The sequence below is a fragment of the Thamnophis sirtalis genome, unplaced genomic scaffold (genome assembly GCF_051295495.1).
Source record: "Thamnophis sirtalis isolate CommonGarterSnake01/CBP01778 unplaced genomic scaffold, rThaSir2_p1.2 scaffold_4, whole genome shotgun sequence".
NCBI classification, from domain to species: Eukaryota; Metazoa; Chordata; class Lepidosauria; order Squamata; family Natricidae; genus Thamnophis; species Thamnophis sirtalis.
The window spans coordinates 22888690-23032868 of NW_028261384.1; the positions used below are offsets into that span (position 1 = coordinate 22888690).

General features: G+C 40.5%; 1 protein-coding gene across 2 annotated transcripts; it reads right to left on the bottom strand.

Annotated features, from left to right (window-relative positions):
• Positions 1 to 3833: 3833 nt before the first annotated feature.
• On the bottom strand, positions 3834 to 105598 carry MYO3A (myosin IIIA). Of its 2 annotated transcripts, none has more exons than XM_087712605.1 (28): positions 105464 to 105598; positions 102076 to 102241; positions 94770 to 94869; positions 93093 to 93209; positions 92449 to 92553; positions 91430 to 91513; positions 90759 to 90961; positions 89034 to 89132; positions 88766 to 88880; positions 83931 to 84057; positions 82596 to 82806; positions 81916 to 82063; positions 69404 to 69557; positions 67832 to 67920; positions 66386 to 66515; positions 59636 to 59709; positions 58904 to 58972; positions 53780 to 53985; positions 52395 to 52506; positions 51627 to 51789; positions 46003 to 46089; positions 43982 to 44093; positions 42567 to 42927; positions 40908 to 41043; positions 17836 to 17945; positions 9409 to 9455; positions 6664 to 6807; positions 3834 to 4169 (listed from the first exon to the last, which is right to left on the bottom strand). In XM_087712605.1, exons 2-28 carry the CDS (start codon positions 102123 to 102125, stop codon positions 4055 to 4057), a joined length of 3468 nt encoding a protein of 1155 aa, XP_087568731.1. In that variant the 5' UTR covers positions 102126 to 102241; positions 105464 to 105598; the 3' UTR covers positions 3834 to 4054. The 2 variants fall into 2 exon arrangements, with proteins under 2 accessions (XP_087568731.1, XP_087568730.1); XM_087712604.1 differs by having other exon boundaries at positions 102076 to 102256; positions 105464 to 105576.
• Between the last annotated feature and the right edge of the window lie 38581 nt (positions 105599 to 144179).

Consider the following 144179-nt stretch of genomic DNA (forward strand, 5'->3'; position numbering starts at 1 on the left):
AAATTGCTTTTGGAAAAAAAAAAGCTTTGTCATGAAGCTGTAAGCAAGGGTCATGCAAATATCATCTCCCATTATTTTGGGAAACTTTCTTTCCACAGCATCTGATAACCACCAGTCAGGAATCCTTGTATGACCAGGGTCATAATTTTCATGTGTTATAGGACCAACCTAGCCATTTTATGAGACAGTTCAGACAATTTCTGCTTCCTTTGTGGCTGGTGAGCCAAGCAGAAGCAGCACTGTGGGAAACATACATCCTCAGTGATGGCAATCAGCATGAAAAACAAATGCTATATAGCTGCTTTATCTCTCTCCCCTTCTGACACACACACCATTCTTATTTTGCCATCCTATTGATTGTGCCTGCTCCTGAACTCTTCAGCTCAATATTTGTCTGGGAGAAGGAATGGGATGGGAAGGAGGCCAAACCTTCACTACATGATAACACTACAGCTTTCCATCTATGCTTTGGGTGGAATTGGTTGACACTGCTGTCTGTTTTTCTTTCTAAGATAAATTAGACCATAACATGCTCAAGATATTGCGCTAGAAGTCTCCCTACCCTGGTATCTTCCAGAGCTGTTGAATTTCAGCTCCCATTATCCTCTAGCCAACTGAAAAATGTGGAAGCATATTGGAGGGGCGATAAATCTTGCCTAGAGTGTGCTTTATCTCTGGGGTATCTACAGGCAGATAATAGCTTTCAATTAATTTGTTGATGTACATCAAAGATGCCCCCTTAGTGAACTGATTTCACAGTATTCTCAGAGAGGCAGTGAATACATTGTCTGCCGGAATCAAAATGCAGGGCTCCAAGACAAAAAAAAATATGTGTACTTGGACAGAGAAAAATCAACATCAATGCTTCTCATACAGAGAGAGTATAATTTGGTGACACCTCTTGCTTCCGCAGTAGTGAAGAAATGGGGAAGCATTCCCTATAGGAAAATTGATCTTGGTAGCTACTGTGTGCTATCTTCTTATCCTGTTCAAGTCCCTGGCTTGTGTCCATGGACAGGTAGCATGAGGAAGGACCTCAGCTGGCTTGTTGAAAAACACATTTGTGAGTTAATGAACAGCAGAGACAAATTCATTAGTTCCTCTGTCAAGCTATGCTGCAGGCATTTACCACCAGCCCCGGAGTGGCTGGAAGTGAGGCATTCTAGACTACCCATGTCCCACCATGGGCCCTGATCAGGATTAATTGGAGTTAGTCTAATGCCATTTGAGGTCAGTACATTTTCTGCTCCTGTTCCAACTGGGTTTGAGCAATCACACTTGGGCTCAAATCATGCAACAGGGTGCTTTTTCTCTCCAGCTGTGATCAGAATGAAAGTTGAGTCCCCCTGTTCTCAGTGTTAATAGGAGCCCCTCCCTCCTCCCCAACTGATATATTTTTGCATAGGTATTGTTTCTTCTGTAGCTTACATTTAGGCGGGGATAAAATTCCATTTGAAATGTGATCATCCCCCCCCCCTTTATAGTAAATGAAAAACAAAATCCAAGCATTGATTTCAAAGCATCCAATTAGAATAATCTCTAATTTTACTCTTAGTTTTGCATTTTAATTGCCCATCTCTTATGTCACTTAATTGACTTTGGCTTGAAAATAAACTAAGTTAGGTGAGATCTGGTTAGTGTATAGATAATAAATTCTCAGGACATTCCAGGGAAGAGGCTCAATGGGAAGAGTAGAAGAAAACAAGTCAAATATTTGACATATTGTTGCCAGCAAAACCACATACTCAGAAAAGTTAGAAGTGATACTATTCTGTTAAGGAATTTTTAATGTCCCATATTAAGAATGTGGTCATCTTCAAATCGCTGTGTAAAAATTGTGATTACTACAGAAACAGAATGAGAAAGATATGGGAGCTTCAAAGTCCAGAGCAGATGCTTGGTGGGCACAGATGTATGTTTCACAATGAAGACAAACTGAATAAGCCTTGGTGTCTTATCTGAAATTAGGATGCCCTTCCGATTTTCCCTCTGCTCTGCTTGTGGGGAAAAGCCACTTCCTCTTGGGGAAAGCAGATTTTAAACTATGGGGCCAGCCTCTCTTCCTTTGTTTGCACATGGAACATGGAGGCCTTTGATGGGCATCTGTAATACAAACACTGCAGAGTCTTATTTATCTCAGGGCTAGTTCATGTCTCAGTTCATTGAAGCAGGAGTCGCTTGCCTTTTAAATTGGCTAGAGGGGAAAAGCTAGTCTCTCTTCACAGGGGCAGAACTGGCTTAGATTTCTTCCTGTGGATGAGCACATAACAGCAAAATCACAATGGGCTGCGAAGTAGTGCAAGATGATCTTGGATGTTTTGTTCTCATTGGCCCTAAAGTGTTCCCTTCACTAGAATTAAATCCCAAAATAGTTTGGACTGAGATGTAAGATCATTAATTTCAAAAATTCTACAGTATTTGTAATAGATTTAGTCTTCATCTCACCTAGCTTTACACCCTGTAATGTTGTAATAATATAGGCCATTAATATATCTTTCCAAAATACACATTAGGAAGGGGATACAGACACACACACACACACATGCACATGCACACACACAGACACGTGCGCACATATGCACACACACACACAAATTCCCAATGCATTTCCCAGTTCATTGTGCCCGTCTCTTCCCTTTTAACACAGTCACTACACTAATGAAAACCAAAGCGATTATTTATATGGCTTGTAATTTTAGCTACTACAAAGAACTTGATGGCATTGCTGCAATTTCACAATTTCTCTTTTTAGTAGTATATGTATATTCCATTTATGAAAGTGCATTATGTAAAATGTCTTTGTTACACCATAACATTTGCTAGCGGCTGAAGGATAATCTGGTCAAAACATGAGAGAAAATAATTTTTCCAACTGTGCAGAGACCCTACAAGCCAATTTTGAACTACTCATGCAAAAACAACAACACCACAACCACTATTTCCAATGAAGCACATGGATTTCTTTTGCTCTAAGGCAGCCAGGGCAAAATAAACGAATCTGTACTGTATTTGCTATCACAGTAGAGGAAAACTAAAGGTTTTTTTTAAAAGAAATGAACTCCTAAATACCAGATTTGCATGAAGAGGATACAAATCCCCTGTATAGTTCTCCCTTCTGAAATCATTGTTTCTCTACCCAAGCAGGGCTTAACTGCTACTCTCATGTATAACATTCCTTGCTTGAATACAATGCCTACCAAAATGATGAATGATAATGGTTAGTTGTCACAGCTATATTGCTACAAACAGAGGTCACGTTTCGTATGTGTTTATTATGTCCATATGACTAAAGCTCATTTGAAAGTTGGTTCTCACAATAAAGTTGCTTCTTAAATTACCTGCACTGCCTCCAGTATAGTCCTCCATCTTGTAACATTCAAGGCTTATTTCTTTATCCATTTACATTAATTAAATTGACTTCATCTGAATCATAATATATAAGTGGAAGGTTCAAAGATCCAGGCAGATCATAAACAATATAACTATGTAGATAAAGCTATGCAAAACATGTAGGAAAACAAAATGAAATATAATGTACTTCCCCTTCCCTCCAAAAAGAATATCCTATAGGAGAACAATATTTTTCACATCTGTTTGCATATTTAAATAAACAAACATTATAACAAAGCCTAGTATCTCCCTTTGGAAAGAGGCTAAGGCAACATGTTCATATACCCAAATACACAGCTAATACCGCGTTTCCAGGGTCTTATTTTCTTTTCACCCCCGAAATAAGCACTTGGCCATGTTTTTGGTGAGGTCTTATTATTTTTGAAGTGCAGGAGGTGGCGAGCATGGTCACCTCATGGCTGCTGCTGTGTTGCAAATTTTTCAGGGGATGGTTTATTTTAGCTCATGTGCTCAAAAGTCCGATTGGGCTTATTATCCAGGGAGGTCTTATTTTCGGAGAAATACGGTATATGTATGTGGGAAGTTTATTCAAAAGAAAAGGATACGGAAATTCTATACCCCATCCCCAACAAAAATAATAATAATAATAAGAAGAAAAGCAGAGATTATGCTGAAGAAGGAGAACAAACAGTAGCAGCAGCTGCTAATATTTCTGAAGGAGGCGCCTGCGTTGAGAAGTCTTCCGGAGTAGCTTTTGGTAGTCAAAAGGATAATCTTCCTCTTCGTTCTCTTTTAGCGGGATCCCAGGGACCTTTGGCCTATGGATTACATTACAGAAACATTTTAGAAAGGGTAAATCAAAATATTTACTTCAGTACACACTATTAACTGACTGCTTAAGTCTACCCTCAGGGGAAAGAAAATTTCCAGCTGTTTCACTCTGACAAAACATTGCCTTTTGCAGCAAGGGAAAATGTGCTATGTGTGAGGGAATGTCAAATAAAGACGATGTTTTATTCAATGGGCATGAAGTAACCAATTAAAAAGGATTACGTGGAAGTGTTAGGAAAAAAAATAGGAATGAACTACTGGTATCCATTTGTTTTCTTAACTGAATGATGTTATCTTCAGTTTGAGAACTAGGGGGTCATTGTTTTTTCAGATTACAGATACTCTGTTTCAGAACAAGCAATTGGGTCAAATGATCAGTTGAGTCTTTCCAATCCTGTGATGCTAACTCACCATCCTTGCACACTGGGAAGGAGAAAGAGAGAGAGAGTGGGAGAGTGAGAGAGGGAGGGAGGGAGAGAGACAAAGAGAGAACAATAGCTTACAATAATGATGGAAAATTACATCTTGAAAATTGACTGTTCAATTTGTGAACCAGGCTCTTGGGAAATGATGGTGCTTAAGAATACATGAATATTCTGGTGCAAAGCTATTTATACACGTAAATCATTATCTGATCTCATAATGATAGATAATGAGCATGTATGTATCAATCACAGTCAATTGACCATAAAGAAACTTACAGATTTCTTGATTTTGCAGATATCTTAAGTTCACAGTGAAAAGCAGTATCTCAACATTTGGTCAACAAATGGTTATTACACAACTAGCTTTGTTCAGCAATTTGTATCTACTGGACAAATGTTACACAGGGTAGCTAGCTGTTAGACATGCCAAAATGTGCCTATTTAAGTCCACTGAGATTCTCAGTCATCTAGGTCATGGTTGTCCCAATGGGGCTTTTTCAAGAGGCAACTGGATTTTCTGGTTCCAGGAAGTCCAGTTGCCTCTTGAAAAAGCACCTTTGTGTGCCTATTTAAGTGCTCCGAGTTCCTAGCCGCACTCTATGTAGTTGCACTCTAGCAATCTTGCACCAGTTTCACTCATAATTACCAGAATAAATGACAGATTTAATACTGCAAATGATGAAATCCATGAGAATAGTGACTTAGCTAACAAGGCTTTGCATAGTTAATGAAATTTATTTGCAACCTGTGCAATTTCAACTGAGAGAAATCATGGAAACAAACAAACAAACAAAGAATAAGTGCGTATGCATGTATATGTGTTTGTGTGTTGTGTGCATGTGAAAATAAAACTTGGCACTTGGACCTAAATCTCTTTTCCTCAGATGAAACATGAATTATTCACATTTGGTAGATGAGGATATACAACAATTACAGTCTCCATGAATCTGCAAACTGCCAGCATCAACCATCTGATGAAGACAACCCTTATCCACGAAAACTTCAAAAACTGTGTCTGTAAATGAGAACTAAGTCTATTTCACTTGATGGCAAACATCCTGCTGTATGTATGTATGTGTTTAATATGCCAGCCATCTCACAGTTACAGCAATATTGGGTGGCTTGCAAAATAATAATAATTAAAAAAAGACAATACAAAGTACTTAAAATTAGAACGGTTAAATAAGAAAGTAAAAACCAAGGGGACATGTATATCTTTATCCCATCAGCCACACCCGGATTAGAACACCCCTACTAAGGACCCAGGACAGCAGGCAGATTTAATTTTAAAATTATATCAATACTTTAATCAAAGGAATAACATTTTGGATAACATGTTACATAATAACAAAATTCTACCTTTATATAACCCTGGAAGAAACCAGATATAACTGTTCTTTGATGAGTCTTACTTTCTTACTCAAACAATCATGTAATATTCAGTATCAACTTCTCTAATTTCTAAGTCAAACAATCTACTGCGAGAAATGTCACATTTTCTTATGAGGCTGCATTTATCTTCTGCCTCTCTGAACTTCAAATAAGAGAAAGAGGTTTATTGGTTTCAAAGGCCTTTGAAGGGGCTAAAAGAGAGCATTTGAAAAACTGGCTATACATGTCAATATGACTTATGGCCATCCTGACTTGTAATTAAGCACTCTCATCCTTTGCACATCTACTCGGAAGACCTACCTTTATTCAAGAATTTTATACTGATTCTGCTGCACAACTAATGAATCTATGCACAATTAAAAATAGGGTTTTGGTGAACTCAATAGGATCTAAATTTTGTAAATGCAATTTTAGTTAGTCTAGATACGTGCGTTTGAATTATGTCTGCTTACAACCTTGGAGAACAGAATGTGAACTACTTAAACAAATAAAACCATTTACATTCTTAAATTAAGTTGGTTATAGCTTCCATTTGATGATGATTCTGTAGGATCCCAATCTAAGTTACTGGTTGTATTGGAAGACTTCTTAAATAAGAAAAGTTCAACAATCCTGTATTTAATTTGGTAAACATTAAGATACTCATTTTGGAGAAACTGCTCACCCTTCAGCACTCCTTAATGTTGCAGAGATAGGATCTTGCAGGAGATTCTTTGCTCTTGTGCTGGCATTTCTATCCTTTGAGACGAAATCAGTAGATGTAAACTCTTGGTAGTATCGATCTTCTATATTCAGTATCTTGCCCAGACTACCAAAATAAAAATTACATATGTACATATGTATTACACATATAGTGTTTCCCTGATAATAAGACCTCCCCAGATAATAAGCCCCTTTGAGCGCATGTACTAAACTAAGCCCTTCTCCCAAAATAAGTCCTCCCTAAAAATGTTGTAACATAGCAGCAGCCATGAGGTGACCACACTTGCCACCTCCTGCACCTCAAAAATAATAAGATCTCCCCAAAAATAAGGCCAAGTGCTTATTTCGGGGGTAAAAAGAAAATAAGACCCTGTTTTATTTTTGGGGAAACACGGTATATATATTATTACTACATATGTTAATGAACTAGATCAAAATGTATCATGTACTCTCTTATCAAGTAAAAGATAAGATAGCACATGATACATAGTACATGAACTCCTCTAGAAATATTACCTCTTTGTTATGCATTTTATCTGTAAAGCTACAAAGATCAAAAGGAAAGGAACTTCCAGAATAAAAGTAGATAAATTATCCTGGCTCAAATTACGCTAAGGGCAATGCTGATTACCTTTCACATTTTGCACGTGAGGTTTTCATCTCAATTCTGTGAAAATTTTCAATTTTCACCATCTTCCTTATGTTTTTATAAGCTAATATGCAAGTTTAAGACTGCAATTTTAAAGCACAATCCAAGCACAATCCAAAGGACTATAGACTTAATTACAGTCAATGGCAGCTAAAGTTTTGAGAAGTGGTTGGCACAAAATTGGCTATTTTGGACTTCACTAGGTTAGGCAAGAAATTTTGCTGGCAGAAGGGCATATGCAGACATCAATGCCCTAAATCTTAGGAGCTGAACCTGAGACCTTTTTCAAGATCTCAAAGACAGGGTGAACTCTTGTCAGATACTGTTCTAGAATGCTGAAATTTTGCAAGGTTCCAATAACAATATGATGAGAGAGATGTTAGAAGAGATTTCAACTGATTGGGGGGAAAATACAGGGAAAAGGCATGCAAAAAAATCACACTAAATTGACACTCGAGAAGCTGGTAACTGGTAACCCTGGAATGCACATAACATTCTGGACCATAGAAGCACAGGCTTTTTATGTTACACTAAGTCTTACTATAAATAAATAAAATTATTTATTTTATAAATAAAATAAATAAATAAGGTTGACTCAGCCTTCCATCCTTCCGAGGTGGGTGAAATGAGGACCCAGATTGTTGGGGGCGATATGCTGACTCTGTAAACTGCTTAGAGAGGGCTGAAAGCCCTATGAAGCGGTATATAAGTCTAACTGCTATTGCTATTGTTAAAAAAAAGTCGAGAGTTCTAAATGCTCCATTCAATACTGATAGCAAGCATGCACAAGTTAGCATTTCAAAGCTGTTCCTTGCTATAAAGTTCTACAATTACTGGGCAATTTTCTGAAACGCCATTTCTACTGATATAATTTGAAGTGCATTAGGCCTGTCTTTATAAGCCGCTATTTAGAAGGATTTATGTATTCAACATCGCTATGCACCGACACTGCAGTTTGGCAGGCAAGGTTCCCACTAAGCTTAGGCTGCAAGAGATTTAAATTTAGACTCCAGCATTTGGCCATATCACTAAGAAAGTGACATTATCAGGGCTGTGTCAGGCTGAGAAATAAATGAATAGCTTATATTGATCAATAAGAACACAGAAATAATTGCTGTGCATATGTTTAACACTTGGTGTGGAGCCATTATGAAAGAGAGGACTTGATTTCAGTAAGCAAGTGCCTGGATTAAGAATGCCACAATTTATGGATGGCATGTAGTTAATAATGGAACCTATTGTTGCAAAATTCAAGTTAAATACACAACTTAGTGTATTTTCCAATTTATTGACGTGACACTAGGAAACTATAATACACGAATAAACTAAATATTTCAAAATTCAAGAATAAATGTTCACCAATTAACAGTGTTAACTTTCATGTGTCATGATTAACAAAATAGTGGAATCTTAATTTACTGGATATCCATTCAATGGATACAACTGCTATGGACCAAATTCTGTAGTGATTTGAATAATTTGCATGATGATATGTGTCATTTGTTTAGTGGACCATTGAAAGTTACAATAGCACTCAAAAAAGGGTTTTACAACCGGTCCTTGTACTTATGATCATTGCGGAATCCCCGTGATCATGTGACCAGAATTCAGATGCATGACAACCAGCATGTATTTATGATGGTTGCAACATCCTGGGGTCATGTGATCATCATTTAAAACTTTCTCAGCTGACTTCTGACAAGCAAATTAAATAGAAGCCATATTCATTTAACAACTGTATGATTCACTTAACAACTGCAATGATTTGCTTAACAAAAAAGGTAGTAAAATCGGATGCAATTCACTTAACCTAGCTTAGCAAAGGAAATTCTAGAGGATAAATTAAAGATTACTAGCCTTTATTTGGTATTGGTTGTATAACAACATTACTAAACAAATGTCAAGTTGCAACAATACACTCCTCTTTTAATAGACACCCCTCCTGTTGGGTCTACACCTCTCAGTTAGTCTACATACTATTTTTTCTTAAATTTCAATGCATTCCTGTTGTTACTTCACAATATTGCTGTATCTGCAGCTTACTGAGAAGACAATTACCTGCTACTTCTCCCTTTTCGCCTTTCATCTTGCATAGATGAGAATTTCTGAAAAAATATTTTAAATGAACATCAACATGATCAAATAGTATCAATTTACTATATTAAATAGTATTAATTTATTGCTCATTAATATCCATAGATAAAGACTATTATAAATCTGATCCTTGTCAGTTTATTGTCAATACAAATCTAGTTTGGTCTATATTTGTATCACTCTGCAAATTTCTAATTTACACGATTGCCCTTAAATGTAAATTTTGTATCTCAATTTATCCCAAAATCGGCATTTCTAGTGTGTATACACTGAGAGACAATTACATTTCAATCACTTTACTGTTTTGGGAAAGTGAGGCCGGGGCACTTATAATTATAACTTCCATCACTATCGGCTTAGGATCTGTCTATCACCAGAATGGAAAACATGTTCACTCAGGAATTTGGAGAGTTGAAGTCCACACATCATAAAGGTGCCAAGATTGAGAAGCTCTGGATTAAATACCATCGACCATGGTATCCTTCTGCGACGACTGCGGGAGATAGGGGGTGGGAGGCACTGTTTTGCAGTGGTTCTCCTCCTACCTCTCGGACAGGTCGCAGTCAGTGTTGGTTGGGGGGCAGAGATCGTCCCCGAGGCCCCTAACATATGGGGTGCCGCAGGGTTCAGTCTTATCCCCCCTACTATTTAACATCTACATGAAACCACTGGGCGAGATCATTCGGAGGCACGGGATAAAATACCACCAATACGCGGACGACACTCAGTTGTACTTATCCGCCCCGTGCCAACTCAATGAAGCGGTGGACGTGATGAACCAGGGTCTTGAGGCCGTTAAGAACTGGATGAGAGCTAACAAACTGGTACTCAACCCGGACAAGACCGAGTGGCTGTTGTGTTTCCCTCCCAATAATTTGGCCAGTGTTCCATCGCTCAGGCTGGGGGTGTGTGTCAAATTTTACACCCCTCAGATAGGGTTCGCAACTTGGGAGTCCTCCTGGACCCACAGCTGACTTTTGACCATCATTTATCAGCTGTGACCAGGGGGGCATTTGCCCAGGTTCGCCTGGTGCGCCAGTTGCGACCCTACCTGAACCGGGAGGCCCTCACAACAGTCACTCGAGCCCTTGTGATCTCTAGGCTGGAATACTGCAATGTGCTGTACATGGGGCTGCCCTTGAAGAGCATCCGGTGACTTCAGCTAGTCCAGAATGCGGCCGCGCGAGTGATCGTGGGCGCACTGCGGTTCGCCCACATAACACCTATCCTCCGCGAGCTGCGCTGGCTACCTGTTGATCTCCGGGTGCGCTTCAAGGTGCTACTTACCATCCATAAAGCCCTCCATGGTAGTGGATCTGAGTACTTGAGAGACCGCCTCCTGCCGATTACCTCCCTTCGACCTATTAGATCGCACAGATTAGGCCTCCTCCGAGTTCCATCCGCCAGTCCGTGCCGACTGGCGACTACGCGGAGGAGAGCCTTCTCAGTAGCAGCTCCGACCCTTTGGAACGATCTCCCCGTGGAGATTTGCACCCTCACCATCGTCCAGACCTTCCGCACAGCCCTTAAGATCTGGCTATCCCGTCAGGCCTGGGGATAAGATTCTAATTCGCCCCCACCCGAATGTTGAATGAAAGTTGTGTTTTATTGCTTTATTTTTTTCTTATTCACGTATTGTCTTATGTTTTGTCTTGCACTCCCCCTCCCATGAATTGTAAGCCGCCCTAAGTCCCCTCAGGGAAAAGGGCGGCCTATAAATCACAAATAAAATCTAAAATCTAAAAATCTAAATAAATGTGTCCCATTCGGCCAGTTGGTTTACCAGAATCTTCTTTCTGAGGAGAAATCTGTTCTCCTTTTTCAAGGAGTAAAATAAATCCCGAGAATGACAATTATTTTTACCCCTTGCAGCTTTGCAAGCAAGAATTACTTAAGCCTTAGCACAGACATCGCTGTCAAACCAAAATTTAGATGATTTGGAATAGGAATTCTGAGGAGACGGGGTTAGCTTTAAGCATTTCTGCACTGAGCTAATAACGCGTTGGAAAGTATATAAGGCAGTTTGTGTCAGAGACTTTTTAAAAACATAAATCTGTATATTCATTTAAGGTTGACTCATTTTACCATTTAAAAGACTTAAAGATTCCTCATGTCTAGTTGTGACTCCAGGGGTTGGTGCTTATCTAATTCTCAACTGGGGGAGGTTGCATTGTCTCAGAGACGTTTCCATCATCATGTGGCCAACATGAAAATACAGAATGCAGTAACTTTCCCGCCAAAGTGGTACTTATTCATCTACTCACAGTTGCTTGCTTTTGAACTGGGGTGAATAATAGGAGCTCATCCTGTTGCAGGGTACTCAGGTCTTGAACCCAGGCTGTTTCAAGCTGACAAACTCAGCATCTTAACCACTGAACCACCGTGGCCCCTCTCCTCCCATTTACCATTTAGCCACTTCTATCAATGACTGTCTTCTATGGCTTACAATGATGTTCCATGAGAACACCACAAAGAATGAATTCTGGCACGAAATTTAATTAATAAATTATTGTCAATCCAAATTCCACCTTCCGTTTCTGGCCCCCAGTTCAATCTAACGCATATACCAAAGTGGCTTTATTTACTAGGCATTCCATCTATCGCTCTCATAACTAGAAATGAATAACCAAATTGAGCAAGTTAAAACTGTCAAGTACCTAGGCATGTATTTCAGTCTTCAACCTGCTGGAATTTCAGTCTTGAAACCCAGCGGTTTTAAAAGCTTCTGTTGCATTAAATAGATAGGTAAGCCATAATGGGAATAATTGCATGCCAGTAGCATTTAAATTTCTTAAAGCCAAGATAATAAGCCTTCTGTTCTGGGATGCACAGCAATGCATGTACAATAATATTGCCACAAAAAATAATTCAATCTAAATTTCTAAGATTTATTCTCAGAGTTCCTTGTTCAATAAAAAAAATACATTTCTTCAGTTAGAGTTTGGATGTATTTCTGTTGAGGCCTGTTTGAAACGCTGCCTCTTAAAAAGCCCCCTCTACAGGAGGAGGCAGGAGAACGACATGCCTCATCTATGTCAGGAATTTTTCGGCTTTTAACCCTTGCTTAACTCTGCTCGAGTGATCATAAAACGCCTAAAGTCAGACTAGATGAGGCATGTTGTTCTCCTGCCTCCTCCTGTAGAGGGTGCTTTTTAGAGGCTTTTTTAAACAGTTAAAGCAGAGTCTTCCATGATGACTCTGGCAGCAACTAGCTCAGCCTGACCTCAGCTCTTGCCTTTTTCCTTTTACATTTTTTTTCTTTTCATGATGACAGTGGTGAGGCTCTGCCTCCCCTGACTGCATGTCCCTGCCTAGATGTCATGACCTTGATGGTGTTCATTGAGAGATTTGATAATATTCCACACTAAGAGCCTTTATATATATACTCATGACACTGAAACTGAATCAATTGCTCTTCTGAATTATCTAATTTATCATTCCTGGAAGTTGGAAGTTATGATTCTCTTGAATCACAAATCACTTGAGCTGGCCAGAATATTCAACTGTGCATTTCCTATTAAATGAACAATATTTAGAAATTCTATTTATGTGGTTTAAACTATTTACTATAAAAATGCTTTCAGAACTTTCTGTATCTGAACTAAAACCAAATTATTTATTTTATTTTTTTATCCCACATTTATTGCTTTTATACATAACGCAAGGCAATGAATATATATACTACTACTTTCTCCTCCTATTTTCCCCATATCATCAAACTGAGAGGTTGGTTGGGCTGAGAGATAATGGCTAGCCCAAACAAATCCAGCTGGCTCTCATGCCTAAGGTCAGACTAGAACTCACAGTCTCTTGGTTTCTATGGCAGCACCTTAACCACTACACTTATGCTTAGTTTTTATTGTAAACAGGACTTTTATGTTAGATGCTTTGCATTTTAAAAGTTTTGTTTCAGTTATGGGAAATTATCATCCAGCCCTCTCCCAGAAAAATGAAATATCCTAGGAAATATTGAAAAGGCAGAATATTTCTCTGGATGTGAGGAGAAAGAAACATGTTTTAAAAGACAGAATAGTTGCCTGTAGCTTCCTGCCCATCCCCACTGTTAATGGGCCAGGCTAGTCCACTTTACATAATAAAGACTTCTCCACTGCAGCCCCAGGGGGGATAGGAGGAAAGGCATGATAATGTTGGAACTTTACTCCACTGGCCTCATGGCATCTGAGAAGTCATCCATACCTGGATTCAAAACACAGCCTAGAGAGTAGCCCCTGCATGGCCCCATGGGAGTCTGACAACCAATCAGAATACATTTCTTACACAGAAACAGGAAACAGAGAGGTGGGACTAAACAGGGTATAAAAAGCCTTGCAAGCCCCTTCTTCAGCCTTTCTCTTCTTCTCCACCAACATTGAAGCATGTGATCACCTTTTCTGTTCAGGGCTCAAGCCATGTGGCCCTGTCCAACAATAAACCATCTTTCCAAGCAGCTTCCATGTCTCCAGTGTCTTCTTCCCCACTTGGAGCTGAACCCAGAAGGACATTTCTTTCTTTTTATGTGTATGGTTTAACACCATACACCTAAACAATCGAACAATAATTGCCTCCTCTTTTCTTCTTCTAACAGTTTCCCCTTGCGGGCAATGCTGAAACTTATAGCCTTATAGCCTTTATTTCTAATCTTGTACATTTCATCATTTAAAACTTCTATGAAATATTGAAAATGTAGGACCCATATTTCTCCAAGTGATGTGCTTCCTTCTACAATTCCTGCCCAATTTTAAACACTGCAATTCCAACGCATTTCAAGGTTCCTCTGTGGCTAATCTGTATTTCAGATTCAGAGAATCTATTTTTGTTCCCATCTATGGTTTCTGCTTTACTTCTCCCAAAAAGGAAATGGATGGGATATAGAATGAAATAGGTGTAGGAGTAAATTACAGTATGACCCTGTAGAATAAATAGTTCTGATGTAATGCCAGTTAAGGCAGTTTAAAGCATTGAAAGTAGGACTAAAACCTAAAAAATTCTTTAGTGATGACTGACAGTAAACCAAGGTGTATTTAGATGAGGGGATAGAAAGGAACATCAAATTTGCAGAAACCTCCAGAAAATAGGCTTAGAAAAGGATCTTGACAGACTTGAACACTGGGCCCTATCTAACAAAATGAAATTCAGTGGTGAAAAAAAAGTAAGGCTCTACACTTAGGCATGAAAAACCAAAGGCACAGGTATAGAATAGGTAGCATCTGGTTCAATAGTAGAACTGTGAGAGAGGTCTTAAGAGTCCTAGGAGATAATAAATTCAATATGAGCTAGTAATGTGCTACAGCAGCAAAGAAAGCTACTTTTAAGCTGCATCAAAAGAGGGGTAAAATAAAAATCATGCAAAGTGTTAGTATCACTTTATAGTGCTTTGGTAAGATAGTACGTGGAATATTGCCAGTGGTAGGTTGCAGGTGGTACGGTCCTGTACAGGTGTATTGGTGCCTGCTGGGAGCACCAGGTACCATTCTGGTACGGTGCTCCAGAGGGCCCACCCGCCTGCCCAAGCTCCTTATCTATATTTGAACTGGTTCCACCACAAAACCGCGTTCGACTAAAGCGCGCTCGACGAAACCGCGTAGCTGACGTCATCACAGGGCGACAACAGCGCGGAGACAGAAGCACGCTGTAAATGCTAAACCTAAAATTAACCCCTAAACCTAAACCTAACCCCCCTAAACCTAATCCTAACCCTAACCCTAAACCTAACCCTTAACCTAACCCTAACCCTTAACCTAACCCTAAACCTAATCCTAAACCTAATCCTTACCTTAACTTGAATAGGCTTGCTTTCAAAGCGCTATTTAAAGCGCCCTTCTTTCTCCGCGCTCGCTGTTGTCGCCCTGTTGATGACGTCAGCGACGCGGTTTAATCGGGCGCGCTTTAGTTGAGCGCGGTTTTGTCGTGCCACGATTTGAACTCATCAGCACTTCCGTGCATGCACATGGAGTGTACGGCACCTGTGCAATGCTCTGCCGAGCAGCCTTGCAGAGGCGTCACGGAGGTAAGGATGCATGCGCGCATGCTGTATGTGTGCATGTGGGGGAAGCCGGGTCCCGTTGCACCGTACCGGTTGCAACGGGATCAGGAACCCACCACTGAATATTGCATCCAATTTTGGTTGTCACGATGTAAAAAAAAAAAAGTTGAAATTCTAGAAAGAGTGCGGAGAAGAGCAGCAAAGATGATCAGACCTTAAAACATAGGAAGAATAGTTAAAGGAATTGGGTATATCCTAATTTAATGAAAAGAAGGACTGGGGTAAAAGGATAGCAGTGTTCCAATATCTAAGGAAAACTGCTATAAAGAACACCTGAAGCATAACAAGAAGCTGTTTATGGAATACCCTATCAATCTAATTAAGGCCTGATACATTCTTATTGGGAATTCCTCTTAACATTGAGATTTTTGGAAGGTTTAGCTTTATGAGCAGGTGGAACAAGGCACTGAAAGACATTTAGAGCTTTTGTCACAGTTCAACATCTTTTTATTTTTCCTTTCTAGATGTGATCCTGCCTTGCCTCATGAGTCACGGGGAGGAGAAATGCACTGCATAAATATGTGACATTATGTTGTCATAGATATCACAAAAAAAGAGGGAGCAAAGAATGTTAAAGCAACAGCTGCTCCAAGCCTCTTAGTAAAAATATCTAGAACCCCCTTCGTTTCTGCAACTACTCTATTATCATTTCGGTTGAATGGTAGCCACTGAGGCAGGCTGACTAAGCGAATGTATTTTGTCACCTGCTGCTAAGTAGGTCAATAGTTTGCATATGCCTCCAGCAAGTAGGCTTAATTGCTTTTAAGAGAGAACTAGGAAAACAGCTCCTTCAATTTCCTTTTGACATACTGGATTGCTATTCCCAAAAGTCCCTTTTGCTATTTTTAACTGCATTAAGGTCAGATCTGGAAAGCAGCCATGAATAATCACATGGGGACTAAATAAAAGATTACAATGCCATACATAAATGGGTGAGAAGACCCCCTTCCTTTCATCTTTTACACCATTTCTCTGCGCTCATCTGGGAAAAGACATCAATGTACAAATTGCAATGTACAATGCAACATTTTATTCTGGGTTTAATGGTGAATGGTTTTGAATCAAAATCTTTCTTGTACTGATTTTAAGATTTTATTTGATCAAAACCAGAAGATTCATTTAGATCCTAAATAAAGTCAACCTGAATAAACAAAGTTTATTCTGAATTAAGAACTTCCTGAAAGCAAGGCTGAGTGAGCAACCTGAGTCATGGTATTATTTGCAGTTCCCGAAGCCCTCCAGAATCAATTCCAGAGGTTGTGCCCCTTCAGAAGATGCCAAAGAATAAAAAAAAATGTAATGGAGGAAGGAAATTATTAAGTACATGGCAAGTAATTCTATTAAATTTTATTTTATGAATTTTAATTCAGTATGAGTAATTATAGACTGGACTACTGGACTACTGCAATGCGCTCTACATGGGGCAGCCCTTGAAGAGTGTTCGGAGACTCTAGCTGGTCCAGAATGCAGCCGCACGAGCGATTGTGGGTGCACCCTGGTACACCCACGTTACACCTATCCTCCGCGAGCTGCACTGGCTACCTATTGGTCTCCGGATACGCTACAGGGTGCTAGTTATTACTTATAAAGCCCTACATGGTATTGGACCTGGGTACTTAAGAGACCGCCTTCTGCCGATTACCTCCCACAGACCCATTCGATCCCACAGATTAGGCTTCCTCTGTATTCCATCTGCCAGCCAATGTCGGCTGCCGACTACTCGGAGGAGGCCCTTCTCTGTGGCTGCCCCGGCCCTTTGGAACGAGCTCCCCATGGAGATTCGGACCCTCTCCACCCTTCAGGCCTTCCGTGAAGACCTGGCTGTCCCAGCAAGCCTGAGGTTGAGTCCCCCCCCCCCCTACTCGAATTTGCTGTGTCTGTTGTGCTTTTAAACTGTTTGTATTGTTTGTTTGTCTTTGTCTCACTTTTTGTAATTTCCCCTCCCTTGGCTTTGTTCAGCCACCCTGAGTCCCTTCGGGGAATAGGGCGGCCTACAAATTGAATAAAATCCAAATCCAAATCCAAATCTCATTTTGGTTCCATCATTTGTAGTCTTCACCTGCATTTTTGGGAATGTATCTTTTGGCATGACACCAGCCATGACTAGTAGGAGAATCCCCCCCCCCCCCACACACATACCCAAAAGGAAGATGGCGTTCACAACCATAAGTCACCTTTTATTATGCAATGTGGATTTCAATCACACAACTGTGGGCACCATTTTCAGTTTTTTATATTCTACTTCTCCAACAGGATATTTTTGCATGTCAATCAAAGGCCAGAAATATTAAGCATTCCTTTCTTAAAAACAGTGGCTTTTAACCACATCATTCAAAGCTACTGCTTACCTGTAGAAGAGCATAAAAGGTTGAATCTTCAGGATCATCTAACATCTTGGGTTTTGGAAATCGCCTTGGGCTTCTTTGTATATGATCACCATCCTCTCTTTTGAAACCAACTGCAAGAAAGGTTCATTATGAGAAAATTGTTTAGAAACAGCAATATATTTGAGACAAGAAACCATTTTGAGATGCAGTAAGTATAGGAGAGTAAAAAGCCAGAGAGCGAAGTTAAACATGTCATCAGTTTAGAATCTCTGCATTCCCACAAGTGTTGCACCCTTCCTGAATTCTGTTGATCTTTATCTGGTGCTAATGTAGTGTTGAGCTTTAGTTGACCAGAGTCTTGTGTGTAGTCTTGAATAAATATTCTATGTTGCAACCTTACAAATGTTCCTGATCCATTGCCCCTGACAGTATAAATTCTTAAACATTTTTGAATATTTACCAAATTTATACAGGTAGTCCTTGCTTACCAACTATTTGTTTAGGAATTATTCAAAGTTACCTTGGTGCTTAAAAGGGACATTTACAACTGGTCCTTCAGCTTGTGGCTGTCCCATTTGTGACTTTTATGGCTAGCTTCCAACAAGCAAGGTCAATGGAGAAGCTGGCCAGAAATCACATATATGGTCATGTGACACCACAGGAGATTCATTTAACAACCACAGCCAGAACTGATGCTGTAAGTTGGGCATTGTCTATGGAGCTTCTCAGTCATCCACATGATTGCGAAGGTGCTTTAAAAAAGGCAACTGGACTTTCTTATTTTTCATGAAGTCTTTCACTTCTCACCAAGAACTTCTTCAGTTCCATTCTTCAGGTGAACGTCCTCAGAGTCACCTGAATCAAAGTGGCTGACTACAAAGATTATACATCATTTTTGTTTCCCATCAGATAGTTAGAACTGAAGAAGCTTCTTGGATGAGAAGTGAAATGTCTTTAAGAAACAAGCAAGTCCACTTTTTAAAAGCATCCTTGGAATGAATTGGACCCTCTCACATGTTGTTTATGGACATATTGCTTAGTAATGGAGTTGTTGGTCCTAATTGTGATGAGTGAAAACTAATTGTGAGCTGAGGTGGCGCAGTGGTTAGGGTGCAGTACTGCAGGCCACTTCAGCTGACTGTTATCTGCAGTTCAGCGGTTCTAATCTCACCGGCTCAAGGTTGACTCAGCCTTCCATCCTTCCGAGGTAGGTGAAATGAGGACCCAGACTGTGGGGGCGATATGCTGACTCTGTAAACGGCTGAGAGAGGGCTGAAAGCCCTATGAAGTGGTATATAAGTCTAACTGCTATTGCTATTGCTAATTGTAAATACCATTAAAAAGTACACAATTTTGGAGAAGCCTAACAGCTACTATTAAAATAAATCCAGACAATTAAAAAAAACACAAAGTAAGTATTAGGAAATAAATTCTCATCTTTTTTGTAAGCTGCCTAATGTTTTGAAGCAACTTCAACTTTTTTTTTTAAACCAAGCAAGGATTGTTTAATTTATCCTATGTAATGGATATCATACAACATTAAATATTTAGTATTAACTAAACTAGTTGCTGATCAGTTTTGAGACCAATTCAAAACGTTGGTGTTGCCTTTAAGAGGCTGAAATGGTAGGATTTTGCAAATAATTTGACCAGGCACTTCATTTCCAAATGGAAGAATATACACATGTGTATATAAGCAGTATACACGTTAATTGTATTATTATTTAATTATAATACATAGGCAATTATTGCCAGATTTAATTAAGATGAACAGACTTTCAACCAGTGATGTTGTATGGACCAAACATAGCTATTGGACTTTTTCCAGAATGGAGAAAAAGAAATCCGAGGTCTGAAAAGAATAAGTCTTGGCACTATATCTAGTGCATTTTAATTGTACCATTTCTTTCTGTATCAACTGCCCTCTACTTTTTTTTATTTTGCTAAATCATGTGATGATTTCAGCTCAAAAACTAAAATGTATAGAAAATATTTGTTTTAGATTCAGTTGTAGATATTTATACAACCAATTTCTAATTCTAACTAAACTTTTTATGAATTTATCGTAAGAAGTTTCAAGTGCTCCATTACCTGAGTTTTTAAAGAAGAAATTGGACAGCCACCTATCTGAAATGGCAAAGGGTCTCCTTCTTGAGCAGGAGTTGAACTAGAAGACTCCCAAGGTCACTTCCAACTCTGTTATTTTGTAATTCTATAATGATAAGTCTAACCAATCATATTTGAGTTGCTAGGGAGACTATTATATTTGTAAACAGTTTTAAAAAAACAATACAGCCCTCTTCAATCTGATCCCGAGTTCTGCTGAGTTGCTGGACATTTTCTTGGCAACAGAACAGCAAGATTTGCCCTTGCCTTCTTCTGAATTTTCTTTTTTACATTTTCAAATTGCCAAGTGCTGCTATTGTTCAGTAAGACTTTTCATTCTAAACCAATGCTGAAACCCACAAACCCCATACTTCCTCTCCCAGAAGACCTCCCATTCTTTATATGCCTGTTTCTGTGTGATTTGGTACTTCCTGCTATTAACACCTGTCCCTAAGTGGAAACTTCTCACGATTACCACACTCTTAACTCAGATATGTATGAGAAATCTCATAGATACTTTTCTAGTGATTAAAAGATAATTAACTGAAATAATTTTGATATCCCACCCTCTGGCTAAGCAGCATGCTGGTATCTGCAGTTTCTTCCCTTCTTCCTATTCCACTGGGAGATAAATCAATCTCACAGGAGACAAATAAAATCTAGCTTCATTATTCAAAAAGAGACAAAATGTAAAAAATAAAAAAACTCTCTACCCTTTTTACCTGCAAGAATTGAAATGCAAATATTTAATGTAGAAATAGAAAGTTATACAACTGCACAGATAATGTGAGAATTTTGCAAATTAATCCTCCAAAAAGCAAACGTCAACAGAAAATACACTATTCCAGACAAACCACGAAGAGGCACTGGTCTACTAAGAATAAAGATTTCTCGCTGCAAAATATTACAAAAAAAGGTTTTAAAGAACAAAAGAATCTCAGTGAATTTGGTCTATAAGATATGCACCAAACCTAAAATCAAACATTCAGTCCTGTAACTTCTACAGAGAAAAAGAAATGGGGATTTGTCACCAATACAAAAGAAAGTGGAAAAGGTTTAGTGCAGTTTCCTAGCTTTATGTATTTTACATATTTCCACAGACACAAGTTTGCTGAAGCAAATCTCTCTCTGCTTCAATTTTTTGGTCTTCTTCAGCAATTTGGAGATTCTAAGCAGTAATAGGTTCTGCAACAAGAGACAAAGGAAGCCTGTTTTCCCTCCCAGAAATAATTCTTTTCTATGGATTTATTTTTTTAAAAAAATATGAATCTTTCCTACATACAGGACAGAAGGGGCCGAGAAATGTCTACGTGAAGTAAAGAGCCATGGGGATATGGATTGAAAGTCTCAAATCTGCAGTTTGCCTTACAAGCTACTTTAAAGATGAATTCCTAATTACATGTAGTTCTCAGTTTATGACTTTGTTTTAACGATGGTTTGGAATTATGACAGCCTCAGAAAGAGTGCTTTACAGCCAATAAAGCTCCAGTCATCCCAAAATGTTGAACACACACCTCCATGATCATGTCATTGCAATCTGGCTGTTTCACGCTTATGACGGAATGCCCAGTCGTCTGCAAATATGTGATCTCCATTTTCAATCTTTTCTGCTGGCTTTTCACAGAAAGTCAATGGGAAAGTCAGTAGAGACTATTGCAATTGTTGGAGCATGCCAAGTGGGGTCGTTGAGAGCTGAGCTGCTTTGGTGAGATACAGAAACAAGTTCCATTCTTGCATCTCACAAAAGTTGACAAAACAGCTATTGATGGTGCTCTCTTTTGCACATGGAGGGGAACTGAATTACTTTGACGGGGTGCAGAAATGGAACACAAATTCTGAAGATTCAAGCCCTGTTCTGTAAAGTACCCTAACGATGCCTGCTTCATAGTAAGCAATCCGATATTGTAATACAAAAAGCAGTGATTTATTAACAGCTTCATTAGGCATTTTTCATTAGGCATTTCTTATTCGCAACCATCTGTTTTGCTTTCTTTGTCTGCTTTTGAACTTTGCCCATGTTTCTGACCTCCCTTCAGTCTTTGTCATAAATCATGTTATCCAATAGCTTCATTAATCTCAACCCAGCTACTGTAATGTGAGATCCGGCTCCGCCGACGCTCTGCATGGAATGTCAACACAGAGAGTTGACATCCGGCTCCCCTCACTTTTCAAAGGCAATCTGTGCAAGCAAAAACAATTTGAGTACCAGTATAGGATTCAAGGCTACGTCCTTTCCCAGGCTTGTTTGGATTTTTTTTCATGGAATCTGTCTATAAGGCGATCTGCCTGGATATTTCTATTTTTTACCCAAGATGCTTCTGACAAGGGATAGCCCTTCAACTTAATTAAGTACTGGAGTTGCCTCCTGTGCCACCTCAAATCAAGGATACGTTGCACTTCATAATGGGTTTGGCCCCCTATGACCACAGGGCCTGGGGTCTCCTGGGGCAGTGGTCTCAGAGTGGATCTGACCACAGGTTTTAAGAGGCTACTATGGAATACTAGGTGCAACTTCCCTAGCAGTCGGGGCAGTTTCAGTTGCACTGAGGCTGGGTTGATGATCTTTACTGTGGGGAATGGTCCCACAAACTTTGGTCCCAGTTTCTTGCTAGGGAGTCTTAACCTCAAATATTTTGTGGAGAGATAAACCTTCTTTCCCACTAGGAATGGTCATTGCAGAGCTTGGTGTTTATCTGCCTGTTTCTTATAGGTTTGTGCTGCCTTTAGCTAGCGCTTTTTTGAGATTCTCCCAGGTTGCTTTTAGCATTGACATCCAGTCAGTCAAGCTGACTGAGGAAGGGGGATCCCTTGGATACTCAGGCATTGGGACAAAGTCCATGCTGCTCACTACTTTGAACAGTGTTAGTCCTGTGCTGCTGTGAACAGCATTATTGTATGCAACCTCAGTGAAAGACAGGAGGTCTGCCCAATTGGGCTGCTGATAGTTCAGGTAGCACCTCAGGTACTGCTCTACCATAGCATTGTCTCTCTGCCCCCCCATTGGTGCTCAGGTGAAAAGCTGAGCTAAGGCCCTGGGATGACCCAATAGACTGCAGGAACTCCCTCCATAACTTAGCCGTGAACTGGACCCCTCTGTCTGAGATAATTCTTCGAGGTACTCCATGGAGGTGGTAGATGTGCTTCAGGAACAGTTTGGCCAGCTTGTGAGCTGAGGGTAGTCCGCTGCAGGATATGAAGTGCGCCTGTTTGGAGGACAGGTCTATTACAGTCCAAATCTCTGTGTTTTCCCCCACTTTTCAGCAACTCTGCTATAAAGTCCATTGTGATCTCCACCCACGGCCTTGTTGGCTCTGCTACTGGCTGCAGGAATCTGGGGGTTTTCCTGATCGGCTCTTCATTGTGTACATGAACTTTTCATGTAACTGTCTACATCGTTCTTTATTTTGGGCCACCAGAACTGCCTCCGGGCTAAGTGTAACATCTTTAGGAATCCAAAGTGGCCTGGCGGTTTGGTGTCGTGGCTCCTCTTGAGAATTAGGGTGCGTAGGGATTCCGGGACATAGAGTTTCATCCCCTTCCATGCAAAGTCATCTCTTTTTGTCAAGTTGTGTTGGTTGTTTTGGAACCAAGAGCTCCCGTTCGCATTTGTACTGGGGCATGCAGGAGAGGGCATCAGCTAGAAAGTTCCTCTGCCCTGGAGTGTGCTTTAGTATGAAGTTGAAGCAGTTGAAATATTGAGCCCATTGGACTTGTTTGGGTGATAGTTTCCGTGGGGTCCTGAGAGTCTCCAGATTCTTATAGTCAGTCCAGACTTTGAACTGTATTTGTATTTGGTTTATTTGTATGCCGCCCTTCTCCAGGAGGGACTCAGGGAGGCGAACAATTCAGGGGGGAAAGGGAACATAAACAACAGTACACATAATTAAAATACACGAAAATCACACAGCCATACCAGTCGAGAGGGGAACTCATCAACCCCAGGCCTGCCGGCACAGCCAGGTTTTGACGGCTTTCCGGAAGGCTTGGAGAGAGGTGAGGGTCCGGATCTCCGCGGGGAGTTCATTCCAAAGGGCCGGAGCTGCTACAGAGAAGGCCCTCCCCTGGGTAGTAGCCAGATGGCATTGGCTGGTGGACGGAATCCAGAGGAGGCCGACCCTGTGAGATCTAACGGGTCTTTGGGAGGTAATTGACAGCAGGCGGTCTCTCAAGTACAACTGTTTCTGGCCCCCTTCCAACAGGTGTCTCCAGGTTAGCAGTGCCCATTTTACTGTGAAAGCCTCCTTTTCCCATGCGGCCCATTGTCTCTCTGTGTCTGTGAGCTTGTGGGAGGTGTTGGCACAGGGTTGTAAGTTTCCTTGGTTGTTTCTTTAGAGTAGCACCGCTCCCACTGCCATGTCACTGTGTCTGCCTGAATCATGAAGATTTGCTCTGGGTCAGGATTCAGCATCGGTTCCTTTGCAAACATTTCTTTTAGTGTTTTGAATGCCTCTTGGCAGGTTAGGTCCCATTGTAGGGGTTGTCCTGGAAAAGGTTTCATTCCTGGGCTCCCTGTCTTCAGGAGGTCTGTCAGGGGTTTGGTGATCTTCGCAAAGGAGGGGATGAATTGCTTATAAAAGTTCGCGAATCCTAGGAAGCTTTGTAGCTGTCTGTGGGTGCGGGGGGGTTGCCAGCTTAGGATGGCTTGCACTTTGGCTGGGTCCATCTCTATTCCCTCATTTGACACACAGTAGTCTAGGTAGTCTAGTCGCTCATGATGGAATTCACATTTTGATAGCTTGATGTACAGGTTGGCTGTCAGATGTTTTTCCAGTACTTGGCGGACCAGGGGTATGTGGTCATCCATGGTCTCAGTGTAGATGTGTCTGTGAGCTTGTGGGAGGTGTCGGCGCAGGGTTGTAAGTTTCCTTGGTTGTTTCTTTATAGTAGCACCCTCCCACTGCCATGTTGCTGTGTCATCCAGGTAGACAAGGACTCCCTTGTAGAGGTGCTCATGCAGCACCTCATTTATTAACTGCATGAACACTGCTGGGGCTTCCTGGAGTCTGAAAGGTATCACTTTGAATTGGAAGCTCCCTAGGGGGTAGTTGAACGCTGTTTTCCACTCATCTCCTTCCCTGATCCCTATTCAATAGTATGCCTCTCTGAGATCTAATTTGGTGAAGACTTTTCCCTTGGCCAAGTGAGATAGCATATCTTTCATGAGGGGAAGAGGGTATAGGTTGTGTACGCACACGGCATTTATCCCTCGAAAGTCCACACAATCTCATAGTTCTATCTTTTTTCTCTTTGAAGAGGACTGGACCTGCAACCCTTGGCTTGGCTGGCTTGATGAACCCTCATGCTAGGTTTTTGTCTATGTATTTGTGCATTTCTTGCATTTCCCAGGGTGTCATGGAGTACAGCTTGGGTAGTTTTGCCCCAGGGATGATTTCGATGGCACAATCTGCCTCACGGTGGGGGGAGGGGCAGAATGTTGCATTCTGTCTCGCTGAATACTTCTGCGAGGTCCTGATATTCCCCTGGGATCTGTTCAGTCTCTGGGGTTTCGTCGGATGTGGCTCCCAGATGTTCTGGTGTGCTCTTTTGGAGGGTTTCCTGCTTGGGTGGTGTTTCTGCTTGCTGGCGGAAAAGGGATTGGGGCCCCTTTTCTATTCTAAGCCTGTGGGTACTCCCTCGCCACCAGATGATTGGTCCCCACTTGTCAAGCAAGGAGAGTCCCAGTATGACTGCATCTGTCATTTTGGGGGCTATTATTAATCGAATTACTTCCCAGTGATCTACTAGCTCTAGTCTCACTGGTTTGGTCAGGTGGGTGGCATAGGCTCCCCCATTAGGGACCAATCAACCTGTTCGAACCGGATTAGGTGGGCCAGTGTTTTTGTTCTGGTCCCCCGTTTCAGGTGTATTGGAAAAAGGAAAGTGTGAATTGGTACTCTCACCATCGAGTAGTTTTCACCCTCATTGTCACTGTCATAGGATTCTGGTGACTGTACATTGTTGCCTTGAGTTCCCCCCTTCATCTGGTTGGGGAGGGACCTCTGCAGCCTGGAAAGCCTTCCAGGATGTGTGGGTAGCTCGTTTGTGGCCACATTCCCGTCATGCCCTGGGTAGTAGCTCTGGCCTTGGCATCGGAGTTGGGGGCACACAGATGCCATATGGCCCATCCCCTCACATCTGTAGCATTTCAATGGACTTTGACGGACGGCTGGTCTCAGGGCCTGCTGTGGTGCTGTGGTTCCCCGTCGACTGGGTGTTTTCAGATCAGGTTGACCTCTTTCTTTTGTGTCTGGTTGCTTTATCATGTTGTTTGCATGCAGCTCGCTGTCGACTTTTATTGCTACTCAGAACCACTCAGAGAATCAGTTTGGGATGTTGCGGTAGGCAGTTACTTGGGCAATCTGCTGGTCCAGACTTGTTCTGAAAAAATACACTAACAGATGCTCTGGTAAAGGGGGTAGGCTTCCAATGACTCTCCTAAATTCGCAGATATGCTCTTTGAAGGGGCGGCCCCTTTGCTTTAGGTCACTGAGCTCATCTTCCGGATTCAGGTCCTCCTCCACCTCCTCAAATCTGGCCTCTAGCAATCATAGGAAGTCATATACTCCTTGTAGTTGTGGGGGCTCTCCTCTTGTGGAGGGCTACTAGCCATTCCCTTGCTTCTCCCTCTAGTCCCTCTGCGATAGTATTCACTATGGCTCTGGGGGAAGAGTAGAGGTGTCCATAGCTTTCCAGGTGGACCTCAGCTGAGTCAAGGAATAGGGCTAATTGGTCTGAGTTCCCATCAAACTTTCCTCTGAACTGGGGTGGTTCAATCAGCAGTGCCCTTCCCTCCTCCTGTCGGCCTCTATATACTTCCATTTGATATGTCTGAAGATACTCCTCAGTTCTAGTTTGGAGGGAGGGTAGAGATTGTCTGCCCTGGGCAGCCTGCCTGCTACGTGGGAGAGGCACTGGCTTCATCTTCCTTCTAATTGGTGGAGAAGGGGGGGCTGCATTCCCGTGTGCTTCTCGCCACCTCAAAAGGATCCACTGCTCCTCCCCTCTCTTTTGGCATGCATAATGGCCTTTCTTCACAGAGGGTGACCTAGACAAATTCCTCCCTCTGTTGCTCTGTGGAACTTCCCAGGGGCTCCATTTGGGGCTTTGAGGGCCTGGCTTGATTCCAGTCCAGCATCCCTTCCACTCTTCCCAGCTCGCTTAGGGCCTTTCCCTTTTTCTCGGCATAGGAGTGGGGCTCAGCTTTAACTGTTTTTAGGGATTAATTATCTCCTCTTGCTTCGCTCATCTTGGCTTTGATGCCTGATGACTGCTCTCCAGCTCTGTTCGGATAACTGGCCTTTTGCCATGGTCTTCTGAGTTCCCCCTCGGCACCCGCGATATTTAAAAGCAAAAGATGGCTGTCTGTAAAGTACCCTAATGATGCCTGCTTCATAATAAGCGACCCGATATTGTAATACAAAAAGCAGTGATTTATTAACAGCTTCATTAGGCATTCTTCATTAGCATTTCTTATTCGCAGCCATCTTTTTTGCTTTCTTTATCTGCTTTTGAACTTTGCCTGTGTTTCTGGCCTTCCTTCAGTCTTTGTCATAAATCACATTATCCAATAACTTCATTCATTTCAACCCAGCTACTGTAATCTGAGATCCTGCTCCGCCGACGCTCTGCATGGAATGTCAACATAGAGAGTTGGCAGTTCCTGCATTCCACTGAAAAAGTTTCCTTCCATGCAGAGAAGGAATGAGCTAAACTCCTTCAGTAGAACTCTTTTAGTCAGCTCCCAAAAAGGATAGGGAACCAAAATCCAAGCAGAGAGGCAGTGTGGTAAGGTAAGGAACTTAGGCTGACTCAAATGGTTGGAGGAGCCCCTCTGAGGCCTAGCCTAGGCCAAGAGACAAGTGTTTCTTCATTCAGGGGCTGAAAAGCCTGCTAGGATTTCAGCAAGAGAGGATTTTCAGCTCCTTAGCAGACCTCCTGTCTTTCCCACCCTTCTCAGCCTCCACTCCTTACCTGGGAATCGGTCCACTTAATGGATTCCCAGGTAACAACCACAATTGGGAATATTGGATTGTGGTCATTGAACAAAGCTGTCACAAATCTTGTTTACCAATTGTGGTCATAAATTGAAGATTACCTGTACATGGTATGGAAATATCTAGATAGATTTTAGTTAAAATGTGTTATTTCTGCATCTTCTTCTTTACTCTCTTGATATTACATGTGTTCAAGAGACACCATACCTCTGGAGACCTTGGGATAATACTTAAATTAAATGAATGACTATGGCTATCTGCAATTTTCCTTCTGCCTTTTGAAGAAATAAAGAAATAACCAGTCCTTTGGGTGACAGTCCAAAAGTATATTTGAAGATTACCATTATCTTTTAATCCTTTGGGTTCAAAAGAATGAGTTCTTTCAATGATTTCTCAAAGAATATAGTTTCCAAGTGATCTACCTGCTTGATCCAGCTCAAATATATTTAATCACTCCACAGGAAGGCTTTGATTATATGACTGTATGAATAGCCTGCAATTTACAGATATTTATTGTATTCTCCTTTGTTTGACCTATATGGGTAAGGAAGGAAATTTTCTCATCTGGGTTAGTTATCATTCTTGTGTGTTAGGAAAATGCTATTCTACCACATTATGTCATTTTAATTAAGAAAATGACAGAAACATTTATAATCAAAAATGATCAGCAATACATCAGTGTAACATCAGCACAATTAGGTACTAACTTTTTCTTTGTTACATGTGCTAAATAAAGGCTTGGAAAGGTCACTGATATATTGAAAGGCCAGAAGGAATAATGTTAATTTATAATACAACTGAGTAATGCTTACATTCATTGTTTTAGTTTCTTATCTGGAATATAGAAGTCCCTAAATTGAATGAATTGACAATTATGTTTCCTTCTCAAGAACAAAGGTTATTTCCTAACCTAAGGTGCTGCAGAGAATGACATTTTAATGCAATTAAATCCTTTTATTAGGCTGAAAGCGAATATAACTGAAACCTTCCATTTATTGTTTCTTGTATGTGGGTGTGTGTATATATGTGTGTGTGTGTGTGTGTGTGTGTGTGTGTGTGTGTAAGTCAGGTATACTTTACTTTTTCTACTAAGTTTACTACCTTTTCTCTGGAAATAGAATGCAGCACCTGTATGTATGTTGTTTGTTTGTACGTGTGGGTTGTAATCAAGTGTTGTGATCCTCAGGCCTAGGATCCAAGTTATTTTATAAGTCATCCTGAAATTAAAACTGTAACTGAGTCGGGACTTACAGTTTTTAAGACATTGTGGTCCTGCCATCACATGACTATATCCAATTTTCTTATTATTTTTGTGGCAGTCATTAAGTTAAGGCTGTTAAGCAAATGCCATAGTCATTAAGTGAACAAAGAGGTTGTTAAGCAGACCAATTTTCATCAATGGGTGTATTTTTATTGGAAACAAGAAGAAAATGCCAGAAATGGCAAAAAAAACATAGCAAAATCATATTCACATCACCATGGGATATCGGAAACAGCCGTAAAGGTAAGCTTTATGCTGGTTGCCAAGTGCCCAAAATGCCAGGTGACAATAGAGATTGTGCAGCTGTCATAACTTCATAAAAGGTCATAAGTAACTTATTTATTTCATTTGATTTGATTTGTTTGCCACCCATCTTGCTGTGGAAAAGTTGTTAAGCAACCAATTGTAAGTCGAGAACTATCTGTACTCTATTACCTGTAAAGCAGTTCTTAAAACACACCTGTCTTCAATTTCATCTCAGTTTGGGAAGTTAGATCTTGATCAAATAATGATTTGATATTTTTGGTATTTTCAGGTGTTTATCCAAGCTGCAATTTTCTACATACAGAAAAACAGTGCTAAGCTCTTGTTTGTATCTAACTACAGATGGATGAGTCAGAACTGTTAGCGAACTACCTAGCTATATTTCATATATATATATATGTAAATTATAGAGGTATGCAAGCATTTCAAATTGAGTTTGAAACAATCTGATCCAATTATTTTAAAAGTGTTGGAGTATCTCTGTGGCCAGCACTATGTAGGGAAATTGAACTCTCCCAGATATGTAAGGTTCACAATTTCCATTATGTCTCATAATGCCCCATTTTTTGAAGATTATGGTTACTGTAGAAACAATGCCCGGGGAACATCTTACTGCTTACTCCTGATGAAGAATTAACAGCTCTCTGAACCTTCTGTTTCTTTTCAGATGATTATTTAAAAATGACTCACATTCCTGGCTACAATCTATTAGACTATCATTTATAAAGGGAAATACAAAACCACAAGTTAACCACAAGGGCCACTGTGACCTACAAAAATGTATAACATTGCTCTATTCATAACAAAAGGCAGTTTGGCAATTGGGTTCTGTTTTTTGGATTCTCTCATTGCAGCTCTAGGATGAAAAACTAAACACATGAAATTGAAAGAAAGGTGTACAATTATCAGATGTACTATTATAGTAATTATGGTAGGCTAACAAGTTTAAAGGAAAACTAAAAAAAAAACCAGCAATCATTGCCGCTTACAGATTAATGCTGTTTTTAGGAACTGAGACTACAGTGAATGGTTTTTTCCTCAATTGTGTTGCTTTTAAAGGATATAAAAGGATGTGCTGCTTTTACATTAATCTACTAATATACACATCTTTAATACAATATTTTGGAGAAAACTGAAATGTTGGGGGTAAATATTTTATTTTTCAAATCAGCAAAGAAAAGGTTTAAATTTATATGATCAATGCTCCTTTTTATTGGTAACAATAAAAGCCTGATGAGGCAGATATAACTCAATGAAAAGGGAGTTAAAACCTGGGAACATCCAGGTGCTGCTAGCTAATAATCAGAGAATAAAAAATGGTCAGTGTGTTTTTCCTAGTGACTATCAGAGGTGGGATCCTACTGGTTTGGACCAGTTGGGCCGAATTGGTAGTGGTTTGGTGGCCTGGGTCGCTGGAACTTGCAGCGACCAGGCCTGCCATACCCCCGAACTGGTTCTCCTACGGGGTCTCCATTTCAATTTTTGGATCTGCGCATGCACAGAGCAACTGTAACTGCACAAATTTTATTGTTTTCCTTTTTTATAATGTTTTGCACATGCACAGACCTATTTCTGTGCAAATGTAAAGTGAGAAAACAAATGCGAAACAACCACGCATGCGCAAACTTTTAGCATGGACTGAACCGGCAGTAATGCCGGGAGCAATCCACCCCTGGTGACTACCCAGAATCAAAATTGAATTGTATGAAAGAATCTTTTTTGAGGCAACTGTTATGATAACCAGCTATGTTTGCCAAGACTATAAAAACATTTCAGAATGTGAAGGTTTCCCCCCCCCCCCTATTTAGGAAGAAGGACCAGCTAGAGAAAGAGTACACCAGTGCTAAGACTCATAACAAAAAAGATGTTGGCATTCTTTGTCATCTTCCAAAGATGACAAAAAGCCTTTTCCCGATGAAATGCCTAGAAAAGCTGAATGTACACTATAACGAAGTAGGAAACCATAGCCTCTTTTGCAAAGAAAGAAGATGGTCAAGAAATTGAAAAATGAATTTTGGCATTCTCTCTCTCTCTCTCTCTCTCTCTCTCTCTCTCTCTCTCTCTCTCTCTCTCTCTCTCTCTCTCTCTCTCTCTCTCTCTCTCTCTCCCTCTCCCTCTCCCTCTCCCTCTCCCTCTCTCCCTCCCTCCCTCCCTCCCTCCCTCCCTCCCTCCCTCCCTCCCTCCCTCCCTCTATCTATCTAATTAACCTTTCAGTTAATTATTCTACTTTGGACGCATTAGGCAAAGACCCAGCTCTTTTGAAAAGGCGCTAATGCTTAGATAGAGCCGAGGTGGCGCAGTGGTTAGGGTGCAGTACTGCAGGCCACTTCAACTGACTGCTATCTGCAGTTCAGCTGTTCAAATCTCACCGGCTCAGGGTTGACTCAGCCTTCCATCCTTCCGAGGTGGGTAAAATGAGGACCCAGACTGTGGGGGCGATACGCTGACTCTGTAAACCGCTTAGAGAGCTCTGAAAGCCCTATGAAGCGGTATATAAGTCGAACTGCTATTGCTATTGCTATTAGATAGGTGGAAGGAAAGAGAAGAGGGCAACCAGGAGAAAGGTGAACAAACTGAGTGGTTACAGTGGCTATGGGAACTAAAATAAATCTGATTAGGAACAGATAGACATGGACAAAATCTATCTATGTACTTACTTGGAACAAAAAATGACTTGATGGCACATAACCGTCAACCAAGCAACCAAGCAAAAAACCAAACTTTCGGGATCAGATGAGTTTAGAATAGAGTTGTTATTATTCACAACTTCAATAACTGATGTTAATATTAATTATTTTGACTAAATAGTAATACAAGTATAGTACATTTATAATACACGTCCCCTGGAGGATTATGCTCTCATGCAGGTTATAAAGATACTTAGCTTTGACTATATGACCAAGGCCATCTTGAACACTAACATTTGGGTGCCTTTAGTGCCATTGGTTTCCTTCCTTCCTTCCTTCCTTCCTTCCTTCCTTCCTTCCTTCCTTCCTTCCTTCCTTCCTTCCTTCCTTCCTTCCCTTCCTTCCCACCCTCCCTCCATTAAAAGTCCCACTGTAGACCAAAACTAAAATCATAACCAGCATTTTGATTTTTTTCTAGAAGCTTTTAGGAATGAATTTGCCCTGTCCCTCTCTTCCTCACTGAGATCTAATCTACTGGACTATTTACTCCAGCCCAGACCAACCTCTGTAGAACTTCAAGGATCTCTTGGGTGATCTTTTCCTACAAACACATATTTTATAGTTTGTTAGTTGTTAGTGAGTCAACCCAACCTTTGTTTATAGGATGAACACATGCTTGCAATCTTATTCTGTTTCCCTTGGTAATCTATAACATATCTATTGTCTTCCTGTTTTTACCAACCTTACCAGTCCCCGTCCCCCCAATCCATTTGTTCATATCCCATGCTCAAGGTCTGGGAGTTCTTCCTGCCTGAAAGAGCAATCAAGCTTTATTTGATGCAGGACTAATTCATTGGCTCTTTTAGTAACTGCCCGCAAATCAGTTATTTGATTTATTTCTCTAACTTTTCTCAATGTCTAGTTTTCATAGTCATATAGTCTCTGAAAAAAACTATGCCTTTAATAATTCTAGTCCATTGTCATAGATGTATGTATATAAAATTTTCTTGAGTTTGTCATCGCCTTTCTCCCAAAGATTAATCTCTTTATTTCTTTAGCACATTGACAATTTTTATCTATCCTCAAGGCTGGGAAAACAAAGTTATCTATGAAGTTCAATTTTTGCCATCAATTGTGAATTCACTAAGCATATATTTGATGTTATCTTCCATTTTCTACATCCTTGATGCACAAGGTCTACAGAAACATTAGGAGAAAATGCAGAGCTGCTAAATTGTATCTAAAATTATTTTTAGGATTTGTTTATTATTTTAACAGTTTCCTACCAAATGTAGTCATAATGTTCTATCCCTTGAACATTTTACTGGAGCATGGAGAGGGCAAAGTAGTGCAAATAAGCTTTTACCGTATCAAGGAAATGGTGATATCAGACATAGCATGACAACCGTCGTACATTACAATCAGGACTTAGAAGCAAAATTGCCTAGAGATGCCTCATCATATGGCATTGATGTGGTTATGTCACACATCATGGAATACAGCACTGAATGCCTGATAGGTTTTGCATCATGCTGACTCACAGCTGCAGAGAAAAATTATGCAAATATATACAGGGAAGTACTGAGCATGGCTTAACATTTCAGTCAGTATTTGTAAAGAAGAGGATTTAGTTTCACTGCTCTCATCAGCTACTATTGTCAGTCTTAAATTCACCACAAGGAATTCTGCTTACAGCAGCTGCCTAGATAAAACATTCAGCTTTGTTGCTTGGTGGACACAAAAACACAATAGAATTTAAAATGACACGTAATCATACAAATGCAGATGGATTATCTTGTTTACCCATAAGGGGTGAACAAACTGAGCATGCACATCTGATGGAGATTCTTTTGACATACTTTCTCTCACAGAAATTGAGCGTCTCCTCACAGCTGAGATGACCAGTGAAAGTAAGACAGAGGATTGGTCTCTAGATTACATAGCAACCAAGAATGGAAGGTATTTATGAAGTTTTATCAGTGACATGACAACTTACACCTTGTGACAATTTTCTTACATAAAGATTGAGAGTCATCGTAATGTCCAAGCTGAAAGATTAAGCTCTGAAGGAACTACAAGTTGCACATAACTCAATTTTGTTTGTTGGCCAGGAAAAATATACGTATATACACAGCAAAATGAACAGTGTGTATAGCAGTGACGTACTGTGAGGGTTACCGTTGGTGAGGCAAGAGCGCAGCAGCGGTGAGAAGCAATGTCCCTGCCGCTGTGTCGACAGGTGTCTCGCATTTATGATGGACATAAATGCGAGATGCCCGTCGGACACAGCAGCGGGGCTGTTGCTTCTCACCACTGCTGCTCTCTGCCACCTCGCCCCCCCACCTCCTCCGTCCCCGCTGACATTCGCGGGAGGTCGGGCGGGGGTGGGTGGCTGGCTGGGTGGGTGGGTGGGAGGAGAAGAGTGGTGAGTCCTTGTGCCGGCCAGGCAGGAAGCAGGTCGGGCAGGGGTGGCTGGCTGGCTGGCAGGAGAAGAGTGGTGAATCCTTGTGTTGGCTGGCCGCCCAGGCAGGGAGCAGGTCGGGCGGGGGTGGGTGGCTGGCTGGCTGGGAGGAGAAGAGTGGTGAATCCTTGTGCCAGCTGGCCAGCCAGGCAGGGAGCAGGTCGGGTGGGGGTGGGTGGCTGGGAGGAGAAAAGCGGTGAATCCTTGTGCCGGCTGGCCGGCCAGGCAGGGAGCAGGTCGGGCGGGGGTGGCTGGCTGGCTGGCTGGGAGGAGAAGAGCGGTGAGTCCCTCCCCAGCCAGCCACAAGGACTCACCGCTCTTCTCCTCCTCCTCGTCCTCCCCGCTTGGTGCTGGGCTGGCTGCAGGCCAGGGCAAGCCACCCAGTAGAAAATGCTGGGCAGAGAAGAAATTGCTGCTGAAGAAATGGCGGCTGGTGGCCAAAGAAAAACCTCTCCAGAATCACCCTTGCACTTGCGCAGTCGCTCAAGTGCAAGACATGATTCGCTGCTCCCAGGATCAGGAGGCGGGAGAATCAGTGCCTCTTTTGCATATTAAATTTTTTGCTTTTTAACTCCTTCTAAACTTTTAAAAGACGAAAAATTCCTTATGCAAAGGAGGCCCCGAGTTCTCTGGCCTCCTCCTAGTTAACACTGAGAGCAGACACCAAGCCACTGTGACTTGAAATCTGGTAGCAACTACCCTGGCTTTAATTATTTTAAGAAAATTCTTTAAAACTCTTTCCTTTCCCTCAGGAGACTGGTGAGGCCCCGCCTCCCTTGCCTCTAGTGACTGCACTGGTGTATAGACAGTCCTCAATGTATGGCCACAATTAAACATGGAATTTTGGTTATAAATCAAATGTGGTCATTAAGCGGCTCACCATCTGACCTGACTCAATTTTATGAGCATGTTTGATGGTTGATAAGTGAGTCACCACAGTTGTTAAATGAATCAAGCATATATTTTCTCTGGAAAATGACAGAAAAAATTTGGTCACATGACCCCAAGAAGTGCAACTGAAAGGCAATCATGTGACTTCAGGAGATGGAGGTTCAGGAGCGGTTAAAATTTCAAATATGGGTCATGTAGCTTTTTTCTGAAGTCTGTCATAAGTTCAAATGGTCTTTAAGATCATAAATTGAGACTATCTATAGTGAGTTACTCAGGTGGCTAAAATGTCCAAAAAATGTTGAAAAGTGCATCATTTCAGCTATGGCTTCCTTGCCATGAAAAAAACACCCCTACTGACATTGCAGGAGTGGGTATAGATTTGGGTATATATATATTTTTCTTCACTTACGATGAGTATGCATTTGAAGTACCAGAGGTATTTCTAGTTCATTTCGAGTTCACCAACAGGCACAAAGAATATAGATAGCAATATCAATAGCACTTACACTTATATACCACCTCACAGTGCTTTACAGCCCTCTCTAAGCGGTTTACAGAGTCAGCATATTGCCCCCAACAATCTGGATCCTCATTGTAAGTGCACTCATAAGTGCACTCATAAGTAAGTGCACTCATAAGTGTAAGTGCACTCATAAGTGCACTTACACTTATATACCACCTCACAGTGCTTTACAGCCCTCTCTAAGCGGTTTACAGAGTCAGCATATTGCCCCCAACAATCTGGATCCTCATTTTACCAATCTTGGAAGGATGGAAGGCTGAGTCAACCTTGAGCCAGTCAAAATCGAATTCCTGGAGTGAGCAGTGAGTAAGCACTGCACTGCTGCATTCTAACCACTGCACCACCATAGCTGTACATATTGTGTGAACTGGTGTTTCAGAATAATTAGTGAATGGTAAACTGTAGCTGAACAATTTCAGCTACACTGTGTCAACATCTTAATAGAGTAGTAAATGTGTGGAACACCCTACCTAATCCTGTTGTTAGTTCCTCTAACCTTTTACCTTAAGGTGTCTACCCTGGAACTTACACATTTCTTAAGAGGTCCTTAAGGGGGCATGCATAAGCGCACCAGTGTGCCTACTGTCCCTGTCCTACTGTCCCATTTATATGTACTCTTTTTATGTGTTTATGGCTATGTTTCGCTTATTTAAATCCATTTCTGTCATTTTTAAAATGTGTTTTCATACTTGTTTCCTTATACTTGTTGACAAACAAACAAACAAATCTTATCCCCCCCGCAGCTACAGCTCGATTGGCTGAAATGTTTTGTTCAAAATCTCAGGAATACTTTTAAAATTATGCCTGTGGAAAATATACTGAATCAAAAATTTGCATTTTTTTTCTATTTTGCATATTGCACTACAATATACAAATCAAATAACAACGATCCTATGATCCAGATTGTATCTTATATTCAACACTGGATTTTCTCAAGCTTAATTTGATAAGTAATCAGAGCAAACAACCAAAACAAACCATTTTTGTCATGCTGAAACATGACACAAAACAACTGAAGAGCTTGCTTCAAATACAAATGGGGTATCTGATATGATACTGGTAACTGGAGCAATTACTGGTTGTAAGATACAACTGTTAATAGACACTCCATGTTCAGGAATTTCCTGCCATGGGAGTTGCAAGTTTTTTATCTCTCTGCTCTTCAGTTGTTTTGTGTCATGTGTGTGTGTGTGTGTGTGTGTGTATATATATATATATATATATATATATATATATATATATATATATATATATATATATATATATATATATATATATATATATATATATATATATATATATATATATATATATATATATATATATATATATATATATATATTTGTGCTGATAAATAAATAAAGGGAGACTAGTATAGATCTATTTCAAGCTATTTAGCTCTCATCAGCTAGCCATACCCTTACTGGGATTCGAATTGGGGCATACCAGGGGTTGTGACACTATATATATGCATGTGTGTATGTATGTGTGTATGTGTGTGTGTGTGTGTGTGTGTGTGTATAGAATTTATACAACATTCTATGCGCATTCGGTGTTTAGTCATGCCAGCCACATGACCCCAGAGAAGTCTTCGGAGAGCAGAGCACTGGCTCTTTGGCTTAGAAACAGAGATTAGCACTGCTCCCTAGAGTCAGGGATAACTAGCACATATGTGCAAGGGGAACCTTTACATTTACCTTATAGCCATAGGATCTGCACCTTGATAAGAAGTATGATGTTTTAGTGCAATCCCCTTAGAGAGACCAGTTGGATTTTCAAACTAAATGACTGTAAAAATAACAATAATTTTCAAATTCATCCAAATATATCAGGATGATAGGCAAAGAAAGAGGTAAAATGAAAACCCCACCCGACTGCATTTGTTTGCAATATAGTAAAATTTTAAATTTTTGAACAGGGAGGTTAGGGTTAATAAATCACAACTGATTTGGATGCATTCCCCAGTCTGCGCCACTCTTCTTACCACATATCCCCATATTACAACTGGCCACATTTCTCAGAAAAAGATGAAGGTTTCCCCTTTCAATCATGTCTGACTTAAAAGGGCAGCACTCATCTGTTTCTTAGCCAAGGATACCAGCATAGTCCAAAGACATTTTGGATATGGTCATGTAGCCAGCATGACCAGGGGTGAAATGCTCTGAAGTCTGCTACCGTTTTGCTTCATGTGCATGTGTGCCAAACACGCGCTTCATGCACACTGCAGGCACTACCACGCAGCACTGAAAAAGGAGGATTAAGAAGTCTTTTCTGAGTCTGCAAAGGTAAGTACAGCAGCGAGGAAGGGGAACAGCTGTCTCACGCAATTTAGATTCGCTAGAAAGCAGCTGATTGTTGCACAGCTGATCATCAGAACTGGGCAAACCGGTAGCATTTTTTACTACCGGTTTGGGCGAACTGGATCGAACCGATAACATTTCACCCCTGAGTATGACTATACGTGGAGGCACATGCAACGCTGTTATCTTCCCACCAAAGTTGTACCTATTTATCTAGTCCCATTTCCATGCTTTCAACCTGCTCAGTGGGCAGAAGTGGGCCTAGTAACGAGAGCTCCCCTTGTTGCGTAGCACTCGGTTCTCAAACCTGGGCCGAGCCATCACACCCCTTCTTTCCCAGTACCCTCCCACTATTATTATCATAAATATTCCTACCAACCTGTCACCCCAATCTACAACTGAATGCTTTACAAAACATACAGAATGGTATGTTTTATTCAATTTAGCATTGAATGGCACAGATGAGATTTAATTTAGAAAAAAAAATTAACTACTACTCATAAAAAAACCTTAAGTTCCTAGGTAACACTCCTGATTTGAATTATCTTCAAGGACAAGCCATATACAATACATGATAGGAAGCCAAATCAAAATACCAGCACAGAGAATAGTCTTTAGAATAGGTGTAGATGATTACAACTAAAACCAGAAGAGGGAGGGAGAAGGGTCTCCTACCCACTGAGAACAATTAAACATTGGAAATTAATCCTCTCTAACCTCAAACCTGCATTTATCCCAGAAGTAGAATTCAACCTAGAAGAGATTCTGCATAGAGATCATCACTTCGTAAGGCCTCAACCTTTCCCAATAAAAGTTGCACATTTTATTAATTACAATAAAATTAACTTCACAGTAAAAAGAACTAGCAATATGGAGAACCCAAATCCTTCAATATATTTTAGGATGACAGATACAGTAAGACAAATAGTATACAGAATTATACTATTAATTTTCCTTGCTACATTTCCAAACAGATAAAATCAACCGCCAGTGCGAGAAATAATCAGATTAATTCACTGCTCCAATAAAAATGTCTAATATTTTATAAAACTATTAAACCAAATCTCCTTTGGAAATATAAATGATTTTTGAAGAGTTATAGTTTAAGAAAAGAAACACTGCTAAGACTGTGACTTTTTAGCTATAGTAGATAAAAATCTTTCTAGAAGTTTTTTTTAAAAAAAGGTGTTTTTTTTCATTTTTATCAGATCTTCAATCACGTTGTTATCCAGACATGATTAAGTCCTTTACAAGCACAAAGAAAATTAAAAGTAATATAAAAGAAGGTTTAAAACAATGAAACAATAATGATTATTTTTTAAAAAGAGAATTTCAGAAGAGCTTGGATGCACATTGAAAACGCTAATTGTTCACTAGTACATTTATTCTATGGAAAGTAAATTGCCCAGGAGTTCAATCAAAACATTTCTGGGGTCACTGACAGTTGTTATAATATTTACAAGTGTATTTTAAAGTAATAAATTTCAGCAGAAGTTTATCATCTGATAATATACTGTAGTTAATTTTGGCGTATGTTATTGACTTTGAAAACATCTATCCTGTGGTGCATGTCGATTCTAGGGGCAAATTGAGACCTGTAATGTACTTAGATGGATCTCAAGCTGGACAAGTGATTAGCTTAGTTGACTTTGGATTCTTATAGCTCATGAATTTTACCATTCAGAATGATATCAATGCAAGTAATCCCTGACTTACTATCATTTGTTTAGTGATTATATGAAGTTATAGTGCAGTGATGATGAATCTTTTTGGCACACGGTGCCCAAACCAGAACACGTGTGCATACACATGCATGTGTGTGCATGCGTGTGCTGGAGTACCAGATACTCAAAGACCAGTTGGCTGCCACGCACATTCCTGTTTTTTGGCCATTTTTGGCCATTTTTTGGCTGTTTTCAGGCTATTTTGGGGGCGTTTTCAGGCCATTTCTCAGGCTATTTTTGGTCCAAAAATGACTAGAAAATGGCTTGTAAACAGCCCAAAAAACAGTCTGTAAATGTCCAGAAAATGGCCTGAAAAATGGCCTGAAAAACATTTTCCAGCACTCTGGTGCCCACGAAGACCAGCTGGCTGGCACGCATGTATGCACCAGAAACCAAAAGAGCAGCTGAACGGTGCATGTGTCCACAGGGATGGCTCTGCATGCCACCTGTGGCACGTGTGCGATAGGTTCGCCATCATGGTTACGTGGCACTGAAAAAATATGACTGATTTTCACACTTACCGTCACACCAATCCCCTGGTTCCATAATCCAGATTTGAACCCTTGGCAACAGGTCATACAAAGTTGCCATGTCCCAGGGTCATTGGTTCGCCTTTTGTGATCTTTTGACAAGCAAAGTCAATAGGGAAGCCAGATTCACTTAACAGCCATGTTACTAATTTAACAACTGTAGTGGTTCACTGAACAACTGGGGTAAGAAAGGTCATAAAATGAGGAAAAATTCACTTAACAACTCTCTTGCTTAGCAATGGAAATCTGGGGTTCAATTGTGGGTATAAGTCAAGGACTACATGTATAAATTGATGATCCTCCCTTGGTCTCTTGAAAGATTAGAGTTTCATGAGCAAATAATAGTTTTATGAGGATAACAGTTGTAACAGCAGATGAAATTAATCTGTTTAATAAAGAGATTAGTTGTTACCAGACTGGTACACATATGAAGAAAGGTGACTGCCAGGATGGTAGTTTGTGGGGAGTTTCATATTCAGCTGATGGGATAAAAGTATGTCGTTCAGTTTCTTCTCCAGTGACAGATAGTTCTCCGATAATTTTGATATCTAGGTGAGAAACACACACAAACATATATAAAATCAAACGATACACCCAAAGGGAAATCAAAGAAGGGAAATCATTCTGAGAAAGAGGATGAACCATTACTTGAAATCTGGTCCTTCTATTATGGATACTTTTCTTACATTAAACTATTACACTATTCGAAATCAAAATGTTGATCATTTTTTTCAGTATTTTATTTCAATGGGTTCTGTTTTAATGTGGACTGAATTAACTGCTTTATAGGAGAGAGGAGGGGGAGGGAGAGAAGAAGGAGAGAGAGGTGGAGGAAACATGTCATTTCTAACTGCCGAGGTGGCACAGTAGTTACAGTGCAGTACTGCAGGCTTCTTACAATAATACAATACAATAGGAGAGTTGGAAGGGACCTTGGAGGTCTTTTAGTCCAACCCCCTGCCTAGGCAGGAAACCCTATACCGTTTCAGACAGATGGCTATCCAACATCTTCTTAAAGACTTCCAGTGTTGGGGCATTCACAACTTCTGGAGGCAAGCTGTTCCACTAATTAATTGTTCTAACTGTCAGGAAATTTCTCCTCAGTTCTAAGATGCTTCTCTCCTTGATTAGTTTCCACCCATTGCTTCTTGCTTTCCCTTCAGGTACCTTGGAAAATAGTTTGACTCCCTCTTCTTTGTGGCAACCCCTGAGATATTGGAACACTGCTATCATGTCTCCCCTAGTCCTTCTTTTCATTAAACTAGACATACCCAATTCCTGCAACCATTCTTTATTTGTTTTCGTCTCCAATCCCCTAATCATCTTTGTTGCTCTTCTCTACACTCTTTCTCCAAGATCCCTTTCATAGTAACTACTGTTGAGCAAGGTACCACCTATAATGTACCTGTGCATTTCATTTTTCTTGCCTAAATGTAGAACCTTACTCTTTTCACCATTGAATTTCATTTTATTAGGTAGTGCCCAATGTTCAAGTTTGTCAAGATCCTTCTGTATCTTAAGCTGATCTTCTGGAGTGTTGGCTATTCCTATCAGCTTGGTGTCATCTGCAAATTTGATGAGTTCCCCATTTAATCCCTTATCCAAATAATTGATGAACATGTTGAAGATTATTGGGCCCAAAACAGAGCCCTGGGGTACTCCACTGCATACTTCCCTCCATGTAGATGCAGTTCCATTGACGACTACATGTTGAGTGGGGTTGGTCAGCCAGTTACAAATCCATCTGGTGGTGATGCTGTCCAACCCACATTCTTCTATTTTATCTACTAGTAGGTTATGGTCTACCTTATCAAATGCCTTACTGAAGTCCAGGTAAACTATATCGACGGCATTCCTCTGGTCCACTAATTTTGTCACATTATCAAAGAATGCAATAAGATTAGTCTGGCATGATCTGTTTTTGACAAACCCATGTTGGCTATTGCTTAATCGGTCTTTCCTCATCTTGGGTCCTTCAAATACTTTGGACTAGAATTCTGATCATCTCCAGAAGGTATAATGGGTGCTTCGGCCCAACACACATAGAGAAAGGTTATTCTAAAATGCTTACCTGCTTGGAGAAAACAGCTAAGTTAGATTTTTCCTCTTCTGGGCCACCTTTTAAAGCTAGGTCATCAGACTCACTATCACCTTGATTTTCAAAACGTAACTTCTTTTTCTTTCTGAGCTGATCTCTTACTCGGTACCCTCGATAAATACTCTGAATGATTAGTGCTGCCTTCGCTTTGTCTTCAGTGGTTTGTTGGCCGGCTTCAATAGGTTTCTGAGCGGTTCGTACAGATCCTCCCTGACTTTCTTGAGGAAAAACACGAGGAGCTTGCTGGCTTGGATTTTGGTCTTCTTTAGGAAGATTTTCTTTTTTTCCTGGGCTTGTTGCCATTTTGGCTTGCTTATTCTTGAGAAGTGATTCCCTGAAACAGATGTAATATATTTAGCGAAGATTACAGGAGACAGTAACCTTACAAGACTACTCAGCCCTAGTTTATGCACTAAACTGTCAATACAGTACTTTTTTTTTTCCAAAATGAAAAGGAAGTGAAACATTTCTTTGGAATGATGTTTTTTTTATGTATGCAGCACATAAGTTTATGTTGCAAAATAAAGGTATACACTGTAATGTTAAATAGTAGGATTTATGGTCACTAGGAGGCAGCTACTGAAGATAGCACTTTTCTGTATATTATGCTATTAAAAGTACAATGGGAAACAAAATGGTGCTTTTACTTTTATCATCTCTCACTCACTGTCAGACCATCCAGTAACAAATTCCTGTCCGGTGAAATGGCCTTCCATATCTACTGCAGAGAAAGAAGAAATGGACTTGGAGGGGCCATTTGAGTCCACTCCAATACTAGCTCTTTGGCCCAATTGCACAAAGGCCTCATTTGAGTGGAAATTTGTGATTCTAGGCCACCAATATCTGTGTTGCCCAGGAAGAGGAGAATGAGATAATTTTTAAATTAAGAAGAGCTCCGCTGGACCAGACCAAGGGTGGTCCAATTCAGTGCAGTATCACTTGGTAATGAACGGCATTCTGCCACTAATGCATCTGTTTTAGTAATTTGCACTCCAGATTGAGTACCAGGTAAAAAGGCTATTCAGTATTATTTTCTTTCTTGTATTTTTTTAAGTATGCTATATTTTCAGCATCTCTAGTTTATCCAAGAGTGATCTAAAAATGCATTTGCTTCCATTCCAAGCAGAATGGAAATTTCACATCTCATTTAATGAATAAAATGTTAAGAATACAGGTTGAAGGTTTCTTCTTTTCCTTCTAACGTAGTTTTAGAACATGCACCTTTCCTAAGTTTCTCTTTTGAAAACAAAACAAAACTTAGTATGAGGAAATCTCCCTTTGAGAAATACTGCATGGCATGGTGCTGCTTGAAATGAAACAGAATATTGTGTTTTATTGTAGAAGAGTTGGTATTTATCAGAGTAATCATAAGTAAAATAAAATACTACCTTCTTTTTTTGAGACTTGTTCTCTCCCTGTATCCTCTGAAGTAAGACTGAATTGTTATTGCAGCGTTGTTTATTTCTTTAGCTCCCTTTTGGCTCGAGAATCTTCTTGTAACTAATATAAATCACAGTAAGAATAAGCCCTTAATTTATTGCGGTAAATCAGCATACTTAAACTAACTCTTCCTTAATCTGGCATTTTTCAGATTGGATTGGACGACTGTTCTAATCAACTATCTTTCTCCCAAACTTCACCCTGCTGGGTCTATAGCTGTAGATGATAGGAATTGTTCTTTTCAGCTGCTGGAGAATGCCAGCTTGGGGAACACTGGATTATACAATCAATATATTATGTGATATGATTTTCATCATCTCTATCCAAGACAATGAGAATTTCTTGTTTTTAGATACAGACTTATGTTATTAGACACTCGCAAGTCTTCAGTATTAATTGGATTCAACTGAATTTAGAACAGAACAGAATAGAATAACAGAGTTGGAAGGGACCTTGGAGGTCTTCTAGTCCAATCCCCTACTTAGGCAGGAAACCCTATTCCATTTCAGACAAATGGCTATCCAACATTTTCTTAAAAACTTCCAGTGTTGGAGCATTTACAATTTCTGGAGGCAAGTTGTTCCACTGATTAATTTTTCTAACTGTCAGGAAATTTCTCCTTAGTTCCAAGTTGCTTCTTTCCTTGATTAGTTTCCACCCATTGCTTCTTGTCCTGCCCTAAGGTGCTTTGGTACTTGACTCCCTCTTCTCTGTGGCAGCCCATGAGATATTAGAACACTGCTACCATGTCTCCCCTAGTCCTTCTTTTAATTAAACTAGACATACTCCATTCCTGCAACCGTTCCTCATATGTTTTAGTCTCCAGCTCCCTAATCATCTTTGTTGCTCTTCTCTATACACTTTCTAGTCTCAACATCTTTTTTACATCGTGATGACCAAAATTGGATGCAGTATTCCAAGTGTGGCCTTACCAAGGCAATATAAAATATTAACACTTCACGTGATCTTGATTCTATCTCTCTGTTTATGCAGCCTAGAACTGTGTTGGCTTCTTTGGCAGCTTCTGCACACTGCTGGCTCATATTTAAATGATTGTCCACCATGACTCCAAGATGCTATTGAGTGAGGTACCACATATACTGTACCTATGTATTTGGTTTTTCTTGCCTAAATGTAGAATCTTACTTTCTTCACCATTGAATTTAATTTTGTTAGATAGTGTCCAATACCCAAGTCTGTCAAGATTCTTCTGTATCAATTTCATCACAATGCTTTGGTTGATAGATACTAAGCATCTTCCACCAAATTTCATAAAAGCAGGTTTGCTTAGGAATGCAAGATCATAAGTCACAGTTCCGCTGTTCAATGCCTTGCCTCTAATCTTTATAACCTAGCATTTATTTGCTTCAATCAGGCCATGCCCAGCTCCTGTTTCCTGATTTCCCTTGTTCAAACTTTTTTGGGGGGCTCCTAAAATCTCACCTCAATGCTCAGGTTTTACTGTTATTCTTTCTTCTTTGAAGTCACTAGGCTCTCAATTCTCATGGGATTTAACTCTTTTTGTCTACTTCCCCTATCTGGAAAGTTTTTCCCCCTCCCTCGACCTTCCCCCCCCCCTTAACCAAGGGTGGAACTACCACTTTTCATTCAATATTCTATTGCTCACTGCCATTGGCTGATAGGATCATGGTGTCAGAAACAGTTCGGGGTTACTGCAATAATTCTGCTCACGTAGGCTGCCTATTGCTTCAGCAGAAAAGTCTATGAAGAACTCCTATTTGACTTGCAACTTTAGAAAAAAATAGTTCAAGTCCTAGATTCTGATTTCTAGCTCTGATATCTGGCTTCACTCCTGTGTCCTGATTCTCAGCTACCACTTGTAGTCGACTACTAGCTCAGGCTGAAACAAATTAGGCAGAAATAGAAGAAACAGTTTTTCCTTCTAATTCTGTTGACAGCTATGCATTCTGACTGTACAAACCTTGATGCTATAAGTGGAAAGTCTTACCTGACTGGAGCTTGATAATCCACATAGCTGTTCCATACACACTCTTTGCCTCTGCAAATGCTTTGCGGGTGATATATCCCCTGTAAGCTGAAGACAGAAAGTGAAAACCTCTAAAGCAAGCTGTTGTATTTTCCTACAGGATTAACTTAGTTAGTCACATCTGCAAGGAGGAAGGGAGTGGATGAAAGATTATTCTTTGGGACAAACTTTATTGTCTTTGTGGCATACAGCAGGGAGGTGACACGGGGCTGGATCCAGGCGGTTGTTACCGCCTCCCTTCGGGAGGGAGTCTTTCCCCCCGCACTTAAAGAGGCGGTGGTGAGACCCCTCCTGAAGAAACCATCCTTGGATCCAGCCGTCCTTAACAATTACCATCCAGTCTCCAACCTCCCCTTTGTGGGGAAGGTTGTTGAGAAGGTGGTGGCCTTTCAGCTCCAGCGGTCCTTGGAGGAAGCTAGCTATCTCGACCCATTCCAGTCCGGCTTCAGGCCTGGCTACAGCACAGAAACCGCTTTGGTCGCATTGACCGATGACCTCTGGAGAGCCAGGGACAGAGGCTTCGCCTCCATCCTGGTTCTCCTTGACCTCTCAGCGGCTTTCGATACCATCGACCATGGTATCCTTCTGCGACGACTGCGGGAGGTGGGGGTGGGAGGCACTGTTTTGCAGTGGTTCTCCTCTTACCTCTCGGACAGGTCGCAGTCGGTGTTAGTTGGAGGGCAGAGATCGACCCCTAGGCCCCTAACATATGGGGTGCCGCAGGGTTCGGTCTTGTCCCCCCCTACTTTTCAACATCTACATGAAACCGCTGGGCGAGATCATTCGGCGGTACGGGATAAAATACTACCAGTATGCTGACGATACGCAGCTGTATCTGTCCGCCCCGTGCCAACTCAATGAAGCGGTGGATGTGATGAACCAGGGACTTGAAGCTGTTAGGGACTGGATGAGGGCTAACAAACTCGTGCTCAACCCAGATAAGACCGAGTGGCTGTTGTGTTTCCCTCCCACCAATTCGGCATGTATTCCACCTCTCAGGCTGGGGGGTCAAACATTATACCCCTCAGACAGGGTCCGCAACTTGGGAGTCCTCCTGGATCCACAGCTGACTTTCGAACACCATTTGTCAGCTGTGACCAGGGGGGCATTTGCCCAGGTTCGCCTGGTGCACCAGTTGCGCCCCTACCTGAACCGGGAGGCTCTCACAACAGTCACTCGGGCCCTTGTGACCTCTAGGCTGGAGTACTGCAATGTGCTCTACATGGGGCTGCCCTTGAAGAGCATTCGGCGACTTCAGTTAGTCCAGAATGCGGCCGCGCGAGCGATTGTGGGTGCACCTCGCTTCACCCACATAACACCTATCCTCCGCGAGCTGCACTGGCTACCTGTCGATCTCCGGGTGCGCTTCAAGGTGCTACTTGTCACCCATAAAGCCCTACATGGTAGTGGATCTGGGTACTTGAGAGACCGCCTACTGCCAATTACCTCCACGCGACCTATTAGATCTTATCGATTAGGCCTCCTCCGAGTTCCATCTGCCGGTCAATGCCGACTGGCAACTACACGGAGGAGAGCCTTCTCGGTGGTAGCTCCGACCCTATGGAACGATCTCCCCATGGAGATTCGTACCCTCACCACCCTCCAGACCTTCCGCACAGCCCTCAGAATCTGGCTATCCCGTCAGGCCTGGGGCTAAGACTGTAACCCGCCCGAATGGTATGAATGTTGCGTTTTTAATTATGTATTGTCTTATATGTTAAAAGTTTGTCTCCCCACTCCCTTTTTGATTGTGAGCTGCCCTGAGTCCCCCCAGGGAAAAGGGCGGCATACAAATAAACTTCAAATAAAAAAAAATCAAATCAAAACTTCAAGGTTTGAAAGCAGCCAACGAGGACTATAGGGATTGGACCATGTCATAAAATAGGTGGTCGTACACCCATGATGGCGAACCTATGGCATGCATGCCAGAGGTGGCATGCAGAGCCCTCTCTGTGGGCATGCACACTGTCACAAGCTGCACTTCTGGTTTCTGGTGCCAGCTGGTCTTCGCAGGTGCTGGAATGCTGGAAAACAGCCCCCAAAACAGCCGGAAAATGGCCTGAAAACAGCCCCAAAAATGACCAAGACCCGCTATAAAACAGGCATGAGTGCGCCAGCCAGCTGGTCTTCGGGTTTTTAGTCTCCAGCATGTGTGAAGACCAGCTTACCAGCATGTATGTGCATTCCAGAAACCCAAAGACCAGCTGGCTAGCGCGTGCATATGCAACAGCCAGCTGGTGTTTGTGTTTCTGATGTTCCAGCACTCTGACGCGCCTGCGCGTCTGCGCATGCACGTCTGTTCCAGTTTGGGCACTTGGTGCCAAAAAGGTTCGCCATCACTGTCCTACATAGATGCGGCCAGTATAAGCATTTTTTTAAAAAACTGGACTTCAAGGTGAGGCTCTATCTTTGAATTGTAAAACTGTGACACCTCCAATGGTTGAAAACAAGAAAACTGGCAGGAAAGCAAACAGGAGAAACAAGAAAAAATTAGTGCTCATGGACATTAAATACATCTAAAATCATAGGTTGCTCACTCCTCTTTTAGGACATCAAATACAATGAAATTTTATGTAGATATCCAGGCTCATGACAAGAAAACACAAGTTTATTCGACATAAAGCTTTCATTTAGGAACAAGAATGCAACTTTCCTCTCAAAATGGAAAATTCACACTTTAAAGGAGATCAAATTGGAAATGGGTTTAGGGATCAAACTGACATTTAGGAAAAGCTTAAATCTCAAACAAGATGCTCTTATCTTTTCTGCTAAAGTGTTATAGTTGCTTAGTCAACAACCAACTTAATTAATCCTTCTAATCTTAGATCTTTCAGGTTTTGTGTTTATTATTGTATTAAATATTTATTGTATTATCGTAATATTGTATTAAATATTGTAATACATATGTATGTATTTATTATTGTTTATTTGACAACACTGTCAGAGAACTTCTCTATGCTCACAATATTAGACAATTTTCTGCTCGGAAATAAAGTGGATGAGTAGACAAGACTATCAGTTGTAATGAAAAGCCACCAATGCAAAAAGGAAGCTTTTAAAGAGGAAATGGTCAAGCTGGAAATGGATTCTGACACTATGATGAGAAAAGACAGAAGAGAACAAAGCAAAAAAGGAGGGAAGCATTGGATTACATTACTGGCTCTTGGTATAATATTTTGGTGACTTGGAAATTTTTAAGGGGGTTGAGAGTATCTTCTCATATTCCCTTGTCCAATCAATCTCATTGGTAGGAATTACCAATTTCCCGGCAATCCCCCACTTTGGCTACAGGTTGATTTTCTTCAGATATTCTCCAAGTCACCAGTTCATGACTCATGGGAAGGGCAACCACAGAAGTCAAAATGTCATCAAAATAACAAAATTTGCACTATGACATCCCAATACAAGCTCTATTTCTTCCATACTTTAGTGTTAGTGGGGGGGCAGAGATCGTCCCCTAGGCCCCTAAATTATGGGGTGCCTCAGGGTTCGGTCTTATCCCCCCTACTATTCAACATCTACATGAAACCGCTGGGAGAGATCATCCGCAGGCACGGGATTAGATACCATCAATATGCGGACGATACTCAATTGTATCTGTCCGCCCCGTGCCAAATCAATGAAGCGGTTGACGTGATGAGCCGGGGTCTTGAGGCCGTTATGGACTGGATGAGGGTGAACAAGCTTGTGCTCAACCCAGAAAAGACCGAGTGGCTGTTGTGTTTCCCTCCCAAAGATTTGGCTATTATTCCACCACTCAGGCTGGGGGGTCAAATTTTATACCCCTCAGAGAGGGTTCGCAACTTGGGAGTCCTCCTGGATCCACAGCTGTCATTTGACCACCACTTAACGGCTGTGACCAGGGGGGCATTCGCCCAGGTTCGCCTGGTGCGCCAGTTGCGACCCTACCTGAATCGGGAGGCTCTCACAACAGTCACTCGGGCCCTTGTGACCTCTAGGCTGGAATACTGCAATGTGCTCTACATGGGGCTGCCCTTGAGGAGCATCCGGCGACTTCAGCTAGTGCAGAATGCAGCCGCGCGAGTGATTGCGGGTGCACCCCGATTCACCCGCATAACACCTATCCTCCGCGAGCTGCGCTGGCTACCTGTTGATCTCCGGATGCGCTTCAAGGTGCTATTAATCACCCATAAAGCCCTACATGGCAGTGGATCTGGATACTTGAGAGACCGCCTTCTGCCAATTACATCCCTACGACCGATAAGATCTCATAGATTAGGCCTCCTCCGTATTCCATCGGCCAGCCAGTGTCGGCTGGCAACTACAAGGAGGAGGGCCTTCTCAGCAGTAGCCCCGACCCTTTGGAACGAGCTCCCCGTGGAGATTCGTACCCTCTCCACCGTCCAGGCCTTCCGCATAGCCTTGAAGAACTGGCTCGCCCGTCAGGCCTGGGGATAGGATAGTTACCCGCCCGAATGATGAGTGTTTGTTGTTTGCTATTTTATTACATGTTTTGTCCTACTGTCTGTATTCCCCTTTCCCAGTTTTTGTGTGAGCCGCCCTGAGTCCCCTCAGGGAAAAGGGCGGCCTACAAATTCTAATAAAATTCTAAATTCTAAAAAAAAATTCTAAAAATACTTGTATGTGACATCATAATACAAAAAAAATGGCAGAGTTTACTTTGTGATGCATGTATGTGATGCCCATCAAGGAGGGAAATCTTCATGTATGCAGACTTGAGTTTCTGTTGTGGCCCACCAGCAGAGCTGGGAGCAGAGTTGGACAGTGAGGAGGTTGGGGAGGAACATGGGCGAGTCCTGGAGGCTGGGGAAGGCTTGGACGAGGGCTCTGCATTGGAGGCAGAGGTAGAGTCAAGGCCATCTGGCTGTTCTCAGCTGCCTTCGGAGCTAGACAGCAGTGAGGCAGAGGAACAGCTGGAGCCAGTTCCCAGTGTGCGCATGCGCAGAGCTGCCAGAAGAAAAGAACAGCTAAGAAAGCAGGGTTGACTTGGGAGTAAGGCCACAGATGGGTGGTGAATGGCCCCTCCCATAGGAAATAAAAGAGGAGCAAAAAGGAGTGGGCTTTTGCAGAGGAAACAATTCGTTCATTTATTTGTTCATTTCAGGAGTGTGAAGATCTGTCCATGAATCTCAGAGACTCTGTGCCAAGTATTTCCTTGCACAGCACTGCATTTGGAAAATGTTTACATGGCAGCTTTTCAAGCTAGATAAGTTCTGTGGTCATAACTTTACCTTTGAAATACTGTTTACCAGGCCTTTGCTGAATATGAATGAGATGAATTCACATTCATTTAATAAAAGGGGTTTTGTCAAGACCAGGAATCTGCTAAAAGCCAAACTATAAATACAAAATAGAACAAAATAACAAATATATATATATATATATATATATATATATATATATATATATATATATATATATATATATATATATATATATATATATATATATATATATATATATATATATATATATATACATACATACATACATACATACATACATACATACAATAGTAAAATGGGTATTGCCTTTGTTTTATACTTGAGCATCTTATTCTATGTAAATACATGCATATATGATGCTAAAAATATTTTTGTTACCTGATTGTATTTTAATTGCACTTGCTTGCCTTTTCTCCTTCAACTTTTTAAATCTGTTTGAACAAAGCCATCTTCTCACATAGATTTGAATCAAAACAATCCTATGAATTGTCTCCTTTCTCTTTATATTTAGTTGCTCTACGTGGTAGTATTTCAGAAACACCTGTTAAAAAAGAGGAGGATAGATTATAAAGAGGAGACCCATTTAATTCCATAGATAACATTTCCAATGATGATTGCTCTCTAGCTAAGAGGAAGCTACCAAATACCTGTCTTAAAAAAATCCCCCAGCAACATTGGAAGTCAGGATGATTAGATATGAAAAATGTCCAGGGAACAGAAGTTCCAATTTTTTGGTGGATAAAATATCAAATAACCTGTCAAATAGAGGCAATTCTGAATCTGACATTGAATTCTAGATAAAACAATGTTACTTCTTAGATGATTGATAATGGTGCATCACACAGAAACATTTTTTGCAATATATTCTAAATATCTATGAAACTGTATACAAAATAGCCAGAATGTAAAGTCACAAATATATTGGTTAATCATAACTATTAGGCCAAGTTCAAATTAATGAGTTCACTATATTCTTTTCATCAAATTATATTAAATAAGTTATTAAAAGAGAGAGGATAATTTTAAAAAACTGGTGGCATATGAGTGAGCCTCCATAACACTATATTCTTGATTATCCTACTTGTTTCAGCAGGAGCATTGCAGAAAATATTACAGGTGGATAGTGGCAAAGCATGGAAATAGTACCTTTGTTTTCCCAACCATCCATTTAGTCAACTTGGCTTTTTCCAAGATGGCAGTACAAGTAGCAGAATTTATAGGAAGTTCGTTGCTGGAATTGTAACAAAGGAAATAGTATCTACAAGAGAAAGAAAGAGTCCAGCGAAGAAGGAAAGAAAAAGAGTGAGAGGAAAAATGTGAACTATTTAATAATGCATTTATTGGAGATATTGTATTTGGTTCTTATTAGATAAGCTGTAAATAGACTAGCTCATTTTTCAGAGAAGAAAATGCATGATGCTCCAGCTACCTTCTCAAGAAGGCCACTGTATTTTTTTCCTGCCTATGTTAAGTCTTGTCAGCTTTTATTGGTATAACATGGGTGACAACATACTGAGTTTGTACAATGTAAACAACTCTTTAAAGGATTGAATATTATAGCACTTTTTCATTTGTCTATCTATCCACTTCCCCATCACCCACCTAACTAAATTACCATAAATTACCACAGTCTAGTTCAACTCCATTTATCTGCAGGATGGCCACTCCCCACTAGAGGGGCCCAATTACTTTGATCATGATGGGAGAAGCAACTGGTTGTTGTCCTGGAAATTTGGGCACCAATGTCAACTAGTGTTTTCTTCTTTCCTCAGGAATGGTCTCTAGTTGGAGACTCCAGATAGCTTTGGGAAGATCTGATTCCAGATATTCTTTTGAGATTTTTAAATTTGTATTTCTAAGGCATTTTTGGTTTGCATTGATTATGTTTGATGTGAAAACTAGTTTGGTTAAGTGGATAAGGTATCAGGTCAGAAACCTGGGGACTGTGAGTTCTAGTCCTGCTTTAGGCATGATAGCTTGCTGGGTGATGTTGACCCAATCATTTTCTCTTAGCCCATGATGTCCATTTCAGGTGACAAGCCACCTCTGGTGAAAAGTCCTGTTTCAACCAATGGAACAATAATTGGTTGATCTGCAAAAAAAGCACACCCTGCATTTGCAGGAAAACACTAGGAGAAAAAATGGTTTATTATTTTGATCCAGCTATGGTCTTTTTTGATAGTTGTGGCAGGTTGTAAATCTGTAAGTAAATAATTCTGAGGATTTATTTATACAAATCAAAAGTCCAATTGTAATATTTCAAGTTAAGTTTTACATACTTGCTGTTCCTTCTTTGTCTGACCTTTCCAAGTGAAAAAAAAATCAGAGATCCTTCTTACTTTAAAGAGGCTGGTGATTGTATGTATATATTTAATTAATTAATTTGCCACGTTTATTTGCTTATTTTATATGCCTCCTCTCTTACCTTTAAGGCGATACTAGCGTTCTTTTGGCAGAAACACAAGCAGATAGAAAAAACAACAGCAGAAAAGGAAGGAGGAGCAGAGGATCTTGTTTTACGAAGGACTTACCGCTTTATGAAGTTTGCAAAAAGAATACGATGAGAATAGCCCTGTTGCCGAATCCGAGCTGTTTCCAAAATTCCAGTGTATCGCAACTGAATCAATACTTTTTCTTTGTCATATTTGTTTGCCTGACGATAGTTGTTTGGTTTAATACACCGAACAAAATGGGGCTGGCCAACCGCCAGTTTGTACAACAAATCCATCAATGAGTTCTGAATGGAAACGATGAAAACAAAAGATTTGGGATTCTTTTATAGAATCTTAATTGCAAAAACTGATAAAGCTTCTGTCGGCAACATTTGAAATGTGCCTGGCTTGAAGAATAACTACAGGTGATCGTAAGTAAGCAATGAATTAGCTGCAATAACTGAAAGAGCAGCTATAAATAATCTCTTGTTCTCACAATATTTTAAACAATTCAAAACTGAGTGAAGAAAATGTCAGGAAGAAGTAAATGTTTGGGGCCGGTGAACATATTTAGAACTACCATCAAGCCACCACTAATAAAATGCCAGATGACCTCAGAGCAAATAACTACGATTGATTTCCACCATAACCTTTAGTCTTGGAAGATTTCTACCATCCCATCTGCTCTGAGATACCCTTTTGTATGGCTGCCTGGGAACCTTAAAAGAGGGAGAGTCAAGGTGGTCACACTAGCAGTTCTGATATTAGCTCCTTATTTCAGAAGTTGAGAGAAATACATGTAAATACAGATAGTCCTCGGCAGTTCATTTAGTGGCCGTTCAAAGTTTCAACAGCACTGAAAAAAACAATTTATGACTGTTTTTCACACTTACGACCATTGCAGCAGCCCCATGGCCAAAATTCAGTTGCTTGGCAAGTGGTACATATTTATGATGGTTGCAGGGTCTTTTGCGACTTTCTGACAAGCCAAGTCAATGGGAAATCCGGATTCACTTAATAACTATGTCAATAACTTAACACTTAACAACCACGTTACTAACTTAACAAATGCAACCATTCACTTAACAATTGTGGCAAGAAAAGTCGTAAAATGGGGCAAATTCACTTTAAAAATGTTTCACTTAGCAACATAAATTTTGGGCTCAATTCTGGTCGAAAGTCGAGGACTACCTGCAAAAATAATGGTAGAGTGCTTTGCTTTAGGATACACTATTTTACAACCTCACTTAAAAAAATTAAAATAATATTTTAATGTCAGATGGAATATGGAGTCGGCAAGCATCAAGAATAGTGTATCAACTGTGAAGCTGGCCTGATGTAAGCCATTTTGAAATGTGCCCACACTGGAGTTGAGGTATAGGGAGAGGGGGGAATAGAAATAGTTGGAATTTTGTAGCCAAAACAAAATACTTTCTCTTGGGAACCAAGAACTTTCCCACAGTTGGCCAGAGAGAGAGAGAGAGGAGGAGTGAAGTTACCAGGCAACTGGACCATGTGACTGATAGTTTGGGAAAGGGGAAAATTTTTACTTTTAATTAGGTGAAAACTGCGGGAACTTTCAGAGGCGGTTTTCATCAGGTTGTGCCAATATGATATTTCCAAAAGAACTATTTTTTGAGGAAACTACCTGTCTTGAAGTTTTGTTTGCTATGAAAGTGTTACTTGGAACGCTGACATTGTGCCTGTAAACACAGCCTACCCAGTAATGGCTAACCTTTTTCTAAAGGTGTGCCAAAACTGTGTGTGCGTGTGCTATTGTGCATGCCCACTCACTTGCGCATTCATGAGAGAACTCCCCCACCTGCGCATGTGTGAGTGACCCCCTTCCACTGCACATGCCCAAGTGACCCCCATGTTGGGGGGAATTTTCCAGAGGCTTTTCTGAAGCCTGGGGAGGGTGAAAACGGCCTCCCCCGGCCCTCCGGAAGGCCAAAAATCAGCTGGCTGGCATGCCAGAGCTGAGCTGAGCGCTGCTGAGGGCTGCTGTGTTGGCAAATATGGCTCTGCGTGCCACCCAGGGGTGGGTTTCAACCGGTTTGCGGTGGTCCCTGCGAACCAGTTGGTCGCTGAACCCGGAAGTAAGTAACTTCCGGGAATGGCGAAGGGCTCGCCCGCCCGCCCACGGTCCTTACCCGGTTTTGACGAGTTCTGCGCTTCCACGCATGCGCAGGATGCATACAGCACCTGCGCGATCGTCCAGGAGCAGCTGGAGCGTCGCGCAGACGCTAGTACGCATGTGTGCACCGTGTGCGTGCACGAGGACGCCGCCGGCCCCGTTCCAACCGAACCGGTTGGAACGGGGTGAGAAACCCATCCCTGGTGCCACCTATGGCATGCATGCCATAGATTTGCCATCACGGGCCTAATCCAAGACTGCTTATCACTGCTCTCAGCTTTATCAGTCAGGTGCCACAAAACAGCAGGAGAACAAAGCTGGCAAAACACTAAGCGATTTCATCCTATATACTGAATGAAGCACCATTTCAAAAATAAAATTAGGCCTACATCAATGTGTCGAACTTGTACATGACTTAAAACAATTAACCCACCTGGGAATGAGATGGATGACTCACCTTTGCTTTGAATATATAAATAACTATGTGCCAAAGGTATCATTAGCAGGTAATGCTAAATGAAGTATTTAAATTCCTGTCACATCTACGTCCTCCCTATTGACAAGAGATTATTTCTTTATGTCAAGTGTAAACTTTCATTACGGGACCTAACTGAACTTTATAATCCTAGGCTCTTTAGGCAAAGTTTACTTAAAGGGAAACATAGAGGCTGAATGTGCGTAATGGACAAAACACAGAGGAGAAAGGAATTTTCAATTTGGTTGTCTATGAGCTCTTACCTATTCAGTACAATGCATTCATTGCTGAGACTTTTTGGTGCTTAAAACTGTATGTAGATCATAAAATTGTTTATCTTAACTTCTTGATTGCATACGCTTATGCTTACAGTCATGTAGATCATGGTGACCTCTGATGCCAAGCAAATTGGTTGTGTCTGATGTCTTAAGCTAATACATTGCATGTAGGGGCTCTAGCACACACACTCTTCCTATTATGTACTCCTAATGAGCAGAGAGAGATGTAATTGCCTCTTGGCAATTAATGGTGGTTGTGGCATAAAATGGTATTCAAACAGGGGTTCTACAATGGCTCAATGCAAATTCTTATTCAAAACAGAGAAGCTAATTGTGCAAGCACCAGGGTGCCTCAAAAGAAAATGGTAGCAACAATGTAATACTCTTGTAAGTGCATTATTCAAATGTAAATTTAAAAAGCATATTAATATGCTCCTTGAATGTATAATTACAATTTCAGTCAGCATCACAAACCAAATGCTATAATTGACATAATAATCAAACCCAACCAGAGAGTGACAAAAATCTTTGGCAGGGACACATACAAGCAATATGATGAATATGAATATAATATGGAACATAACAAAATTATAGTGTATATTTTTCTCTGACTTAAGCCTATGAAGAGAAAGAGTCCTTTTAATTAAACGTGACCTGATGATTAAAGAACCCTATATTTTTCTTTGAAACAATATGGAAATTGTTTGGAAGTTATTTTGGAGGAATATTTGTTTGATTTCCAAATCTACACTAAAGCCTTGGGATTTCCTAGGAATCTCCAATCCAAGTCCTACTCAGGTCCAATCCAATTTAACTTTTTGATTCTATGCTCATTTCTCAAGAATGCCTATAGGCTTTGGTGGGACACAGAAATATTTGAATATATTGATGGTTGGAATTTTATTTTGGAGCATGGCAATTAAAAGTATCTGAAAATAAAACAAATCAAGTGGGGAAGGGCACATGAACCTACCAGAAATTGTTAGTCACTGGCAGGTAAATGCTGGAATTTGTGAATTCCAAAAGAAAAACACAACTAATGATGGCATCTCTTTAAAAAGTTTAAATGAAGATACAGAATCCAATGATGATAGCATATATTCTGAAAGATTCACATATCACAAATATTATTCTTTGAGTAATACCAAATTTAAATTAGAACCAATTGCTGCAGCCATCTCACTCAAGTATTTTCTTCCTAAAATTGCCTTGAGATAACTATGTAGTTATTAAGTTCATCTGTATCCTTAGGAAATATTTAGAAATTGTTTCAAGTAGCAGACTGGAACAGGCAATGAATTTTGCCCAAGTCTTATCCACTGTCTTCTGCAGGGCCACTTAGATCACTGTTTCTATACCATCCAGGTAACCTGACTTGAGCTAATGCCACAGTTTGCTCATAGGCTATTTAGTCTAGGTAGAGGGAAAGGTTCCCCTCGCACATACTGTATGTGCTAGTCGTTCCCGACTCTAAGGGGCAGTGCTCATCTCCATTTCAAAGCTGAAGAGCCAGCGCTGCCTGAAGATATCTCTGTGGTCATGTGGCTGGCATGAATAAATGCCGAAGGTGCATGGAACACTGTTATCTTCCCACCAAAGGTGGTCCCTATTTCTCTTCTTGCATTTTTACATGCTTTCGAACTGCTAGGTTGGCAGAAGCTGGAACAAGTAACAGGAGCTCACTCCGTTATGCAGCACTAGGGATACGAACCAATGAAATGCCAATCTTTCTGGTTGACAAGCTCAGCTTTTTAGCCACTGAGCCATGGCGTCTCTCTATTTACCCTTCCATTGTCAATAAGCTGGTTTGTTTGTGCATACATGTATTATGCCAATGATATTAGATGGACAGAATCTTCATAAAGAAAATTAGTGGATTTAATAGCTATTTCACTAATAATGAATTGAAGTATTTTCTCCCAGTCTTTATGCATTAAAATAATATTCTTTATACATTAAAATAATATTCTTTATGCATTAAAATAATATTCTAAAACACTAATATTAAACGTTTCCTTGCCCTCTCCTGGATGTACTTTGCTCATTTCAAGGAGGTAGGGATAATGAGGTTTAGCTGGTATTGAGAGAGGAGACTAATACCAGAATATTCTAAGGCTGAAGGCAGATTGAGAAGTTTAAAATTTTTCCAAAAAAGTGAAAATATTAAAGAACTTCCATATTGAGGCGGAAAAAACTAATAGGAATATCCATTGAGTTGTCAAGAGTCAAGACAGTGTAATGGGAGAATTGACTTTAATCATTTAATTAGAGAAAGTAGCATGGATAGTTGTATGAATAACATGCATTAAAATATAAAATAAGCAATCTCTTACTCGGAAGTAAGACGCAACTGTGTGTGTTTTGCTTGCTTCTCTTGGATGCATGGAACCTTCCTGCTGATTCTGTATAATCAAGAAAGAAAAATGATTGAATCTGCCCCACAAAATGATCTTTTAAAGAATTCAGTTAAAACCTACATGTATCCTTTCTAAGCTATAGGTGCTGTTATTTCAGAAACATAGAATACTTTATCATACTGTATATCTGCAAAAGCTGAACATTTTGATACAAATGTTTGTCACAAATGTGAAGAGAAACAGCACACCTATCATTCTCTTATTTATTAAAACATCATCCATCTAATGATCATATTAATTACAATAGTAATAGTAGTGTAGCTCTTTCAATAAAGTTGGATGTAATTCTATAATTAAAATTTTTGTGTTTTCTCTTTTTCAATACATTTGCTAGCAAGTTAGATTCTGTGAATTCAGTGACCCACACTCACCAGTAAAGGTATGTATGGATTAACATTAAAGAAAATTAACAATTGAGAATTAATTTAGTTTTCTCTCAACTCATAAAACTACACCAGAAAGGAGGGAGATGTTGGTTTTTCTGATACAGAACAAAAATGAATTGTACATTTCAAAATACCCTGCTAAACAAAAATAAAATAAAATACCTGAGTTGAGGAAAAAGACAGCCTCCCCCCCACCCCATAAGGATTAACAATTTATCTACTCTAAAATCTGATTTAGATAGCAATCCAGGGACTCCTTTACTTTTATTTGGTTGACTACATTCTGTGGTCTCCACTTCTCACAATTTATTGCATGCTTCCTCAGTGCCAAATTACCTGAGAGAGAATGAGAGAGAGAGAGAGAGAGAGAAGACATCAGAAATTGGTAAAAAGGGTCACTTCCTGGATTAGTCAGGGAACAAACAAAATTGGCCATTACATTTGCACAAAAAAGTTCTTCATGAAAATATCTTTTTATTATTTAGTATTTGCCTCCCTCATGATTTTTTTTTAGGTTCATGGAATAGACCCCCCACCTGAAAGATGGAATTACCTGTTATCTTTCAAAAGAAGTCTTAGAAAATAGGGATATTGGTAAGAATAATTTCCAGACTTTTTGTTGTGCATACAGTACTTTCTGGGTCATTTTTAGATGACAAAAAGAACACAATGATGTGTCTTTACTGTTTTCTAGTCCATCTTTTGTCATTCTGATGCTTGTTTGAATTTTATTATAGGCTTTATATTACTTGGTTTTCAGGGTGCTGACTTCCAAAAAAATTCTGCAGCTGGAAAGGTAACTAAACATTTCTCACAAATAAAAATAAAACATTGTGAACAATGGAAGATATAAGCTGGCCTTCAAAATACACAAGTTGTCCAGACGGTCCTTATTTTTCTTTTACAAGAACCCCGCCCCCGATGATTGGGAAAATTATGAGAGGATGGAACATGTATCTTTCATTTGTTCTTTTAATATTATTCTATAAGTTGAATTTCTCAAGATTCTTCCCAATTTTCTTTCCCTGGATCTTCCAAAGCCTCACACAAGTGGTTAAGATGGCTTAGCCTGATTAGAAAGTACTGTACAATTTCCAATGGCCTAGTGTGACAATGCAATGTATGACAAACCAGTCTTAGACTCCATGAATGGTTCAGGAAACAGTGCATGGAAGCAATCCATGGGGAAAATGAGAAAAGTATTTTATAGAGCTGCTGTCACCTTTCTGAGCGGCAAGATAGAAGCAGCTCATTTTCTTAAGGAGCTAAGGACACATTCCACCGGGCAAGTAATGTGCACAACTGCGACCCTTAAAAACGACACACAAAAGACAGCGCTCAGACTGTTTTCCAACATCTGTGTTTGGCCCTCAAGGACCAGCTCAATTTATGTCTCTTTTTCCAGTTTCACAGAGAACAATATCTCTGAGATTATAGCTGGATAATGGGGGGAAACTGTTCTTTCACCAAATGTGTGTTTTCTGATCACCAAAAATTCTATTGACAATTTTTTTTTTTTGGTTCATTTTATTAAGACTTATAGGCCGCCCTTCTCCCTGAGGGGACTCAGGGAGGTTTACAATCATAAGGGAAGGGTGTGCAGTAACAAGAGACAAACAATAAGTGACCAAAAATAAAATGGTAAACCACAACATGCATTCAACAGTCAACACTCGGGCGGGTAAATTGGAAACCTATCCCCAGGCCTGCTGGGAGAGCCAGGTCTTGAGGGCTGTGCGGAAGGTCTGGATGGTGGTGAGGGTACGAATCTCAACGGGGAGATCGTTCCACAGGGTCGGAGCTGCAACAGAAAAGGCTCTCCTCCGTGTAGTCGCCAGTCGACATTGACTGGCGGATGGAATCCGGAGGAGGCCCAGCCTGTGCGATCTAATCGGTCGGAGGGAGGTAATCGGCAGAAGGCGGTCTCTCAAGTATCCAGATCCACTACCATGGAGTGCTTTAAAGGTGGTCATCAGTACCCTGAAGCGCACCCGGAGACCGACAGGTAGCCAGTGCAGCTCGCGGAGGATGGGTGTAATGTGGGTGAACCGCGGTGCGCCCACTATCACTCGCGCGGCTGCATTCTGGACTAACTGCAGTCGCCGGATGCTCTTCAAGGGCAACCCCATGTAGAGCCCATTGCAGTATTCCAGCCTAGAGATCACAAGGGCTCGAGTGACTGTTGCGAGAGCCTCCCGGTTCAGTTAGGGCCGCAACTGTTGGACCAGGCGAACCTGGGCAAATGCCCCCCTGGTCACAGCCGACAACTGATGGTCGAAAGTCAGCTGTGAATCCAGGAGGACTCCTAAGTTACGGACCCTGTCTGAGGGGTATAAAATTTGACCCCCCAGCCTGAGTGTTGGAATGTCAGCCAAATTATTGGGAGGGAAGCACAACAGCCACTTGGTCTTGTCCGGGTTGAGTACCAGTTTGTTAGCGCTCATCCAGCTCTTAACGGCCTCAAGGCCCTGGTTTATCATGTCCACCGCTTCATTGAGTTGGCACGGGGCGGACAGATACAATTGTGTATCGTCCGCGTATTGGTGGTATTTTATCCCGTGCCTCCGAATGATCTCGCCCAGCGGTTTCATGTATATGTTAAATAGTAGGGGGGATAAGACCGAACCCTGCGGCACCCCATATGTTAGGGGCCTCAGGGACGATCTCTGCCCCCCGACCAACACCGACTGCGACCTGTCCGAGAGGTAAGAGGAGAACCACTGCAAAACAGTGCCTCCCACCCCCACCTCCCGCAGTCTTCGCAGAAGGATACCATGGTCGATGGTATCGAACGCCGCTGAGAGGTCAAGGAGAACCAGGATGGACGCATGGCCTCCATCTCTGGCCCTCCAGAGATCATCGGTCAATGCGACCAAAGCGGTTTCTGTGCTGTAACCAGGTCTGAAGCCGGACTGGAAGGGGTCAAGATAACTAGCTTCCTCCAAGGCCCGTTGAAGCTGGAAGGCCACCACCTTCTCAACAACCTTCCCAATAAAGGGGAGGTTGGAGACAGGACGATAGTTGTTTAAAATGGCTGGAATCCAAGGATGGTTTCTTCAGGAGGGGTCTCACCACCGCCGTTTTAAGTGCGGCGGGGAAGTGCCCCTCCCGAAGGGAGGCGGTCACGACCGCCTGGATCCAGCCATGTGTCACCTCCCTGCTGTTGGCAACCAGCCAGGAGGGACACGGGTCCAGAATACAGGTGTAGGCACTTACAGCTCGAATGGCCTTGTCCACATCCCCAGAGGCAACATTCTGGAACTCAACCCAGAGATGGTTTGCCAAGTAATCCCCCTGTGTCTCGGCTGGATCTACTGCGGTGGAGTCCAAGTCCGACCGAAACCGAGCAACTTTGTCCGCCAGGAACTGGGCATAGTCCTCAGCCCTACCCTGCAAGGGATCTCCCACATCCCTCTTATTAAGGAGGGATGTATCCCTCCTTAATGTATCAATACATATGTATCAATACATATGTATAATTTGGGATAAGAAAGTGAAGAAGCAAATGAAAAGTGTATTTGTTATCTTTTTAAAATACTAAAAATAAAAAGCAAATAAAACAACCATGTCCCTATTTGAAAATGGTAGTTCTGCCACCGAAAGTGATGGTGGCACTTGTACAACTTCACTTAGTACACCAATTGTTTTTCCTAGGTTGGTGTGCCCTTCACTCATGCCCTGGATATCTCACAACTGCCTTGAAGATCATCTGAAATCCTCAAGTAGTATAGAATGTAGTAGCATGGCTAATGATTGACATATCTTGGTATGTATTGTGAGTTGCATTGGTTGCCAGTTTGCTTCCAGGTGTGATTTGATGTGCTGGTACTACCTATAAAACCCTACATGGCCTAGGGCCCTAATAGTTTGGTTATATGAGAGACCTCCTAGCTCACATAGCATCTGCCCAACTGATTTGATCTGGCATTATTCGCCCACTCCAGCATCCTTCAGTTAAACCTATTTATCAGCGCCCTGAAAGTACCTGCCCTCTTGAATGAGATTTGAATACCACTCTCCAGAGGTGGGTTTCTGCTGGTTTGCCCTGGATTGGGCGTACCGGAAGTGGTGGCGGCGGCAGGCTCCACCCACCTGCCTGGATGCTTCTGCGCATGCACAGAAGCGTCACGCGAGCATGCCCGAATGAATCAGTAGTAAAATAAATTGAAACCCACCACCGCCCTCCTCCCTTCTTTTACTAGTATTTTGAAAAGCACTGAAGGTCAGGGTCTTTACCCAGGCCTTTGGTGAGTATGAACCTACCCTTTCTTCCTTTTCTTTTTTCCCATCTGGCTTTGTTATCCCTACCATTTTTGCTCTTTTTTTTGGTCTTGCCTTGTTTTGTTTTCCTATTCTAAATATTTTTAACAGTTTTTAAACAGCTCAAAGTTGCAAAATTCCAAAGGTTAAAACTATTTCATTCCAAATGTGTTGTCCTTGGCTAAAGTCAGAGTCAAGGCTTCTATAATCCAGGGACTTCCTATACTTAGAAAAAGCATGTACAATACTTCCATGGCAAAATGAAAGCTATGCTGGTTACTGAAATAATTAACGATTTGCATTTTTCACTCTGTCCTCATAATTGCATTAAAATCAACAAATATTAAACCCCGCTGGCTTATTTTTATATGATATGATGTAACAGTCATGTTTCCTAATGGAAATAGATCCCTGAGGATCAGAGAATACATCTGGGGTTTGACCTTGCAGAGAGCTAACTAAAAGGCACAAGACTCATATTTGTATTTTATAAGCATAAAAACAGCTTTGCTGAGTAAAATTAAATGCCCATCCACATCACAAAAAACTGGGCTGCCCTAGATGCATCTAAGAAACATCCAGGAGAGGAGGTTAATAAGCATTTTTCTCTATTTCTATCAAGCTGCCTTAGATTTCAAGATTCCATTTCTCAGTATTACAGCCAATTTCTGTCACAATACACAGCTACGTAAGAACCTGGACAATGACTTGTCACCTTAATTTTTTTTTTTGTATATTATGCACAAATAAATCTTTTGACTTCATTTAATCCCTATCATGAAAAATGATTCATCTGCTTAGAGCAGCATAGCGAGATTGCAATTAAAATCAGAGGAGCAGGACCAATCAAAGAAATGGCAATCCTGATTGGTTATGTTCAAGGAAGCATGCTTTGGGCCTGCAGATTAATGGCAAAATATATTATTTATTCCCCTTAGGTAATTTTATTCATTAGATTTATATCCCACCTTTTCTGCAAGAGTTCAAAGTGGAGTATATTGTGAAGCCATATAGCCTTCAAATTTACTCCCATAACAGTATCACATGAGGTAGGCATGACTGAGAAATAGTTATTATGCTATATTCACCCAATACAGGTAATCCTGTTTAACTAAGTCAGCTGAAGAAATTTCTTGGATGAGAAGAAAAACATCAAAGAAAAACCAGAAAGTCCAGTTGCCACTTGAAAAAACACCTATGGGACAACCATGAAGTGAATCTCCACAGGCCTCATTTAACAACTTCAATTGAGACTGGAATTTTCAACGTTAAGCAAAAAGTAGGCTGAATTATGTGATTGTATCATTTAGTGATGGGAATTCTAGTAATCCTGAATGCAATAATTAGGCCAGGACTGTACTGTTGTTTCATCACAATTTCATGTTTCTCTTGCTCTGCCATGCTCAACTCTCTTCAACTCCCCTCCTTGCCTACCTCTCCATCATCTCTACCTTTTGGCTCCCTTGCATTTCACTGCTTACCACTTTTGTCCCAGCTGACCTTTGCTGTCTTCCTGCTTCTGCTTCAAGGGAGTACCTGGCCCTTTGTGACGACCTCAGGTGGCCTCCCTGAAGCCTCCATGCAGAGGACAGGAGGATATAGATAGGTGGGAGGGGACATGAAGTGCACACTATGTTTGTAAATGTGGACAGATTGCCAAATACCTGAATTTTGATCACATGACTTTGGGGCTACTGCAACATTTATTAACTTTGAGGACTTGTAGCTATCATTCACTCATTGCTGTTGCAACTTGAAACCGTTGCTGAGCAAATGGTTGTTAAGCGAGGACTACCTATACCTTTTTGCTTGCTGTAATCCAACACTAGCATCCACTACTGTTTGTGCACTAGTAGAATGTCCTTCAGAGAAGAATTTGGTTTGTGAGTAAATGGCCTCAGGTTCAATCCTATCAATTCTAAATAGGACTTTTCTTTAATAAGCTCCAACCTGAAAGATAGGCCTGAAATACTGGAAAATTAGAAAAAGTGTGAACTACTCTCTCTCGATCTGATGCCTTTCAAATATGTCAAATAATGATGAAGGACTAGCATAAAACATCTGTAGGACATTAGATCAGGATGGGATGCTCTCTAGACAACACTGAATCACATACAACAATGGCCAATTCAGAATAATGTGTCTTCCGATTTTTTTTAATCCTCTGAAAGTTGCAAGGATGTAATGACAGCTATAAAAGGGTAACATTATCAGTTTGATCCATATAGGTCAGTGATGGCGCCAAGTACCTAAACTGAAATGCAAGTGTGTGCCGGAGCCCCAGAAACTCGAAGACAAGCTGGCAGTTGCACATGCATACACTGGCCACCTGGTCTTCTGGATTCTGGCAAGCACATGTGCACTGCTCAGTTGATCTTCATACATGCTGGTGCCCCAGAAACCCGAAGACCACAGTGCTCTGGCATGCGCGAAGACAAGCCCGCCGGCGTGCACGTGTGTGCCGGAAACCAGAAGAGCAGCTGGTGATGGCACGCGTGCCCACAGAGAAGGCTCTGCGTGCCACCTCTGGCACATGCGTTCACCCTCACGGATATAAGAGGTATTACTAAGGGCAGGACACTGGAAAATCACAGATAGGAAGCAGGGTCCTGGATAAGGTACCAATTGCATGGCCTTCAGTAGTATTCCTGTATGGTGGTTATCATGGCTGATAGTTCCTTCTAGGGAGCCACAAAATGGAAAGATAGCAAAGAATATTGGCCCTGGCAAATGCAAGATAGGATTTAATTACCTGTTTTGGTAAGAGGGTGGGCTGCTAGCAGCCGAATCAAGTGATTCTGAGAGGATCGCAGTAGTAGTATAATATCATCTGGCAAAGTATCTCTGTTTTTGGCTAAGAACCCATTTACATTGTAAAGAACCTGAATGAAAATACAAAAGGACAGGAACAGTTATTTAATGCCATTTTTTCTTCAGCTGCTTCTCTGTTCTTGAATGAGAAAAACAAAAGGTTCTTTGGAGATAAAGTAGACTGAATCCACCAAAAATCAACAAATCATAAAAAAAATCATGAAAAAGAAAACAAGGAAGATGACGTTCAGCTAGCATATGAATAGACTGATTCACTTTGGAAGACCATGGAGGGAATGTGATTACTGCACAGGTCTGCTGTTCAACTGAGTAGGCGGTTAGAGGCCTGCTAGTCAAAAAGATATATAATATACAATATATAAGGATACTGTAAATGTGTGAGGAAGAGAGTAGGCTGCACTCCCAGCAGAAGAGTATGTGTACATGGCAAAAGGCCCTACACACAGTACCCATGGCAACAAATACTTGCTTAAGGCTCTTCCTCAAGACTTTGAGATAGGTGTGCCTTGAGTTTACAGGGAAGATTTACAATTTGGTTCTTCCTCATGGACAGTGAACTTGGGGCTACTGGGAGATGAAAAATAACCAATGTTAATAGTGGTCTTTGTTTGAAGAAGGAGATGTACAAAAAGACATCCATTCTGATGCAATTACAAGCAAACAGCTCAGTATTGTTGTTCCACACATTCCAATGCAAGTTGGAACAGTTCTCAAATTATACTGGATTGCAATTAAAATCCAAATCATCTGGAAAATACTAGCTCGAGCAGACTGTTTAGCTTTAACACAGGCTGTTCAGATTGGTGTCTCTTATGCCAATTTAGCAAGAACAGGATGACCAATGATATGAGAAGTAGCTCTAAGGTCTATGTGACCCATGAAGTTGAATATACCATGAATTCTTGAGCACATAAAGGCAGTTACAATAGCAGTTTTGTACGAAATGGATTTCAGGCTCCAGGCATACGCGGCAATGCTGTTAAAAGAGCTGGTGTCCAATTTTATAATCTATTGTTTCTTTTTAGTGACTGTACTACTTATAAATGTTTTAAAGAAGAAAGTGTTTCATGTTTGTTCTATGATATTGGATGAATATTTTCTTTCTTTCTCTTTTTCTTTCTTTCTTTCTTTCTTTCTTTCCTTCCTTCCTTCATCTCTTTCTTCTTTCTCTCTTGCTCTTTCTCCCCCCCCCATACACATACAGAGAGAGGGAGAAAGAGAGATAAGATGTAAATGTGTTGCACAAATATTTGTAACCATTTAAGTGTAAAAAGCTGCTTAGACTTTTGTAATGTATTGAAACAAGTTAGCCCATCCTGTTATAAAATAATCACATTAATAGAGAAAAATTATTCAGTCTTTTTACCTGCCCTGCATAATGGTAAATGCCAAATGTCAAATCAATTCTCTTTGGTCTCCAGAAATATTTGGATTTCAAATTGTCTTCAAACTTTTCTGTAAAGATAAACACTGCTCTTATAACATCACCAATATTACCTTATCTTTTGTATCACTCATGTAAATATGCATTTAAAAAGTTTAAAAATATTTTGGTGATATGAAGGAAAATTACTCTGGAAAAGATGCCCTGAACTCCCTTCTACTCGGAGTTAAATAGAGGAAGACTTTATGGTTCTGCCTGATATTTCTGCTGAATAGCTTCTTGAAGCAAAAAATATTAGCTATACAGATACTATTAGCAGTGGGAATATTTTCACCCTGAAGGCATAAATGAAAACACTTCAGTGAGAAATCTGTGTAAAAATGGGTAAATCTATCAACTTCAACTTTGCTCAGTTTGATGCTTTTTCAACCATGAATTTATTTTGCCTGCCTTTTAAAAAGAAGTCTATGTGTAAGTTTATATATGTAGTTCCATAGATATTTCTACTAAAATGTATCTCATTCTCACTTTTTGCTAATCTATGTATTAGTTTAGCAATTATGACTTTTTGTAAACAATTTCCCCAATATATACATTTGGATATGTGTTTGCTTTCCAATCACACATTTTTGTAGGCATTTTGGATATGACTCTGGCATTGTAAAGTGCAGATTCAGAAGTGTCATAAGTCAGTATAACAGAGTTGGAATGGACCTTAGAGGGGTTCTTCTAGTCCATCCCCCTATGCCATTCCTGACAAGTGAAAGAGCAACTTCTGAAGGCAAGTCATTTCATTGTTAATTGTTCTCATTAGAAGGAAATTTCTCTTCAGTTCTAGATTGCTTCTCTCCTTAATTAATTTCCATCTATTGTTTCTTCTTGCCTTCTGGTGCTTTGGAAAATAGGTTGATCCTTTCTTCTTTGAATGTTGGAATGCTGCTATCATATCATCCATACTCCTTCTTTTCACTAGACTAGACAAACCCAATTCCTGCAACTGTTTTTGATATATTTTAGCCTCCAGTCCTCTAATCCTTATTGCCCTTTTCTGCATTCTTTCCAGAGTCTATACATCATTTTTATAACATGGTGACCAAAATTGGATGTAGTATTCCAAAAGTGGTCTTACTAAGGGATTATGAAGTGATTCTAATATTTCACACTATCTTGATTCTATCTGTTTTTGATGCAGCCTAGGATTGAATGTTTTTTTGGCTGCTGCCACATACTGCTAGCTCATATTTAAGTGATTGTCCATTAGGACTCCAAGATCCTTCTCAGTTACTACTTGTGAGCCTGGTTTCACCTAATCTACAGTTGTTTTTTCTTGCCTTAGTGTAAAACCTTACATTTCTCTACACTGTTTTTCATTTTGTAAAATGGGCCCAGTGTTAAAATTTTGTTGGGATCCATCTGGATTTTGAGCCTATCTTCTGGGGTGTTGATTAAATGTGAATCAGGTAATTTTAAAGAAATCTGCGAAACAATCCTATTTCTTTTTCAACCCTAAAAAAAGGCCAATATATCTTTATGTACAAGTTGCCTATAGCTTACCAACAAGTGTCTGATCAGTGGCTTGAGGAAAACTACTTTCTTCATCAAGAAGTGACAGTAATCCCATCGGCTTTTGTAGGAATATATCTAACAGTGGTTTGTTGTCCTCATACTCAATAATTCGTGCATCAATGCCTTCGTTGAGGTATTCATTCTGTAGGAAAATTTTAAAAAGTGTTTTTCTCAAGTATTTTGTAAAGATACCCAGTGTATGTGAACAATAGGAAAAGTAAAGCAAATGGATTTAATAAAAGATTTAAGAACTATGGTCTGAACCTAAATTTCCAATCAAGCAATAAATCCTTCTGTTTATTTACTTGACCACCAATCCATAGCACAGTTGGGAACAAGCAGCCAACAATAGCCATATGTTCCCTACTAAAATTTACGGAAACCTCGGATACAAGTCCTGCTTATTTTCTTATCTCCTGCCCATACCAGTTTTTAAATTAGACTAGATTACACAGAAGAGTAGGGAGTGGAGTGAGCCATGAAATTAATTTATATAATTGATTTAAACCTTTATCATAATAATTATCTTAATACTACCCCAAATATTCTTAGAGGATCATGAAAAAAATGCCAGGAATCAAATCAAATAATAATAAAATCCAGTAATAACTAATAACGATAAGATCACCAACATGATCTCCAATGTCCACTTACGGATATGGGACAAGAAGAAGTAATAACTAAATGAGGTGGTATTAATATTTTCATCCCTCTAATCATTATTTGTCTTTAGCACTGGAATAGTTAGAACAGTGTTAAAAAAACTGTAAGGAATCTAATTTTGTTCAAATTTAAATGGTAACTTTATAAAAGATGAACTGAAAAGACAATGTGGACAATTGGGATATTAAATCTTTACCTAACAAAGCGTCAGTTGACTTTCTCAACTGGAAGACAGTTGAGGTTCCTCATTTGGAATGAACTTGAAATCTGATGAAAGGAGTAGCACAGAAACCAACTAAAGCCCTCAAAACATCTTAAGCAAACCTAAGATGCAGCAGCCAAAGTGGAAACAAAGGAGTAGTCATTTACAACATAAATTGTAAAGGGCAGCCGCTGCCATTATGTAGAACAGATAGGTAGGAGACTAGCAGAGTACATCTAGAATCAACAACTAGCAGCCAGAGACTCAATTAAAACTTCCACATTCCAGATTCCTACTCAGTGGTGGATTTTAATGACACTTCTTTCTCTAGGATAGAGGAGAGCTAAATTTGGTTTGCATGATAAACACGTATTGCATTTCAAGTGCTATGTCGCTGGCACTTGGCATGTTCCATTCAGAAATAGAAACAGTTGCCCAACCTTTCCCAAGAAATTGAGAGAAAACCAATTAAAAAGAGTGTTAGAATAATCCTGCTGGCCAAATTTTCATTCAGAATTTTGTTTCTTACACCAAATATCTCTGAAATGCTTCCAAACAGGAGATGATCTGCCATAGTTGTTTTCCTATAATATCTGGAGGTATTCAGCCCCTAACACAGAAATAACATTGAGCCTAATCAGGCTTGGAAGCCATCTTCTGCATTGGGCCTTCCGGCCTGCCACATTCAATGGTGTGGGAAATTGGGAGTAGGGATTATATGGAATATAGGATACATATAGTCAAAATAACATTCCTTTCTCAGAGAGTCAAGAACATCTTGCCCTGCACCTGGAAGGGCATGACTAGGAGGCATCTCCAGTTGGGATGGTGCCAAATTGGACCAAGTGATGGATATGTGGGTGCTGGGCAGGGACTTGGGCTTTAATTTGAGTGGGGAAAACCTGGAAACTTTCAGATTCTGGTTTTCCCAGATGTGCCAATATGACACCTCTAATAAAATGGAACTTTGAGGAACTTCAAGCCTCGGAGTCTTCTTTCATTGGGGGATGTTCCTTGGAACCCTGACAGAGTCTTCACAACCATTTGACTGGTTATAAATATCTCTTCCATGAATTTATCCTATTTATCCTTTTTAAAGTCATCCAATTTAGTTCTCAACACATATTGTGACAATGAATTCCATGAATGAATTCCATAGATCAGTTATGTACTCTATGAAGAAGGTAAGACTTGAAATCCAATAGGAAAGAGTAGCAGACAAACCAACTAGAGAGCTGAGGTGGCGCAGTGGTTAGGGTGCAGTACTGCAGGCCACTTCAGCTGACTGCTATCTGCAGTTCAGCAGTTCAAATCTCACCGGCTCAAGGTTGACTCAGCCTTCCATCCTTCCGAGGTGGGTGAAATGAGGACCCAGGCTGTGGGGACAATATGCTGACTCTGTAAACCGCTTAAAGAGGGCTGAAAGCCCTATGAAGCGGTATATAAATCTAACTGCTATTGCTATTGCTAACTAAAGCCTTCCAAAACATCTTAAGTAAACTTAAAACTTAGGCAAGGCTGTCCTTTAAAAGCATATCAAGAATAATCCCAATCTGTTCAGAGTGGCACAGGAAAAAATTAAGTCTGGTGCCAAAGATCAAATTGATAAGTTGTCCCAAAACTTGGCATTTCTCCATAAACTTCCATTCCTGTTTTCTGCTCCCATGACTCCCCAGTTTCAACCAGTCATGTGCTTGCTTCTTCTTCTTTTTTTTGTTGGGCTGCTCTTCGGAAGACCTCAAGAATGTAGGCCTCAGGCCTTATTCTTACCAAAACCTCACTAGAAATGTAAGATAAAAGAATGAAGCAAAGGGCATGTACTGGAAAAACAAAATAGAAGTCATGCCATTTGTGCTTTCTGAGATAGAAGCAAAAAGTCTAGGAGTCCTCATCCGTGCACATCAAGCCACATTCCTGACATGGCACAGCAGGAGGAAGTTTGTATCTGATAATATGCTCATGGAGCAAGATCTCAATGAGAAATTGGTAATATCTTCTAGAATTCAGGAGAGGGACAAAGCAGCACTAGGTTGCCTCCCATTTCAATCTCTGGAGCCCTAAGAGGAATTACAAAGCTGTCATTGAAATTACTGGGTAACAACATTCAATTTAAGGGCTGAAATGCATTGCAACATTTTTTCTACACTATGGACAAAGCAGCTTCATCCATCTGGGGTTTCTGTAACATTTGTTCTTTCTCTCCAATGAAGAACACATTCCAAAGCAAATATCCCAAACGCTGTTTTAATCACCTGAATGTTCTTTCACTGCTTTCCTAAACCCCACAAGTCTGTTTACTGACCCGCCAAGTTTATTCATTTTTAGTAATTCGTTATCAGTTTTGTTTTACCCCCATCTTAAAAATCAAATACATTCTGCTGTTGTTTTAAATTATCCATCTTTCAAATTAATATGTGATATTTCCTACATGAAATAAAACTGCTCATTCCTACTGCCAATTGGATTCATAGTTAATATGCTTGCTGGCAAATTAATAACACAGTCACTTTTATATAAAGAATTGCTCAGTGTGCTGCCCATTTTTATTTTTATTTTTGCTCTTGAACCATAAATTATACTGTATGCCTTATTCCACATCAAAACAAAATTGCATTTGCACCAAACCTATTATCACTTCATTCTGTTGCCTGGATACTCTAAATGAGAAGCTTAATGCATTTTCAGACGGACATTTAACTTGTGCGGAATAATCAAACAATTGTGTCCAGAATACATACACAAACACACACCCTTCTTCCAATTTTACTTTTTTTTTCTCCTAAAGGAAGCCAAAATCGATTACCTTGGCTAGATAAAAATATATAAATTCAGAAATTATCAAGTTTTTTTTTCAGTTTCTTTTTCTACACCACACCATTTGCACAATTGCTCCTTAATGAGAAACAGTCTATTTCTCATTATATAAGAATATTATATATATAACAGTATATGCTCCTCATCCACTGACCATCCCACTTTCCCCACATTCAGAGCCACACATTGTTGATAGCATGTTCTGGTTAAAGCATGTCCATGAGATGTGGCTGAACATGCTACATGTTAGATATCAGTCCTAACTACAGTGGTTTCCACCAAGATTCTCTGTTCCAGTGGGAACAGAGGTTTAATCCTATTAGTCGAAGGGTTTGAATGCTCCCTATAAAAGGGCTGCTGTCAGACTTAAGCTTCACTGGATTGTTCTTGTTGTACTCAATAAAGAGCTGTTACCGTTAAGCCTCTGTGTGCCTATCCATTACCCAATCTAACACTGGTGACAAGGATGGAATTGGAAGGTAACTAGGTGAACCAAAAAGAGCTTAGCAATCCAGCAAGTACATCCAGCCCGGAGCAGAGTGCGGCTTCGAGTAGCCATTTTTGAGTGGTAAACTCAAATCGCCCTCTCTACACAAAATGGCTATGCACGCCCCACTGACTCCTTATGACCCAGTCACCAGGCACTGGGAATCATACATGCTACGATTTGACTGCTTCCTCGAGGCAAACAACCTCATGGGCCTTCCTGAAGGCCGCAAGAAGAACATGTTCCTCAGATACCGTGGCCGGGAAGTGTTCAAGATGGCGAAAAACCTTTCTGAACCGACACCGTTTCAAGCAGTTGCCTGGTCCGTGCTCCAGCAAACGCTGAAGACCCACTATTCGCCCAAGCACATTCGCCGGCATGAGTTTAACATCAGAAACCAGAAAGAGGGCGAGTTGATTAATCAGTACATTGCGGCACTTCGCAAGGCCGCAGCATACTGCAAATTCCAGACCTGGACGAGCGGATTCTGGACGAGCGGATTCTGGAGTGGATAATTTGCGTTGTGCAGGACATTACCCTGCAGAGGAGGTTACTCACAAAATCTAACCTCACTCTGCAGATCGCCTTGGATGAGGACAGGACGTCTGAATCAACCGCCAAATCTACTGAGACTCTGCAGAGCCAAAGCATACCACAAGACGTGCAAAAGAGTACATGCATACATTGCAAGACTGCAGAGCCCCAGAGCGAGGAAGGCAAGGAAGATGACAGTTGTCACATGCACAGTAGCCACGCCCAGGTGGCGTACGAATTCAAATTGTGTCTCCAACCTTGCGCTAGCTGTGGAGGAGACCATGCCAGATCGGCTTGCTGTTTCTGCGAGACAACCTGCCAGCACTGCGAGCGAAAGGGGCACATCACCAAGGTGTGCCGGAGCGAATTCCCTGCCACCACTTGGCAGCCTAGAAGCGCACCAAGCCACAAACAGAGGCCCAACCCAGGGGCCTGGCAGAAACCACCACGGCACTCAGAAGGTGACAAGAGGTTTAGTTTATTAGATTTATATGCTGCCCTTCTCCGAAGAACTCAGGGCGGTGTACAACATTAAAAGAAACACATAATACAAAAGTTAAAAAATAAATAAATAAAATATCCCAAACAAACCCAATTAGAATTGACAATAACATTTTAAAAAAATGAATTAAAATTAACAATGATCAATAATTTATTTTGTTTTGTTCAGGCTAGGCTGGCTTGCTGGAAAAGCCAACTTTTTAGGGTGCGTCGGAAGGACCGGAAGTCGGGGATTATACGAAGCTCCGGGGGCAGCTCATTCCAGAGGGAAGGCGCTCCCATAGAGAAGACTCTTCCCCTGGGGGTCGCTAGCCGACACTGTTTGGCCGACGGCATCCTGAGGAGGCCAACTCTGTGGAATCGAACTGGACGTTGGGAGGCTACCGGTGGCAGTAGGTGGTCTCGCAGGTACCCTGGGCCTAAGCCATGGAGCGCTTTAAAGGTCATAATTAGTACCTTGAATCGCACCCGGAAGACAACCGGCAACCAGTGCAGGCCACCTAAAAGGGTTGTAACCTGGGAACACCTAGGTGCCCTGATGATAACCCGTGCAGCCGCATTCTTGACCAGTTGAAGCTTCCGGGTGCGCTTCAAGGGCAGTCCCATGTAGAGAGTGTTACAGTAGTGAGATAGCAGGCTGAACCAGAGTAGGCCTCAAGCCTGAACCAAACTAGGGTCTCATGATATTAAGCTTTAGCTGTTCCTATATAGAAATTGCAAATGTTGCTTTAGGAAGTCTGCACATAAAACTGCTGTAGCAAAAGTCTCTATTTTAATCTGCTGGCTTGACTGTAAAAACTGTCTGGAAGGACATATTTTACTTCCTCAAATGTATGGTATGTTGGTTATTAGCTGACTATGTATTATTGCTTCCTGTAGACATAATATTACTGTAAATCAAGGGCAAATCTTAGGAGTGTATCCAAAAACTAACAGATGGCTTAGCTAAAAGCTAAAATACTATAAAAAGGAATTTCCTGATGTCATTCGGAGTTCAGGCCTTTGTCTCTGGACTTGCGCAATAAAACTTTCCTTCTCTACAGAGCTGGCTTCTGTGTCTTTTCTACAATAGTAGTCCAGGCGAGAAAGGACGAGGGCATGAGTGACTGTGCACAAAGCCCCGATCCAGGAAGGGGCGCAACTGACGTACCAGGTGAACCTGGTAAAAGGCCCCCCTGGTCATGGCTGTCAGGTGTTCTTCTAAACTAAGCCGCATATCCAGGAGGACGCCCAGATTGCGGGCCCTCTCTGAGGGGGCTAAAATTTCTCCCCCTATCATCAAAGATGGAACAAGATGCACAAATAGGGATGACGGAAACCACATCCACTCAGTTTGGAGGGATTGAGCTTGAGCCTGTTCCTCCCCATCCAGTTCCGCACAGCCTCCAGGCATCGGGACATCACGTCGAGGGCATCGTTTGGGTGGTTTGGGGTAGAGATCAAAAGTTGGGTATCATCAGCATATTGATGATACCGTACCCCAAAACCACGGATGATCTCACCCAGTTGTTTCATATATATGTTGAACAGGAGGGGTGAGAGAACCGACCCCTGGGGCACCGCACAAGTGACATGCCTCGGGGTCGATCCCTGCCCTCCAGTCAACACAAACTGTGACCGATCCGACAGGTAGGAGGAGAACCACCGTAAAACGGTGCCCCCCACTCCCAACCCCCTGAATCATCACAGTAGGATACCATGGTCGATGGTATCGAAAGCCGCTGAGAGGTCTAATAGGACCAGGACAGAGGAGCAGCCCCGCCAGAGATCATTGACCAACGCAACCAATGCCGTCTCCATGCTGTACCTGGGCCTGAAACCCGACTGAAACAGATCCAGGTAGACAGCTTCATCAAGGGACTGGGGAAGCTGACGTGCTACCGCATTCTCAACAACCTTCACTACAAATCCAAGATTGGTGACCGGACGATAGTTGGCTAAAGAAGCTGGGTCCAGGGAAGGCTTCTTAAGGAGGGGCCTCACCATCGCCTCCTTCAAGGCGGTGGGAAAGAACCCCTCTCTCAACGAAGTGTTGGTAATCGCCAGGAGCCAGCCTTGTGTCACCTCCCGGGAAGCCGAGACTAACCAAGAGAGACATGGGTCCAGCACACAAGTGGCAGCACTGAGTCTCCCCATAATCCTGTCCATGCCCTCAGGGGTCACAGGATCAAACTCATCCCAGATGGTCTCCACAAGATTCATCCCCGTCGACTCGCCCAAATCTACCCAGTCAGAGTTCAAGCCTGTCTGGATCTGAGCGATTTTATCCTGCAGATACTGAACGAATTCTTCAGCCCTACCCTGCAAGGGGTCTTTCCCAGCTCCTTGGTTAAGTAAGGAGTGGGTCACCCTAAACAGGGCAGGTGGTCAGTTATCTGCGGACGTGATAAGAGTGGAAAATGTTGCCGTTTTGCCGCTTTTATTGCCACTAAGTAGGATTTAATATGAATTCTTACTAGTGTTCGATCAGATTCGGACAGGCTGGCCCTCCAACCACTCTCTAGGCATCTTTTCTGGCGTTTCATCTCCCGGAGCTCCTCAGTAAACCAGGGAGCTACCTGGGATCGATACCAGGTCAGAGGCTGCAAAGGCACAACACGATCCAAAGCCGCAGTGGACGCCCTATCCCAGGCTTCCACTAGGGCTGCGGTCGAGTTGTGAGCAAGAGATTCAAGCTCCATCAGGAACTTTCAGAGTCCATCAGGCGCCTGGGGTGGAACCATCTATTTGGTTCCGCCTCCTTGCGGTGAAGGATAGCCGTATGGAAGTCAAGCCTGATGAGGAAATGATCCGACCATGACAAGCGTTGGATAGAAATATCCCCTAAATCTAGATCATTCATCCACTGCCCAGAGACAAAATTCAGGTCGAGCGTGTGTCCCCCATTATGGGTGGGGTCTTGAATTAACTGAGTTAGGTCCATAGCTGTCATGGAAGCTATGAACTCCCGAGCTGACTCGGATGTCTCTCCAATGGAAGGCAGATTGAAATCCCCCAGGATCATAAGCCTGGGGAAATCAACCGCCAATCCAGCTAACATATTCAGCAGTTCCGGCAGGGCCAATGAAACGTAGCAGGGAGACAGGTAAGTAACAAAAATGCCCACCTGAACACCAACGCCCCATATGCATGACAATAGAGTCACCTACCATACGTCAATTGGCCAAGTCCGCACCAGGCAGGCAAAAAAGCTGAAGGTCACAGTCCTCATCGAGGACTCTCTATGTGAGATGGAGATCGACACCGCCTCATTGCTGACCATCATGCCATGGTCTACCCTTAAGCAGGCTATCTCTAACCTACAGAAGCAGCTTCTACGCACCCCTGACATCCGTCTAGGCGATTACCAGGGGAACAGGGTCCCCATCGTGGGCCAAGGCACCTTCCAGGTGAAATTCAAGCAGTTCAGCAGGAAACTTCCAGTGACAGTGATCAGTGGCAACCTGCAGAGCCTCCTAAGGCTAGATTGGTTCCAAACCCTGGGCCTAGAAGTCACCAGTATCAACGCCTTGAAAGATGACAGCGCTGAGGCCATCTTTAAGAAGTTCAATGATGTCTTCGGCACTGGTCTGGGTAAGTATGTGGGGATTCCAATTTCCTTTAGTTTGGACCCCAACATAGCCCCAATTAGGCTAAACCCCAGGAGAGTACCTTTTGCGCTACAACAAAGCGTCTACTCTGTACCCATTGTATAGCACCTACTTCATTCACTAGGCCCAAGAAAAATCTTCGCAAAATTGGACATGGAGCAGGCATACCAACAATTGCCTGTAGATGGCGCTATGGCGGAGGCCCAAACCATTTTGACGCACAGATGTGCATTCAAATTCCACTGCCTGCAATTCGGCATTAGTATCACCCCTGGACTGTTCCAAAGCATCATGGAATGGCTTTTGCAGGGGATTCCAGGAGTCGTCCCCTATTTCAATGACATCTTGGTATCAGCTGCAATGGAGGCGCAACTTTTAAAACACGTACGAACAGTTTTGGCTCGAATTAGAGACAAAGGCCTCCTTCTCAAAAAAAGAGAAATGCCAAATTAATGTGCCAAGGGTTGAATTCCTAGGGTACCTGATCGATGATTCTGGGATTCACCCGACTACACAAAAAATTAAAGCTATCCAGGACGCCAACACACCTCGCAATCAAACCAAGCTGTAGGCATTCCTTGGGCTCCTTAATTTCTACAGCGTCTTTCTCAAACAGAAAGCCACCAATGCTGAGCTCTTATACCGTCTCCTGGCCAAGAACCCGAAGTGGTCCTGGGGCAGAGCTGAGGCTGCCACATTTGCTGCAGTAAAACGACTCCTGTTGGCGAACTCCTTTCTAGTCCAATACAGCCAGACTCTGCCGTTGGTGCTGACCTGCGATGCTCCCCCCCCCGGTATCGCTCCTCAACCACCGCATGCCAAATGGAACCAAAGCTCCTATTGCATTTTACTCCAGGACCTTGTCCGCCGCTGAGCGGAACTGCAGCCAGTTGGACCTTGAGGCTTTGGCTGCAGTGGCTGGAGTAAAGAGGTTCCACAAGTATCTATATGGCCGGGTCTTCAAACTGGTTACGGACCACAAGCTTACTGACTGGGGACCGACCTATCACAGTGTCACTTTCTCCACGGATGACCCGGTGGACCATCTTCCTAGCTGCCTACTCCTACCACCTCATCCACCGACCAGGCTCCACTTTGGAGGACGCTGATGCGTTGAGCTGCTGCCCGCTGCCTGAACTTCTTGCTGACCCTACCCCCGAGATGCCAGTCCTCCTCATTGACTGCCTTGAGACTGAGCCTGTCTCATCCAGTGATGTTGCCCATCACTCTGCCAAGGATTCCACCACCAAGCAAATTTTGAACTGGGTATGGAGGGGGTGGCCAAGGCAGCCTGTTGGGGTTGATTTTATAATGTATTTTGTCAAATGTGATGAATTATCGGTTGTTAATGGCTGTTTACTGTGTGTGTGTGTGTGGGGGGGGTAGTTGTTCCACCCAAACTGCTCAATGCAGTATTAGTGGCTTTACATGTAGAACATCCTGGAATTGTCAGGATGAAGTCTTTGGCTAGGAGTTACGTGTGGTGGCCTAACATGGACAGAGAGATTGAAGAGTGGGTGGCTACCTGCACACCATGCCAGGATTCCAGACCAGCTCCCCCAGAGGTGCCCGCTAAGGAGTAGGAGCGACTTCAAGCACCATAGTCTAGGGTGCATATTGACTTTGCTGGCCCAGTTCATGGCCAGACATTTCTAGCAGTTGTGGACGCCTACTTGAAATGGTTAGAGGTAGTCCTGATGACCTCCACTACAGCAGAAGCGATCATCAAGGTGCTACAGAGACTTTTCCCCATGCACGGCCTGCCCGACATCTTGGTCTCAGACAATGGGCCCCAATTCATGGCCATGCAATTTGAGATATTCCTAACAGCTCAGGGAATCAGGCATGCCCTGATCGCGCCCTTCCATCCGGCCTCCAATGGCCAGGCAGAGAGAATGGTGAGACCTCCAAATGGCCAGGCAGAGAGAATGGTGAGATCTCTAGGATGGGCCTGGGAGATTGTCAAATATGTGTTGATCACTATTTGCTAATTCAACACATTACACCCAGTGCCACTACAGGGAGAAGCCCCTCAAGCTTCTCATGGGTCGCCGGCTAAGGTCCCACTTAGACCGGCTACACCCCAATTATTCTGCCTCATCGTCCCAGACTCCATAAGCAAGATTTGGACATTTAGCGTAGGGGATTTGGTATATGCCCACAACTATGCTGGGGGAACTCTATGGATTCCTGCCACAGTGATAGGCATCACCGGCCCTTGCTCTTAGCTCTTAGAGCTCGAGGACTGTAGGATTTGGAGAACGCATATTGACCAACTCCGTGGCCGCCTCTCCAACTCCACTCTTAGACAACCAGAGGTAACTCCTGCACGAGTTAGCCAAAGCCCTACCCTAACGAAGCAAACACTCACTCCTTCCATGGCCAGCTCAAGCCCGAGGGGAAAACCTATCTGGTTATGTTGCAGGCACGCAGCAAGCTCCGAGCGAACCGGCTCTAGAAGCTCCAGCTGCGGCCTGTGAAAGGTTCCAGGAGCTTTCACCAAGCGGAGCTGCGGAGCAAACAGGTCCGTCCAACCTCTCCAAGGAAACCCCTCCTACTGAACTGCACAGGTCAGGCAGAGCTACCCAAAAGCCCGCCTACTTGCATGACTATGTTACAAGTAGGATTGTTCCAACCAAGAGGGGAGGGGTGTTAGATATCAGTTCTAACTACAGTTGTTTCCACCAAGGTCCTCTGTTCTCGCGGGAACAGAAGGGCCTGACAGCTCCCTATAAAAGGGCTGTTGTCTGACTCAACCTTCGCTGGATTGTTCTCACTTATTGTACTCAATAAAGAGCTGTTGTTACTATTAAGCCTGTGTGTGCTTATCCATTACACAATCTAATACTACAACATGAGCATGGTTATGGCCTGGTCATGTCTAGACCCACTTGTCCCATTTGCTGCATGAGTGACAGATTGGGAGCTTCATTGTCATTGATTGGTTCCTCAATAGTAAATTAAAACTATTCATCTTGACATCACTGTTGAGACCTCCTCTTCCTTATACACTTTTAAAAAGAAGCTCTACCCTCAGACCTTTTCATCTAGTTTTTGGAAAATATTTCTGCTTTGGGGTTGTTGTTGTTGTTTTTTTGCTATTTTGAAGCTGAAAAGTTGTTTTGTTTTTAAAGCTCATCTGGCTTACGAGAACCATATCCCAATCCTCATTTGGATATGGGAAACCTCCAGTGGTTCCCTCAACTAAAATTTTCCTCAGCAACACGAGCTGTGTTTCCACGTCTTTCAATAGCTCCTAGAACCATGATGCCAAACCTATAGCACGCATGCCAGAGGTGGCACACAGAGCCCTCTCTGCTGGCACGTGCACTGTAGCCCCAGATCAGATCTCTGTGGCATTTCTTTCCTGAACTTGTTTCCCTGCAAACAATAAAACAGAAGCTCACGAAAGAAAAAGATCTCACTGTTTGCTGCGCTGCTGGTGTTGGGATTCCCTGCCTCCCATTAGCCAGCTGGTCTTTGAGTCTCTTGATGCACATCCATGCATCCATGCATGTGCATGCACCTATGAACATACACGTGCACATTCATGCATGCCTGTGCATGCATGTCTGCATGTCCAAGTTCACATGTGCACACACACATTTCAGTTTGGACATGTGCGCGCACAGAGTTTGGGCACTTGGTGTCTAAAAGGTTTGCCATCACTATCCTAGAATATCACAAATGGAGAAAAATATATGCCTACCTGTTCCCATGCAAAGATATTTTGATTGAAGTAAAACTGAATCTGCTCATTGGCAATATTGATACAGAGCTGCTCAAAAGAATTTTTTTTGAAGTTTTCAAAACCGAAGATATCAAGAATTCCAATGTTTAGTCCTTTATCACTTCCACTGAAAATACAAAAGCTTTGTATTACATTTGAGTCTCATTCAGTTATTCCATTTCAACTTCACAGAAAGATGTTCAAAATACTTAGGAATTATGCTAGGCAGAAACTGGCAGAGTCTAATGTCCAGTTCTGGAACGGCTGTTTATCAAATGCTAAATATCCCAACTGCAAGAATTAATTTCTGAAAACAAAGGGGCTACAGAAACAATAGTTCTGTTCTCATTGCTCTTGGACAAAACACATATGACACACAAGTATTTGTATATCATGAGAAAAAGTTGTACTGTTTTCAATTTTTGTTTGGGGTTTTATCTATTTAAACAAAATAATTAGAAAAGAAGAAAAGAAGGAAAATAAAAAAATATTAAGAATATGCCTATACTTAGTATTTTTATATAAATATACTGAAACTTTTGAAAGGCTCTGAAAGGAAGATGACTATGCCTGTCCCTTTTATCAGACAGAAGACATCCCATACTGATTTTCAATTCATAAAGTCACCTCAACTCACAGAGGGGTGGAGGGAATCTTACCTTAAAGCAGTAGTTGGTTTGAGCAGGACATTAATATGATTGACTATCCAACTAAAGAGCCACCCATACAACGCTTTGGCTGTAGCATCTCTCACATCAATAGCTTTTTCCATTGTGTTTGGTCGTATAATTTTTTCCCCTCGAGTAACCACACAATGAGAGGTTAGGGCTTCTTGCAACTTGTTTGCTTGGATAAATAACAAGGAAGCAGCTAGAAATCAAGTAAATGGTGTTACTTCCATATTTCCATAGATGTGTTCAGACAGTTCAGGTCAATTACATAGTTTTGTATAAGTACCTCTCTTAAAGCATTCTTCAGTAATCTTAGGGTCTGAACATTACTTGTGCTCCCTATTCTTATTCAATATTATACGGGAGTTTTTCAAATGGAAGGAAGAATATTGCCCCACAGAAAGTACAAAGAGATATGAATCAATAATAAACAGAATAAAATTACCCAAAATGTTAACAACAAATTTAGTTCCCTGGAATATTATTTTTTATATAGCCAAAAGGCACTTGCCATCCTTCATGAGAAAGGTCTCAGCAAGACACTCAGCAGAAATAGAAAAATATTTTAACCGAATGAGGACTGAGTATGTCCTTCTTGCCATAATCTTTCTTCTCCTTTTGGCTTGTCTTCCCTTATTTTTAACACTTCTTTTTCCCTAAGCAGAAAACTGCAATGAAAGAATTACACTACTTATTAAAATGTCTGGATTAATTGCCTGCTAGTTTCAGCCCTGCCTGGATACATCAAATCTTGTATGGTTTCACAATGCAATGCCATGCAAGCTTTTCGCTAGAATTTGAAGCTTTCTCTTAAGTATACATGAGACGGTAGACTTTTCCCGGTTTTTTTTCTAAATGGCTACACTAATATTATTAGATATAATATCTCAACAGAAAACATTGAGGTTGAATGTCATCAGGGGAAATCTCATTACACTTGTAGGCATCCACAAGGTTATTGTGGCCAAACAGGGCTCACATTTGTTGACAAGGTGAATAAGGTTGGACTTAGGTCTCGAAGAATTTTATCAATAGCATTCTGCCATGTTCATATTGCTTCAGATTTCATAATGAACAAGACAGTTGAATAAGGATGTAATAATCCTATATGTCACATGTAAGAAATTGGCATTCTCTAAATGCTTTTGCTTTAAATGCTGTAATCTTTGAACACTGAACATTTTGGCGAAGATTGTAAAAGTTAAAGATGAAAATATTTGGAGGCTCCAAATTACCCGTGCTTGATATGCAGACTTGAAAACAAACCCTACTGAACTCCAAGAAACACACTGCCAATCTATTTTAAAAATAAGAATAACTCACAATTCTCCAGTGGCATTGGATTGGAAATTATGCTCTTGTCAATCATGTACTCGGTTACCTCTGATGAAAATTCAATGTTACCCACATTTAAAATGGCAGCAAGTACACAGTATACACACTCTAGTTCCTGAAAAATAAGTGTACAAAAGCATTCAATTCAGTCTTAAAACAGGCAGAACAGGGAACAGTCAGTTAATATTGATTTTGCGCTTAATGAAAAATCAGCATTCTCTAATAGCTGCATCCCTTTCACTTCACCTTAATCTTAACCACAAGGATGTCATTGGAGCATTAAAAATGTAGGGTTATATAGGTAAACCTTCAGAGTTAAACATAGGATGGCTTTTTGACAGATCTCTCTTCGTCCTCCCTGTATGTTGGACTGAAAATTCCCACCCTGGCTTCTTTTGGCTATTTTGAACTACAATGTAATTCTGAACCTCACCATCACTCATGCTTATAATACACCACATTTAGTTGATTCATCTGAAATAAACCCACAGAAGAAAATTGACTTCAGTCTCTCTCTCCCTCTCTTATTCTGTAATTGGATTTTTGTTTACTGAAAGCTAGGTCTTGATGCTGCAACTGTAAATGACAAGTAGAGGAGAAAGTTATTTGTTTTTTTTAAATTACATGTAAATCTTAATCTAGCCCAAGTTTGCATCCTGCACAACTTCTAAGCATAATAATGTATTTGGTTATACCTTACCATGGGAACCCAACGTATAATGTATTTTGCTTTCCCCCCCCCCCCGCACTGTACAATACACAGTAGGTGTTTAAATAAAATAGCCATTTAGCCATTGTATTTATTTTCTAAATTATTGTAGGATTGACTGGGATTATTACGTCAATTTTGGTCATCTCACAGTAACATATATATTGCAGTTGATATCTTGGGGCTAGTCCCCTATTACATTAAATATGGCTCAATCTAATTTGTATGGCATGAATGCCATTTATTTCCAGCATCACTCCCCCTGCCCCCAACCCCCCACTTTTAATTGGGTTTGCCACATAACTTTTAGCCTGATTTTATGATGCAAAGTGACATGTAGCCTTTAAATGTATTTATTAGTGGAACACACTGCTTCCCTCTGAAAAACAAAATGTTTTCTATAAATAGTTAGATTAGTTTGTGTATGTTGTAATCCATGTTGGATGTTTTCTAAGTACAGCAGAATTTTGGATTTGACAGTTACGTTTTTGCAGATGTCACTTTTTTGATATTGGGCATTTCTGTTTATTTTCACCTAGTTAAAGTGGGGCTGTCAATGGAGACATAATATTTGCAAATATCTTAAAAATTCAAGGGGATGGTAAGTTAAACAACCCAGCTTTTGGTAAATGAAAAATAAAAACACAACCTGGAATTTTCTGTTAAGGCATACTCATTCCACCTTCTTATTTCTTCAAAACTAATGTGAATTGATGCCAAAATAATATAATTAGAACTATGGTAGTACAATTATATAATTCTAAACTCTTGAGGCAGCTAGCTGATAAATAAAGGTAAATTTAAACACTATGAGAAGATTAAGAGTCTAAAAGATATTATTGATGGTTTGAGATTCTGTATTGCACCCAATGGATTTCAATAGTATTAAATATAATTAGACCAAAAAAGTCAAGTTGAGTTGATTTTACATCTGCTTACAAGTCTAGGATTTATTTATTTAGGTCCTACTTTCATGGTTTAGAGACCTAAATAAAGAAGTCTCACCTTTCCACTCAGGAGCTTGCTTGAAGAGCTAGTGATCAAATGCCTTCAACTATCATGCTTGCAATAATTATTGCTCAGTTGTTTTCTTTTCTTGGTTTTATAGTGGATAAGTGAGTAAGAGTCCACAAAAAGAGATACACGAACACAGACTTCCCTGTGTATTCAATTACTCTTAATTATTCAATTACTCTTAACTTTTGGGATAACCTTTGTTCACTAGCAATGTGTCAATATCTATCTCCTAAGCATAGATGGTCTTATAAAACTATACAGGTTACAACATCCCTGAAAAGACATGATCAGGGAAAGTTCCTATCAATGTGCTTTATTCAGTAACCCCAGAATATTTCTGAGATCAATATGCAAAATTCTATAATCTTCTTCCTTCTTGATATACTTGGCTTGAAATGCCTAGATTCAAAATAACCTGGCCAAATAATGCATGCCAAAACATGGATACAAGGCCTGGAATTCAACAATATTATATTATATTATATTATATTATATTATATTATATTATATTATATTATATTGTTGGTTAAATAGTGATTAGGGCACAAGGCTAGAAACCAGGAAACTGTGAGTTCTAGTCCCACCTTATCCAAGAAAACTGGCTCGGTGACTCATTCTTTTTCAACAGATTTGTTGTAGTGAGGAAATAGAAGAGGGAGGAATATTGTGTGGGTTTGCCACCTTGAGTTATTGATAAAAATACAAAGGCGTGAAAGGTAAAGATTTCCTGCGCAATAGTTTCTGATTCTAGGGGCAGCACTCATCTCCATTTCTTAGCCGAAGCAGCTAGTATTGTCCGAAGATACTTCCATATTCATGTGGCCAGCATGGGTTTAAGCCAAAGCATACGGAATGCTTATACTTTCTCATCAAAGCGGTACCCATTTATCTCCTCAATTTGCATACTTTCAAACCACTAGGTGAGCAACAGCTGGGTGAGTAACGGCAGCTCACACCTCTTAGGTGTTGAATCTGGTTTGTCAGCTTTTCAGCTGACATGTCCAGCATCTTTAACCACTGGGCCACTACGCCCCTAAAGGCAGGAAATAAATAAATAAATGATTGCTCTCTGATACGCATCATTTGTTTGGATTTTATTTTATCTTTCCTCTACAAGATGAAGGCAAACAAATTACTTTTCCCACCACTCCACGCCTCTTCCCCAATAGCCCTGTGAAACTGCTTAAACATAAAAGAAGAATTTGCCTATAGCCATCCAGTCAGCATTCATGCCAACTGCTGAACTAAAAACTGTATGCTCCAACAATGGAACCTTCCCATCCTACTTTCCATCATTATGTTCACACACTTTTTAGTTCTTCTTACAACTCTTCTGTTTTCATGGGCTTCCATGAAGGAGCAAATGCAGTGATAAGTACCATGACCTAAATTTGCCCCAATAATATAAATTATTGATATTGTTATTATAATGTATAACTTTTAAAAATCACAAATAATTAAACATTTGAGTGGTTCTTAGCACTTGCAGTTGTTTTCTTGCAGATGTCTCATTACCTAAACAAAGAAGTAACATCATCAGGGCTACAAAGGATTTGCTCTTAATTTATATTCTAGTGCAGTGGTCTCCAACCTTTTTATCGCCGCGGACCAGTCAGCCTTTGATAATTTTACCGTGGCCCGCTGAGCACGCGCAGGGGTGGGGGGGCGTTGTTTTAAATCCACCTTCCCAATTCAACACCTGAATCATATCCCACCTTCCATTTTGTATGTAGATTTTAAGGAATAAACAGCTGAATTAATCAAGGTCAAAGATAAAAAGAGCAAGGGCAAAATTAAATAAGCCAGAGGATAGCAATGTAAAAAGAATACAGTATTAAGGAGAGAAAGGAGAAGAAAAAACCTCGCTTCTGCTGAGGTCAGGGAAATGTTTGATACTGATCTGGCTGGGTAAGAGTCCAAGAGTCCATATCGCCAATAACTACGCGTGGGGGGAAAGGAAATGTGTTTTGTGAGGAAGAGAAAGAGCGAGCTTCACCGATGCCCGTTGCCGAAATTTTGGAAGAGAGGCAAGAGACTTCAGGCACCGAGCCCCCACCCCTGGCTGCGGCAACTGAAGCGGGCGGGAGGCAAGGAAGGGGTGGGCAAGACCGCCGCTTTTCCACTGTGTGCTGCAATAGCGGCAGCAGCGGCCTGAATCTGGCGACTGCCAAAATCGCGCACCCCCCCATCTCCCCTCAAAAGACCCCCCCCGCCCTCGGCTGCCCGCCGTTCTCTCTCTCTCTCTCTCTCTCTCTCTCTCTGCCTCTCCCGCCGTTCCTTCTCACAAGCCAAGGCTGGGCGGGGAAGCGCCGTCTCCGTCCCGGGCGCGCCGCCCCTCCCTGGGCAACTCGGAGACGACTGAGCCGAGGAGGACAGCGAGAAAAAGAAGAGAGCGGCCAGCAACGACCGCCGGGGAAGCCGCCAGGGCCTCCAAGGGCTCCGCTTCCAGTGCATGGTCCGCCCCCTCCTCGCCTCGCTTCCAGGCGAGCCGACTGAGGCGAGAAAGGAGAAAGAGGCGGAGGCGTTCACTGAGGGGACGGCTGACTCGGGGAGGGGGCGGAGGTGGTGTAGTAGCGGGGGATTCTTCCTCCTCGCCTCACTTGCTCCTGTGCTTCCGCGCAGCTCCCCCTTCTGGCGACGGCACTGCATGAGTGAAGAGTCGGCCGTTGCATGGCCCCCGGCCGCTGCGCGGCCCGGTGCCAGGTACTCCACGGCCCGGCACCGGTCCGCGGACCGGGGGTTGGGGACCACTGTTCTAGTGGCTTGTCTTGTCAGTATTGGTAGGAGAAGTGTTGGAGGTTCTTTGGTTGGGTTGCTTACTATTAGCTTATTTAGCAATTCCTTAATTGGGGTATTGTTTACTTCTTGATTATGGCTTAATGTTAATCTATGCACATTTTGGTTGCTGATGGGGAGATGTTTTGGTCTTTTTGCTCCCTTTTTGGTTTGTTGATTGTCTCTTTTACACAGTATGTAGATATTGTTTATATCTATGTGTCTATTGATGGCTAATTTGTCAGAATGCCAGCCTTATTTCCAGCCAATTAAATATTTTCTATTAAATAATCCAATTAAATATTTCTAGCCAATTACCTACCTCCATTGTAAAGCCAATCACTTTGAAGCACTGTTCAATCGATGAAAACTTGGATTTATAAGAAGTATTGTTCAGGACCTCTTGCACTGGTGTCAGAAGTTCATTTTGTAGATAACTAATTAAATGGTGGGGGGAAAAGTGAAAATTTTCATACGGAAAACCAATGCAAGACTTATTGAAGTTTTTTCAGCTTAAATTAACTTGAAAAAATTGTTTAAGAATTTAAGAAAATGGAGCAAGAAAATACAAAGGGTGACATTTTTTTTACCTTGGGAGTTCATTTTCTGGCAATTTATAATGATCTAATCTTTTCTTTTCTGCCAATCCAGCATAGATGTAATAAAAAATATGAAAATTCTTCTCCCCACTGAAACAAAGCAAGCAAACAAATTACAGTGCTGTAGCTACTAAAATAAAACCTAATAATTCCTATTTTATCTGTTTATTACTCTTTTAAAATTCATTTTGCATTTTAAACATTTAAATTATTTCTAAACATTAAGATTTATTTTCATACTTTAGGAAGGGATTAAAGCGAAGTGCTTACACGCTAATAAAAATATAAGAACAGACCTGACCTTGAAGCATATTAAAGTTGAGAAAAATAATCTCTTGCCCAGTTTATAGACTTGTTAAATTTGTAACACTATTTACAATACTTTTCGGAGTATAAGACGCTCTAGACTATAAGATGCACCTTATTTTGGGGGGAGGAAAATAAGAAAAAGAATATTCTGCCTCTGCCTAACAGCATCCATGGTGTTCATCTGGCTAGTGTCCTGTCAGCATGTGAGAGAATTGAGGGCTGTTTGGAAACAAACAGTATTCCTGTGTGAGCAACAAGGAAGGAGACAGCAAGGAGCCAGGGCGTGGCTTGTTCTGTACTAAAGCTGCATGCTGTGCTGATAATCGGAAACTAAAACTGAAAGTGAAACTTCTCTCCTCTGCTCAACTGCCACTTGGAAAATATGCTTTTGATATTGTATATTTACTTAATGTGTTATATTTTATATAAAGAGAAGTTAATTAAACCAGCTGAATCGAGCCGAGGTGGCGCAGTGGTTAGGGTGCAGTACTGCAGGCCACTTCAGCTGACTGCTATCTGCAGTTCAGTGGTTCAAATCTCACCGGCTCAAGGTTGACTCAGCCTTCCATCCTTCCGAGGTGGGTAAAATGAGGACCCGGAATGTTGTTGGGGGCAATATGCTGACTCTGTAAACCGCTTAGAGAGGGCTGAAAGCCCTATGAAGCGGTATATAAGTCTAACTGCTATAACTGCTATTGAATCAATTACTTGTGTGTGCTTTCTGAATGTGATTGCTGCTGCAAACTCTCACATGTCCTCGAAGCAAATAGCGAACAGCCAGGTTAGCTTCAGCATGTTGTTGCAGTCTGATTCAGCATGAGCAGCTGATTGGTTGGTGGACCAGCCTCCCGGAATGCTCCAGTCAGCTGTTCCAGGCTTCAGTGATTGCCACAGACCATCGCCTCCTCTGTGCCTTGCATTTTTGGCTACATTCGGTGTATAAGATATACCCAAATTTTCACCCTCCTTTAGAGGGTGGGGGAAGGCATCTTATACTCTGAAAAATGTGGTATATGTTATTCTTGTTTAGTGATCTCCTTCAGCATAATGTTTAACAAAAAACATGTGAATCAGGCAGTTTAGGGTGAATGGTTGCTCAAACGCCTGCTATTTAAGCTCATTCCATATTTACCAATTTACTCCTGATTCTAATTAGATAGAGTGTATACAAGTCATATGCATGTTTATTAGATTATATAAAATTCAGGACATGAATACATAGCTCATATATTATATTATTAATGCAAGTCATGTCAAAGGTTTTGTGAAAATGCTGTATCTAATTCCACCCCATGCCCATACCATTTGAATTCATCTCTATCACACAATGCTTTCATTTGAACCAAAACTTTATTCTAAACATCCCTGTTTTCCTTTTGGGTAAAATTCTCCTTTCCTTTCACTTACCCAGCTTGACATATGACTCTAGACTTTTCTAGAAGATATTCTGAAATCTGAGCGCTTACAACAGTTCCTTTAGAAGTGAATTTCATTTCTAGATATTTCCCAAATCTGCTGGAATTATCATTAATAATAGTGGCTGCATTTCCAAAGGCTTCCAAGAGATTGTTGACTTGGATAATTTTTCCTTGAAGAGTCTTGTTATTAGCCTGAGTAAACATTTTAAAAATAAGGAATCATTTAAAAACTCATCTTCTTAGGTTATGTACAAAATACATACAATAGAAGAAAATGTTCACAGTCAGGGTTGAAATATGAAGTCTTTGGTGCTCTCCACATTGATTGTTTTCTTGCAGGTGTTTAACTAAACTAGGTAACATCTTTAGTGCTAGAAGGGAATGTGGTTTGTTTTTGTCTAATGTAAGGAACTTTTTTTGGCAAATTTTATTTAATTACCATTGTACCGCAAATAACTGGTATGTAATTGTCAGTTTAATTGGGATAGTTTAGATAATTGTTGGCTCACATTTTAATTCAACATTAACTTTGACAAATAGCCTGTATAAGAGTTCCTAATTTCCCAGCCTACTAAAGAATAAGTAGAGATCATTTGGCATAGAAACTATTTGGGAGATAAATTGAACCCCACTTCATAAAGTTTTCAAAATCTGTCTTACCTTTCCAAGGATTGTCAATTGTTGAACCAGCAGATGAGAACTTTGAGTCTTTCCAGATCCACTTTCTCCAGAAATGACAATACACTGAAATTAAAAATCAGGCATATTTTATGGTTCACCGACAAAACCGCGAAGCCCTTATCCGCACCGACATAAGCGCGGAGGCCAAATCCGCACCTTCCGAAGCACTCAGCACCCTAAACCTAACCCCAAACCTAACCCTAACCCTAACCCTAACCTAACCCTAAACCAAACCCCTAAACCTAATCCTAACCCTTACCTTAATTTAAATCGGCTTTCTGAAGGTGCCCTGTTTTAAAGCGCCCTTCTGTCGCCGCGCTGTTGTCATCGCGGTGATGATGTCGTGGTGATTATGTCACAGTTTTAGCGACGCAGTTTTGTCGCTGCTATTTTGACGAGCGCGGTTTTGTCGGGCCACGTTATTTTATAATTAATGTTCTACACCAGGGGTGCCAAACTCAATTTCATTGAGGGCTGCATCAGGGCTGTGGTTGACCTTGGAGGACTGGCTTGGCATGGCCAACTGGATGGGTGTGGCCAACTGGGTGGGTATGGCCAGCTTAACACCACTCCCCAAACAGCTGACATGCTTTCTCTTCACATTGGGTAGATCAGGCCAAAGCCACGCTGGCCCAATCTTTCCTCTTTCCATTGGGTAGACAAAGACGGCTCCATGGGCTGGATCCAACCATATTGCATGCTGGATCCAGCCCGGGGGCCTTGAGTTTGACAAGCCTGTTCTATGCAATCAAAGCGGGCATTTATTTTGGCCTTGGAATTAGGGATCTGTAGTGATTTGGCTCAAAAGCAAGCAAACAAACAAACGAATAAATGTTTGCCTTGGAGGGGGACTGGGCACAGGTTGCAAGATGCCTTGGCATCTATAAGAACTCCCAGAACTCCTTCATATGAAGGTTGGCAAGGTTGAGAAACACCATCTTTTTTTAATGCTTTGAATTTAATTGCTGCACATTTCTACTTAGAATTATTAGCATTACCCGATCTGACCCATAGGTGACCATTGATTGATATGCCGTATCAGCCATAGCAAAAATATGTGGTGGGTTGCGAGTCCGTTTAGCCCCCATGTACAATCTGGAATGCTGATGGAAAGAAAAGATAAATATCATGCATTTGATTGGTTAAAAACCCCTGATAAATCAAAATACTATTATAATGAGAAATATTTGCTACAACATGTCACATTTTTAAGAGCCTGGCAAACCTGACTCCTGGGATAAAGCATTTCTCAATTTAATTTCTCAATTTGTCTTGTTTCCAGTTTTGAGTGGCAATGAGTACCAATACGAGTACATTAACTAATCTGAAACACTGATTTGTTTAATTATAACATTCAGATTTTCTGTTTTATTTTCTCTATGTCCTCTTCAACTATTACTATAGTGAAGAATAGGAAATTACACACATATAGCTTGGCACCTTCAACCTCTTTTTAATTCCGTTATTGCTTCTAACAAACTAAGCAAACACCCTAAGGAAATTTCTCTGACATGGAAACAAGCCATGACCCCTGCAATGTATAGTAAGCAAAAAGAATTTATGTTTAAGATGCTTCAGTGCTCAGTGCCCAAATTCTGACCTTTCCAAATTCCCTTCATACTAACTAATCTAATTTTCCCACCTTTGTAGAGTAAAGATCTAAGTTCCGAAAAGGGTTGACTGCAATGAGGATATCTCCCACATAAGTGTAGATCTGACCTCGGGCGTAGCTCTTCTCGAGTTGCTCTGTTATTGTATTCTGTTTGAAATTGAGAGAAAGAGGAAGTTATGTTTCTTTTTTTCCAAAGGAGTAGCTATGCCGAAGAGAGATTAACAAGAAGGAGTAGCTATACCAAAGAGAGATTAACAAGAAGATGTATTAGATTTCTTGAGCTATGATACCAACATTCTTAATTTTGAATTCTACCTGCGTGATAACCTTTTGGATCCATAAGTCTTCATCATCAGCAGCCCATCAGCAGAACAAAACGTCAAGCACTGACTCGGGGAGATTTCGAATTGCCAAGCTTCTAAACTACCAAGAGATTAACTCCGTACTTATCTAGATTCTCTGCTATGGCAGGCTATCCAAAATCTTGGTTCTTTCCTAACTTATTATTGTGAAACATTTAATTTGAGATATCAAGGATTGAATCTTATGAGACATGGAGCATACAAATCTATGGATGATTCAAGTCAGACTACTATTCTTTAAGGACTCATATCTTATCCTGCAATATGAAGTGAGAGGTTGATAGCAATGGCAATAGCACTTAGACTAATATGCCACTTCACAGTGCTTTACAGCCTTCTCTAAGCGGTTTACAAAGTCAGCATATTGCCCCCAACAATCTGGGTCCTCATTTTACCGACCTTGGAGGGATGGAAGGCTGAGTCAACCTTGAGCCTGGTGAGATTCGATCTGCCAAACTGCTGGCAGCCGGTGATCAGCAGAAGTAGCTTGCAATACTGCACTGTAACCACTGCACCACCACAGCTCTCATCTTAGTGTAACTTCAAAACTATGGGATTTTTATGGTTCCAAGTCTTGTGAAAAGTTGCTTTTTTCTCCTCTATTCTTTCTGGTGGGCAATCTTTAATCTCAGGATCATAATGACATCATAGATGCAGGAAATGTTCATCATATTTTTGTGTAGCCAATTAAAAGCTTCTTCCATGTTACCCCTGAGAATGTTGGACTGCTACAATTCTTTTTATCCTTTCATGAACTGGATTCTGGCTTTAGAATGTGATTTATATAGTCGATTCAAAGCAATATTATCCAGCTTGAGACAGAGGGAGAAAACAAAACTTGGGGCTATGGACTGTGTTCCTAATATCTAGCTATATTAATTTTATTTCTGTCAGTTTCTCATTTTTATCAATCTGTCAAATTCTGCCTCTTGAACTTTCTATTGTTGTTTTTTAAATTCATAGTAATATATGAATGTTGATATAAATGATTCCAAACATAGTTTTGGTAGCAATGCTGTCTAATGTAACCACTACAGTGATTTCATGAATGCATGAATTTAAAACAATGTACCATTGTACATTTAAAAAAACCTACTTATTATTGTATATTTGTTAATAGAGAAATGAAGTTTGATACACTGTGGAAGTTACTTGTTTTGGTTTGTATATTAGTTCTAAGATTCAATGACTCTCCCTCAATGCTGTCTAGACTTAATCTAAGCACAGCAAAAGGCAGATAGGCTTGAAAGAAAGACATACTGTACAAAACAGTTAAAGGTGATTACTTGTTTAAAGTATGTCTATTATTGCAATTTAGAACATTCCTAACAAAAGAATATCTTACCTCATCTAATATTTCTAATGTTGCCAAATCATCCACCTCATCCTGATTAGCAGTTAGAGACTTAGTCAAATTCTGTATTTTAGAACGAAGTTGTTCAACACTGTAGGAAAACAAATATTGATAGATGTATTTGAGAGCTTGAACAAAAGATTTTGAATATTATTTTGACTGAGCTGCTTAGGAGTGCAAAAGTATAAAGGAATACTCTGATCAACATAGATTGAGATCTTCACATTCTTTATGAAGATATTACTTTCATATGGACATAGAATTATGTTTAGCTTTTTTTTAACATTTCAGGAGCAAGTGGCCCCATTTCAAGGAGCTGAATTAAGAGTTCAACCACCACTTACTTTGGTTAATCAAATTTTCTGTGGTCATAGTAGTTATATTGATGAAATACAATTCATCTAGTATATTCTAAGCATTTGTTCTCCATTTTATGACTTATTCTCATACATGACACTTAGTGCTGGGAGTTAAGACCATCAGGAATTTCAAGGCCTGTAAGCTAGTCTGGTAAGCTAAATAATACCAGAAATCTTGTAAGAGGGCTAAGACAATTCAGCTCCAAATTGTTTATACATTGATTTGCATCCTGCCTTTCCTTGAGGAGCGCAAGGCAGCACAGATACTGTTCCTCCTGTTTTCCCCTACAAAAGCATTTTTTATAAACTAGGTTGGGTCAAGAGACAATGAGTGGTACTAAGTTGCCCAGAGAAAGTCTGTGACCCTTGGTCTCCCCATTCCCAGACAGACATCATAACCACTAATTTTGCTTAGGGTTTTGAGATTAAGCAAGATTACCTAGATCAGAGGTGTCAAACTCAATTTCATTGAGGGCTGCATCAGGGCTGTGATTGACATCAGAGAGCCAGAAGGGCATGGCAGACTGGGTGGGCATGGCCAGCTGGGTGGGTGTGGCCAGCTGGATGCCACTCCCCAAACTGCTGGCATGTTTCCTCTTCGCACTGGGTAGACTGGGCCAAAGCCATGCTAATATGATCTTTCCTCTTTGCATTGGATAGAACAGAATGGCCCTGCGAGCCAGATCCGGCCCGCGGGCCTTCAGTTTGACACCCCTGGCCTAGATGTTGTCAACGAGTTAGGCATTAAACATAATCCTTGAGTATTAAAATATCTTTTGGGAACCTCCGCCAATGTTAATGCAAGGTGGCATCTTCCTAACAGATCTGCAAATGCTCTGTGTCTTGTGCATGGCTTGAGGAAGAACAATGTTTGCATTAAGCTGCAGGCATTTCGAGGAAGGCAAGCATTATTTGGCATTTAAAGAGAACTGAAATGTCGAAGCAACTGGCTTGCCCAAGCAGTATGCAGATTCTGCCGACAGGGTGACTTTGACCAAGTCAAGCATATGCGACACAAATGACAGCTGCAGGAGCTGTCAGCTAATCTGTTCCCTTTCTGTTATTTTCCTCCAACCAAGGGAAGGACATAGACCTTGAATCAGCCTGTCATTTCCCATGTCTGACATTAACCACTGCATATAGCACCTTATTTTCACCACAGTCGAAGATGCAGAAATGTGTTGCCAGGGTGATATCGCATTCAGCCTACAGGGTTGAGCAGCTGCCGAATTAAGGGAAAGTGAGAAATCCAAGGAACAAGAGGATTATTCTTATTTTTCCTGCTATGTATATTATCTGGATTTTTTTTTGAACATCAGAGTTTTCTCTTCAAATATATTTATTTAATTTATAAATAATACATTTACAAAAATGTATGTGCTGCCTGCTCATTGAATTTTAGGTAGCCTAAAGAAACCTAACCTAATTTTAGGCTACATTTAGGTATTTCAGCTGTTTTTATTGTTCTTGGGGGGGCAGTCCAAAGGGAAGGAGATAACAAAAGTCAAAACAATGTCTACACATCTGCACCATCAAAGCCTGCCTTTTTAAAAAACATATGTCCCGTGCATGAAGAATGTAAAAAAGTGGCATTAAGCTTTGAGTGCATACTCACTGCCTACCTTACCTTTTTGGGACCCCCCCTCCCATCCAAGCTTTCTTGCTAGAGAAAGACTTGCTCTAGAGGAAGGAGGGTAGTGAATTTAGCAAGCCATGCAAGTAAATTTCTCAAAACCCCAAAACTTCTCATTAGACATTATCATCATATTCATAGACCTAATCAACCAAATCTTTGACAGTTTCTATTTCAATCTGCACAATTACTATTGTCAATTTTAGGAAAAGTCTTTGTTCCAGAATGACAGTCAACTACTTTGAGGCTGAACTGACAGCAGGAGCCAAACTATTTATTGTTCCAGCTCGTTTTTCTATTCATTGCCAGCCACCTCCTATCTTACTCAAAGCAGAAGGAGGTCACTTTCAGCCCAAGTGTCAAAATCCACAAAAGGGATTTTTGATGGCTCCTAAAATAGCATGGAAAAAGCCCAGTCCTTGGTAAATGTTTGTCCTGGGTACAGAAATTAGAATTATTTATCTGATAGGAAAAAAAAATTGTAGGTCAGCTGAACAATCACTATTTATATTCTAAAAAAAATGATATGCAAGAGTAGAAAAGCAAACCTTAGAGGTTATGATGGAGATGTTATAAAATTGAGTCATCACACAGAGAAATCAAGAGGAACTTAGAGATGTTAAGTAGGTCAATCACCCCCAATTTGACACTTGATTGCAACTTCAATGATTTCCAACTAACATGAAGCGTGTTATAGTCCTAACAGACTCTACAGCAGGCCACGTTGAGGACAACTGAGGCAAAGAAAAATTATGGATCCAATTTTTGGAGGCAGGAATTCATTCTGTTGTTCTCATTTTGGGGCAAAATGTTCCATATTTTCCTCATCGCTTGTTATGACATTCTAAATTACTCAAAGTAAGGACACCTATTTCAGTCCTGAAGGTAAGTATTTAGAAATGCTCTCCCGACTGTTCTAAATAAGCAAACCTGAATCTGCTCCCAATTTCCTGACCTTCGGAAAAGGTCTGAAAACTTGGCTCTGCCATTTGGCTTGGGGTCCCAGTAGGGGAGTGCTATGCTGGAGGTGGTTGATGGACTAATAACAGTTGCCACCTCACCCCCTGTACAACTTGTTTCTACCCTCCTTATATCTCTGCATTTTACCAAGAATGGAGAACCAGCTGGTAGCCTAGGGGAATACACTTAATTATTTTTGAAGGGCAACCTTTCATCACAACACAAATGAGTGGAACTAGGGAGTTTCCTTTTTTCCCCATTTGAGGGGTGGATTTTTGTGTTCATTTTTATAAAACTGATAAAATATTTAATGATTAGGACTTATGTAACAATTTGAAGTAATATAAAACTGCTACAAATCTGTGGAAAAGATATTGAACAACAGAATAACAGAGTTGGAAGGGACCTTGGAGTTCTTCTAGTCTAATCCCCTATACCATTTCAGACAAATCATTGTCCAATCTCTTTTTAAAGAGGACTTGGTCACACCTTTCCAATTTTATTGAATACAAATCTTCAAAACAATAAAAAATTGTTTCACAAAACGTTTGAGATCTGTTAGTATTAAAACAACAATTTCAGGTAACTATTATTAAGCATTATTAGGTTGCCAGTGTTCTGAATAGCAACGGGTTTGTAGTCTACATATCTTGTTGATTTGTTTTATTGAAGTCCTAGTCTAATCAGGATGCTTAAATAACTTCCAGTGCTTTTGTAATTTCTAAAGGTCACTTTGTTAATCATGGCCCAATGTTGTAGGTCTGATTGATCTTTGGGTGTGACAAATCTTTGTAATAAAAACTAACTGGATCAGCTATGCAAACCACAAACATTACTGCAATTCTTCCTGACTGGCAAACACAAATGGACAGATAAGGCAATAGAAGACAAACTAATCTGTCAGGCAGCGCTTGATGAAATAACCTCTTTTCTTGAGTGTCACTTTTAGTCACTTAATTGCTATGCACTGGAGCATGTTAGGATAGCCCAAGCTGTTTTTTTTAATGGGCATATTGGGGGGAAAAGAAGGAGAAATAATGTTCTGAAAAGATAGGAGCCCTTTGTAGGACTACACTAAGGGTGTTCAAAAACTGAGCTTGCTGTGATATTATCTGATGAAAATAACTAAAGAATTTCCTAGAGATGTTAATGGCTCAAAAGCTAGTGGAATAGCAAAATGCAGCTTGTCTTGATGGAATACAACAACCACTACAAACACATATCAGTGTAATCAAATATTGGTGTCCATGCTACAGTTGTATATTACAGTAATAAACCATTGGACAACAGGAAATCTACTTCCACGGGATTGTGATGGGAAAAATGCAGATCCTGAGTATTTGTAGCTTTCAAACAGCCTTCAAGAAATTCGGCATCTAATGGAATCATACCCATCTGAGCAGGAATTGTTACCCTAACTGTATAATTTGTAACAAAAGTGGAAAATTAATCCATTTTTAAATGTATTTCACCTAAAGTGGAACTTACAGTGTTTTTTGATGTTTCACTTAAGGGACATATTCATTATTGTGCCTAAGAAAGCTTGTGTACTCCTCAGTTAATTAATTTTCTTTCTATTTCTTAAACAATTACAAGCCAAGGAAATAGAATATCAAATTTAACCAGCAATAAATTATTGTACGGTATGCTGGAAAAATACGAACTTGGGCAAAGACTATTGTCAAAAGTCTTTTTAACACATCAGTTATAATATTGAGCATTTTATTTTGAACAGTGGTTGTTTGAGGAAACATTTAACTCTATTGTTTGTATCAATTCATAGACTGACTTCTTGGCTATAAGCTTTAAGCCTGTCTATTGATGTCATTCATTAGATTTTCCCTTTGTTATGGACTGACATAGGATACCTTTAATTCTGACAACATTGAGCTTTAAGAAGAGAAAGGGGCAATGCTGAAAAGGAGAACTGTTTACATTTCTGTACATCACTTCCTTATCAGATTAATGATAAGCAGACCAAAAAGGGCAAAATTAATTCCTAAATCTCAGTGAGAGCTTGAAAACAAAAACAACATTAAACTGTCATAAAAACCAATATTAATAATAAATGGGGCTGGTTTTAGAAGGATTTCTCTATTCAAGTCATTTGACATGGAGACAAAGGTGACATCAACAATTGATGGTGTTAAAGAATTGTCTTTTAAATTCTATCTTCTTTTTTAAAAAGGATAATCTGTTATTTCTTACCTTGAAACAGATGAGACACATCAATACTCATCAACAACTAAATTTCAAATTCAGCACATTATTTTGATGAAGTTGTTTCAGGAGACTTGACATTGAAGCAAAATACTTCTTGCAACTTCATCTTCATGAGGCACAGGATATCTTGCTAAATGTCTTTTAAAATCATGCAAGCCATAGTAATTTTGGCAATAATATTTCCTTCATTTGCTAAATGGGAACTTGACTATATTACGGACTACTCATGCTAGGAGTTTTTCTGACTTTATAATTATGACAAAAAAGCAATCCCAACATCTGACTATTAAACTAAAGAACAGATGCATAGATTTTTCAAGCAAAAGGAATATTGTAAAGGGACTCTTCACACATTGAGGAGTTCCAGGAATGTAGTCTAGAGCAGGGGTAGCCAACCTTGGCAACTTTATGACTTGTGGACTTCAGTTGAAGTCCACAAGTTGTAAAGTTGCCAAGGTTGGAAACCCCTGGTCTAGAGAGACAGTTTGGTCTAGTGGTTAAGATGCCATAAAATCCAGCTGGGTGACTTTGGGCAAGTCACTTTCAGCTCAACTCATCTCTCAGGATTGTTGTTGTAGAAAAATAGGAGGAGGAAGGTACGACTCACCACACACATAAGCTTATCGAAGCCTGGCAATTCCATCAATAGACACATCAACCTACAACAAACCTTCAGAATTCAAATCAACTGCACAGCCACCCAGTGACTAAACCAACTCTCAACCAATCCAACCAACGCCCCCTACCAGCGCTTCACCTCCCAATGACCTTCATCTGATGTGACCTCCCCATCTCAGGACCTACTGACCACACAAAGTCTTTATAAGCAGAAGAATGTTGACATTGAAATCCCCTAAATTCAGCTGAAGAGCCTTGTAAAGAAATGTCTGGAAAACAACCCACAAACTTGGCTGACTAACTTCCACTCTCATCCTTTGCTAGATATTTGCCACTATGGGAGGAAGGTGTGTTGAATGTGTTCGCTGCCTGGAATTATTCAGGAAAATAATGAAGGCAGGAAATCAATCAATCAATCAATAAAAATATTGCCAAATTAATGGATGAATTCATAAGATTAAACAAAACCAATTCCTGACTTAGTATATTTTTCCATTGAAAAGATACCAATTTATATTACACATGTTGAAATATTATGTTTTGTAAATTGTGAATGTAAATGTAAATTTTTTAATCCTCATATTCAGAAAAACCTGTGTCTACACCATGTCGATTTCCTGATCTTCTCAATGAAGTAGCAAAGAGCAGATTACAAAGAACAATTATTTCCTCCTTCTGTTTAAAAACTGAATATGATCACTTCTTTGGGGGGGATCATAGAGCTCAAGAATCAATTATTTCAGGTGGGGAAAAATACATAGACATCGTTTAGTCAGAGGAACAAGAATTCTAGTTGACATCTAGAAGAAACTTGGCTGCATCTTTCGTTTTACAGCCTCTCCCCGCAATATGCTCTTTGATCTTAAGGGAATGAATTCTTCACAGTGCTTTACAGTCCTCTCTAAGTGGTTTCCAGACTCATCATATTGCCAACAATCTGGGTCCTCATTTTACCCACCTCAGAAGGATGGAAGGCTGAATCAACCTTGAGCCTGGTGGGAGTCGAAACTGCTGGCAGCCAGTGATCAGCAGAAGTAGCCTGCAGTACTGCACTCTAACCACTGTGATACCAATTCACCAATAGGGCAGGTTTAGGCAAAAGCAATGGTAGGGTACATGATGATGAAAGGGAGCAGGACTGCATCACAAACATTTATTATTTATTTATTAAATAAATTTATATGGCTGTCCAACTCAAACATAGCAGTAACTCTAGTGGGGCTTGAATTTTCCTGTTTCCTGGATTTCATGGGGCAGGAAGAGTTTAGAAAATATTTTTTATAACATCTGTTTTAGGCTTTACACTGTAATTTTGTTTGTCCTCTCTTAAAATGATAGGAAAACGTATGTTGGGATTTTCTATGCCTTCCAATGAAGGCAAATTTTGGATAACATCCCACCTCCATTATTCATTTCACATAAATGTTAGCTAGTTAGAGCTTACTTGTCAAAATTAAATTAAATGATCTTAAAATGTACTTTGCTACATGCAGGGAAAAATTACCTTGCTTTTTCAGGAACACCCATCTGCTGTTGATTATTAATAGACTCCATCAGTTGTATTTGCTGGATATATTCTTTGCCTTCCACCTGCTTCACAAAATTATGCTTCAATTGGTCAGTCACTCCAGGGTGCTTTTCATAATCTTTGGTTAAACATCTGAATTTGGCTGAAAGAACAATTTCTAGGAAATATTTTGAAGTATGACAAAATGATATCAGGACAAGAAGGGGTGCTTTATTCCACCAAGGTATAGGACTAGCATGTGGAATTCCCCCCCCCCCCCAATTTAGGTTTATTGTCAATCTGTCATATTTTACATATACCAGATTATATTTTAAAAAGCAATGAAAGAATTTGGGAAATAACCACATTGTGCTGAAATCCCACTACTGGCTTTTCTGCTTGTTCTCAGAGTAACTTTTAAATTCAGGTAGTTAGTACCTTTTGAGGGCTCTGGTGTAACTTTGAATGGGTCACTAAGTGATCAATTGTTAAGTCAAGGACTACCTCTATTTATTTAGATAGAATCATGACTGTATTAATAGGCTATATCGCTGCCTACTTCCAATGTTGCATGTACTATTAAATGGCTAATAAGCATTATTTGCTCCTTCAAACGGACTGAGACCTTACAATGCCTGAGTGATGTTTCCATCAGCAGAAAGATTGACATGACATTCTTTAACTCTTTTGAAAATCTGCTCTGTAAGAACAGGGGTCCCATTGGAATCACCTTGGTAACTACTCTATAAAGGAAGGTTTAAATCTCTCCGAGTTATTTTCTATCTGTGCAGAAGGCTATTTAAGATTAAAGCCACATGATCAAGGGAGGTACAGACTACGGATACATAATCTAAACATCTTGAAAGAGCTAAGCAGGTCTGGAACAAGTCATTTCAAACTCTGAAAGACTAAGAATCCCATTTACATTCGCATGATAAAAGAAAGTTTGAATATAAATATATGAAATACAATAAATACAATTATTGACCTAAAATCACTGTGGTGCATCTCCTTAGGGTAAATCCTTCATTAACAAGGACAATAGGCAGGTGTTATAGCAAGCAAAAATATTACCAAAACATTTTCAATGCTGTGTTTATGTGCAATGTATATACTGCTTTTTAAAAATGATCTGACTATCATTCACTTGCTAATAAAATCATTGAATTCAGTTGGAGATGGATTCTTATAGAAGATGGTACCAAAACAAGTTAAAATGTTAACACAACAGGCCTGAAGTTAGTCCCTCATTAAAATGTGAATAGTCAAATTGAGTAATGAATTTGCAAGACTAATTACAAATTGATTTTCTCTTATTTATAAGCAGCCCTTTTAGAAAAGTAGAATTTAGCTCTGATTGCCTTAATGTTAACAACATACTATACCATAAATATGACTAATGACTTTTTTATTATTTACACATCATTCAAGTTCCCTATAATCCTAAAAGCCATTAGTTTAACAGTTCTTTGTATTATATCAGATTGAGAGAAAAATATATTTATTTATAATCAAGTTGAAGACCATGTTCTAAAACAGTATTTTAAAAGTATTTCAACTCCCAGAATTTCCTGGCTAGAAATGTGATTGGGAAATTTTGAGGATTTTGGGAGCCAAAGTCCATATCTCTTAAAGTTGCTGTGATGAAATATTATCCTAATCCATTGACTCATACATAATTTTTCATAATGTAATGATCTGGATTTTTCCACTGCTAGATGAAATAACAAGAAATATATTATTAATATCCTGTTTCCCTGAAAATAAGGCCTCCCCAGATAATAAGCCCAATTGGGCTTTGAGCGCATGTGCTAAAGCATCCCCTGAAAATAAGCGCTCCCTGAAAATATTGCAACCACAGTAGCAGCCACAAGGTGATCACGCTTACTGCCTCCTGCACCTGAAAAATAATAAGAGCTCCCTGAAAATAAGGCCAAGCGGGGAAACAACGTATATGTTTGGGATTCACAAATAAAAGATTAAACAAGTCTCTACTTCAAAGGTTTTATATTCTTTATGATCCTTATTTAACAGAATTACAGAATAACAGAGCTGGAAGGGACCTTGGAGGTCTTCTAACCCAACTCCCTGCTCAGGCAGGAAATACTGTATCGTTTCAGAAAATAATTTTCCAATCTCTTCTTGAAAACTTCCAGTGTTGGAGCATCCATACTTCTGGAGGCAAATCAATCCATTGATTAATTGTTCCAACTGTCAGAAAATTCCTTCTTAATTCTAGGTTGGCTCTCTCCTTGATTAGTTTATCCATTGTTCCTTGTCCTGCCTTCAGCTGCTTTGGAGAATAAGTTGACCCCCTCTTCTTTGTGGCAGCCCCTTAGATATTGGGAGACTACTATCATGTCACCCTAACCCTTTTCATTAATCTAGAAATATCCAATTTAACATTTACATCCTTACACCATCCTCCCCCAGCTGGTGGCATCCAGAAGGGTCAGACTCTCGTCTTCAATGCCTGGTTCTTACATTTGGCCTGGGATCCCTGATGCTGGAAATGGTTAATGGACTTTAAAGAACATTCTACCCCACCCTGGTTTTTAATGTATTTAGTCTCTGTTTATTTTAATATTTAATGTTTTAATGTCTTAACATTTTGTACCTTTTTTAAAATAAATAAATGAAAATTATCTGAAAGCAGATAGACCATGTCTTCATCTACCTGCAGTGAAGTTCAAGAAAAAACAGAATAGAAAAAAAACAAAGACCAATACAACTTCAGATGTTTGTATTAGAATATAATGGGGAAAGGTTTATTTCCTACAGACACATCTGAAAGTAGCGTTCTATAAGTCCTACTTTTTGCTACAGTAACATAAAAAACAATTAAATTTATTGCATGGTAATAGGAACATACCACTGAATTATAACATTCCTCTAACACCAGAAATATGTGTATAATTTAGACAAGGTGATTTTCAAATTATAAAATGTTAATTGTGAAACACTGCATCCTAGAATTTGAATATACCTACCCAAACCTTGAACTCTTCAGAGAAAAGATACTGTTATTTCAAAGTGCCTTGTGCTGGTACTCATATTGTGGGAAAGCACAACCACAGATTGTGAAAACATAAATTTGGTTTTTCTCATCTTAAACTATCAAATTTTGTTGGATGGCCAATCATTCCAGCTGAAGATGGAGAATGTAGTCAACAAAAGGAAATCTATCCTTGACTCAGAGCTTTTCATTTGTCTGCTTTCATGCAGGATTCTCGGAATTTTCAGTTAGTGAGGTAATGGGCTGTGGCCTTCTTAAGAACTTCATTGGGTTGAGAATTTTTTCCCCTCTCTGACTCATTTCTTTCAATGCTATCTATTAGAGCTGTTAAAAAACACAAAGCATAGATCAGTTTTACTAAGTGCTTACCTTTGATTTCAGAAACAAATTCTCATGGGATACAAATCAGCCAAAGGTGGGTTTCCATTACATATACAGTTTTAATCCCCGGGGCCCATGTTTCAGATCAAACATCACAAGCACTATCTTGCTTTTGTTCGCGTGCAAGCACCTGCTGAGGTAAAATAGACGAATAAACAAATAAGAGCTGGATTAGAAGTCCCTTTGGGAAAGGTCTAACAACGCTCAAGCCTTCATTCACTTTGCATTTTTAAGTGATTCAATTTCATATGCATTCCTCAAATTAATCTTAAAGTACCCGGTGCCTTGAGATATTTTGGACATCAGTCCCTAAATTCCCAACTAATTTGATGGCCATTTGGGTGGAAACCATGTGAGATAAATTTCAGGAAATCTTGAATTTATCAGATTGGGAAAGATGAAATTGCCCATTCCCAAATTTCATGATATAAACCTCAACAAAATAACTCTTAGTCAAAAATATATGAAGGCTACAATGTGCAATAAAATACACATTATAGGTTAAAACATTTCAAAAATAATCTTCAAAGTAGATATTTTGTGACAAGATAGGTTTGTATGTAACATGCAAATATTTGCATGTTTACATGCACAAGACTGATCCAAAAATATAACAAATATATGAATAACAGATGATATAACAAAGTTGTAGTGATTCAGAAAGAAATCTGACAATCCATTCTACCTTCAATCACGCTGTTTGCTTCTAAAACATTTTTAAAGCTTTTAAAGACAGCTATGATTTAACGATTTTTATGCCACAACCTAAGAAATAGAAACATTCTGAAAGGTTAAGTATCCAAATTATTTGATTTTCCTCTAATTGCCTGAGAATAACATTTGACAATTTGCTGAAAATGGCTGCCGTGAAACCACAGAATCACATATCATAGCTCTATATTGCAGTGATATCAGATGGCAGAGTGAAGATTTCTTTCGTTTCCATTTATTGCAACATAGCATCTGAAGACCACTTAAATCCCTTTCTTCAAAACCAGATGCATACATTTCAAGATTCAATGTAGGCTTTGATACCAAGTCTTGTTATAATTCACACACCAGCTAAAGGCAATAACTGAAGAAGCTCTAGTAAGGCACTTCACATATGAATAAGTACTTAAAGAGACTCTTCATCACAGTGATAAAAAGGACTCAACCAGTTATATAGCTGAAAATGAGACAAATCAGTAAGTGACTTGATGAACTGTTAAATTGCCAATTCCTCATCTTAAACTGTAGCATTACATCCTGAGACCCACAGAAGGGCTCCTTGCCACATATTGTAGATTTGGGCAGGTGATGATACACAAAGCATTTCTAGAGCATCAATTTTTTGTACATGTTTTGTAGCCTTACATCCCATAATGACAGCTATTATTAATTGAATCCCACAGACTATGTAATATACTAAAATGGAACATTTTAAACCAAACCAATGGCAGGTTTCAGGGATCGGTAAGGGATGATCCTCCAGATGTTGCTGAAGTCCTCTTCCAAGTACTTTTAAGTGAGCATGGTCAATGTCAAGGAATGGCATGCATAATATTCCAATAAAATATTGAGGCATACATGTGGCCACATAATTCTAATTTAATATATAGTTGGCTATATAAAGTTTAAGACAGTAGAATTTATCTGGTATGGAAAAGGTAGGTATCCAATGCTATACAGAGTCTGAGCCACTGGTTAGGATGTCTCCAGTTGGAACTTGTGAAGGTTACAAATGAGAACACATTACCCTATTTCACAATAATGCATATATCAATAGCAGCAATAGCAGTTATAGCAATAGCAGTTAGACTTATATACCGCTTCATAGGGCTTTCAGCCCTCTCTAAGCGGTTTACAGAGTCAGCATATTGCCCCCACAGTCTGGGTCCTCATTTCACCCACCTCGGAAGGATGGAAGGCTGAGTCAACCTTGAGCCGGTGAGATTAGAACCGCTGAACTACAGATAACAGTCAGCTGAAGTGGCCTGCAGTACTGCACCCTAACCTCTGCACCACCTCGGCTCAAAGGAGAAGCATGCAAGATTTTTCTAAAAAATAGGACACTTAGCTTGAAATAGGATGAAAGAGACTAATATTGGAAGTACATACTCACTGGAAGAGGTATTCAGAAGCTGGATATTAGATTGGAAATCTGCCATGGGTTTGGCTATGTAGCCAAGAAAGCTGTGCAGAGACAATACAACTGCACAGCTTTCTTGGCTACATAGAAAGTTATTATTTTTGGTATCAAAGTTCTATTACTGGGAGATATGAAAAGGGGATAGACTGGGGGAGTGGCATGGATTTTAAAAACACTAGTTCTACAGGATCCAAAGATCTAACCATCTACTAAGAGAAACAAGTTGATATCCTATGTTTTTAAATACAGTACATTTCTGTGCGATGTTGAGTTTACACATTTGTTTGGAGAGTTTTACCAAAACATTTCATCCAGTATTTAGATTTTCCTTCAGCTATTATTTATAAGTAGTCCTTAACTTAGAACCATTCATTTAGTAACCATTCAAAATTACAAATGGTGCTTTAAAAAGTGACCTTTGACTGTTTTCCATACTTACGACCATTGGTTGCACCATTCCCACGATCACATGATCAAAATTTGGTTGCTTAGCAGCTAGCATGTATTTATGATGGTTACAGTGTCCTGGGGTCATGTGATCACTTTTTGATATTCGTGTCAATGAAGAACCCAGATTCACTTAACAAACTTTATTAATTTAACAACTGCAGTGATTATCTTAACAACTGTGACAAGATCATAAAATGAGGCAAAACTCACTTAACAATTATCTTGCTGAACAACAGAAATGTTAGGCTCAATTGTGATCGTATATCAAGAATTACCTGTATAAAAGTTGTCCTGAGTAAAGAACTCGAACAGGTAAATAAATAAACAAGTTTAGAAATTGAACAATGGTAGTATTATGTATGTTTAAACAATATGAAATAATGAAAAATTATAATTTGATATAAAGATGTATTACTATTAGAAGTATATAAGCTGGATGAATGTGATAACTGGTTAATAATATTATTTTATTTGTACTCAAATGTATGGTGTCACAATGTTCACGCACTATGTATATGTAATATAAAATAAAAACTATATATATATATATATATATATATATATATATATATATATATATATATATATATATATATATATATATATATATATATATATGAACAGGTAAATAAATAAATTGATAATTGTCTATGATATTAAAAAAAGAAGTCATAATATATTTTATTATAATGGACATTACTGAATATAGGATAAAATACAATTTCAATGTAAGGTACATATTTTACTATACTTTAATGAATAAAAACAGAATGTTAGGTATATTTTAATCACTTTAGGTCATATTAAAAAAAGGATTTGGCTTCAATATTTAAAAGCACTGTAATGAAAGCAACGGGACAGAAGTGGGGAAAATTGCCATGTGATGGATACATAAATACAAATAGAGAAGATGAGAAAAAAAATAAACAATTGATAAAATTCCATCTAAACTCAGGAACACTTCAAAAGGGAATCTGCTACTGAATTATTGCAATTGAGGCAGCTGCTGGTCAGCTGACAAGATATATCTAAAGAAAATAGGTAGATGGACAGCAATGTAAAATGTTAAGAGTTCCCACTGGCAGGTATCACTTTTTATCCTCATTGTTTCAACAAAGCATTTCTTCTAGTAGCATCAGTAGAAGAGAATAACTGTAGTTCATGCTCTCTGATTTTGGTTGTTTGCTTGCAGATGTTAGTCATGTAGTTGAATAATAAAATATTTGCAAGCAAACAATCAAAATTAGAAAGTACCAAGGACTCTACAAATTGTAGTATCATTTGCAGTTTTCTGCCAGATACCTGTAAGATGGCAACTGTTTTCTTACCATTTTGCATCTTTTTCCTCTGCTAGTGACTTGAAAAGGGTTAACATTTAGTTGTAAATTAGGCTTTTAGAAGCAATCCAACCTCAAGGTTTTCAGATGGATGATTACAGTTATTATCACATCCTTTTCTTAGCAGCAAGAAATCCCAGCAAGGATCTGAAAGGATCAAACTAGCTTTTTATGCAAATCACAGTATATACTGTATATATATTTTTCTATCAGGAACACAGCAGAGTTTTCAAAAAATGACACAATACCAGTGTCAGGAGAAGGGGAAATCTCACCCCCTAGTATTGACTGTTCATTTCACTGCACTCTTGAAAAATGTTAAAAATCTATTCCTTTTTTTTAAAAGTACTATTGGCAGTTTTTAAAGAAAAGCATATGACACCCACCAAGACTCCTCTTAAGGAAGAACTGCTGTTATAACGATTATGTCCCAAATTCTACTGGGATGGCAGATTGAAAATTAGGATTAGAGATGGCATTCAGCAAGTTCTGACTAGTTCTGGAGAACCGGTAGCGGAAATTTGAGTAGTTCGGAGAACTGGTAAATACCACCTCTGACTGGCCCCGCCCTCATCTATTCTTTGCCTCCTGAGTCCCAGCTGATTGGGGGAGATGGAGATTTTGAAGTAACCTCCCCCTGGAGTGGTGAGGGAATGGAGATTTTGCAGTATTCTTCCCCTGCCACATCCACCAAGCCATGCCATGCCATGCCCACCAAGCCACGCCCACAGGACCGGCAGAATTTTTTTTTTTTAATCACACACGGATACATTTGCAGAGGATATTCTTCTTTCTACAAAGTTGTGGAAAATTTTGAGACATGTTACAGACTGCACTCAGGTGACGCAGGCTAATATTTCACCAATTTCAATTTTTAACTTTGCTCTTCCACTAAAAAATTAATATTTTGAGAACGACAAAAATATTGCAAGAAAACTAAGCAAAAAGACATCTTACATGTTTACAATTCACAGATTTGTAAATGCATACTACAACATACATTAACCAATGCCTTCTGGCAACTGATAAAATATGAAGGCCAGTTTCTTTTCAGAGAACCCGCTTGTCCTTACCAATTTATTAATATGGAATCATAGTAAGTTTGGACAGCCAATTTGGTAAAGTAGCAAATGAACCAGATTAGAAACCAAAAGTCCGTGAGCTCTAGTTCTGCCTTAGACACAAATCCAACTGGGTGACCAGTCACTCTCTCTTAGCCCTAGGAAAGAGGCAAAGCCAAACCACCTTCCAAAAAAAAACCTTGCCAAGAAAACTGCAGGGACTAGACCAGATTGTCTAGTCAAAAATTGACTTGAAGGCATCACCTTCCCAAAACAAAGTCTCCAACAGATTACACTTGGAACCACAAGGTTTATTTGAACCCAAATATGAAAAGCATATTTACTAAATTCTCATTCATCAAAAAGATATGATGTGTGTGAAATTGGATTATTTTTTCATTTTTTATGGCAATTTCTTTTCAGAAATGGGTGGTCAAGTGATCATGAGGTAATTTGCCTGCTATTATCTAGGTTGACTGCTACAAAATCCTTATTTATTACACTGTTTCTATATCTAGATTCCACAAATATTTCCATTACTTTAAACATATTATACAGTGATAAAAGCCATAATACGGAACACCCACCTCCCCATTCAATAGTCAAACTATAATAATACAACCCATGTCTTAATAACTACAACAGTCATTAATGCAGATTCTGCAGAGAGGCTCCCAGTCTTATGCTCTAGAGAGAGATTCTACAATCACATAACAGGATGCAGATTTGGGCCATCCTATCAAAGAAAAGGGCAAGGGCTGAAATCCTGTGTTATGCTCCACTGTCAGATTCGATTATCATAAATTGCTTTACAGGGAAAACGGCAAGTGTAAAACCAATGCTGATTTGCAGAAGAGGCTCGGTCTGAAATTACAGCCTGCTCCTTTAATAAAAAAATACCTGAAATAATGAAAGCGTATAAATAATTTGTTTATGTTAGGAAATATGTATGTTCTATATTTTAATTGTAGGACATGGATTTCCTTAAGTCTGTTTTTTTCTTCAAAATTATGATTATTAACCTTTTCCTTGATGTAGCAGGCTACCCTTCGAAGTCTGCACCATTAACAAGATCTCCTAAGGCGCTTACTTTTTACCAAAGGATCACAATGTTATGCCACACTTGACAATGTTCTCTTTCTGCACCTCATTAGCCAGTCAAGCATGAAGCCAGAGTTGCAAATTTTCTAACTGCTTTTTTTGGGGTGCGAAAATGGAAGAGGTCGGTATGTAATTTTGAAATTATTTTTCTTTCCAAGGAAGGACAAGAAGTCCTTGCTTATGACCACAAATGGGGCCACAAATTGCTAGACATCTTGGTCATTAGGTAAGACATCATGCAAACATGATAGACTTACAACCTCACGGAAACCTCACTGAAACTGAAACTATTCTCTCCTTTGCCTGTGTTTGCTTGCACTTTCTACCATATTGGAAGAACCAGCTTTTGATATTGTATATTTGCTTAATGTGTTATATTATATATAAAGAGAAGTTAATTAATCCTGCTGAATCAGATACCTGTGGGTGCTTTCTGGACGTGATTGCTGCAACAAACTTTGACACGCTGTCATAACTTCAAATAGTTGCTAAACAGAGCAGTCAGTAACTGAGAACTACCGTGTTTCCCTGAAAATATGACGTGTCCTGAAAAGGCCATGCCACATTTTTCTGGTGGGCAAAAATATAAGACCTCCCCCGCAAATAAGCCTCCTGGACAACCTCCCAACCTCTGTCCAGGCAGAGAGCTGCTCACCAACCTAGCGGTATCCCGAAGATGCCAAGCCATGGGAACTGGGGGGGAGGCAAAGGTAATCACGTTGCTTGGTGCCTTTGGGATATCGCTAGGTTGGTGAGTAGCGCTGTGCCAAGCTGAAGAGGGGGGTTGCTGGGCGGCTGCTCTCTTGAGAGTGGGCTCCCAAAGAGTTGGGCACAGCCTCATGGGTGAATGACTGTGTTGCGCTGTCGCAGCAGCGCAACACAACAGCCATGAAACGACTATGCTCATGAGCAGCCATCCGGAAAACCCCCTTTCCAGCTGGGCACAGCGCCATAAACTGACCTAGGGGTATTGCCCAGCTGTGTGAGCGCCTGTTCGCCACTGCCCAGCTCCTGTGGCTTGGCACCTCCCAGCCTCACAATGCTCTGGCCCGGCTCTCTCTGCAAAGCCAGGGCACCTCTGCTGCCGTTGCCACCGCATGGCTTTTTTGGCAGCTTCCAAACTGAGTCTTCCGGCAGTGGCCGCTCTGGGCGTATGCTCTATGGTTGTGGGCCAGCTGCTGGCAGAGCATAAAACCATAGAGTATATGCCCAGAGTGGCCGTTGCCGGAAGACTCAGTTTGGAAGCCAGCGAAAAAGCCATGCAGCAGCAGCGGCAGTGGAGGTACTTTCCCTCTGCAGAGAGAGCTGAGCCAGGGCTTCGGGAGGCTGGGAAGCACGCGAGCGAGAGCAGAACAGCCACTTGCGCAACCCTCCTCTCCAGCTGTGCAGAGCGCCTTTCACTGGCATTTCGAAGGCACCAAGCCGTGGGAGCTGGGCAGCGGCAAACAGGTGCTCACGTGGCTTGGTGATACTCCTAGGTCAGTGAATGGCGCTGTGCGTGGCTGCAAAGGGGGTTTGCCGGGTGGCTGCTCATGAGCGTGGTCGCTTCATGGCTGTTGTGTTGCACTGCTGCGACAGCGCAACACAGCCATTCACCCCTGAGGTTGTGCCCGGCTCTTTGGGAGCCTGCTCGGAAGAGAGTAGCCGCCTGGAACCCCAAAACAATAAACCCTACCCTCATAATAAGGCTCAAGCCATATTTTGTGGGTAAAAAGAAAATAAGACCCTGTCTTATTTTCGGGAAAACATGGTACATGTATATAATTAAGTGTCTATAAGACATTAACCCTTTGGTTCCTTCTGATGAGCAGATCTACAGTTTCCCTCAGCTAATATCAAAGGGGTGCAATGGCTCAGCAATTAAAGATGCTGAGCTTATCAGCTGGAAAGCTGACAGACCGGATTTGAGACCCGAACTCTGCTCAATGGGTGAGTTCCTGTTACCTGTCCCACCTGCTGCCCACCTAGGAGTTTGAAGGCATGAAAATGTGACTGTATAAATAGGTACCATTTGTGTGGAAAGGTAACAGCGTTCCATTTGCCTCAGTGGATAGTTATGCTGGTAACATGACCATGGTTCCCTTGGCTAAGAAATGGAGATGAGCACTGCTGGTTAGAATTAGACATGATTGGACAGGAAAAATCTTTACCTTTTTTTACAGGTATTATCATTAACATCACTACTTACCAGTAACTAAAAGAAGTGTAGGATAACACAACTGGAGGGTTTTTAATTTGGAAAAGACTTTTCCAGGGATAAGTGGCTTAGTCCATTAAATTTTACAAAGATAAAACATTTTTGGACCATTACATGAATAGAACCAAATCCACACATTTATGTAAGTGGGCTAAACTACTTTTTACATGAAGCCATATAGAAACAATTTGCATAGAAAATCATTTACCGACACATGTTAACATAATCATAAGTAAATATTAATTCATTTTCTGACTCAATCTGAATATTGAGCTATGTGATGCAGAAAACCATTTCTTCATTTTAAGCTATTTCAGATGAAACCAATGAAATATTTTACAGAATGATTTAATAATAATGAAAAGCAATATTCTGAATTTTATTGCTGCTTCCAGATAATGGTTTTGAAAAACAAGTTCAAAACATCTGTTGTAGAAATATCAGATATAAAAGATGGACTATCATTAACTAGTAAGACGGCTAAACACCATACCAAACAGAAGCCATTTCCCCCAAATTTTGCAGAATATAATAACATGACTTGTTTAAGAGTTTGGAGGAAGTGTAAGGTAAGATTGAATGAGCCATGTTTAATTTGTCATTACTGTGCTGATCTATGAAGAAATATCTGCCATTATGAAAATGCTAAAGAGTTTTATATAAGGGAAAAGATACATATTATAGAGGATTTGGTCATACCCAACATAAGGTAGCAGTATAATTATAGAGAAGAGATAAAGGAAAACAAAAAAATGAATCCCTTCTTTCGTTATAGTGGCTTTTATTTTAACATGTGAATCTTTTTGAGAGACCGCCTACTGCCAATTACCTCCACTAGACCGATACGATCGCATCGATTAGGCCTCCTCCGAATTCCATCTACTAGCCAGTGCAAACTGGCAACTACCCGGAGGAGAGCCTTCTCGGTGGCTGCTCCGACCCTCTGGAACGAACTCCCCGTGGAGATTCGGACCCTCACCACCCTCCAATCCTTCTGCGCCGCTTTGAAGATCTGGCTGTCCCGGCTGGCCTGGGGTTAAGATTCCAACCCCACCCGAATTGTGTGACTGTTGTGCTCTCTTTTAATATGTTGTATTGTTTCCATATTGGAATACTGTTTGTCTTTCCCCCCCTCCCTTTTTGAATTGTGAGCCGCCCTGAGTCCCCCCAGGGAAAAGGGCGGCATACAAATAAAGGAAATTCAAATTCAATTCAAATTTTTCAGTTGGAGACTCACAAAACTGCTTGGGATGAAGTAGTTTTATCTTCCATTTTGCTTGCTTTTCATAAATATGGCAGTCACCTAAATCACATGCAAAAGTTTGCATATATTACATCTAATTTGGCTTCCACAAGTTGCTTAAATAAATTATTTCAGTTCAGTAAATTCAGCATGCTTCAATACTTGTGTCATGCCAATGTCAAAATTTCTAGATAAAAAAACCAATTATCTCGCCTTTCTTTTTCAGAAATGACTCACTGCTGAGTTTAAGCCTCTGGTTTAGTCATGCTGCTTGACGTTACAATAAAACTGTCCATTTTTGTTCGGGTAGCTAATTCTTTAACTTAAGGGTGGTCAGAAGGTGGATCAGGGTGTACAGGGATTTCTATAAAATTTCCTATAGCTCACAAAAGCTTTTTTTTTACCATCAATAACTATGTAATAAAATAATTGAGAAGATAACAAAATATAAAGATCTGCAAATAGAATTAGAATGACTGAGGCAAATAAAGCAAAATTTGTACCAATAGTAAGAGGTGTCTTCGGTGCATTCCCTTTCCCCCCTAAATGGACCGCCAATTGAACATCATTTGCAGAGACTAATTCACCATCAGTCAATTGCTAAAAACAGCTTTACCTTCTGCAACAACAGCTGTAATATCATCAATCATCCATATCTGCCAATCCCAGGCCCTTGAAAAGGCTTGATAGATCAGGGGTGTCAAACACCCACTAACACATTGTTGTCATGTGGCATATTGCAACTTTTTTCCCTTCCAGGAATGGGCGTGGCCAGTGCATAACGCATCCGTCCCGCAGGCTGTGAGTTTGATGGACAAAAATGCCAAATCCAACTGAACATCTGCCTGACTGTACACTGAATCATCATCATCTACTCCAATGTTAGGTAGAAGAAATAAGAAACCTGGGCTGGTTTTTGTACGTGTCTGAAAGGACTACAAATTCCATTTGGACACTGAAAACTAAGTCCTAGACTGAGATGCATTTTAAAATGTCCTGTTCTCAATTGATGCTCATCTAGTTTGCACAGGATTCAGTTGTGAGTTCCGAGAATTTTAGGGAGAACAAAGCAAAGTAAATGTTTGCAAAACAAACATTTCATGTGCTTGGACTTTGGCTACCCTTGCAATAGCTCACTGTCTAACGTTGATAAACTACTTAATTTGTGTAGGTAATTCTTAGTCTTATCTTATGCCTTTAATGTCAATTTGTCATTTAACTAATTAACTCATTGACTTGATTTACAACTTATTTACAAAGTAGGAACCACCATACTTTTGCAACAATGACCAAGCTTAGGGGCTTTCTTCCTTCTCTGGCTACAAAACCAAAATAAACTTAAGACAGTAAAATTAGATACTGGAAAAATCTGGAATGACAAATTAAGTTTCCTCTACTGTAGTACATATACGAGCAAGTAAAAGACAGTGGACATGATTATGCAAAGATTAAGCAGGACTGAACATGAGCTTTTACAGATAGTCCTTGAGTTACAATCATAACTTGCAATATATAATGAGTCACAGTGGTGCAGTGTTTAGAGTGCAGTACTGCAGGCTACTTCTGCTGCCTGCCAGCTGCCTACAATCTGGCAGTTCGAATCTCATCAAGGTTGACTCAGCCTTCCATCCTTCCGAGGTAGGTAAAATAAGTACTCAAATTGTTAAATCGCTTAGAGGGGGCTATAAAGTGGTATATGTCTAAGTGTTATTGCTATAACTGAGCCTGGAATTATGATCATAAATTGTGCTAGTTGTTAAGCAGGTCACAATGACTGACTTTACCTTTTTTGCAATGTCCATAAAGTGAATCCAGTATCTGCAATGGGATTTTTTTGACAGAAACCTTAAGTAAATATTGGTTTCTGCCCCCCCCCCCCAAAAGAGTAAATCATGGCCGTGTGATTGTGAGATTCTGACTATAAATGCAGACTGATTGTCAAACACCCAAAATATGATACAGGACTGCGGTGGATGGGTAGCTGCTGTAACTTCAAATCCAGGTCATAAGTAGCTCTGGAGAGGTCCGTTGTAACTTTGAATAGTCATAAATCTAGGATTATATATGCTTATTTCTGAATTCAATATTGTACGCCTAAATATTAGGATATTACCTCTTCTTATGGGACACATAAAAATATTTATTTCCTAGTGCTTCAGAAAAATATATCTCAAATATTCCACTTGGAAATGTTTTATAAGATGATTCTTGCATTTGAATTTTCTGAAACTAACATAAATAGTATATATATATGTATATGTATATATTGTGACTTTAAGTGTGTATATATATATGTATATATATATATATATATATATATATATATATATATATATATATATATATATATATATATATATATATATATATATATATATATATATACATACATACATACATACATACACACACTATATTTGTGACATTGCCTTCGTTAGCAATGTTATTTGTTTCTCATACATTATTTTGTAACTTACAGACCAAAAGCATATTCCGAGATAGAAAGCAAAATGTTTACAATTTTTGCAGAAGAAAAGACAGGGAACGAAGAGGACGGGGGTACCAATCCCCTTGGTCACCTCAAAATTTCAGACCTTGCCCCCCTTTCTGGACTCCGCAGGGGAGAAGAAGATTACGAATGTAAAGACCCCCCCTCTCTCAAAGTATTACAAACTTTATCTATGTCAATCTGAGCCAATCCACGTTTGCGATTTAAGAACTGTCCCTATCTTACTTGTTGAGTGAAGGAGTGAATGTGGTATGGATGGAGTGATGCTTGTACCCACTGTTATTAATCTTTATTATTACTGTATTTTGTATTTTTTAGTTGACTTATGTGGGGACTGTATGGGTGAGTGGTTGTGTATGTATGAGAGGACTGGGAGGACAGCCTGGTGCCTCCTCCACTGAGTGCTGTTGCAGAAGTGGTAGGGGACCCAGGCTTACCTCCCGTCCTAGAATGATTGAGATAAATGGCCTGCCGGAGAGAGCGGGGGCTACGGGAGGAGAAATGGGTTCTTTGGGTGCGGTAGTGGGCCAGAACATTACTGTTATGATGGGAAGGGGCAGGTACGATGGGAACTTCAGGGCTAGCCATTACCGGGGAAGGAGGGATCATTACATCACATCAATCCCTCCTTCCGGCCCTGTTAGTTCCACTCGAGGACCAGATGGCGAGAGTGGTCAGGGCCCTGGTCTCAGGCTGTTGTTGCTAAATGCCAGGTCTGTGGTTCACAAGGCTCCCCTTGTCCGGGACCTAATATTAGACGAGGGGGCAGACCTGGCATGTATTACTGAAACTTGTCTGGGCCCGGAGGGAGGAGTCCCCCTCACTGAAATGTGCCTAGAAGGGTTTCAGGTGCTCCATCAGCAGCGACCCCAGAGAAGGGGTGGGGGAGTGGCTGTCATCATCCAAGGGTCATTAGTTCCTCGTAGGATCCCTGCTCCGGAGCTTGTCGGGTGTGAGTCCTTGTTGGTAAAGTTGGACCTTGAGGGTCAAGTGGGCTCGCTGTTAACGTATCTTCCTCCCAACAGCATTGCAGCATCCCTCCCCTCACTCCTCGAGTCAGTAGCTGAGCTGGCGGTAGAGTTCCCCAGGCTTATGGTGCTGGGGGATTTCAACCTGCCTTCGCTCGATGAACACTCTGATGGGACGCAGGAGTTCATGGCTTCCATGCTGTCATGGACTTGACCCAAGTAATCTGGGGTCCAACTCACACAGCAGGTCACACACTTGACCTCGTATTCCTCTCGGAGCAGTGGAGACGTGATCTAGATTTGAGGGGCATTAAGATCTTGCCCTTGTCACGGTCTGATCACTTCCTACTGAGGCTTGACTTTCAGAAACCAATCCCCCACTGTAGGGAGGAGGAACTGATTAGGTGGTTCCGCCCCAGGCACCTGATGGACCCTGTGGGATTTCAGACGGTGCTTGGAGAAATACCTGACGCTCTCGTCCACAGTCCGGTGGAGTCCTTGGTCGCTGCCTGGAATACAGCGGTGGCGAGGACTCTAAACCGGATTGCGCCTTTGTGGCCTCTCCGAGGTAGCGGATCCAGGAGGGCTCCTTGGTTCACCGAGGAACTCTGGGAGATGAAGCGCCAAAAGAGACACCTAGAGTGCCGCTGGAGGGCCAGTAACTCTGAATCAGACCGAGCACTGATGAGAGCCTATATCAGGACCTATCTCATGGCAATACGTGCATTTTGCCGCTCTTATTGCGTCCGCTGAATTGCGCCCAGCCGCCCTGTTTAGAATAGCCCGCTCCCTCTTGAAAGGGAGGGATGCGGACGACCCTTTACAGGGTAGAGCTGAGGAATTTGTTCAGTTTCTAACGAACAAAGTCGCTCGGATTCGGACAGATCTGGACTCCAATTGCACGGTACCAGCCAAGGTACCGGGGGAAGGTCTTGAGCGGATTTTATGGAGCAAGTTTCAACTTGTCGCTCCTGAGGAAGTGGACAAGGCCATGGGAGAGGTGAGTGCCTCCACCTGTATACTGGACCCATGCCCCTCCTGGCTGGTCTCGACCAGCAGGGAGGTGACACGTGGCTGGATCCAAACGATAGTTAACACCACTCTCCAGGAGGGATCCTTCCTGCTCCTCCTAAAGGATGCGGTGTTGAGACCCCTCCTGAAGAAACCTTCTCTGGATCCAGCCATTTTGAGTAACTATCGTCCAGTCTCCAACCTCCCCTTTGCAGGGAAGGTTGTTGAGAGAGTGGTGGCCTTTCAACTCCGGCGGTCCTTGGATGAAACCGATTATCTGGATTCCTTTCAGTCTGGTTTCAGGCCTGGTTACAGCATGGAAACTGCTTTGGTCGCGCTGATCGATGATCTCTGTCGAGCCAGGGATAGGGGTCACTCCTCTATCCTAGTGCTCCTTGACCTCTCAGCGGCCTTCGATACCATCGACCATGGTATCCTTCTGCGACAGTTGCGGGAGGTGGCAGTGGGAGGCACCGTCCTTTGGTGGTTCTCTTCCTACCTCTTGGACAGGTCGCAGTCGGTGTTGGTCGGAGGGCAGAGGTCGCCCTAGGCCCCTCAATTATGGGGTGCCGCAGGGTTCGGTCCTGTCCCCCCTCCTATTTAACATCTACATGAAGCCGCTGGGTGAGATCATACGCAGGCATGGGATTAAATACCATCAATATGCGGATGATACACAATTGTATCTGTCTGCCCCGTGCCAACTCGGTGAAGCGAAAGAAGTCATGTGCCAGTGCCTGGAGGCTGTTAGGGTCTGGATGGGAAAGAAAAAGTTTGCACTCAATCCCGACAAGACTGAGTGGCTATTGATGCTCCCTCCCAAAGATGGTCCAGCTATTCCATCTCTTAGCCTGGGGGGTGAAATTATACGCCCCTCAGAGAGGGCTCGCAATTTGGGAGTCCTCCTGGATCCGCAGCTGACATTAGAACATCACTTGTCGGCTGTGACCAGGGGGGCCTTTGCCCAGGTTCACCTGGTGCACCAACTGTGACCCTATCTGGACCGGGAGGCCCTTCGGATAGTCTCTCACGCCCTCGTCACCTCAAGACTGGATTACTGTAACACGCTCTACATGAGGCTGCCCTTGAAGAGTGTTCGAAGACTCCAGTTAGTCCAGAATGCAGCCGCGCGAGCGATTGTGGGTGCACCTAGGTACACCCACATTACACCTATCCTCCGCGAGCTGCACTGGCTTCCTATTGGTCTCCGGACACGCTTCAAGGTGCTAGTTGTTACTTTTAAAGCCCTACATGGCATCGGAAATGAATACCTGAGAGACCGCCTCCTGCCAATTACCTCCCAGAGACCTATTAGATCGCACAGATTAGGCCTCCTCCGGATTCCATCTGCCGGTCAATGTCGGCTGGCAACCCCCCGGGGGAGGGCCTTCTCTGTAGCTGCTGCGGCCCTCTGGAATGATATCCCCATCAAGATCCGGACCCTTACTACCCTTCCGGCCTTCAGTAAAGTGACCAAGACCTGGCTGTTCCGGCAGGCCTGGGGCTGTTGAATTATCCAGCCCTATTCTAAGTTATGAATGTTGTTGTAATTTTAAATTGTTGTTTTTATTTTTATTTTTTATTTTTTTATATATCCCCCTTCCCTTTTTATTGTAAGCTGCCCGGAGTCTTCCGAGAGTGGACGGCATACAAAACCAATAAATAATAATAATAATAATAAATAAATAAAAATTAAATGGATCAAGTTGAATTAAGTTAATTACTTTTATTAAAATGCTTAAATTATTTATGACTAGTGTTTTCTATATGCTATATCATATGCATTAAAAATTGAAATAATTCAAATAATCATAATAAATCCTTCATAATAAGCAGAAGAAAGAACTCAAATTCAGTAAACAAAAATGAAGGTAGAGGCTGAGAAGGTTTTTAAATATGGAGTTTAAAACAGAAGTGGTATTCAGCAGGTCCTGATCAATTCTGGAGAACTGATAGCGGAAATATTGAGTAGTTTGGAGAACCGGTAAATACCACCTCTGACTGGCCTTGCCCCAATCTATTCTCTGCCTCCCGAGTCCCAGCTGAATGGGATGGAATGGGGATTTTGCAGTAACCTTCCCTGGAGTGGTGAGGAAATGGAGATTTTACAGTATCCTTTCCCTGCCACACCTACCAAGCCACATCCAACAAGCCATGCCACGCCCAACAAGCCATAGCCACAGAACCGGTAGTAAAAAAATTTGAATCCCACCACTGGTTTATAACTATAGAATACTATGAGGAGACAATAATACATAAATATTTTAAGACTGCAACATAAAAGATCAGAAAAGGTTACATCTGAGAAGGTTTTCATACATTACAATTTTTCGATATGTCCAAAAGCTGGCATAAAGGCAGAGGCCTGTTAACTCTGCCCTTCCCCTTCAAAAAAAATTTATATCTAATTTTGAACATACAGACTCAAGTATACATAGCAAGAATATTTGTAAATATCCAAGAAACTGCTCTATTTGGTTTAGATTATCCCAGGTCATCAGACATGGGTCAGAATGGAGGAGAATCTTATTAAATATATTTGTAGGAATTTAGGAAATTAGGAAAAAGGAAACTTTATTTCTTAATATATGTCAGGTATGAACAAGAAGACCCATACATGCAAAAATCAAGCTAGCTACCATTATCTTCTTCTGCCTATAGTACAGAATCTGTCTGGCAGCCTACATTTGGAAACAATTAGAAAAGGCTCCAAGGAACATAGAGAAATCAGTCCTAGCCCTTTCATGGTTGCGCAGTGACTCCAAGCTAACTGGAGTCCCTCCCTCCACCCTGCCTGGCTGGGTGCTACCCAACAATATATATTCTATCCCCATGGAACAGTTTTTCCATGGAGACCCAATTGCTGTCTCCTTGATGGCTTTGAGAAACTGATGACAATGGAATCATTCTGAAAAGGGGGTGATGTATCAACATCCGTTAAGGGGGAGATTGTACCCCATTTTAATGGAAAGTAAGATTATTTTAGATTGTGGGGTTTTTTTTTATCCCTCTATGATATATTTAAATGGCTGAGAATCCCTGAGGAATCTGCAGATAGAAATATTGTAATACAAAAGGGTTAAGGGCATATGCATTTTGTAGTTGTCAGTTAAAATGCACCAAATTCATTCATTAAGTGCTACATAATAAAATATTATATTTTGTCCAATCTGATCTACTACCATTTTTAACCTAAACTAAATTATTCCCAGTACCAGTAAATAATAGCATTTAATTTAACTTAATTTAATTCCAGTAAACTTGTAAAATCCTGGGCACCCATTGTAAGTCAGTGCCTAGAATCACTGGATTAGCCAATAATGCCCTTGCTTTGTTTCAAGGTGCAACTTCTATTCTCAAGTGGACAGGATTTTTACTGTGTAACTTCTGTCAGATTTTGGGATGCATTGGGCTCATGTGGCTTGTTATAGTCCTGAGGGTTAGAGGTAAAATTAGTTTTGACAAAGCAGGTAGACTTGGGTTATGACAGGTATTGGGACTAGAGTTGCCATTGCTAAGTGACACAGTCATAAACTGTGACATCTAGCACTGATGATGCGATGTAGTTTCAATAATGAAACACCTGCAGGAAAACAGCCAAGCTCAGAAAACATCATGGACCCCTTATTTCAACCTTGGGCTACAAATATCTCCTTTATTGAAACTGTGACATCACATTATTACGCTGCGTAGCAATCATAGTTCTGGCAGTCTCAGTTCAGGTTGTTAAGTGAGCACTAAATAGGTTGTTAAGAGAAAACTTCATGTGACCATAGCTTCCAGTTTCCTGCCAGTTTCCCCAATGATTTTGCTTGTGGGAAGCTGGCAGGGATTGTTGGAAATCACAACCACAAGACTGCAATGCTGCTGTGACAGCTGGAACTCCAAGATGTAAGTCTCCCCCCCCCTCCCGCCACCTCATTTAGTCAAAACCTTAGCTTTGGTTTCCATGCTAAAAATAATTTAAATGCTGCCTGACTACGTGTGACTTTCAGCGGATAACAAACATTAAAATGTTTTTAAAACAAGGAACAATACAAAAACCGTAAAAACAGCACAAGATATGTGTCAGAGAAAAAATTTGGAAAGTGGGTGCATTTTCTTCTTCTGCAGAAATTGTTTCAATTTAAGACCAGGTAAAGAAGCAGCAGTCATATCCACTGCTGTTTAGACAAACCCCTGTGCCTAGCCACCAAGAGAGAAAAAGGTCTAGCACATTTTGAATGCACATTTTAAAAACAGAGTGGAGCTAGTTAGAAATCTGAGAACATGATTCTGCCAAATGCTGATGCCATTAATTATTATGATTTTGATGACCACAAAGGTGCTAGTATGTGACTGGGAAAAGAATGTGATAGCCTAGAAAAAAACGTATATAATGTATGGAGTCTATACATACATGGTGTACTTTCTTTTCTAGGCTCCTCATATTATTTTCTCCGTCATACTAGCACCTTTGTGAGTCTATATGTATATGGACTCTTCCACAAACATATGCATAAAAAACCTATATTTCAAAACAGGTTCATTCAGCAGATCAAAAAAACATTGTATCCTGCAGGCTAGAAGTATTTTCTATCACCAGAAGAAAAGGGGAAAATCTGAATATATTAAAACGAGAATTGTTTTGTTTTGGGCAATATTTTAAATAATTGCATTAAAATTACTAATGTGCAATCCACCCCTTTCCTCTGCTTGTAGGTGGCACGACAGACAAATTGTTAAAATATATTTATTCAAACCCATAGGTATATTGCTGTTCACACTGTAATTTTTTGAAAAGAAAATAATGACCCTTCTAGGTATAAAGAACCACAACTTACCAAAATCCAAATCTTAACTGCTTCTTCAGTGGTTAGGATGATATTATTTGCTTTAATATCACAGTGAATAATCTTGTTTTCATGCAAATACTGCAGCCCCTGAAAAAGAGTTCCTGTTAAGAAATTAACCTATTATCTACAACAGATAGAATGGGCAAAATACTAGTAAGCTTCTTTACTCCTAAACTTATTTAGGAGAGAATATTTCCAATTAGTTTCAGCTTTCTATTCTTGTTAGCATATGGAACATCTGATCTTCCAGCTGTAGCTGATATACATCCCTTATTATCAGCTTCAATAATTTCTTGGAAGTACATGTTTTCCACATACACCACACCTTGGTAGTTATTACTATTATGCAAAGTATAGTTATACATTTACAATTTAAAAACCATTAATGTATTAAAATTATAATGAAGTTTCCCAAACAAAATAATTTCCAAAACTTACAGAGTGATTCTACAATCTGTCATAGGTAGTTTTAAAGAGAGGAATGAAGAAGAATCTAGCCATATAGATTCCAGTCTCAGCTTCTGTGAAAATAATAGGTACAAACACTGGCTTAGAATGGACAGCTGTTTCAGTATAGAGTGTTTTACTTACAAAGCCCATGGGTACTGTAATTATGGATGTAACAAATATTATTGAGTTAGCTTTGTTACGAGAAATTTTACTTAGGTGAAAAAAAGAATAGATTGATAAAATCATGGGGGCAATAAATCTCTGTGCATAAAATTATATAGTTTCCCATCTAAATAAAAGAAAAAAGAAAAAAATGCTTGATCCAGTTAGAGATATATGTAACCTTGTTAAATATGCTTAGTACCAGTAAACCAGTAAATAGCAGTTAACAAGGAAAGGCGAAATTAAATCACCTGCTTGTTTTTCTAGTATATAGCCAGGCAAATATACAGCTTTGGATATAAGCTGGAAACATCTTTTTATATATATATATAATATATTACTAAACATCTTATTTCTAGCCCAAAAACCAGTTCCCATTCACATATTATTCACAGCAACTACATTAAGAGGAAAAAGTGAACAATACTTACAATTTAATACCTAGTTTAAGAAACTTCAATCATGTTAAATGAATGCATGCCAATAAATGCACCATTTGAACAAGTTTTTCTACTTGCCATTCGAGCTTTATGCACAAAATAAAGTTACGTTCATTCACGTTCCCCCTGCCCAAAAACACTTTCATAAAATCAGTCCCAGATCCTCCCCTGTGTAACTATAGTAAAAAAAGAATTGGGGAAAATATTTCTAAATCCCTCAAATATTCTCAGTTGTTTAGCAGTACTGATTTGACTCATCATTATGTAGCAAGAATAAATATACAACAAGTGTTTAGGTTTAGGTTTTAGGTTTTATTGACATTTGTAGGCCGCCCTTTTCCCTGAGGGGACTCAGGGCGGCTCACAGAAAACCAAGGGAGGGGGAATACAACATTAAGACGACAACATATAATAAAATCAACACCATGCATTCAATATTCGGGCGGGGTAACGGTCCTTATCCCCAGGCCTGACGGGCGAGCCAGTTCTTCAAGGCTGTGCGGAAGGCTTGGACGGTGGAGTGTTTACATTAACAAGACAGCTGAAAAGCCACTTAAAATTACTCAGCACTCTTTAAGAGGAGACAATGTTTAGTACAATGGACAGATCACAACTTGATTGTTGTTGTTAATAAGAGATTCAGTTTCTCTACCAGAAAATCCCTATCATAGAGTTATTATAATTGGAGCATTAGAGCCCCAATAAAAAGGCAATAGGAGATAACCCCAGATTTAAATTTAGTCCTCATAGACAAGAAGGCTATGCGGAAAGTAGAGATGGCAGAAAAGATTATTGGATGTCACTTCCTTCTACTCAGGATATGGCATATAAACACTGTTTGACCAATGTCTGCAGTATTGTAAGAGATGCTATACATCCTCCCCATGACACACACACACACACATTTATTTGTTTGTCAAACATGTACAGGATAGCAGGTATAAGTATGAACATGGACATGAACAAAGGAAATGAATACAAGCAAATGGGGCCAGTAGGACAGGGACGGTAGGCACCCTGCTGCGCTTATGCACGCCCCCTTTACGGACCTCTTAGGAATGGATTGAAGTCCATGGTAGACAGTTTAAGGTTGAAGCTGTGAGGGTTTGAGGATATAACAACAAAGTCGGGTAGAGCATTCTAGGCGTTGACCACTCCGTTGCTGAAATCTTATTCTCTGCAATCGAGTTTGGAGCGTATATGTATATGTCTGTTTGTGGGTGGGTGTTTATATATAGTTGGCAGAAGCTGGGACAAGTAATGGGAGCTCACTCCATTTTTGCGGTACTAGAGATTTGAACTGCCCAACTGCGACCTTTCTGATCAACAAGCTCAGCGCCTTAGTCAATGAGCCACCGCGTCCCTTAGAAAAAAAGGTTATTTTATCTTATCTTCTCATCCTATCCTATCCTAATTATCATAACTGAGCTCACAATTATCATGGCAAGTCACATGCATGTGTCTTAACTTGATTTTACAATCGCTTTGGTCATAAAGCAAGTCATCACATTTAAGAGAATCATATTGGTTGTTAAGTGAAGCCATTCTCCCAAATAGGTATTTAAATGGTCGAAACTAGCAAAAAACCAGCACAAATTGGAGTCAAATATGAAAAGATGTGCTGCACCCAACTGTAAATGTGAGCCAGAGTCAGGTGCCCGAAATGCAATCATGTGACAGGGAGAGGAGAGCCCTATTGTCATAACTTCAAGGACAAATCATAAGTACATTTTTTTCTTTTCATTTTCTTAACTTTGAATAGTAGTTAAGTGACCAGTCATTAAACGAAGACTACCTGTAACAATGCAAATTGTTTGACTATAGAGAATATTTTCCATGGACCTGAAGGCAGTATTTTAAACTGGGACATTAGGAAATCCCACCTGTGCTTAATATGTGTCTTTTTGATAAGGCAAAAAAGCTGGTGTAAAATTTCTTTTCACAGTGCCTACAGAGAGTATTTTGAAAGCTAGGATTACATTTTTAAAGCATCATTTTTATTTGCAAAAATGTCCTTGACTATAGGCAAGATTTAGGGGTATTTCATTTGACATGAACAAAAAAAATGCCTGCAGAGGGGGAGGTGAGTTTGGCAGTGACTTAGAGACAGTATCCACTCTAGAAAGGGGTGACAGGAGTTTGCCTCTGGATAAACAAATATTTTCCACTGATCACATACACCATGAGAACCCATTTGAGATCACAGAAACTGTAGGCACCATTTTGTGAAGTACTACAATTGGATCCAACAACTTGTTCATTAAGCAAAGCCATTGCTAAGTAAAACTGCAAATGTTTTTATGGTCTAACTCTAGCTTTCCTTTGTTTTATAGACCTGTGAAGATCCTAAACTCATTGACTGGTTGTAATCAATTTTTCATTGCCGTCGGTTGTACCTGCATACTTTTGCTAAATGAGGCAGTCACAACATGAGAACTATCTGTATCACAGTATGTTCCCAAAATTTACGATTTACCAAGACACTGTCAGAGCCAAAACACACAATATCAAAACGTAAAACTCAGTAGTTAGTTTATAGGATCGGCGGGAAGGACGAGGCGGGAGCCAAGACTGCAGGAACGAATAATTCTTTATTCACAGGTTAGAAACTATGTACAGGCGATTCAGCACCTTCCCTGCTTGACAGCTATTTATACGGAGCTGTCAAGCAGGGAAAGCCAATAAGCACACCCCTAGCGGCCCACGCTTAGCCAAGCCGCGCCTTAGCCAATCAGGGCATGGCTTGGCTTGTTGCTAGCCACTAGGTCGTAAGTCAAGGACTTTCTGAGTCCTCAACACCCCTTCTCCCCCAGCGAGAGTGCATGTGCGGCTGTGGCACATCTGTACTCAGTCAAGCAGGGCAGCACCGGACCCGCCCAGAATGCCTCAGTTCGACTGGAGTCGTTGGGAGGGGTGAGTCGTGATCGTGGTAGCTCCTCCCTGAAGGGAGTGGAGCTCCAAGTGATGCCATCTTGGGCCAGCCCAGAAGGCGGGCACATCGACACAGGTAGGCCGGGCCATGGAGGCACGTCACTTAGGGGAAGGAGAACAATCAGACTGCTGATAGGCGGCAGCCGAGTGACTGAGGCCAAGGGGGCCTGCGGAGGCGAGGCTTTGAAATCCAGGGGGGAGGTAACGGAATGGATTGAGACGAACTTGGGAACGACAGCCAGCAAGTGGCGTCTGGGTAGATGAGGCCTGACTGGGGGAAGTCTTGAACGTTGGGAGCAATGGTCGTGAACCCGGGTTGAGGAACAAATAGGGAAGGTTGCCGGCAAGTGGCATCAGGGTAGGCCTCAAACTGGGAGTCGGCAGTCGTTGGCCTTGGTGTTTTGTTGACCGGCTGGAGGGCAGCGGTGTCTTGGGCCCTTGGATCAGTGGTGCCGGTCTCGGGGGGAGACGCCTCCTCAACTGATCCACGTGGTACCTCCACTCGGATCCATCGGTCAGGGCGACCCTATAAGAACAGGGACTGGTTATGGACAGAATAGTGATGGCCACTTACTTAGTGCCCTCTGAGAAGGAGTGGGCCCACACCAAATCCCCCACCCTAAAAGAGCAGGGGGGGAGCCCCCAGGTTGCAAGGCTGCTCCCCTGAATAGAGCAGATGAAGTCTATCCAGGGGGGGTTCGCAGGCGCCGACCCATCAGGAGCTCCGCGGGGCTTTTGTTGGTCGTGGGGCAAGGGGTGTTGGCTTAGCAGGTAAGCCGCCACCCTTGCCGGCCAATTGCCCCTTTCCATCCAGCCAAGGGCCTTCTTGGCCGAGCGGACTGGGCGCTCCACCCGACCGTTGCAGGCCGGATGATAGGGGGCGGTGGGCGCGTTCCGAATGCTGAGTAAGGTCAGGAACTCCTGGAATGTAGCGGTTGCGAATTGAGGGCCGTTGTCAGACACTACGACGTCCGGCAAACCGTGTGTCGCGAACAACCGACACAAGCCCTTGATGGTACTTTCAGCTGTGGTGGAGATCATAAGGACTAGCTCCACACAACGCGAGTACACATCCACTATGACCAGGAACACCTGGTCATGGAAAGGTCCGGCAAAATCAATGTGGAGCCGAAACCACAGTCCTCTCGGAGCCTCCCACTCATGAGATGGAGCCGTTGGGGGTGTAGGGCAAGAAAGCTGGCAGGGGTAGCAGCAGCCCACCCAAGCCACAATCTCAGCATCCAACTGGGGCCACCAGACATAGTTGCGCGCCAATGCCTTCATGCACGCTATGCTTGGGTGGTTCTTGTGGAGCTGAGAGAGGACCTGGGGGCGCAAGGAGGGGGGAATAACCACCCTGTCTCCCCAAATAAGACATCCGCCATGGATGGCTAACTCCCTCTGGCGGACCTTAAAGGGCCTGAAAACGTCCGGCACCTTCCCCAGAGGCCAACCCCTGAGGACCCAGGAATACACCTGGGACAAGATAGGGTCGACCAGAGTGTGAGCCGCCACATCCATGGCGGTGAGAGGGAGATCCAGGGAAGCAATGGACAGGACAGAGAGGGACGGCACCGGGGAAGGATCGGTGTCCGGCAGGGGGCAGCGGCTAAGGGCATCAGCATGCCCCAGCTGCTTGCCAGGACAGTACAGGGCGGGGCATAACCTTTTCCTAGGGGGTCACAGCAAGATCGACAGCAGTTTACAACTTCCGCGACACCTCATTTTAAAGCCCATAAAAAACTGAATTGAATGAGCTATTAAATGTTAAATTTGCTTTAAGAATGGCTGGAAAATTTGATTCGGAAGAACAAAGGATCATTGACAGAATAAAATGCATTGCCTTTCGAGAGGCTCGCGATGCTGGAGCGACGTTTATCAATCGAAAATGGATTGCAAACAAATTGAAACGTCATCCGGATTGGGTTACTGATAATTGGAACAAAACAGCCCAAGAATGTTTCACAAAATTTGGAGAAGGGCGTCCTCTGCAACTGTCCCAAGAAAGCAAAGCCATCATTGCAACTGGCAGTCGCAAACAACGAAAAGGAAACCGAAAAGTGGCCCAAGAAATCCTTCAAATTCGTGGAAAACGAGTTGATCAAAGGACAATCGGCCGATATCGAGAACGAGAAGGTTTGAAGCCATTCCACGTCATTTGCAAACCATTGAAAACTCAAACACACGTTCAAGATCGGCTTTGGTTGTGCGATTGGTTGTCTGAATGGACCGAGGAAGATTTTCTTCATTTGGCGCCATCTGACGAATTCTTCGTTTATGCCATTCGAAAGCCGAATTTCCAGAACGATCGAATTTGGGCTAAAGACGTCGACGACATCGCCAAACATGAACGATATCGACAAATCGTTCGCAATCCGACTTGTATCGGGATTTTCGTCATTTTCACAGCCAAGAAACTGCATTGGGTTTTGAAGGATAAAGGGGAATCCTGGGATGGCAGTTATTTCCGTGAGAAAATTTTATTGGAGAATGTCATTCCATTTCTCAGTGATCCAGACAATGTCTTGGTGGTTGGTGAGGCTGTCTTTCTTCATGACAAAGCTCCTTGCATGCGTGCAAATGCGACTCAGCAATTGTTAAAGGAAAACAATGTCGAATTTTGGGGCAATGACGTCTGGCTGGGAAATTCGCCAGATCTCAATCCGGCAGAGAACATTGGGGCCATAATTAAGGATGAAGTGGAAGCTCTGATGATTCAGAAGCAAGGTCAAAATCGATATTCGGTTGAAACTTTGAGAATGAATTTGGAAACTGTGTTGAAAAATCTGGAAAATCGAACGGAACTGTTTGAAGATTTGTTGTGTTCTTATCCACCTCGTTTGAATGCTGTTCGAAGGGCTAATGGTGGTCATACTGACTATTAAATCGTGTCAATAAACTCAGTTTTTGATGGGCTTTCGAATGGTGTATGAATTATTTGTGTTGTTATTACAAGTGTTGCTGTGACCCCCTAGGAAAAGGTTATGCCCCGCCCTGTACTGCAGTGTATATGAATTCGCTGCCAGGAACTCCGTCCAACGGGTCATCCTGGGAGAAAAGATGGGAGGAAAAAGTTTACAACCTCTACCAAAAACTGTTTAATATCTATTTTGTTTACTTATTTTTACGAGTGATAGACATCAACTATTCTGCTAATGTTACTGTATTCCATTAGGGGAAATATATCTTCCACATTCCTTATATGTGATGTCAATAGAAGGGTGGAAGAAAAAGATTTTCTATTCTCCATCTCTATAAGTTGAGCACTTATAGAGACAACAAAGATGGCTGTGCCTTACCAAGATGGCGCTGCTGAGAGCAGCCTTGGTGAAATGCTCTGATAGTTTTTCTGTTTTTTATCATTCTCTGTGATTCACTATGGATTTCATGATTCTTGATGAATGTATTTTATTTTCATTTATGTACGCTGAGAGCATATGTACCAAAGACAAATTCCTCATGTGTTCAATTACACTTGGCCTATTCCTATTCTATTCTATTTTTTCAATTCTATTCCTCTCCATATCAGTAAGCCAAATATGGCTCCCTATCTATTTGGATTAAACTATTCCTAGACTTATTAATTTTATCATGATATAACAGAAACACTTATGTTCCACATTGGCATATACCATTATTTATCACCAAAGACCCATTACTATTTATACTGGACAAACTGGTCAAATGCTTTTCAAAAGACAAAAGAGACCCACATTTGACACTAGAAATTATAACATCTAAAATCAATGAGTAGAGATTTCAGTGCCCCAAGGCATACTCAATGTACCCATCCTTGGGAATAAAAATTTTAATGCTTGATTTCACTGAGAAACTGTTGAGTTAGAATTCATCAGATTTAATCTACAGCACAGAAACCGCTTTGGTCGCATTGACTGATGATCTCTGGAGAGCTAGGGATGGAGGCCATGCTTCCATCCTAGTTCTCCTGGACCTCTCAGCGGCTTTCGATACCATCGACCATGGTATCCTTCTGCGACGACTGCGGGAGATAGGGGTGGGCGGCACTGTCTTGCAGTGGTTCTCCTCCTATCTCTCGGACAGGTCGCAGTCGGTGTTAGTGGGGGGGCAGAGATCGTCCCTGAGGCCCCTAACTTATGGGGTGCCGCAGGGGTCGGTCCTATCCCCCCTACTATTTAACATTTACATGAAACCGCTGGGCGAGATCATCCGAAGGCACGGGATAAAATACCACCAATATGCGGACGATACACAGTTGTATCTGTCCGCCCCGTGCCAACTCAATGAAGCGGTGGACGTGATGAACCGGGGACTGGAAGCCGTTAAAGACTGGATGAGAGCAAACAAGCTGATACTCAACCCAGACAAGACCGAGTGGCTGTTGTGTTTCCCTCCCAAAAATTTGACCACCATACCATCACTCAGGCTGGGGGGACAAAATTTAAACCCCTCAGAAAGGGCCCGCAACTTGGGAGTCCTCCTGGATTCACAGCTAACTTTTGACCACCATCTCTCAGCTGTGACCAGGGGGGCATTTGCCCAGGTTCGCCTGGTGCGCCAGTTGCGGCCCTACCTGAATCGGGAGGCCCTCACAACAGTCACTCGAGCCCTTGTGATCTCTAGGCTGGAATACTGTAATGTGCTCTACATGGGGCTGCCCTTGAAGAGCATCCGAAGACTACAGCTAGTCCAGAATGCGGCCGCGCGAGTGATCGTGGGCGCACCACGGTTCGCCCACATAACACCGATCCTCCGTGAGCTGCACTGGCTACCTGTTGGTCTCCGGGTGCACTTCAAGGTCCTACTCACCACCTATAAAGCGCTCCATGGTAGTGGATCTGGCTATTTGAGAGACCGCCTTCTGCCAATTACCTCCCTGCGTCCCATCAGATCGCATAGAGTTGGCCTCCTCCGTATTCCATCCGCCAGTCAGTGCCGACTGGCGACTACTCGGAGGAGAGCCTTCTCTGTTGCGGCTCCGACACTATGGAACAATCTCCCCGTGGAGATTCGTACCCTCACCACCGTCCAGGCCTTCCGCACAGCCCTCAAGAACTGGCTAACCCGTCAGGCCTGGGGATAATCTTATTTCGCCCCTCCCGAATGCTGAGTGAATGTTGAGTTTTATTGTCTAATTTACTTTGTGCACATTTCTTTTTTCGTATTGTCCTACACTCCCCTTCCTTTTTGATTGTAAGCCGCCCTGAGTCCCCTCAGGGAAAAGGGCGGCCTATAAATAAATAAAAAAATAAAAAAATAAATAAATAAAAATAAAATAAATCTCATTTCACATAGATTAAGTAGAGTCTAGAGGTTCTTACTTCCATTCACACGGAAGAGTGTTTGTGTCACATCTAACTATTGCTTTGTTTGTGGTTACTATTGGCAATCATCTCTCATCTCTACATTCATTATTCTCTATTAGACTTCTTTCTCTTCTGCCCCAAACATATTTCTTCCTTATCAGATGAAAGATTAAATCATAGAAGAAAGACTATGCCATAACTCTTAAAATGCCACTAGATTCTTCAAGTTTTCTGCAAAAATTAAACTGGCTGTCCTTCTGGAAATTGGAGAAACTGGAGGCTTGCAGAGTTTGCTGTTTAGGTAGGTTTGAAAAAAAAATCCAGGCCACCTACGGTATAAACCAAGTTCAGAAATATTTCCCCAGACGATTTCACATAACCTTAATTTGAAATTTTACATTCAATAAATGTATTCCATCTCTGTATTATCAAGATGTTGGATCTTGGATCCTCTTTTTCCAGTGTACATGTGTGAGGACTACCTGTATTCCACATGTATTTTGACTTCCATTCCTGTAAATCTTACAAACAATAGAAAATTTCAGAATGGCTGGAACAGTATCAGAAGGTTTTGATAGTGGGTTTGAACTCTTTTTGAATATGACATCACTATTCAGATTAAGTATTAAACATATTTCCTATGGGCCAAGGCACTCATCTTGGAACAGTTGCTAAAAGTTAAGGATTTTTGCCCAAAGCCTTCTTTCTGGTGGTATATGGAACAAAAAAGAATGTCTGCAAAGTCTAATCTAAACACTTAAATACAGCTGAATACATTTTTTTAACTCCAGTTATAACCTTCCAAAGTAAAGCAAGACTCAGCTATGCTGTTTTTGAAATGAAACAAAAAGTATCCTGATTAAATTGCAAACTAGAATGCATTGATAGAGCAATTTTACACATCGAGTGTGCAAATCAAGCTATAATGAACACTTATCACATGTCATTTGGTATGTAAGACATTAAAAATGCACCTATTACAAAAATATATAATCTATCATTTAAAGAAATGTCCAATAAAATATTCATTTGCAGGAGAACTTGCTTTGAAACTTCAATAAAAATTCATGAACTCATGCAGAAATCAGGCAGAAGTAATACAAAGTTTGAAAATTAAGAAAGTGGGCAAAATCACACTTAATTGATGTGCTTGTTCCTATTCAGGAAAAAAAAACCTCACAGTAATATACCTATTAATCCATACCTGGAACATTCAGCATGTTACAGAATGACAATATATTAAGAGCCACTGCAATCACATCTGAGAGTAGTATAGTTGTTATGGAGAACCCATACTTAATGTTCCATCTGGCTCTTCTTTGCTACATAATGATGGAAGGAAATTATCTTTTGTTCTGTACTCTCCCATAGACAGTAATTTATGCCCTCAGTCTGCTCAAGCAAGGTACTTGAATATATAATTTCCCATAGAAAATCACCTTTTACCAGTACTTGCTTTTCTAAAGCCTACTGACATCACAAAATCTCTGATTTTGCAGAGCAAAAGGGCATTATTCTAAAGAGCAGGATTACTTTAATTGGAAGGTAAAGAAAATATATTACTTTTCCAATTTTAGAAATGGCTAATTTAAAAGGCTGATTTAGAGCTGTAATGGGTTAAAGTAAGTAGAACTGGATTAAAAGGAGCAATAATTATGGACTGAATAGAAAGTACTCTCAATATATAGGAAAAATATATAATTGATTTCAACATTTATTTCTAATACATACTTCCTTTTCAAAGACAATATATTTTGAAGGATAATTAGAACTCCTAGCCAAAATAAAACCGCTCCATTTTTACTCCTATTGAAATCTGGACTATAATACTTCCATAGTTAATCATTATGCCGCCATGGTGAAGTGGTTTCAAATAATCTGCATTTGTCTACATTGTCATTTACTTGTTTTTCATACTGGTGATAGTATTAGATTAATGCAAGGAAGGACATCTGGAAGAAAACCAAATGTATTTAGGCAAAAATTAAAATGCTGGCAAGCTTTTAGAGAAAAAGTGTATACTTTTAAATAAAAGTATTCTAAAATAAATGTCCTTTGTGGGTTCAGTTTGAAGAAAGAGCACAGTCCTTAAGAAAAGAACCAAGTTTTATTGAAACCAAGAAAGAAGAATCTGAACAATGGACAAGCGGAGACATTTATAGAGATTGAGGGCTACAAGGTGGAAATTCTAGGGAATCTGAATTTGAATTTGAATTTGAATTTGTTTATTTATAGGCCGCCCTTTTCCCTGAGGGGACTCAGGGCGGCTTACAATCAAAAAAAAAGGAAGGGGAGTGTGGGACAATAACAAAAAAAGAAATGTGCACAAAGTAAAATTAGACAATAAAACTCAACATTCACTCAGCATTCGGGAGGGGCGAAATCTGATCTGATGGCCAATCTCCATTTTGTTTTTTATTTAATTATTTTCTCAATTAAATTTCACTTTAGTCTGGTAACTGCAAAGGCAGTTTTAGAACAATTTGGAGCAGAATAGATAATTAGCTTGGCTACTGCTATTTGGTACTCAGATGTACCAAGTAACACATCAATTAAAAAAAGCCTGAAAATATGTTTTCTTCTGTTACCACTTGATTTTACTTATCCAATAGAAGGATCATCATATATTCAGCATGCAATATGGAAAGCATATAAATTAAGAATCTTATCTCTCAAATAATACCTCTTATCTTTTATTTCTTTATACAATCATGTGAATAGTTTTCAGTTCCAAATTAACTACAGCTATCATATGAACAGTTTCTCATCTGTCCATGTCCTACACTGATTTTCATACAATTTGCAGCACAACTTTTTCTAATGATTTCTTTGACAATAAAACCTTGGAGGGGTTCTATAGACATTTCCTTTCCCAAACCTTCTCAATTTGGGTGGAATTCTATCAGCCAAACTAGATAAGAAGTGATTTTAGGAAGCAGGATTCAGAATGTCTAAAGCCTTCAAGATTTTGCAAAAGTTAAAGAGTAAAGTATACTAGAATTATTATCATCTCTGAAGAATTTTTTAAGATCATTAACAAGCTAAATATCTTTAATGTGTAACAAATGCATACAGAGTCAGAAGGGAATGCTTAACATATCCCATCACCTATAGGTTGGGAGGGAAAAGATTATACCTTTAGAATATAAAGTAATGTACTATACTGGGGAAGAGATTGAAAATAAAAACGGCAATTGAAAGCAATACATTCATACAAATAAATAAATTCTACAAATACAATATAGCCATTAACTATTTCATATTAATATTTAAACAATATAAATTTTATTTTTTTACTCTGCAACCATTTTTATTCTACAGTCATGAGTTCTAGAAATCTACAATAGTTGAATTGCTTTGAATTGCTTTCTGAGACTTGAAGAGAAATTTCAACCGGACAAATATTGATATTCCCACACCAAAGACTATTCAAAAGTAGTCTGCTGTTAATTCTTCATGGAAGAGTTGTTTTGCTTATTTCAATAAAACAAAGCTCAGAACTGATAAAGGGCAAACCTAGTGAGAAAACCGCAGTTAAATGTAAATATTTACATATTTCTCCTGAGGAATGAAATGTAAATGAAATGCAAGTGTATAATGTTAACTTTGCAAAGATCAAAGTCAAATAATATAATTTAGTAACATTTCAAAGGTTTAAATGAACAAACACTCTGTCTACTGGATCAAAATAAGCCTCCGGGATTATTATTCTTTTGGATTAGCACTATGTGGTTAGCATTATTAATTTCTAATGCTTTAGTAAGAAAGAATTTAGAAACTAGCATTTCAACTACTGAATACAAACAATAAATCACTTTATATCATTCCTTTATTACTAATATTCAAAAGTATGTCATTTTATCTAAAATGGCATCCCCTATCAAAGAGGATATAGAGATCAAAACATGTGGTTCAACATCATTTAGGACAGTTCCTCAACCTTTTCAGCTTTGTGGAGTGTTGGGGGGAGCAGAGTGGATGGTTCCACATGAGCAGCAGGCAAACAAGCGTGCCCATGTAGGTCCATTTGCATGAGCGGTGGCCACGCACACCCACTATGCATCCAAATGGAGCGCATGCGCTCACCCTCTGCTTGCACAAATGGGCGTGTGTGAGTGCATGCTCACTCACCATTTCTGCAGCCTGATTCCAAATGGCTCAAAGGTAGCGGCCCAAGGGTTGGGGACTCCTGATTTAGGACACGCATAGCCATATAGGTTTGGCTAACCACTCTCCTTAAGCACCCGTGTGATGCTTCATAAAGATGCTTACAGTTGCTCCTTTGGTCTAATTGAGAATGACAAAGAAGGACAAAAAAGGATATCCAACTAGCGGGGATGGAATGGAAAACCTGGTGTTCCATCTCCCACCTACCCCATATTCATTATTTTCCTCTTACATTTGCTTCCATTGTGAAGAAAAAATAACCTTAGTGAAGAGAGCAGAAAAGCCATTACTTTGACTTCTCCAAAAGGTGAGTGGTGGTGAGAAAGCCCTGTTAAGTCTTGGATTTAGAAGGGATGATGTGATCCAAAAGGCTGGAGGTGGGAGTTCTTGTCCATGAAAAACCACCTATCCTACTACTCGAGAGTTCACTGCAAAGCTATCTAGAGCAACAGCTAGGCCAAAATGAATCCATTTAGTTTGCAGAAAGCCTATGATAGCCTATCACTTGGACAAAGGAATAATAAAACTGGAAGGAACACTGGAGGTCTTCTAGTCCAACCCCCAATTATTGAGCCTAGTTTCACCTAATCTGTACCTATACAGGTGAAACTTGAAAAATTAGAATATCGGGCAAAAGTTCATTTATTTCAGTAATGCAACTTAAAAGGTGAAACTAATATATGAGATAAGACTCATTACATGCAAAGCAAGATAGTTCAAGCTGTGATTTGTCATAATTGTGATGATTATGGCTTACAGCTCATGAAAACCCCAAATCCACCATCTCAGAAAATTAGAATATTACATGCAATCAATAAAACAAGGATTGTACATAGAACAATATCGGACCTCTGAAAAATATAAGCATGCATATGTACTCAGTACTTGGTTTGGCCCCTTTTGCAGCAATTACTGACTCAATGCGGGGTGGCATGGAAGCTATTAGCCTGTGGCACTGCTGAGGTGTTATGGAAGACCAGGATGCTTCAATAGCGGCCTTCAGCTCTTCTGCATTGTTCGGTTTCATGTCTCTCATCTTTCTCTTGGCAATGCCCCATAGATTCTCTATAGGGTTCAGGTCAGGTGAGTTTGCTGGCCAATCAAGCACAGTAATCCCACAGTCATTGAATCAGGTTTTGGTTCATTTAAACTGTTTATGAAGCAGAACTTGGAGTACCCACTGCTTACTTCCATCCATATAGATGTAATTCCAATAAGGACCACAATTTGAGTGTGGTTGTCACCAATTACAAATCAATCTAGAGATGATGCTATCTATCTCATGTTTTTCTAGCTTACCAGGAAGTGGTATATTTTGTCAAATGACTTACTGAAATCCAAGCATACTATCTCCACAGCTTTTGCTGGTCAACTAATTCAGTCACTTTGTCGAAGAATGAAACAAGATTTGTTTGGCATGATCTGTTTTTCATGAACCCATGTTGGCTTCTGGTTATGCAGTAACTTTGTTTGCCTCTAAATGTTGCTTGATTATCTTTTCCAGGATCTTTCCAGGTATTGATGTCAGGTTAACTGTTCTTCAGTTTCCTGGATCTGTTTTCTTCCCTTTATTGAAGATGGGAACCACATGAGCTCTTTTCCAGTCTTCTGGTAATTTCCCAGTGCTCCATTATCTTTGGAAGATATGGTTCAATGGTTCCAAAATGCCAGCTCCTTCAGAACTCTGGGATATAATCCATCAGGACCTGTGATTTGAATCCATCTAGACTGGACAGGCATTCTCTTAACATTTTCTTGCCTATTATAATTTGTCTGTCTTTTACGGTTCTGTTTTGGTAGGTTGGACTGTTTTTCTTTTCTTTTTGCATGAAGACAGATGGAAAAAAAGAATTGAGCAAATCTGCTTCCTTCCTGCTGCTCATCACTTCCTTGTCATTTTCTCCCATTAATGGACCAATTGTTTACTTATGTTTTTCTAGTTGTTTTATATGTTGAAAGTAAGCTATTAAATATTTTTTGATATTTGTTGCAATCTTAGTTCATTCTGAGTCTTAGCTTTGCTGACTTCATTTTGCAGATTCGCACTATATGCTGATATTCTGTTTTAATTATGTGTCCTTCTTTCCATTTTTTTATACTTATCCTTTTTGTCTTTCAGATTATCAGAGAGTTCTTTGCGCAACCATGGTGGTTTCTTATTTTTCTTTTTCAGTGGTAGACTGAGCGGTTATAACCATATTTTAAGTTTGCCAAGTTTCTTGAGTTGTTTTCTTCTTTAAGATTTCCATCCATGGAATCCTTCCTAAACTAGTTCGTTGAAATTAGCTCTTTAAAAGTCTAAGGCACTAGCTTGATTTTGTTCTAATTGTTTGTGTCTGCATTTTATTGAATTCCAATATAACATGATCGTCCCCCCCTCCCACCAATTCCTGAAACCTCAACCACTTCTAACATTTCATCTCTGTTAGTAAGAATTAAGTCTAGTATAGCTGCTTACTAGTTTCCTCCTTTACCTTTTGGATGATTAAGTTGTCATCTAACCTGTTTATCTCTCACTTGATACAGAATTTGTTTCCCAGTTGATGTCAAGGTAGATAAAGTCTCCCATTACTATTGTGGTGTGTTTCTACATATATTAATTAACTGGTTAGCAAAAAGTTCATCTATTTATTCTGCTAAGTTAGGTGGCCTAGACACTTATGGTAAAGCCATTCATTTTTTCCCTTTTTATTTTGTTCTAACAATGTGCCAATCCCATATTTACAAAAGGTTTGTAGTTTGAAAGGGCTTTATAATCCAATATTTCTCACTGACACTGCACAAAAACTGTAGACCCACAAGAGAATGAAAGAGAACAACCTACAGAACAAGAGAAGGAAACACAGGGGTATATGTGGAAGATCAGGGATGATGCAGACAATTTTTTCTGTTCTTTGTACATGAGACAAGCAACTTCATGGAAATGAAAGCTGCCAATCAATTTATGCTGTACAGAAAATGAGAACAAAAGTTATGTTTATAATCTAAAAAGAAAAGCAAGAACAAGTTATTTTCCCAATCCTGCCCCCATCAGAATTGTTTGCCAAGAATACAATTTCAGGATTTAAAACTATGAAAACAATAAGTATTTAATATAGCAACTGGAAGTTATGTTTTCACAACCAAAGAATTAATTATTCATTCCCGAAAGCACCGGGAGAGTATTTGGTGACACTTGAATCCTTAACTCTCTGAGAGACCTTAGATTGATGCCTTATTCATAATTCCATCTTAAAACTGTAAATAAATGTAGAGTGAATCAAACTATATTTTCCTCTCTCTCTCTTTCTTCTTCCTTCCTTTCTTTTGACCAACGAAGAATTCCTGCACACTATTAGGGATCTGAGATAGCAAAGATATTGCCCTAATATGGATTTTGCAATGAATGACCTTGGATAGCCCCTTCACCTGTCAAGTCTTCTCAGCCTTGGATTTCCAAAGAAACTCAGAATTGTTTAAAGTCTTTTTTGTTTGTTTGCTTATTGCAATGGCTCCCTCTGCAGCTACTCAGAGTCCCTTCAGTTTAAATAAAAGGAAGCAAGTAATTTCTGCAAACAGATGAATTTGAACAAAACAAAGGAACAGCATTCATGGTGATCAAATACTATAGATTTACAGATGATACAACAAAATTAGAAGACGTAATGAAGATAGTTACAAAAAATAGAACTAAATGAGGCTGTCAAGGAGGTTTCAAAGAAAGCTAAACTTTGGATGCTAAATTTTGACTTATGGGATTATATACCTATATGATTGTTCCATACACATGAGGCATCTATGCAATAAAATAATAAAATAAGGATATTTTTCTAATCCATTTAATCTACCATTCAATACTATTAGCTCCATGTTCATAGTCTATGTTCCTATGGCCATGTGCCACCTGCAAAGTTTGGCCACACCTCTTCTAAATTTATGGTCTATAATTTTCAACTAGGATCTAATTAAATAGATAACAGATTAATCCTATGAATTATACCTTCATTTAGCTTTCCTCTTGTTCTTGACCATTTCTTTGTGTTGGGCCCACCTATTTTGGGAAGTGAAACTCCCAGCATATTAGTCAAAGATCATTGCAGCCTTAATCCCCCAAAATAGAGTATATACCTATTTTAATGGATGTGGGCTGCATCTTCCCATTCACGTATTTTAGAACCCATATGAACTATACATTAGAGCCAGGAGTGGTATTTACTTACCTTCCCTAAAGGTTCGCAAATGTGAGCACCTCCATGCATGCCCTAAGCCTTCTGCGCATGTGCTTTTAGCTAAAAAAGGCCTAAATGGAATGTCATAAAACCGGGGTGGCTCAGTGAGGCCATCCACAATTTCCGCTACTGGTTCGGGTGAACCAGTCCAAACTGGTAGAATACCACCTCTGATAGAGTCAAGTGTTGATGCTTCTTCTTCCTCTTCTCCCTACAAGAACTCCCTGCTGGTTGTCCCAATGTCACCCAGCTTAAAAGTGGGACTAAAACTCCTGTTTCCTAGACCAGCAACTTAATCACTGCACCAAATTGGTTTTCGTAGCTGCAAGGTTGGGTTCAGGATTTAGTGACCATGATCTCTGATCAACCCTCAGCAATCAGAAACCAACTCAGTCAAAGGCTAAACAAAAGTCTGGACACTTGGCTATAAAAACAGACGCCCAGTCAGCCCTCGCTTAATTCGACTATGATTTGCATAGCAAATCACTTGGCCTCTGAAGGTGCCATCTACAGTTGCTGGTGAAATACCATGAAATCTGTTCCCCAGTCACTAAACCTTGAAACCTCAAAGTGTCCACACCATTAACCAATTTGAGTTCTGCTTGATGGTATTTTTCATTCCTTTACTTTTATTTTTCTAACTGGTGTTGGAAGAAATGTCCATCTGGGTTCAGTTCAAGTGGGGAGAAAGACATTGGAAACATAGAAGCTGCTTGGAAGGTGAAACAGAACCACCAAGCACATGTAATTCTGGGTAGCTGAACACATAGAGTAGAAAGAGATATTTATACATATCCTCTTGGGCCTTGCCCTAAAGCTTCCTGCTCCTATGTAAGAAATGTATCCTATTGGCTGCTGTAGGGGTCATAGACTTAGTTGTTTGTCTGAAATAAGCTTGGTTCAACTGTGCTGGGTGATTTTTTAGGGTATTTTAGGGGCTTGGTTGTGCCATGGGGTGAGATAGATAATCCTATTGTGTCCTGGAGGATCATATCTTAATTCCATCACTCTGGAGCTGAGGTCTTTTGTAGGCAGGCTGGCACCAAAATATCTGCTGGGGGCAGGGAGCTGGTCTTTATATTTAAAAATCTGTTTTTTCTTTTTTCATCCAGGGAAATATAATATCTGGCTTTTTAAATATTTTCTAGAATATTTCATTCTTCTAAGAGTGGGTGGGTGCTAATTTTCTTCACTGGGATGACCATCAATCATGAAATATGAATTCTACTACTCCTTGTTAATTGCTTGTCATGAAGTCTGAACCCTAGCAACTGTATATAATATATAAGCACCTATTATTATGTATTGTACCTGGAAAAAATCTATAGCTATTCAAAGGACATCACAATGACCTGTTTGATCCCATCCACCTGCCATCTTTGTATTTCCCTCTATTTTGAAAATATAAGTTGTTTCTTTTATCATCTTATATTACATAACTGGATTATGTGAGCTTCTGCTTACTTAGAGCCTATTCCATTTTTCAAACTTGTAAGTGGCAAAAACATAATACCGTAATATATTTCTTGGCTTTTGCCAGATTCCACACCCTACAGATGTTCCCAACATCAGCCAAATCATCATGGATAATGATGAGAATACTGGGAATTAAAGTTTACACATTTGGAAGGCATCAACATTGGAGAAAGCTGATCCAGCCAATACTTTAGCCCGCTATTTCTAATTGTTTACAAAAACCAATGTCAACAATTCTAACATCACAGAAAGAATACAAATGGTTTTTTTTTTCTGATAACAGTGCAAGGAGAAAAAAAATAATTGTAATTGAAACTTGGCCATATAGTTTTTTTTTTAAAAAAAGTTCATCTTTTAAAAAAATAAGTCCTAAAGCAATTAACGGTTTTGCCTCAAAAAGCTAAAATTTTGTTAATCGCCAGGATAGGGTCAAGATGGCATTGTTCCACATAGTTTTGCAATCTTCAGTTCAGCTCAGCTCATTACGTGGTTTGTGACAAATTAGTATGCCTTAACTTCAGATTGTTCCTAGCCTACCTGCAATATAAAGAAAATTATACTACGTTAAGTACATGGCTATAAAAAGAACATGCAAATCATGTGAAATGTTCTAAAAAGGGGACTAAGGATGCCAAAGAATTCGTCCAGGGAAGTGAATAACCTGGAAAGAACAGAACTTTTCATCCTTTCTCCATCACCTCATTTTATTTTCATGATACTATTGATGAAAGAGAGGGGGAAG

What these genes read in the sequence shown, in the direction of transcription:
- MYO3A (XM_087712605.1), bottom strand. Translation starts at nt 102,125, where the DNA reads ATGGAGTCTATTAATAATCAACAGCAGATGGGTGTTCCTGAAAAAGCA. An exon ending in AAACCAACTACTGCTTTAAG is followed by an intron (nt 82,064 to 82,595) that starts GTAAGATTCCCT and finishes TTGTATTTTCAG; the next exon opens with TGGAAGTGATAAAGGACTAA. An exon ending in TAGCTGTTTTCTCCAAGCAG is followed by an intron (nt 41,044 to 42,566) that starts GTAAGCATTTTA and finishes TTTCTCACCTAG; the next exon opens with ATATCAAAATTATCGGAGAA.